At 36.6% G+C, this 117,031-nt stretch overlaps 4 protein-coding genes across 5 annotated transcripts in view; all 4 read right to left on the bottom strand.

The window, feature by feature from the left end:
• LOC119779900 (H-2 class I histocompatibility antigen, Q10 alpha chain-like) overlaps positions 1-4,878 on the bottom strand; it is an 18,601-nt gene extending 13,723 nt beyond the window's left edge. The window contains exons 1-2 of the mRNA XM_038279746.1: positions 4,702-4,878; positions 1-182 (exon numbers count right to left, since the gene is read on the bottom strand). The exon at positions 1-182 is cut by the window's left edge and continues 91 nt beyond it. Of these exons, the coding sequence (XP_038135674.1) occupies positions 1-182; positions 4,702-4,756 (237 nt within the window). The 5' untranslated portion in view covers positions 4,757-4,878. The remainder of the gene's footprint in view (positions 183-4,701) is intronic.
• Positions 4,879-9,784: 4,906 nt separating this feature from the next.
• On the bottom strand, positions 9,785-12,107 carry LOC119779912 (pyroglutamylated RFamide peptide). Its single transcript, XM_038279757.1, has 2 exons — positions 11,781-12,107; positions 9,785-10,539 (listed from the first exon to the last, which is right to left on the bottom strand). Exons 1-2 carry the CDS (start codon positions 12,093-12,095, stop codon positions 9,952-9,954), a joined length of 903 nt encoding a protein of 300 aa, XP_038135685.1. The 5' UTR covers positions 12,096-12,107; the 3' UTR covers positions 9,785-9,951.
• Positions 12,108-19,466: 7,359 nt separating this feature from the next.
• On the bottom strand, positions 19,467-25,143 carry LOC119779899 (LIM/homeobox protein Lhx9-like). The gene is made up of 6 exons (XM_038279745.1): positions 25,012-25,143; positions 23,746-23,948; positions 23,544-23,652; positions 23,318-23,450; positions 20,074-20,312; positions 19,467-19,862 (listed from the first exon to the last, which is right to left on the bottom strand). Exons 1-6 carry the CDS (start codon positions 25,135-25,137, stop codon positions 19,467-19,469), a joined length of 1,206 nt encoding a protein of 401 aa, XP_038135673.1. The 5' UTR covers positions 25,138-25,143.
• A 4,190-nt stretch (positions 25,144-29,333) lies between these two features.
• Positions 29,334-84,505, bottom strand: LOC119779917 (tenascin-like). Of its 2 annotated transcripts, XM_038279766.1 has the most exons (20): positions 84,112-84,505; positions 74,028-74,377; positions 71,638-71,695; positions 71,279-71,488; positions 63,437-64,711; positions 58,714-58,829; positions 44,427-44,580; positions 42,654-42,923; positions 39,197-42,061; positions 37,239-37,361; positions 35,181-35,324; positions 34,770-34,889; positions 33,962-34,111; positions 33,668-33,810; positions 33,280-33,412; positions 33,039-33,190; positions 32,782-32,878; positions 30,760-30,915; positions 30,498-30,661; positions 29,334-30,160 (listed from the first exon to the last, which is right to left on the bottom strand). In XM_038279766.1, the coding sequence occupies exons 2-20, from the start codon at positions 74,172-74,174 to the stop codon at positions 30,056-30,058; spliced, it is 6,582 nt and encodes a 2,193-aa protein (XP_038135694.1). In that variant the 5' UTR covers positions 74,175-74,377; positions 84,112-84,505; the 3' UTR covers positions 29,334-30,055. The 2 variants fall into 2 exon arrangements, with proteins under 2 accessions (XP_038135694.1, XP_038135695.1); XM_038279767.1 differs by lacking the exon at positions 39,197-42,061 and having other exon boundaries at positions 84,112-84,467.
• Positions 84,506-117,031: the final 32,526 nt, after the last annotated feature.

Raw genomic sequence — 117,031 nt, 5'->3', positions numbered from 1 at the left:
CCAGTACTCTTTTTGAAGGTGTTCTTCCATCCATGGCTGTTTGGGAACCTTCTTTTGGTGTTCGCTGTCATAGTAATCAATCATTCGGTTATCCAGCAAACCCATAGCGGTGAACTCATGCAGCCCCGGGAGAGTGACAGGTTTGGAGAAGGCCGTGTAGATGTAAGTGAGGGAGTGCAATTCTGGAAGATATGAGACAGAAAAATAAGGGTGGGAAATTATTTTTGAATAAGATACGATAACATTTAGGCTTAAAATCTTTGGTCGAAAGAACTCTTGCCATTTCTCTAAGCTTCGACATAATCATTCATAGAGCACCGCCTCAACATTTAGGCATCTTAGACTTAGACAAACTTTATTGTCATTTTTTATACTGAGTGTATACAAAACAAATTTTGGTTTATACAACTTTTTCTCCGCTTATATAGCTTTTTCTTTGACCAGCTTTTATCTTGGTCAAAGAACTCTACATTGGACAGCTACTGATATAAAAGACAGCAAACTTTTATATCCACCAACACTGCAGGGTAAAGTCCTTTTTAGTGAAGCCTTAAATAAAATTAAAGAATAACTGGATGTTTATTGGTCTGTATGATACAGAGAGGTTGAAGGTTGTAGGTTATATGCTGGTGAAGACTCTCAGTCATCCCAGAAAAGCAAACAAATAAAATAAAAACAACAAGCATAGACAGGTATGGGATATTGCAGGCCAACAAAGAACCAAAGGACTTCCCATTCCAATGGTGGGGAACCATTCATTCGGTATAATTTGCATAATTTGCACGCTTTCTAACAAGGCGTTATTTGATCCACTCTATAAAGCCTGAACTCAACGATTGATATGACATTTTGAATTGAAAAAGCTTTCTGGATGGAAAGTGAAACCTCTTCAAACTTAGAAACGGAGGCCAGTCGATTGTTTTTTTTTTACTTTTTTGGAGGGTTGTAGAGGTTGTCCTTCCCCAATGTGTTCCTAAACTGCTAGTTGGTTACATTACAAAAATCCTCCTATAAATCCCTCTCCCATGGTAAACAAACACGGTTGTTTGGGAATGAAGCCAGTCATGGCATAAAAACTAGGAGTGCCAAGCATTATGCAGTTTTTAAATGCATTATGCATTTTAAAACTGCAGTTAGCATTTGTAGCGAAGCATGCCGGTTAAAAAGCCAGCTAACACCTGCTAGCCTTATCAGCAGCATAAATATTAGCTTGGATTGTTCTATTAAGAGTGGGTACAACATTAGTCAACATTTACTTGAAGGTAGCCACTAATCTATGTATAAAAATGGTAATAAAAAAATATATAATGAGAAATATGTTACATAACACAAAAACCGCAGGTATAACTGATACTTTGATTAAAAGTAAGTAGATCATCCATCCATTTTCTAACACGCTTATCCCAAGCAGGGTCACGAGGCGTGCTGGTGCATAGCTCAAGCTGTCTACCGGTGAGAGGCGGGGTACACCCTGGACAGGTCGCCATTCCATCGCAGGGCAACAAGGAGACAAACAGGACAAACAACCATTCATACTCACATGAATTTAGAGAAACTAGTTAAACTAACAGTCATGTTTTTGGACTGTGGTTGGACTGTGGTTGACTGTGGTTGTAGTTGGACATTAAGACTCCAACTATTTGTTTACAGGCTATGTACAAGTTTGCTGTAAACTACAAATCTGTGGATGATATATGGACAAAAATGATTCAGAAAGATTATACAACAAACTTTCTACGTATGGAATAGGTATATTTATTATAATATAAAACATGACGATCTAAGACATTTTGGTTTTTCTCTTTCTGCAGTTCTTGTAAGGAAGTTTCACGGTCATGACGGCGCACCTCATGTCCAAAATATCTAAGCAAAGTTGTCTGTCTAGCTTACCTGTTTTCTTGCTAAGTTCTAGAACATGTTTTTATAAATTAACCCCTCACTGTCGTGTTATTCAGAGTATTGACTGTCTTAACCTATAGAGATGTTTTGATAAATTAGATAACATGTCCCCTTAAAAGTCTATTTATCTGTTTAATGTTAATTACAAATAACCACTTTGAATTTTAGGACAGGTTATATATTACCAAGAGTTTATAAACTCTAGGGCTTAATCGATTATTTAAAGAATCGTCAACTATTTTAGTAATCAATTTATCGTTAACTGGAGTATAGAGACTCTAAACATGGCTTTAGCTGACAGGGCGCCCAACTTAAGAGCAGTAATTATATCAAGATTGTAAAAAAAAATATATACAAACATTTTGCATTTAAGATAGAAAAACCATGCGTCTGTCACTATGATCTATCCAGAACTTCTCAAGTGGAATCGTTTGAGTTTCACCTGTTTAATTTAGTGAAAAACCTTCTTTAAAGAAACCTTTGCTATCCAATTATTAATTGATTCCATTTTTAAAATAATTGCTAGTTGCAACCTTAATCAACTCCTCAATTGTAAATGGAAATGTTCTTTTAACACTTTAATCTTAAAGCCAAATTGAATAAAATCTTAAAAGGATAAAATAGCAAAAATGTCCGTTAGTAAACGATAAAGCAAAACGTTACAATGATCCATTTCTGGGGCCTAAAAACTTGAAGAACTATATTTGTTTTTGCATTGCTGTTGACATAATAAGGAAGCTTATTACATTCAACCATTTGCAGGTTGAAGATGTTAGCAGAGAAAGCACCATTCCCACAGAAATGCTAATAAACCAAGAGAAAAGCAATAATTGGGGGTAAGAAAAGATTTTTTAACCACTATTGAGGATGGATTAGGCATATTGTAAAAAGAGCTGGGACTTATTACTGACAGCTTGATAAAACAACTTGGAATCACCTTAAGTTAAATAAAAGAAATCAACACGATCTCCAGGATAATATTGAGGGTTTTTTTTCTATATGTTGGAGATATTTATTCTTTATGTCTTTATCCATTCCCATTGTGTTAATTCCTAAATGTATATTTTTTTGTATTATATGCAAAGTTTATTTACAGATTAATAATTGCTGATTCTATTTATCTTTGTTTTATTATTTTTCTTATTTATTTATTTATTTTTTGTTCTGAGGTATGACAGGAAGTGATGAGAGGCAGGACAAAAGAAAAGTTTGTACTCTTTAATTGTTGGCAAAAATAGAAAACAAACATCCAGAACCATACGACGGAGTATTAGGGCCACACATGAAGAGAAAAAATATTTTTGCCATGACGAGATTAAACTCGACATGTCGAGTTTAAACTCGCCATTTCGAGAATAAAGTTGAAATGTCTTGTTGAGTTTAATCTCGACGTGTCGACTTTAAACTCGCCCTGTCGACTTTAAACTCGCCATTTCGAGAATAAAGTTGATATATCGTGGCGACTTTAATCTCGACATTCCAAAGTTTGGAGAAAAGAGCAACCGCGCTCCACAGCTGCAGTCTGCGTTTTAAGAGTGAAGGTAGTCTTTGACGTGCTGCAACTGTATAATCATCACAGGAAGTACAATTTGACCAAATCATCTACACAAGGCATGTCTGATTCTGGATTCTGTGCATGTAACCTGTGCAGCGGTTGGCTCTCTTGAACTAATTTCAACTTTATTGTCGACACGTCGAGATTAAACTCAACATGACATTTCAACTTTATTCTCGAAATGTCGACTTTAAAGTCGACATGTCGAGTTTATTCTCGTCATGGCAAAAATATTTTTTCTCTTCATGTGGGGCCCTAATACTCCGTCGTAGAACCATCATCAAGCCTAGACATTGACATTTCTTTTTGCCTGCGTATAGAAACTTGACCCCAGTGCCTTAGTAGTGGCTTAATTGGAACTTTAATTGGATGGCAAACAATCACCACTACACTATATTTTATGCCAAATTTAAAACTAAGAATGCAAACTTGATGCATTTGAGTTCCAAGTCAAAATCCTTTCTTTTAAAAGAGAAATAATTAAGTCGTTTGGAGGTAATTAAATAATTATTACAATTTTAAATAATTATAATAGATCATTTATCAGATACTATTAGGTGTTTTTTGTGGCAGGGACTGAAAAACAACTTCTTTAGGAATTTTGGATGAACTTTTCACAGGCTCCCATTATTCCACTTTTATTTATTATCTATGTGTGATTTTTATATCTCTTTTTCCCACTTAAAGTCAACAATAATGTATAAAATATACAAATAAACAAATATGCCAGGGGGTATGTCACAATAAACAAGCATAGTCAGAAGACTGCTTGTTTAGACAACATTAAATTATTTTGTTGTCTCTGCTTTCAGCTTCAAAATGGAGCCGTTATTCTCGGCTGTTTGACACGTTAGATGAAATGCTAGTAGTTTCTTTTATCAAGCACATTTGATTTATAGGTTATGGCTGATCTGAGTAGTTAGTCACAGTTGCAGCAATAACTTGTTAATCTTTGGTCAGGGAGGAAAGGCGGGTTTGAGCATAAAGTATAAAAGGACGGGCCGAACACCTGGCGCTCATTAGCAGGCCGCGTTCACGGTACAAGTTCCAAGTATCGGATTATTTTACTCCTAATCGGTACACAACAACTGGACTTCGTCTAATATGATTAAACATTCCGCGTTACTCGGTAAATAGCACAAAAAACATTACTTGAGAGGAATTATTTTTAACGACGTCACCTCAGTTATTTTTTACTTTCACTTTTAACAAAAGCGTCAGCATGTAAAAAATACAAGAGAAATTACCGCTTTTCACGGTGAAGATTGTTCCACAAAGGTAAAGAAATGTCAGGGGACCCATTCTGACACCGAACCGGGTTTGGATCTTCAGCAGGATAGTTATTTTTTCTGTTTATGTTTTTTTCGCCCGCGATGCCCCGATGTGGAAGCTTGGTCTACTTCCGCCTCACGCGATGCGTTCAGGGTCCGTCAATCAATTCCCATTAAAGACATATTCAACTCGCATTAATGCAGTTTTTCATTTGCAACAGTGTATGGATATTTATTTTTCTAAAGAAACAATTCAACAGTGTGAGAACAGTTTCATTTTTTAAAATATTTTTAATTTTTTGCATTTGATTATGTCACTAATATAAAGTTTGGATTAGGAAAACCAAGATTTTAATACAATAAACTTACATCTCTCTGTTACCAGTAAAAAAAAAAAAAAAAAAAAAAAAAAAAAGAAAAGACATTTTTCACAATTTGCATCTGAAAGCAAAGAGTCAATTAGGAAACTGGGCTAAGCTGGGGTGTTTGACATGGATACGTTATAAATAAATGTTACCATTTTTTTTTACTTCATTAAATAATAACTTTAAATTTCTTAAACAAATATTACAATATGCGTGTAATTATAATAACTGTTTTTCATCAGCTTTGATTGTATAACAGCCACATATTTGCCTTAATTAAGACGTCATAAGAGATGTCAAAGATTTTAATTGACGAAAAACACTGACATTTATTGTACATATGAAGATTGAAACTATGATTTTATTTTTTCGGTTTGCTACATGCATTTATTAACCCTGTCAAGGAGAGTGCAGAGATTTGTATTTTAGAGCAAGGGGATTCTGAATGATAAATGAGCAAAAATGATGGAATAAGTAGCTAGATCAATAGCATAAGTAGACCCAGTTCTAACCTTAGATTCTGCTAATGGGCAAATATTTTCTTAAGTAACAGCACAAATAGGCTTAAATGTGGTTTTCTAGACCCTGATGACTTAGAATCTGCTCAGGCAATTTTCAGGCAGGGTAGCTTATTCTATTCGTCCTTTATTTTCCTAATTTCAGTCAATACTGCACACAATGACCAGTGATAGTTCTGGATTGAAAATAAGTGGAAAAACAAAAACTTTCAAAGATCCTTAGAAAGTCTAGAGAAATATTACGCACAAATTCCAAAAGATTACAAGTACTGAACATAGTTTTGTTATTAGTTTTGCATTTTTCCTTTTAAAGAAGAGTTTATATTATGCAAAAACCTATTGGTTGCAGTTTTCGTTTAATTCTATTCCTATGACTGACCTCTTGTCAGGCTTTTGGAAATTTCTCTAAATTCTAAAATAAACAACAAAAAGAAATAGTTCATCTGCAGTAAATATTTCATTTTTCTACGAACTCCTAACAGTCTTATTAAGTTTCCCATATTGCTCTGTTGTGGCTTATCTTTGATGACACAAAAAAGGTCCACAAAGGCCACAGATGCACCATGGACAAGTAATTTATGTAGGAAAAAGAAAAATGTTCCAGGTAAACTCCTTCAGTTTTCTTAATTTATTTCTCCTGAGGCAAGCAAACTGAAAAGGACAAACATTTCCTCCATGCTTCATTTGCACTGGTAAAAAATCATATGCCTACCTAGATGCATGCTGGTCCTGCCATTGATAAGCCTATTTATCAATGGTAGGACCAAGATTCCTTAGACAAGATTTTTTTTTCATCATTCTGCTTCTCCCACTCTGCAGAATCTGTTAGTTCAATCTCTAACATTAGGTTCTCTCTGCTTTTTCTCATAGTAGCTTTGCCTCGTCTGTTCCTGTTTGGCTGTGACTCCATCCTGGAGAGAAATATCAGCTGTGCTGCTGCCATTAACACCTTTGTTTATAGATGTTGGAGATCGGCCTGTTTTCCAGTGTAGTCCTGTTTCTCTGACTGTGACTGGCTGGATGTGCTCTCTTCCTCGTCTAACATGGGAGCTGGCTCTGAGCTTGTCTGCATGGCTGTGTGTTTCCTGGATGGGGCCGTCTTTTACAGTTTTTTTTTTTTTTTGTATTTCTGCTTCTTCTCCTTGAACCCCAGTCGGCCTCAGCAGATGGCCGCTCACACTGTGCCTGATTCTGCTGGAGGTTTCTTCCTGTTAAAATGGAGTTTTTCCTTTCCACTGTCACTGCAAGCATGCTTAGTGTGAAGGATTGCCTTCAAGTCAATCAACTGGTTTTCCTTAGAAAACTTTGAATCAATATGACTTGGAAAAAAATATACATGTTTAAGCTAAAAGAAGTAAAGAGTTAAGTTAAAGCTGCAGCAAAACTTATTGTGTATATTGAAGAAGTATATGCTATGTATAATCTAAGGATAGGCAACAAATGTACTATTCACAGGTGTTAGGCCAAAGCTTGCAGAGGGAAAGATGAAATGTGAAGATAAGAGGGCAGAATGACACACACACACACACACACACACACACACACACACACACACACACACACACACACACACACACACACACACACACACACACACACACACACACACACACACAGAAAAGGCTGATTAACAAGGTAGAAGCAGAAAACAGGAAGCAACTTCATACATGGAGATAGGAATGTAGGGAGTGTCTGTTAGTTTGTTGATTACTAAAAAAAAAAAAAAAAAAAAAAAAAAAAAATATTGGCTCCTACAGCTCCTTTGTAGAAGTCCGTGTTTGCTTATTGTCGATATAGACGCGGCTTCTACCGCACGCATGAAAAGTTGAAATTTACAAGGATCCGTGAAGGCAACAGTTCGTGGAAACTTTGCGGTCCCTTCCTTTTTCTTTTCTTTTTTTTTTTTTTTTTATCTCTATAGAGTTTGTAAACATGACAGCAGACTGGAATACAATACGTGAACTAAAACTCAGCAAAACAGGAAAATGATAATAATAATAAAACTTGAGCATACCGTAACACAAAAATACCAGAGGTTTAGGGCTAAACCTCTGAGGAAACTTAATCACGTTTATAAAAATAAATCATGTTTTAAACCTGTGGTGGCTTATTTTCCTCAGAAGCATGCCATTCACAGCACCTGATTTACCTCAATGCTCTCTCAGACTATGAAATGCAGATAACAGAATATGTTCACACGGTTTGTATTGTTTAAGATTTGCTTATGAATATAATTATGAGAATTTAAGTCTTGGTGTTTATTACAGTTACTGTGCAGATACATGTTGTAGTTGGAGTTTTGTTCGGTTTACCTAAACGTAAAATTTCACTATTTTGATGCTGTAAACAGGAAATATCTTTGTTTGTCAGAACTCTCCCAAGCTTTAGCGAAATGTATGTGCTCAACCGATCAGATAAATCGCCTTCGGTCGTTAGGCAGATCACAGTAGCGCATGTTTGGCTGAAAGGCACACGCGCTCATGAGTCACGAGGAAGTATTCTGAAGAGGCGTTCACGCTTCTGCTTTATATAATATATTTAGAGAGGATATTTGAAGCTTAAAAGATTTGCCCTGGTTCTGATTAATTTCTCTGCTCCAAATTAATATATCAGTAGCCTATTTTTATCTTTTAATCTGACATTTGATTTAAAACAGGGGATTTTTTATTTTCCTACTGAAATACTTAGTTAAACATTTAGGGATCCTTGATGATTTTGTAAACCTTAATTCTTAGCTTTTAGCCCTTTAAAATGTCTCTCCCTATCAGATTTTCACATATAAAGAGCAAGCTTTCAAAAAGTAGCTGCATCCAGAGGCGTATCCAGAAAATCTTTCTAAGGGTGGCCAGGCAATAACCAATGTAAACTGAGGGGTGGTCGGAAGATGATTGGCGCTAGAAGCTGTTCAACTGTTCCAACAAGAAAATTAACGAGCACAAAGTCCATATTGTCTAAATAAAGACAAACTATACTTTCCTACAGCCTTTGCTAACAAATAAACGTATATATTTAAACATTTATCTAGATAAAATGTATAGTGGATACAATTCTTTCAGGTTTGAGTTCTTTGGTGAACATCTTTTCCATTGTCATTACTTTCATCAATAATCATTCTGCATAAATTTTATATTTACAAGTACTAATATCTACATAAATTGATTATATAATACATTTTTGCTAAAATTGTTATTTATGATTTCACTGAAGGATCCTAGATGATTTGCAGAGACATCGTATTCTCTTCACCGCATAAAACACAACATCTTGTTCTGAAATGGGCATGAATTCTGTACCTATCTTCTTTAATGTTAGTATATTGATGTGCATCATTAACCGAAGTTTTTTTGTCAAGTAATTGCTAATATATGAAAAATGTAAATGTTTTGAACATTCCACTTGAGAGTATTACTGTTGCAACTATCTGTATTAGAGGGGGGGAAAATGGCAGGGGTGGCCAATGATTTGCTAAGGGTTGCCAGGGCCACCCCTGGCCCCCCATCTAGCTCCGCCCCTGGCTGCATCTCCCCCATATTTACCCATACTTAAAAAATAATGTGTATTATTTAAGATAAACACCTAAACACCAAACAAATGTGGAAACATTTTGAAAATGTAAACTATTATCCCAGTACTTTCAAATTATGCACATGTGGTGTATTGAAATGTGAAGGAGCTTGTAATGGAGAACGGGTCTGCCAAATTTCAGTTTATAAAGGGAAAAGACTTTACTTTAAATGAGAAAAAAAAATCAAAATAGGAAACTTGCAGACTTTTGCCTTTTGACCTATTCTCAGTTTAGTTTTTAATGTTTCTCCCTTTTCTGGATATTTTTAGCTGCCTTAGAAATGTTTTTATTTATTTATTCTTGAATAAAGCTTTTAAATACTTAAATAGGTATTTTATTATAATTATTAAGTGGTTTTTAAGTGAATTTAAAATACTTAGCTACATCACTAAGTGTACCATGCTTTGTTTTTTATTTATAGAATAATAAATCAGTTTATTTATTAATCAAAAAAGGCATCAGAGACAAATACAAGTCAAAATTTCACATTTTACTTCACGATTTATTTTTCATTGGTGCAGTTTCATGTAGTTTTATTATAAATGGATCAAACATTGAAGTAATGTTATGGTAACAGTTTATTTATTAGAGGAAAATCTTCTTTATTGCCTTATGATGCTATGAGCAGCTTTCAGCACCCTTTCATTGAGTAAAATGCATTAGATACAACTGACTGCTTCTTTATGTCTGAATAAAGGAAAACAAACAAAAAAATCTTACTTCTGTTTAACCCAAGACTTGCATTTTTAATAAAACCTCTTAGAAACTTTGTTCCTTCTTAGTCCAATCTTTCCTCCCAGCTGAAACCTCTCTTTCTGCTTTCACCTGTCCTCTCTTCTCCAGCCTCTTCCATTACCCTTCCACCCCTTCTCCCCTTTTCTCGCCGACTCTTCCTCCCGAAGCGGAAACCAAATCCTCCTTTTTCTCGGCTGACAGCTTGAAGCCCTCCGGCCATGGAGGTTAGAGCGTTGTTCCTCTTCCAGCCTTCCTCCCCTTCTCCTCCTTCCTGATGGTTTCTGATCTCCAACGAGTTATCCCCAGCGAATGGGGAGAGCGGGAGCTCCAGGAGGTCTCCTCTCTGGGCCCTCATCAGCTGCATTTCTTCCCATGATTCATCTTTCTCCTCAGACTCTGAAAGAGTATTCTGAGGGCTTTGAGGCCAGTTTGACCAGTTTTTAGGGTCTTTGAGGTCCTGCAGAGGAGACTTGAGGTCATACAGAGGTGACTCTAGTTCACGCCTGTCCAGTGTGGGATAGAAGGCCAAGGAGGACAAAGGATGTGTGGAAACTGTTGGTGGGACTGGGAAGAGGAGTTCGAGGAAGAGGAGGGTGACCTGTGAGGCTCCAATACGGAAAGGCAGTCTCATCTACATGAAAACAGCAGCAATGAGCATGTTATACTGGGCATAAAAGCATGGGTTAAATAAAAAGTTAAGACTTTTTTTTCAGATTGGCTCAGTTGTATAAGAAAGAAAAGGCTTTGGTAGAAATTGTAAAAAAAATAAAAATAAAAGAGTAAACTTGAGTTATGAGAAAAAAAACGAAACAGGATTAGTTTTATTTCCTAATTAATTTTCAGCTAAAGCATTATTACTGTGATAAATCATTTGATGTGAGTCTAGGCTATAATAACCTAACAAAGTGTAAAAATATTTTTTATATTAACTGATTTAAAACAGGTTGAGCAAGCTTGAGAATGTTTCTAGAAATAGACAACTAAGTATCCTAATATGTTGTTCAGCCTAGTCTAAAACAACCCGAAAATTCAGAAAAAAGGTTTTTCTACATTAACGTTTATGAAAGAAAAGAAAATGTCTGCAGAAATCATAGAGAGCAGCAAAATGAGCCTTTACTATATCTAACATAAAGAGAGTCAGAATACAAACATTTATTTTAGTTTGTTTTTCAGTTTAAAATTGTCCTTTTTTTTCTTTTTTTTTGATCCAAATGATAAAATACTTTACATCAAGACTCAAAAAGCAAAATAGATCAATAGACAATTGACTATAGACATACAAATTTTTCTCTTCAACTCAGAAAGTACGCTAATTGAACAGACTGGTGCATAGTAAAGTTCTAAGCCTCATACAGCTAAAAGTATTCATTATTATATTTGTATTATTAGAATATTACCATTAAGCAAAGCAAAACCTAAATGCCTTTTCTTATGAGTGCAATTAGCAGAATGAATCATGATGCATTCACCCGTAGAAAAGAACCTCTTAGACTGAAGAAGCAGTGCTCATATTTTTTCTGAAAAAGAAGCTTCCCATATGGGTGCAGCCTGGTGGCAGAACAGATGTGCTTGTCATCATTTTATATATAAAGATCTATGATCTTAAAGACAACATGAGGACATGCAGGAAAGGTTCATAAACATGATCCTGAGTAATTAAAATATCAAATTTTTTCAACTTACTGTGATTTTACTAACCACATATTTCTAATTTAAGTTGGAACTTGGTTAACTAAACCCCCATTCCTTTTTCTACTACTTCTTAGCTGCTCTGCACATCTTGATATACCATCAGGTATAAGATTAAAACAGGAGCTGAAACAATTCCCTCAACATATAAAAAACTCTTCCGACATGTTAGTCATTTCTTACCTTGTGTCTTGTCTGGCACCTTGTTGTGTCTTCTGTCACATTTGTTGCTTCAGACCTTTTTAAAAAGCACCAACTGATCTCCACCAGTCTGCCATCACAGATTGGTTCCTCCACCTTCTGACGCCCACTAACATATTCACCAAATACCTGAAACTGGATTCTTATTAGCTCAGCAACGTTTGTCCGGTTCGGCACGGAGGCCATTATAGCTGCTTGCTTGGCATGAGGGGAAGTGGACACAAATGATTCATTAAGATGTTTCTGGTTAGAACGAGTCTCTGGGATTTCTTTTATGGTTGTGGTTGTAATTAGCATCGTATCGATAGGAAATCACTAATGCATCTAAAGAATGTCTTAGTAATCCCCTCACAATTTCCGAGCTGAAACCAAACGAGGCCTTTGCATGAATGAAAATAACATCATTTATGTTCCCACACACCTTTAACTGTGAGTCAATAGGAAGCTTCAAGACTGAATTAAAAAAGGTCTTTTTATTACTTCTGAATCTCATTGTTAAAAAGGAAATGTTTGTGTGGCGCCAGGAAGTTGAGCATGTAATTGAAATGTATAAATCCCAAACAGGGCTATATCCAGCTGGGCGCCGCTAATAAAAGCATTGAGTTTTTGCACAGGAACAATAGATTCCACAGAGTCATTATTTGCTAACTAAAAACAGAACTAGAATTAAAGGGTTGTGTGTAAAGCTGAATTGATCTTAGTGTTTCAGGAGCTCGTTTTTATCTGTTAGCATCTGAAACTTGACTCTAGTTGTTAACACTTCTTCACTGCTTGCAGGATATAATTTCTGCTTTAGCTTCAGATAAAGCTGGATCTGACCCTGAAATAATTTAGCGTGAATGCCAATGTTGACTTACTAATAGCGAGGTTCATTCAAAGAGGCCAAATTCATCACTTATTCTGAGTTGGTGGTACTTAAACCTTCATCTTACCATCATATTCTTGTTAGTTTTTTTTTTTTGTTCTTGGAGCATTAGACTTATTTGGTGTTTTTTTAAATTGGGGTTATAATTTTGCATACTTAAAGTTAAATAGAAATCTGAATTAATGAGGCTTAAATGAGGCTTTTAGTTCTTTTTTTTCTGACCATTTTAAGTCTTAATGTTCTAGGGCTTTAAATTAATTCCAAAAGTGCAAGATGAAGAATTACTCTCTAGTTATTATTGAATGAATGCTCAGTATTATACATCTCTAGATTTAAATCATGAAAGTTTTGATTGTTTAGAACATGTTTTGTTAATTCTCATGGCCTAGTGTCCTGCAACTTGAAGTTGTGTCTCTGCCTTAACAGAGACAAGTAAGGTAGTTGTTGGGATCTGGAGCTGTACCACCTTCCTCCAGCAGAGTGCGCCGTGGGTCCTCCTGAGCTGAGCCTCCAACACACTTGTGGCCCATCTCATCATCAGAGGATCCACTGCCATATAACCTGCCTTCAGACCTTGCCTCAACGCCGCAGTGTTGATCTAGTTTGGTTAGCAACCTGAGCCTAGTAAACCTGAGAATCTTTGCTATCTCCAGTTGAGATAAGATTCTAACTCTTCCTTGTTTTTGCCTCACAGGAATCCTGTCTCTTCGTGAAGCTCTGGATGAGCTTAACCTGCCTAGCCTGCCCTCGTGATCCAAACCTGAAGACTCTTCTCTGGATTCCCTTGCAGCTCTTGGCTAAGAGCTGGAAACCCAAATCAAGGTCTGCCCTCAAAGTCAGAAGTAAGACGCTGAAGCGGTTATTGGACTCTGCTGAACAAACAGTCTCTGGACCCAACAGTTTCCTCTCTCAAAGAGAAACCCGGACTCCTTTAAGGTATTCATCAGCAAACTCAAAGACCAATAACTCATCAGTCCCTGTGCTAACTGAACTGTCATCCCTGCAGACTCCAGTGAACCTGCCCCCAGGCCCGAACCAGTTCCTGTGCAATATTCACGTGCTTGTGTTAACAATAAACCTTGTTAAACTTTTCATCAGCCTCCGTGTGTGTTCTGCATATTGGGTTTACTCAGTAACCAATCATGACAGTAGTCAGGTCATTAGCAGGACTGTATGCTGAAGAGTTTTAATTCACCTGTGTGGAAACAGAGACACACCTAAAAGGTGCAGGACACCCATCCTTGTAGTTGAGGAACCCTAGTTTAGACTAACTGCTATTGAAAGCACAAAATAGACTCTCTTTAAATTTGAATATAACAAATAAAGATAAGTAACTTTGCTTCAGGTTATCTTGTTCATTAAATGTTTGGTCTGTGCACTTAGGATTTGTTAGGTCCTGTTTTATAAATAAGGGCATGATTTAACATCTTTTCTAATCTTTGGAGGACCCTTTAGGCTTTTATTTATTCATCTTAATAACCCTCCAAATTAAGAGATATAAACACTTGAAATTCATCATTCTGTTAACAATCTCCACTCAGTTTTATTTAAATAGCACATCAAAATATGACTCAGGTGAAGACCTTCATGCTCTGTGAAAAGCTAAAACTTTGAAAAACATTTAAAGAAGAATGGAATTTAATATGAAAATATGAAAATGAATTTCTAGTTACTGAATTATTATTATTTAAGGGGGACAGATTTGCTCTCTTTTTAAGAACAATTTACAACATGAGTGGCAGCAATTTGGAGCTGCTATAGTTGAGCTGTTCAGACTTTTTTTTTTAAAGCATATTGAAATAATATAAACAAGTTTAAAAAAAACAGAGGTCTTAACTTCCAGCCCTTGAAGGCCTTTATCTGTAACTTTTAGATGTGTCTCTCCTTTAATCCACTGGACTCTAATATTAGCTCTTTAGCGCGACTGAGCTGTTGAGGAAGTTGAAGTATTTATTACATTGATGTAGGTCAAGAGATTCATATTTAACACCACACCCCCCCAAAGGATTTGAGTTTGGGTCAAATTAAATAAAAGTATTGATTGCAGCAGGTGGAGACGTCTGTGGTTTTAGATTTTGGTTTAATCGGGATATAACAAACATTGTGTAAGAAAGGTAGATGTATGCCTTTTAAGCAGCTAAAATAAACTTTCAATGTGTCATCAAAGCATTTTATTATCTTCAATTGAGAAATGTTATCTGTTGTTAACTGTTATCTAAGCTTTACACAATTATTATTAGCACTTAAAGGGAAAAGGTCATAGTATGTAGATGGTTTATGGACAATTCAAGTGAAAACAAACAATCAATAATAGAAGGATAAAACATTGATTTACAAGTGAATATATCAGAAAATAACTGGGGTGGTGCATGCTCTTTGGCTTAAGCTCAAACAGGAAACAGTGAAATAAACCTTTAATAATATAAACTGTCAATTAGACGAAATATTTCTAATGACCTGTCTAAGGGAAAAGCTCAGATTGCAACATATTGTTAATGATCCCAATACTCAACAAATCCCAAGGAACAACAACAAGGATGAGTTCCAACAGGCAGGCTGCTGATTCATTAGATGGAATTAGGTTAACATATTTCCAGCTTACAGAGAATGCATAGACTTCAGAGTGAACCAAGGCAAAAAAACAACAAACAAAAGGAACCTAATAAAGATCAATCAAACCAAATGACAACTCATCTTCCTAACTACATTATCAGGAGAAAACCATAATGCACCATAAATGGCGATTCAATCCTACAACCTCCATACTTTAACAATGCACAGCATTTCATTCAGAACAAGCAAGGTGCAATAATGTGGCTGGTTGGGATATACACAGAAGAGGAATGACAATCAGCATGCGTCAACGTCTTTTATATGCATCTCTCACATCGGCCCACAAATCCGCTGTCGAAATAGCACGTCGAAATAGCACGTCAATAAAGATGACAGACAAGTGGCTTATCCAATCATATGCAAGGAGTTTTGATAAGGCCCAGCCTTCAGTAAAGGCAATTCCTATGGCGGGTTCCCAGATGTATGTGAGTGGAGCTAGGTGGAGCGAGACATGCATCTGGCTGTTGTCAGGTTACATCGATACACCTCCTGTGCAGTTCCTCATTGCTGGTTTCGTTGTTAGTTTGCCCCTCATGTGTGCTTTTCCCTGGTGCCTCCTGGTTTTTGGTTTGGAGTGATGGTGAGATTAAGTCTCATGAGGCATTGAGCAATTTGTTTAATGAACCCCACAGTTCATGAAGCTTCATGTAAAAATGTCACCACCTACTGGTGGAGTGCAGAACTACAGTTAACAATATAATCTTTGATTTTTTTCAATTGTTTTTATTGTTTTGTTTCCCCATTTGAGTTCCTTTGAAATAGTTCGTGAGTGATGTGTATAATAAAATATTTTGAAAGGTTTTTTTTGTGGGTAAAATGTTTGTGGGTAATACTGTTTTTCTGTCATTTTAGTGACATAAGCTCAAGTAGACAGTGATAGTGTACAAACTGGGCAATGATGAGCAAAATGAAAGCTGTTAGTTATTTTTATATATATAAAAAAAGTTTTTCCACAGTTTTTGTTTTTAATCTGGTTGGAAATTATGTGTTTTTACCTTCCAAAAAAGGTTAAAAAAAAATAATAAAAAACACTGGACTTTGTTTTCCAAGTCTGAAGATGTTTCACTTTCCATCCAGGAAGCTTTTTCTATTCTAAATGTCTGGATTAGCTTTGAGTTCCAAGCTTTATAGAGTAGCCCAACAAAGCTTTGTTATGGCTTAGAAAACATGCAAAATTTTGACTTTTATAACGGGCTCACATCAGTTATGTCCTTGGAAAAATGAAAATATATCTCAAGGAATAAACTTGTCATCTTCCAAAACATTTGGACAGTCTTTCAAAATGTACCTAAAAGTGTAATTAATCGGTTACAATAATGTAAAAGCTTAATGCATACAGGTGTAAACTTGATGTTGACTACTCTCCGTAGGTGTTTGTATCTTTGTTTCGGTGACTAAGTAGGTGACTAAGTAGTAAATTGCTCTTTTTTTAAAAATAACACACATACTTTTTTTTTTTTTTTTTTAAAGAATAGATTCCACTCTCAATAATGTTTTACTTTAGCCACCTGTCTAAGTTGGATAAAGTAAGACTAAACCTCTGATTTGATTTGGGCTTCAAAGATAAGATCACAGTCTATTCTTAAAGCGGCAGATGGCGGCTCACACTGAGCCTGGTTCTGCTGGAGGTTTCTTCCTGTTAAAAGGGAGTTTTCCTCTCCACTGTCGCTACAAGCATGCTTAGTGTGAGGGATTGCATCCGAGTCAATGAGTCGATGCAATCAACTGGTTTTCCTTCGATAGAAAACTTGACTGTATGATCTGGTCGAACTGTAAAGGGCCTTGAGATGGCATGTGTTGTGATTGGTGCTATAGAAATAAACTGAATTGAATTGAATTTATCCAAGGTCTGTTAGTCACTGACTGAGATAAAAGGCATTTGTTCATATTCGGGAAATTACGTTCTGTATTTTTTAAAGTACGGTAGTGACCTTGCAGTTAAATTTATAGCGATAGAGTAATTTTTAAAATGGAAAGCTTTGCCTGTTTTTAGAAAATTGACCCAAAAAGTAGTATCTACAGAGAGAAGAAAAGGTGTGAAGAACCAGGCTTTGAGGCACTTTGGATGAGAGAGGTGCTGTATGGGACTCAGACATGAACACAAAAACCTCTAGAAAATAGCTCAGCCAATCTGGAGCAACATCTGTACACCCATCCAGGTCTTTAGAGAGAGCAAAGGCAGCTCTTTTGGGAAAATCTAAAAAGCAAGGCAGAACTGGAGCTGGATAAAGCAGGAACAAGCATCCTTATATAAGCAGCTGTACTTCCTATTGTGATTAGATGGTTGAGTTCAGACTAATTAACAGCATCCAAGCATGTGCTGGTGATGGAAGAGTAAAAGGAGGAGATATAGGGGAACTAATACTCACATTCTTACTAACTCAGTGCAGCACTCTAACCTGTCCCTTTTTCATTTAGGTGGCTCTGAAAAAAGGAGCCATAATCTGAGAGGTCAAGTTAAAACAAGAAGCCCCAGCATCTAACTTCTCCAAACAATCTGTGCAGTTAAGTGATAAAAAGTAGAAGTTGCAGAGAGAAGAGGAATTAATAAAACAGTAGGGCTGCTGAAAAGCACAATGTTTATTTATAAAAGAAGGCAAGGAAACACATCAAATAAAACCGGCAAATGGTCTGAAAATCCAGCATCGCAAACTTTCAAATTAAAAACAGATAAAATAAGATCAATAGTGCATCCATTTTCTTAATCAGAACCACACACAACCTCTATAAATTATCTAGCAATTTATTTTAAATTTGGGACCAATATGTACCATATAGAAATATGGTAAATCACTCAGATGAAGACATTTCATGATTATTTCGATTATTGAGTTTTGATTAAACAAAAAGCTTCACATCACCTGTTGGAGGGTTTTATGAAAAAAAAAAAATTATTTAAAAAAAGAAATTGCTTCCATAAAGAACCATTTTACCTAATTGCCACTATAGGATTTCCTGACTGACTTGCAGCTAAAGAGAAATAGTCACACAAAACGTGCAAAGAAAATGTCGTGAAACAGCAGGTTATAATCTACAGGGGCACCGCCAGGAATTTGGGCCCCATGAAAGACATATCTTAGCCTGGGTGCCATTCCGAACTTATTCCCGCCCACAAGGGTTGAGGTCGGGAGGTTCGGTCTGGCATTGCTCAATAGTAGCGCGAGTATGATCGCCCACTCTCTGGCGATCCAATCAAATTGTCAGGGCGGGCTTTATACGATGATGGACAGATGATCAACAGTAACGTAATCAACCATATGACCAAAGCGCGCTTGGGTGACAACAACAATGGCTGCCGCAGGAGAGTTGAGGTGAGTAGATTCTGCTATTAGGTCTGTTCTAGAAGATATCGACAGCAAATTAATTTTAAAAGAGGAACAGAGAAACGCGATCAAGGCTCATCTTCTTATTCTAGGCGTGGAAACTTCACGCTTTGATTTTTGTTGACAACAACTATGCGTCGCTTAACATACGTCACGCACTCCGTTGCTCTTATTGGTTGTGGGTCTATCCAATTGAGTGCAGAGGCATTTTTTTCCTGGTTCGTTCAAAACACGCCCCATAATCACAGCTCTATGGAGCAGTATCAGATTCATATTCTGACTAGAATTGAGTAGGACTACATCAGGCTAGACATATCTGGTCCCCTCTAAAAAAAATTTATGCAAGCTTTAAAACTGCTTTGAAGATGCACTGAAGAGTATCATTTAAATTTTCAATTGAAATTTTATTGTAAAATTTGTAAAATTATCAAAGCATGAAAAAGTTAAATATACATTAACTGGTGGATAAAAAACTTGGATAGTTTATTAAATTATTTAATCATGCTTTGTTTCAATGTTTACTGCTGAAAATAAGGGAAAACACAAATTTATTTTACTGCTGGATTCTCTTTTTATATTTGAAATTTCTAATTGGACATATCATTTCTTCTTCTTTTGGGCCCCACCTCAATCAAGGGCCCTCAGAATCTTCCTAACCGTTCCCCCTATTATTGTGCCCCTGATAATCTAGACTAACATATCTATGATACCTAAAGCAATCAATGATTCTCCAAACCATTTTGGAGCCCAAATGATTCTTGAATATCAACCACACCATGCCCTGTCTCTTTCTCTAAGACTAAAGATATTTATCTGAATCCAAGATGTTCTTGCATCTACGGTTTGACTTCACTAAAGAACCACCAGTCAACTGTAATTTGGTATGAAAGTTTGCGCATCATCTTCTCTCTCTACTCTTCCCTCTGCCTCCCTGAACTCCAGATGGGGCTCCAGAGTTGGGATGCAACCAAATGCACCCTGGGGGTCGTAGTCCAGAAAAAAATTGGGGCTTTGCAACATTTGACATGACTGGGTGACAGCTGGGCTTTCAGACGGTTCGTGGACTGAACCAGTGAGCAAGGAGAGCTGTAGCTGGTCGATGGTGCTGGTGGGAAAAGGGGACTGGTCTAGAGGAGAGCAGGATAGTGATGAAGGGGTGGCTGCCATGGTAACAGCCCCTGGGGGAGCAGAGGGGGAGTTGGCCTGGGAGTCCTCCGAGTTGAGGGAGCGCCTCAGTTTGGCCCGAGCATTCTGAAACCACACCTGAGGGAATATTTTTGAAGGGAGGAAAGCTTATGGAAGATGATTACAAAAAATGAAAATAGCTACAAAGAAAGAAAATTATATGACATAAAGTTCCTACTATAAACTTCATGTGAAATCTCTAAGACTGAAAAATTGTCTTTAATTTTTATCATACAAATTAAATAAAGAAAATTGCATTTATATTTTCAGAGGAGGAATAAATGTGTACCTGCAGCACTCTCTTCGGCAGGCCAGTCTTATGAGCAAGGCAGGTCCAGTCTTTGCCATCAGGGTTGTGTTTCTGGGCAAAATACGACTCGAGTGCTTTTAGCTGCTCACTGCGGAAGCAGGTCCTGATCCGCTTGGTCCGTCTGCGCGTCCGCCCACCTGCATCTCTGTCGTCCACTCGTGCTTCAGGACTGCTGACAGACTCCTCCCCTTCACCTGAGACCTGGCTTTGACCCGTCTCTGGTTTAATACAAAGATGTTAGAAATGGTTTTCAGAAACCTTTTTTTAGTTCATCGGTTTGGAGTTGAAGGATGTTTAGATATTATGGTTTAAAAATAGGCCTATTTCAGATGAAAGTTCCAGTTAACCCAAACACTTTCAGTACATGATCTACATTAATCGTCATGCCTCACAATTCAATTCAATTTCAATTCAGATTATTTATATAGCGCCAATTCACAACACATGTCATCTCAAGGCACTTTACAGTTACCAGATCACAATCACCTGACAGATGTTAATGCAGAAGAAAGAGCTAAAGTTGACCCACCGCTGTTATATATGGGTGAACTACATCTACGGATTGTCACATTGTTTTGCTGAGCATTGCATGAGAAGGTAATTTCTGAACAAAAACAAGTCTAATTTCCTGATATGATAAAAATCCTATATATATATATATTCTAATGCACAATCAAATGCATATTCATTTTTTGTATTTATTTTGTAGGAATAACATTGCACAACAGAACATAGATATATTGTAGATTGCCGTAAATATGCCAGAACTCAGCCAGCTAGTCAATTTTACAGAACATTGTATTGTAAGAATGGGGACAGCATTGATGTTTGTTTGAACTATTAACTGCAACTATAGACTGAATAGCAGCACAGACCTTAGCCAGATGTTATATAAAGTAAAAACAGAGGTGGGCAATAAGTCGTAACATTTACCATGATGAATTTTTACAAAAATATATTCTAGCAGTTGTACTGCACCATATTTTTCACCTTTACTTGAATAACAGTCCTGACAGAAGATTTGTACTCTCAATTGAGTGAAATGTTAAGCTGATTAAACCATGATTAACCATGTTTTAAAAAAGTTCACCAGATGAACACAAACAGTTACTGTTTATATCAAAATGAGTTTTCCTTTTCTTTGAACCTATGCCTACGTGAACCTCGACATTTGGGGGTCAGGCTAACATAACAAGTTCATATTGTCCATGGAAGAAATGGTTTCATCCATTTTATGTGAAAAAGAAAATTGGTTTGGAAAAGTGTGTTTCTACCTGATTGTTTTTGTTACATTTTTTGTTTATCTTAATCATCTAATTTGAGATTTTAAAGTACCAGAATTTTCACAAAACTTTACATTTTTGTCTTTGTTTTTATTAGACATCTGATTTTACATATCAGATGTTGTTGTTACTTCGTTATTAGCCTTAAGGCCTAATAGCCTTTTTACCAAGACTATTTCACTTTTACTTGAATATGAATAGTAGTGTTGCACCGATACCGATACCAGTATCGGACGGGGGCCCGATACTACCCTAAAATGGTGGTATCGATATCGGCGAGTACCAACAAATAGGGCACCGATACCATTTTGAGAGCCATAAGTTTATTCAACTATTGTCACCCAGTCCTGGTAGGCAATAAAAACTTTTTATTTTTATTATCCAGTAGAACTTTTTAATAAAAAGTTCTACTGGATTCACTTTGTATTAGATTTTTTTCCTGCTTCACAAAGGTAGGCAGCAGCTTGACAAAGCCATGATGGCAATTATTTTACATTATTATGGTATCGGTATCGGCCGATACTGCACAGCCAGGTATCGGGTATCGGTATCGGGGCCTAAAAAAAATGGCATCGGCGCAACACTAATGAATAGTGAAGATTATAAAGAATTGTTGGTCTTAGTTGAGTACAATTTTTGAGTACTCTGCCCATGAACAAATGGCAGACACATGTTGTTAGGTGTTGTTGCAGTAGGGTTAAATTAAATACCATTGCACCTTTGAGTCTGCAATTTAGCTGCATAATTTAGCTAAATGTCCACACTGAGTTGAACTATATGTTGTAAAAGAAAAAATTATCTGCAAAGCCTAATGTAAGTTAATTTACAGTTAATATTTCTTTAACATCTAATAGTTAGCTTGACCCCAGATCAATAGATGGGTGTTGGCCTCACCTGGACTTTGCCTAGGTACCTCTTGACAGGCTGATTAGGGAGGCATGACTGCTAATGCTGGCAAATAAGTATGTAAACTACCGGTATCACTGTAAGATTTACAGTGCAGAGGTTTAAGCCAGTATTTTTTTGTTAACCCTCTGGTGCATAGTGGTCACTGTAGTGGACAGCTACTACTGTACAAAGTAAATATCTCTTTGATTTTATGGTTTCTATAGTGAAACCTTACCGCCCAGCAAACACATATAGGCTCCCCTTTGTAAGACCCTTCCTAAGTACACTTCAGGAGACATTCAAGGCAGCAGCAGATCCTGAGGAATTTCAGTCACTTCAGTAAGCTATGAGTATCATTGGTTTCCTTATTCGGTTCTTAACATTGTGCCTTTATATTGTAAAAAATTAAACAAAACATGTTGAAATATTTTTCAAAGCATAAAATGAATCAATGGTCTGCATTTTTTACAACAGAATACTAGATCATTATTTTTTTTAATATATTCATATTATTATATATTGAGTTCTCATGTGCGCATAGTCCACTCCAGTGGACATATCTGTAACTTCATGAAACAACAATATTTTTTGGGAAAAAAAAGTTAAAACATTTTTTTCATGTCCTAAGAATAAGAAAAAACCTTGAGATAAAAATCTTGATCAAGGCTTTCATAATTCATGCATCAGAGGGTTAAATGCCTCATTATGTCACCATCATATTCATCTAGCTGCCCGACTGCTAAAAGGGTAAACAATAGCAAATTTACAGAGACAACATCTCTGAATTACTGTTTCTAGTTGTTTGCATGGACACAATTTGAAACTTGAAGCTTAGGCACATGAAACATCCAGTGAGGCTTATATTCTTGTTGTGTAGAAGTAAGAATATACTTAGATTGACCAACTTTTTATTCCAGGCAGAGCAGATAAAAGGCATGGGTTTCAAGAAATGGAAAACATAACATTAAAGCTGTTACTAGGTTACATCTTTAAAGTTTTTCTGACATTTATTTGCATTGCAGCTGATTTTTTTCAGGCTGACCAACACTGACCTTCTTTCAGATGTGATTGTGAGGGGTCTTGCATCAGCAGATTTCCCCCATTGCCACTGTAATGTGACTGACAGTACAGATTTGGACCTTGCATGCAGTAGAGGCTCCCTGGCATTAATTTTAGATCACATTCCTGCAATTTAATGGTTTTAAAGTCATTCATTTATTTGTTACTAATGTTAAAACATTAAAGGTGTTTTTTTGTTTTGTTTTGTGTTTTACTAACCTGACAAGAGAAGCACTGAGGATGAAAGGTCAGCTCACCAGACCTCATGACCAAATCAGTGGGTGGGATTGGCTGAAGGCAGCGAGCACACTGGCCGCCTCCAAAAATCCTAATGAGAGGGAAACCAGATGTGAGAAACTGAAGTTCATATTAACTCAATACAGATGTTGGGAACTGTTTCAGCTTGGGGAATCATTTAGACCTGCTGTAGTCCTGCTGGCAGTAGATATTTCCATCCCTCCAAAAGAGGGAAGGGTGAGTCTGTAGCTCACAGTGGCACAGGCTGCAGCGGAGGCAGATGCTGTGCCACACCCTCCCTGCAGCTAATAGGAAGAAGCGATCGAACACCTGCTTGCCACATCCAGCACATATGATTGGCTCTTGAATAGACACAGTTGCTGGAACCTGATGAAGAAAGTTCTTATCATTGAAAATGAAAGATTAAGATTCTGTAAAATTAGGGTGACGGGAGAGAGCGTTCATAGACCTCTAAGAAAATCTGTTCAACAACTGTAAGAAAGATCTGAAGGCTTTAAAATCAATAGAGTTGTTTTATTATTAAGACATCTGTTAATAATTTTTTTCACAACAAAAAGCAAATAAAAGCAATTTTTTTTTCTACTCCCGAATTGAACTACAATGAAGTGTTTCATTATGTTTTATAAAGTGTCAGTCTCATTTCCCATTAGAAACAAACTTCATAGCATTTAGCTTTACTTAGCTTTAAAAAAAAAATAAAAAAAAAATAAAGCCATTGCATGTTTTTAGTCCAAACAAAATGTAATCATATTTTAAGAATCAAAAACATCTTTCTGCTCTATAGTCTAAACAATTTCTGTGGTGCTATTTACCTGTCATGGTGATTGTAAAAATCTTTTTTTTTTCGCTTTATATTGCTTTTTAAAAATATGAAATGCACAGTATCATATAGTCTGTATTACAGTCAAAAGAACATATAGGAATTAAGGTAAAAAAAAAACTAACAATGTTATTGATCTGCTTAACAGTGCTTGGAAGCATTTAGTTGTACTGTAGCTTTCTGTCAGGATAACAACTAGTTTTTTTTTTTTTTTTTACATAATTTTTTATGTAAATAATAGTAAATGCTTAGCCTATATCAATTGTACCCAAAAAAGTATAAACCATAAATAATCTTAAAACAACGCCAACAAACAAAAAGTTGGCTGCTTGATCTGTACTCTATTATTTCATGCATGAAAAAAACAAACCAAAAGGAAAACAATTTAAATCTGATGTAAGCAACAAGTCTGAACATAACTGTATAATGAAAGCATCATAAATGTTGGGTTGACAACATTTTTGCTTGTTTTTATGTTCTTCTTATGCTGCAACTTGAATGCAGCACAAACAAGAACTACAATATCTGTAAAAAAAAAAAATATATATATATATGTCTAAGATTTCTATTTATGCTCATGGAAATGTAGATAAAATATGTTGTAATCACATTTTCTGGAGCAACATTCTCTTCCACCACTGTTGGGCCTCCTGCCAGCTCCACCGCCTCCGTCTTGTCACCGATGTCGCTGCCATACAGCAGATCCTCCAGGGTTTGGTCGTCTGGAGACATCATGGTTAAGAATTCTGTGAAAGCAGGAGGTAATTAGCAGGTTTCTCTCTGAGCTCAGCTATAAGTTGACAAAATGCAAAAATGTGCCCATTTTGTATTTTCACAATGTTGTGTGTCTCTTAAAAATATTAGCAGGCCGTTATGTTAAATATCTAAAATAATAAAAATTTAGATTTTCGTTTTGCCTTAATTCACTTTTAATCATCTGAACAAGGTGGTTTTAAAAGTGAAACATTTGACATTTTCACAGCATTGCATTTGTGTTCAACTAAATGTAACAGAACCAGTCTTTGCCTGCATGTTTGCAAAAAAGTATTTGTCTCATTTTCCACTTTAAACATGTTTGATATCACCATCAGATATGCCTAATCATAAATTAACACTGAAACAAGCAAAAAGAAAAATCACAACTTGAACCATCAAAAAATATTTTTTTTTCATGAATATGCAGGTTTCCTTACATGAAATATGATTCATTAATTCGTTAGGTTTTTCAGAAAAAAAGATATACTGTATATATATATATATATATATAAATATGTGTGTGTGTATATGTCTATGTGTGTGTGTGTTGGTTTGTGATAACAGTTGTTGTTAAGCTCATAAAAAAAGCAACAAAGTTTATTTCCTTTTGATGATTAATGATAGCCTGCAATATTATTAGTTGTTGTTAAGTAAATAAAACATGTAAAGCAATAAAGGGTAATTTGTTTTGATGATTAATGATAGCCTGTGATATTATTAGAGGTTGTTAAGCCCATAAAACTTTTAAAGTAATAAACATTTTAACGTTATCAATAAACTAATACAGTACGTGATAAATAAGAGAAATAACCGTTAGCTATAAAATCAATGCCTATGAACATACAGCAGAAAACTTACCGATCTAGCTTATTGATTTGGTTCTTGCTTGTTTCCCCACTTTCCTCTCAGTATAAACTTCTGTTTCAGAATTCTCTCCAAGAAGTGAAAAAAGCAGAGGAAATTAGATTTCTTGTCTTTTCTTTATGATGTAAACATCCCTGCTTTGCAAGAATCGCTCCTATTTTCCCTCCAAACGATAAGCCACAGTGGTCCTCCTGATGCAGGTGTCCTTGCAGCCTCCTGTTTCGTGGTTTTGGGATGACCTTACCTGCAGTCTGCCTCCTCACCATAATATTATCCAACCACTCTCCCAGTTTCAGATAACTCAGCAGTCCCAGGTGACAAGCACCTGTAAACAAGGAGCCCAGCTGACTCAGAGATCACCAAACAAGCATTGTGATTGGCTGCCTGGGGAGCAGGTGAGCGGGTGGGGTAGGAACTTTTACACTGGGGGCCAATTAAAAAAAATAAACCCAAACTGTGTTTAAAAGGACATCTGGGAGAGGTGCTGAAAGATAAAAATACAGGTTTACAGTTTAGTTTTTGTTAGGTTAAAAATCTCATTTTGGTGTTGGCTTTTAAAAATAACAAAACTAGCATGTCAACAGTGAGAGTCTGAATTAAAAAAACAAAACAAAAACTTACTGTCATAAAATGCCCATGTCTCTCTTCCAGCGGATGCAGTAATAATAAATATAATCCTTTTTTTTTTTTTTGCAAGGTATCATATCACACTCCCTCTCATTACCCACTCATTTAAAAAAAATTTAAATTACCATTTTTACTTTGTTGTGATTAATCCCAGTTCTCAAAACTATAAGCCATTCTACAATGAAAGGTAAATAAGCTCTTTTGACCTTTTCAACTTCCCCAAGCAACTGCATCCTGAGGGAGCTGAAAATGTGTTTATACTTGATAACAAAATGCAGAATAATTAAGACAGAACAGGTTTTATTTAATTAATTATTTCTACAATTCACATTAATCCCTAAAGTGGGAAAAAAAAGAGGTGGCAGTAAAAAAATTACAAATGACCTTGGGTGTTATATATTCAGCTTTACCTTATGCAGAGTTTAACTATGAATGTTCTGGTTCTCAAAAGTGAAGGGAAGTGACATTAAATTCATCTATAATGCATAGATCATTCTTAACTTATATGAACACAGCTTTCTTGGAAACTCCAATTTCTCTTGAGACACTTATTAAAAAACTATGTAAATGAAACTTTAGTGCAAAGAAAACACTCTATAGAGCTGTAGAAAATTCGAACTCAGATTGGTTATGTTTTCATATAAGACGTTTGCATATTTGAATCGTAAGACTTAGAGAAGCATTTTTTTCTAAAGTAAATTCCCAGACCTGGCTAAAATATCCCAGTACCTTTTGGGAGAAAGTGTTGTTCACTCATGAAACCATAATTAGAGTTTTAAGTCACACTTTCAAAAGATGTTTTTGCCAAAAACAAAACCGGGTTTAGTCAAAGTGATAGAAATGATGAATTGTTATACATGTCTGATCTCAAATCTTCATCTATGTGCTATGTGATAAAAATATAAAATATTACAGTTATCTCAGTTTCTTTAAAAGGTTTTGTTTAGTGGTATAAACACTTCTGTAACCAGCTTATGGCAATTTTGCAAGTTTTGATTTTTTCCAACGATTTAACTAAAGGAAAAATAGTTTTTAAAAATAATCTAATCTTCTGTAGATCTTTTATCATGTGGCTACACAATTTCTCTAAATCGTCCAGAGACCCTTTCTACCCTTCTGTTTTGTCATCACACAGGTTTCCTAAGGAATGAGATACTGACCTAATAAGAATGATTTTGGGTCTGATGAGCCATATCTGTATTCCATTTTGCATGTTTTCAAAACAAAAACAACGCTTTGATGGGTTACAACTTAAAACTTCAAACTTCAAACTCAACGCTATTCCTGACATTTGGAACTGAAAAAGCTTCTTGGAAACAAAGTCCAGTGGATTGTTTTTTAATTTTCTTTTTTTGGAATGACTATGACCTGGATGATGTATTAATTTGTCCAAACTGTTAATTATTATCAAAAATTCCCAGGAATCCATGGAAAAAACTAAACAAAAAACAACATTTCCAGGTCTTTTGACAAAGAAACGGACCTATCATGGATCCTCCAACATTTAGAACAGGGTGGTTAAAGGTAAAGATAACGGTTTCGTTTAAACTCATCTGACATGCAAACAAATGAAAACACACAAAAAAATTAAAGCATTTTGTGCAAGAACCAATATTTTATTTTAAAGATGTCAGAAAGTGAAACACATTTTAAGACCAGTAGAGAAACTCTTCAAGTTTCAGATTAAATCGTTTTATTGTTGTAATCTTTGACAAGGCACAATAGGGAGAAAAACCAACGTTAAACAAAGATGCTTTTACAAAAAGACAAAGAAAAACAGAAAGACAAACACAGTGAGGACAGTGATGCACCTGTCATGGCAGCTGAACCACAGCAGGTGCATCACTGAGAAGCCACAGACCTAACAAAGTGGAAAATGACCAATAGGGGGCAGTGCTGAGCTTTGAAGCAGGGCTGATCAGATGAGTTTCAGAGATGAATACTGAATCCAATTAGAAATAAACAAAATATTTTTTGATTGGCTTTTGATTGAAAAAGATACATATATTTATATTTTCAGTACTGTAACAATCAGGTTCTAAATGTTCAGAGTAAAAGCACATGCACAGACATACTAATAAACTTATTTACAGAAAAAAAAGAGTGAACAAAATAAAAAAACATTTAGCTTTTAATGCTGCAAACAGAACAATATATAAACAGAACCGTTAACCTAAAACTGCAGCCATTGGGAACACGTGATTCCATTTTTTATTACCAGCTTTTTATTGCATATTTTACATGAACTGTCAGTTCTGGAGAGAAGTTCAGTAATGGGCGTTACCCCAGCCTAGTGTAGATTTAGTAATGACATATATTTCTATTTTATTTTTATGATGAATTTAAGGTCTCCAGTCCTGCAGAAGCTTAAACATCATTGAACCTGGTCTAAATTGGTTGTTTTTCAGTTTATTCTCCCAAACTTTTTGAGGTTTTTTTTGCCTTCTGTTTTTCACTGTTATACTTTAAAAACCCATCAGAATGTCGTCGTAGCTCTTGTGCTCTATTTAGTTTTCAAATTTCCGAAAGCTTATAATTAGTTTGAATATTTACATGTATGGAAACCGGAAAAGAGGAGTGAATTTGAAGAAAAAACCTTTGCATCGAAATGCCAATAAAATTGCCAATATCCAATAATAGCTATTAAATATCTAATATTGTTAGTATTAACTTTATTTATTTATTTTTTTTAAATTGGGGACTAAAACCTTTAAAATATGCTGATGTTTTGTCCTGATCAGAAGAGAGGCGTTTTAGGCTATTCCATAAATTATGTATCTTTTTAATGGTGGCCAAAATGTTTGACAATAAATAGAAAGCACCGATATTTTTTAAAGTTACTAAGACACCATCATTCTATATTTATTATGACTTCCTCAAACACTGACTCTGCTCTTTTAGCCGTTATTTGTCGTATATGTTTGGATTCTAAAACTCTTAGGCAATCATAAATTTTTGCTAATGCAAGTTTCTCATCAATTTAAGGCAGAATCTTGATATTCTGTCAAGACACTTACTGGATGTTATGTTACTTTTACATCTTTATCTCATCTTAAAGTACTTTACAGTTTATCCTTTTTTATTTTTTAACATTCATAAAGATATAACCTTGGCCAGTTTACGATTCTACCAATTAGAAACACTAGTCTTGCATCTCTAAATAATTTAAAACTGGAATCCAAAAGTGGCTGCTTATGAAGGTACCGGCTTTTAACTCTGATCAACTGTTTCTGTAAAGATAGAAACTCCACAGCATACAGTTGAACAATGATAACTGACTTTTTACAAATAAAAAAAAAAGAACAAAAAAGCTCTTATTCTATTCTCAAATGAGAGCAAGGCTTTTGTTAAAATATTTGTGTACATACATTGGCACTTTATTTATAATATATCTTCATCCTTATTCTCACTTTGCTCTGCTAACTGTAGATATGAAGGATGCTGGTCTCATCTTCATCTCTGTGAACTGGATGGAGTGGTCTTCTCCTTTCCATGACTTCCAGATCACACCCTAAAACCCAAAAAGAGAAGTTAACATGTATTTTTGATTGTTTTAAATCTACTGATATTCAAAGATTAAATAAAGGCAGGCAGTCTAAAGAGGTCCCCATGGCCCACGGAAGTAAAACAGCCCAACTGCTTCATAAAAAACTTCATGGATCGTCCAGCATACTTAAAGGCCATGAGATTTGTTTCCTAAAATACAGCCTTTAGTTCACCTTAAACCAACCTGGAGTGAATTTAATTAATTTTACCACAGACTTTAATGTTCTGGAACATTTCTTTCCTTTTTGCCAGTTTAGCACTTATTTAGGCTGTATACTGTAGTGTTTTTCTAACAATGCTACCTGATGTTTGAAGTCAATTCCATAGAGGCCGTTCAGGTTTGCTTCATGGCAGTTCTTGTACCACCAGCCTCCTTGATAAGAAATAGCACAGCGGGTGATCCATGGTGCTGGGTCTCGGTCTTTGGTGGAGAACACGCAGTTGTCATGGTAACTAAGGGAGTCACCTGAAAGAGTGAAACATAAAAAAAGGAATAGGTTTTATTTTATGTTCAGTTTTAGACAGACTTTAGCAGACAGCATGATCTTATATTTTCCATCTCACCTGCAGTGCCGCTGTAACCCCCCACACTCAGTTTGTAGTTCCTCTTGGCCACAGAAAATTTTGTATACTTAGCGAAGACTTGCTCGTCTCCGTCTCGTAAGTCGACTCGTAGATTCATCCTTGTCATCTTAGTCAGGTTGTGAATGTTGTCAAGGCCTAGAAGAAAGAAATTTCTTCAGACATTGAAGATTTTTTTGTTTTACTTCACTTATCCTGGGTGTATGCGTTGGTGTGTTTTTATGGGAAGGATATGGTATCTCTTTAAGACATTGTTTCACCTAAGTGTTAAATAATGAAACAGCATTGGTCAACAGGAGTGTAAATAAAGAGAAACAGTGTTTTGAAGACTAGATTCACATTTTAAATCTTAAACCAGAGAGCATCTGTTTTACAATGAGACATTAATGAGACGATGTGAGGGGAAAAACCAGCATGTTTTTTATCATGGAAGATCATTGTATTTGTTTTACCATATGTTTTTATTTTGGATTACGATACAGCCTTAAGTTTAAAGGTTGAAGCATTTAAAAAAGACATTTTATGCAGGATTGATGAAAAAGATATTTCTATCTAATACAGCAATTTATAAAGATTTGAGGATTTTATCTAAAGGATGTAAAGGGGTGTGAATTGTAAGCCTGCTGGGTTTAAAAGGACATCTTAGTCTGAATCGTCATGTTTGAATTAATAAATAAGTCACAACATTTCAGTTTAAATTTCTTGTTGATTATCATAATAAAAGTTGTATTATTATTATTATTATTAATTTATTATTTGCAAAGCATCTAATTTAATAATTTTTGTGTCATGTTTTACCAGAAATAAATGGAAAATGATATTTAAGTCTGTCCATGAAAACAGACAAAAAACAAAGTTCAGCCTGGTTTAAGAGGAGTGTTTGAGTCATGAACCCCAAATTAACACTGCTGTCCACAACCTCCTCATGAATATACTTATAGGTCGCATTTACAAAATATAACTCACTTCAGCTATTAGTCTTACTTCCCAAACAGAACAACAATGTTCTCTACATTCCATCATTTTGACGTTAAAATGTAAACAAATAACCCAAACTTTAATTCATTTTTAATAAAAAAAAAAACGATAACAGCATGTGCTAAAGACAATAGAAAAAAATCCCATGTTTAATTTTAAACATCTATGTTTCTGAGAAAAATAACTTCCTGCTGAAAAGAAGAGATGTTTTTCTGCAGATATTTAATGTGAAGGCAGGGCCTGCTTGTTTAAACAGCAACTGCGTTCACATCTTTTTAGACATGACTGTGCAAAGAAAAGGTCTTTTCGGATAGATTTGTGGATGCAAATGGAAACAGTCAATCAGTTGTCGCTTTGTTGCTACTGACAACCAGAATTCTTCCAGCATGCATGCAGAGGAAACAGTCTAATGAGGGATCAGAGGCGAGATCGAGCAGAGCGTCCTGCAGCTCTGATGACAGGTGGTGTGTGGTGAAGGTGGTAAAAGGTCTATGCAATCATTCTTTTCTGGTGAGTTATAATTCGGAAAGTACTTGTTGTAACTTTCAAACAGTCTTCCAAGCTTAAAGGCAATAATTCATATTATAGTTTAAATGGTTACATCGTAACTCTTTATAAAGTCCTCCAGCTCTGGGAACATTTTAGTATTTCCCGCATCCACTCGCACAGCACACTGCTCCAGCTTTCTCTTTAATACTGTGACCTTGGCGACAGGCTTGTTGTTGCTGTTTTGGGAAAGCCTAGTTACAACCAGCAGTAACTGATTTTGAGTAATAAAATGCCTGTGTGAGACCGTTAGCCACCCTAATAATGTCCAGCAAGAAGCTACACTAATTTTGCGCATTAGGTATTTCCTGAATGATTTGGCGACCCCCAGAAACCATCTTGTGACCCCAATTGTGGTCTAGACCCCAAGGTTGAGAATGGACTGGGTAGACAATAGACACATGTTTCGAGTCTTCTGAGAAGATCAATGATGCATTCTGGCCCAATAAACATTTCAGTACTGTGAAGAGTTTCTCTCACCAAGCCAGAACTCCCCACTCAGGTTTCCAAACCCAGAAACGTAATCCCTCCAGCCATTGTAGAAATTCACCGAGCCGTCCTTCCTCCTCTGGAAGACCTGCACATGCAGTGCAACATAACGCAGAACAGCTAAATATAACAGACTGTAAGATCTTTCTGATCAATGTGTAATATCTGCAGAAACTGCATAAGGCCTTTTATATTTTATGCTGTATTTGTTTTCAGCAGGGCCACAGGACAAACAGTTCAGACTCTACCGTCCAGCCGCCGCCATCTGTCTCCATGTCACAGTAGACATTCATTGACTGGCCAAGTTCCCCTTGAGGGAAAATTTCCACCACGTCTGAAGTGAAGACACCGTTCTTCAGTTCCTGAGAGCAGTCAGTGGGGTAAGGGAACAGCAGCGTGCCTTTGGATGAAGGAAAGGAAACAATATGATAAGACAGACGGTTTATCAGTCAATTGCCAGGTCTCTAAGGTTCAAATAATGGGAGGTACCAGTGGTGAAGTCAGTATAACTGCTGCCTATCAGTTGACCTCCCCTTATAGACTGTAGCTCCACTTTGTACAGAGATCCTGGATGCAGTCGAGTCAGCTTGTATTGTCTTTGATCTGGGCTAACAATCATTTCCTGTCAGAATGTCAGAGATCAAGAGTTATCAGGAAAGGGAGAGGAATGCATGAACATGCCAGCTGCAAGTAAGAAAACATTTTTAAATCTACATGCTCAAATTCTTAGCTAAGTTTCAAATTTGAACAAAATCAATAACAGAGAGGAAAGCCCTGTAGAAATACAGTACAGTACAGCTCAGTCTGGAGGAATTCACATTTAACCACACATAAAGAATAATAAAAAGAATAACTTGTATGCCAACAGCTTTCATACCTTTCGGTCTTCACCTTCTCTACCATAAAGCAGGACGTATTTTTCCACCGGCTTTGAAGAAGGAATCCATGACATGACAGCACTCCGAGGGGTCACATCGCTGGCCTTAAGATCGTTCGCACCATCATTATCCGACCTTGAGCCTAAAGAGAAAAAGTATAGTTTTTTTCCCCGTCGTAGATCACTGTGTTCTTCATAAGTTAGTTTTGTAATATAGAAACGAACATGTTAGCGCTGCTTTAGAAACATATTTAGAAAATGTGTTGGTATTGGATGGTGTGAAAGGTTGCTCACTGCTTTTGGTGGTAAAGCTGGTTGTAGCTGGTGAACTCTCCAGGCTTCCTAGCTGACTTGTTACTGTGACAGTGTAAGTGGTTGATCCTTCCAGGCCACTGAGCTGCTGCTCGGCTGCATTTCCAGAGACGGTGAGCCTCAGTTCAGATCCTGCACAGAAACAGGTTTTGGGCCAATATTTTAGACTCATACAGCTTATAAATAGATCAAATACAAATTCAAATATGAAAATAACCATATGACTTGTCATATGGTATATGGATGATGATGTAATGTTTTGGTCTCTATTGGGCAAGTGTTTTCTTGATTAAAACAGATATTTTAACAATTATATGTTAATTAAATATGTTTCTGCTTATTAAAGCAAATCACCAAAGAATGGATTTAATTCTTATACTGTCCCTGAGGGACCCACCTGTGTGACATAATGAATTGTAAGCCTTTCAAGGCAATTCTTATCTATTTATGAATTTCTTGAATTCAAGGTATAATACATTGTTTTTCTTTTCTTTTCTTTTCACCTGATCTATGTTCTCAAACAGGTTATTTTCAGGCACATATTGCCTAACCACAGTTAGCCCATCATTTAGAATGGGTGGGGAACAGTTAGCTTCTTTAGATACAGTTTTTCTTTGAACTCATGCCTTTTTAATCCCATTTGTAATTTACTCAGGTTAACAAAATTTGTTTTGTTTTACTGAAATGAAATATTCTCTGTTGCAAAATAGATAAATAGATGTGCTGTAAAATATTTTGAAATTGAGATTTTCAGCAGTCAGAAAGGAAACCCCAGTTCATCACTGCTTACCTGAACCCGAGCCATAAACAATAGTGTACTTATCAACAGTGGCCAACGCTGGACGCCACAGGAGCAATGCTGTGGTGTCATTGACATTGACAGCCTGCAGGTTAGTGGGCGGGTCTGGAACTAAAGGTGATAAAGAAAGTGATCATAAAAAGAGAATTGAGAACAAGAATTTATCTATACTTCTAAAGATGCAAAATTTCCCATACAGGTTGGTTTTAGTAAAAAACTAAGTATATGAAAAGCAAGCATTATTTTTTACCAACAGAAACCTAAAATGGGGAAAACTGTAAGATTGGAAAATATAAAAGCAAAATATCAGAATAAAATCATAATGATCCAAAGACTGTCATTTCAGTGTTCTTATGTATTTGCAATATATTTTTTATAACTTTTTGAATTTGCACAACTCACGTGTCATGACAGTATCTTTGATTGGATCGCTCTCATCCAGTCCAAGGGTAGAAATGATGGTGACTTCATAAGAAGATCCAGGAGCCAGCTGAGATAGATTGAGGTTGGAGTCCTGTGAGTCCACTGTCACTGACACTGGCTCACCTATATCAGCAGTGGGAAAGATTAGTTGTTGCTTTTTTCTTTTTTTTAAGGAGCATATATAGGCTTTGGTAAACATTCAAAGCAAAGCACAGAGCTTATGATGATTCAGAACTACATTTTTCTAAGTTCTGTCTGCACCCATTTTAAAAAGGGCTACAGAAAAAAGTTTTCAGAAAAAACCCCATCATATTTGATAAAGTCAATCACAATATTCTTTTAAAAAGACTTGAAAGTTCTGTAGGGATTAAGGGAACAGCATTAGATTGATTTAAATCTTGTTTGTCTCACAGATTTCCGTTTGTTGTAGATCATAAATCTTCCTCATGCTCCAGGGTTGCTTGTGTAGTACCACAGGGGTCATTTCCTGGAACAATTCTCCTGACCATAGATATTTATATATGTTTTCAATTGGTGGATGAAAATAAAAAGAGATCATATTTTTCTCATTTTAGCTTCCCTTCATCTGTATCCTGTCAAATTCAGAATAGGATTTAAAATCCTCGTTCTAACATATAAAGCCCTAAATCGGAGGTCTTCAACAGGGGATCCGCGACCCCTAGGGGGTCCACAGAGGTACTGCATATGAGTCATGAAAGTTTTGGTTGATTAGACTTTTTTTTATGTTTCCCCTTGCAATTTTTTCTTTAAATCAACATTAACATGAATTCAACACACTGTAGTAAACGGATAAAGGGAGGCAGAAGATGTCTTTCAGTCATCAATGAATCAGAATCAGAAATAATCCCAGGGAGAAATTACTTTCTAACATGACTCCATCTGTAACAGAGTGACTATAGGACCAGTTTGATATTACACAATTTGATACAATATATATATTATTAGGGGGTCCTCGCTCCATCTCGCCATCAGTTTGGGGGTCCTTGGCCTGGAAAACGTTGAGGACCCCTGCCCAAAATAACCAGGCTCCATCTTATAACAGAGATCTGAATGTTCCTTACATTCCTACTAGTGGTTCATAGATTTTTAAAGGTAGTTATCTATCAGGGTACTCTCCTATTACACTGACTACCAGTGATAGTCTGTGACACCCTGTTTACTTTTAAAGCTGGTCTTAAATATACCTTTTTGATCAAGCTTATAGTTACAGGGGTTCAGGTTATACTAAGCTATCTCTATACCTATGCTGCTATAGGCTTAAACTGCTGGAGGATATAGGAGTCAGTTTTCATCATTCTGCTTAATTCGCTCTCTGTTTTCCAATTCTGCAGTATTTGTTAGTTCAAGACCTAACTATATGTTCTCTTTGCTTTTTCCCGTAGCTTCACCTGGTCTGATCTTTTATGCTGTGACAGCATCCTGGGGGGAGGCCTCACTTGGGCTGCTGCCATCAGGATCTTCAATTACAGATGATTGGGGCTGTTTTTCAGTGCTTAGTCCTGTTTCTCTCCTAGAAATGGCTATAAGTTAAACTTTTACTGACTAATAGTATGTGCTCTTTTTCACCCCTTTTGACATGAAAACAAGCTGATCTTAGTAACTGTCTCTTTCCTGATATGTTTTGTTTTACCAGACTGCAAACCTATAGCAAAGTAGGAACTTGTATCTTGGTACTTGGAGCATACAAACTATATTGGGTATCCCTTAATTGCATTTAGTGGTCTCGAACTCAGATCCTTCAGCGCCGATGTCCTACAAATTTTAGATATGCCTCTGAGTCCACACATCTACCTCTAATATGAACTCATTAATAGAGCTTGACTGTGGCTACGTTGTAGTTTAGCTATTTAAATCAGATGTCTAGGGCAAGGGACAAAACTATAAGTAGGAGGACAACGGCTTTAGAGGATTTTAGATTGAGACCCCTGATTCAAAAGGATTAAACATTACCTTGTTTACAACATTTAAGTAAGGAAAAGTCTTATTCAGGATTGTTTTTTGTAATTATTTTCTTACCTTCATCTGCATTGGTGTAGGTGACTTTAAAACCATTAACATTACTTTTAGGTTTTGTCCATGACACTGTCAGAGAGTTTTCAGTCACTTTGCTGAACACTATGTTGGATGGAGGCTCTGGTCCTGGAGGACAAAAATCCAACCAGAGTAAAGGTGGGTTAAAGATGGAATATTGTTACACGTAGTTTTACATAGTAAAAATTAAACAAGAAACATATAAGGTCATATACAAACATAACAGAAAAGCAAAGAAAATGCAAATTTGACAAAGAAAAATGGAAAAACGGATAAATGGATTGTGTGAAAAGGACCAAAACACTTGTCTCAATCTTATTTATCCATTCACACATTTTCTTTAGGTGCTTCATTAGGTTTATGTGTATATATGTACAGCGCAAACATATATACAGTATATCAGTTATACACACAGACAGTATGAATATATGCAAATGATGGACCCTGGGGAGTGGAAAGGAAGAAAATTACATCTTTATGAGTCTTTATAAATATAGTAGTAGCAGGTCATACCTGAAAATAAATGCATGGCGAAATAAATGTTAATGACACACAGAGAAAAAAGAAATTATTTTTGAGATAATTAAAAGAGGAATGAAAACATGTGCATTAACATATCAGATGACACAGCAATATGAGCTGGAAATAAAGGATTGTGTAAGAAGTGATGGAAGTCATTTCAGGGATTTTTTTTTACTTTCCAACATGTAAGAAAAACTCTTGTTTAATGACCAAAGGGAATGGACTTTTTCCACACTCTAACTATTCCATAAGTTTGCAACTGTGATAATCTTAACAACATTGACACTATAATAGATATTCTTAGTATATTTTCAGACCAAAAATCATCCAGCTGGAATGAGTTAACCTTGTTAATTTTGTTGCACTTGAACACAAAAGTTTAAAACGTTAACCAAATTTAGAATGACCAACTGGGGTCTTACCCTGGTTTTGGGGAAAGGTGAAGGGATGTCAGTGAAGCTGGCTGTTAGCTTACCCTAAATGAGAGAAGATCAGAGCAGGAGTGAATTAATGCAGTTATGAGGGGCGGGGGATGGGGTGGGGGTTACTGTTGTTTATGACGTCAACTCAGCTGACTATAGCATAAAATCAGTAAGATTTGAAAATGGGTTAGTCAAGACAGGAACCATTTAGTTTGATTTAGACTTCTTGGTGGAAATAGAGTAAACGTGCAATAGTTCCTTATTGGGTAAATACAGACAATGAGTTAATGGCTGTTTTAATGTTAATCATAATTAGTTTATTAATATTAGTAATCAAATAAAACATCATAATATCATGATGTTTCAGGTTTACCTACTCATCTAATATTTAGTTTTGGTATAAAAGTGGTCAATTGAGGCTCCAAATAGAGATTTAAAAAGATATCACAAGACCTGGACTATAGAATGCTAAAGGACTATTTAGTAGTGAAGAGGATGATCAGACATCAAGTAACTCAAAGTTGCATTGTTTTAAGGCAGATGACTGGTGATTATGTAGTCCCTCATGAATATGAATATTTTGCATATTCATGGAAGCTGGAAAATTAGTGTACAAAGACAATACTAACACAAAACATCAAACACACTTCTTAACATCAATGTTCCAAAACAATAAAAATGGTTATGTACTAGATGAGTAAACATACAGTATGTTCTTAGGACAAACATAGGACAAATCAGACACAGCTTACAGGAGTACAACACACTTATGAAATAGAAATGTAGGGAGTATTTGATAGCAGGAAAATGTATCCAGTGGTTGTCAAGCAAAGTTATGAATTATGTGATACAATGTGTATACATGACACAAATGACGTTTTACTCTGGATTAATTGGATTTTAGAAAGGTTCTAGTGTAAGAACAACAGTTACTCTGTTGACAGAACTTGACAACACTCACAGTTATATTGTTATTCCACTTGTCACCAATGTTAGTACCTGTACTGATGACAAGCTTGTGCAGTTTGGATAGAATGCCAGGACCCTTTCCAAGCAAGGTTATGGTGTACTCTGTCTGAGGAGGTAGGTGATCAAACTGGAGGGAGCGAGCAGAACCAGGCAGCACTTGTTTGAAGACTTTGTCCTCATCTGCTGGCTTGTTCACTGCACCTCTTTGGATATTTGGGACTCGAACATCTTCAGGTACTTTATTATTGTCCTTATTGCTTCCATTTTCTGATGAGAATTCCTTGCTAATTTGATCTTTGTCCTCTTCTTGTTTATCTTCCTTCTGTTTTGGCTTTTCGTCTCTCTCTACAACTGTTCTACTAAGAACAAAGTTTTTGTATTTCCCTTCTGGTGAATCCCATACCACAGTGAATCCATCAGAGGTCTGGTTTTTTACACCAACATAGTCCAGAGGTTCTCTCTTGTCCACAGATGAAGAAACCTCAGATGCAGAGCCTTCTGTCCATTCGTTTTCAGTCTCAAAAACAGTTTTTGCAGTAGGATTTGTTTTTGCAAGTTCTTTCTCTTGCTTTCCAGCTATTCTGTGGGTGCCATGTTGATGCCCCATATCAGCTGTATCAATGGGTTGTCTTTTTGGAGGCGTGATTCGTCTCAAAGGTTTAGAAACAGTCTTGCTTTTATCTGTGGGACCAATATCTCTGCCAGTATCATCTCTCTGTTTGATGTTGGAATTTGCTGCAGCTTCCAGTTGGATCAGGGTATTATCTTCTTTGTTTAAATCTTCTATCTGTTCATTAGCTGTAGTTTTCTTTTCATGCATTCTGGAATTTTTTCCCAACATTCCATTAATTTGTTCTCCTGACTGATTAGTCTGGAAACCAGAGTTAGACCTTTGTATATTTTGTGTCTCTGGTTGTGATTCAGGATTGCCAACAGAGCTATATTTTCCTGGTACATTAGACTGGTGTCCAACAGCATGTGAGCCTCCATTTTGCTTTCTTCCCAAGAATGGTCTGCGCATTGTGCCTTTGGGATGTTGGTGTTGTCTCAAGTTCATAAATGTTTTGTTTTGTGCAGATTCGCCATGTTGGTGCTGCTTAAGAATATTTGGCTGCCGAGAGAAAGGCAAAACCCTTTCCTTTACGCTGCGATGAAACCCATTTGAGATGTCTGTATGGGGGATTCTTGTCCCAGTTCCTTCACTTCCTTGATTTGCCGACACAGTTTTAGTTGGTAAAGAATCTTCTGAAACATGGGTAGAATTCTGTTTCAATTCAATGGGAAACATCTGTTCTTTCGGTGTATCTGTGTTTGGATTTAAAGATTTAGAGTGCGTGGTTAAGAGCTGTGATACTGGCCTGGTTCTGTTCTGAAGGTTTGGATGTAAGCGACGTTGGTATGTTCCCTTAAAAGTGGGGCGACGAAGAGGGTTTAGTCTTCGCTCTATTAGCATCTTTTTTTTGCTTTCTTCAATCCCAGAGGTTGCATTTGGGTTTGTTCTGTCTCCCTCTATGTTTCTATCCTTCCCAGGTGTGTCTGCTTCCAGTGCGGGTGACTTGTTTGAAATAGAAAAAGATGGTGAAGATGAAACATCCTTTGTTTCTTTTATTGGGGTGTTGCCCAAATTAAGTGGAGAATTGACAGGGACTCTTAGGTGATGATGCGTTTTGTTTCGAGGCCGTAATAAGTTTGGGTAAGGGCGACGTATAAATCCCTTCTTTGGATAAGTGTTGTGGAAAGCAGTTATGCTACTTTCTTCTGAGCTAGGTATTTCACTTTTCACAGTAGGTGCAGAGTTGGTGGTAAAGTCTAGTTCATTATTACCATGTTGATCTAAGTCTTCCAAGCTACTTGCAGAGGATGAGACAGAGGACATTGACAAAGATGGTTTTGTTGAAGAAGGTGATGGTAATGATGAAAGTGAGGATGAAACTGTATCTGTTAGAGATGAGGGTGGTTCAGCAGCAGGTGATGATGGCTTTCTGGCTGATAAATAAGATAATTTTGCAGTAAAGGATGAAGAAGCTAAGAGGGGAGGAAGTGGCTTCCTCCCCTTTAAAATCTGTCTACTTACTATGTCTGCATCAGTCGAGAGATTCAGTGGTTTTGCCAGATGGACTGAAATTGTTGTGATATTTAATTTGTCAAACGTCTCAGCTATGAGTTTGTGTAAAGGATCTGGTGTGTAATCAACATCATCCTCTTCACTGGAAGGTGATTCCTCCAGACTTGATAATGCACTGCCTGCCAACCCTATAGCATCTTCTCTACACCCCTTGTTTCTGTTCTTGAAAGGTAATCTGATGTTAGTCACCTTAATTTTATTCATACATTTCTTGTCCTGGTTTGGAATATTCTTAGTTTGTGCTGAGGTAACTGAATGATTTTCATTTTCAGCCTCAGTAATGCCAGCATCTGGTTGTATATTTGAGTCAGTGTAAGATTGTTCCTCAGAGCTGCTTTCCCCAGTTGGTGCAAAATTATGCCCAGAAATCACAACTGCACCTTTACTATCACTCTTCTTAGAACTTGATTCCTCTTTACTATGGTCTGGGACAGGGTCACCAATAATCTGGACATCTGGCTTAGTTTTATTTATTTTTAACAGCTCTTGTATTTTCAGTGGCATTGGGTTTTTGAGCAAAGTACCAGGCACAACATGTCTTGTTCCAGACATAATTCTTGTTGCATTTGGTCGTGACAGCCCCGGTTTTGGAAATGTGGGCCTTCTTATTTGGGGTCTGGTACCATTTCTTGTCTTTGTGTTGACCAGAGGTCTAGTTTTGGCATTTACAGATATTGAGTAGTCTCTGCTGATGCTGCCAACATCTTGTCCCGGTGCTCGTGTGACCTGGACGGTCAGGTCCTCGGTAGCAGCCATTGGGAAAATGTTGCCTAAAGATGTGAGAGCAGTGATCAAATGTGTTAAATGTTAAGGTGATCATATTTGGCAGTATTTCAGATGATATCTTACCTAATAAAGGAAGAAAGGCATGTTTAATATAAAGTTGTTGATTTTTTTAAGAATAAACATTTACGATATATACAATATGTTTTGTCAGTTATGACCAAACAATAAATCACAGAAATGCTGATGAAAACCTGCAAGGATAAAATAAATAGATTAATTTTGTTGTTTCTGCAGAGACTTGGTGTTTGTGCCTTTGCTGTGAAGGAAATCTCCACGCTGAACTCAGGAACAGATGGAAAGGTTAGAGTATTACTCCATTAACTTTTACAGACGTCCCTCTAATGTGTTTTATATGATGTGATATTGGAATAATGAGGTATCTGGAAACAAACAGGTTCACCTCTCATCACCACATCTGTCTTCACTTGCCTACAGTAGAGAAACAAGTACTGGAAGTGGATGTTAGCAGTTAAGCTTTGAGAGTTGCTTCTTTAAATACATTGCTAAGCTTGACCATTGATTAAAGAGAAAGCTTTGAGCAGATAACAACTTTCAACCAGTAAATTTTATACTCACCAGGAACAACTTCAGTGGTCGCTGGCTTGCTACGGACAGCGTCCTTCTCTGCCTCCAACAAGACATTGTACACACGTCCCGCCTCTAGCTGCTGAATATGAGCAGAGCTTTTGCCTGCTTCTACAGTCATTTCCTGAGTCCTTCCAATTCCGTCGTTTGGTGTGATGGTCAAACGGTACCTGTCAATCTCTCCCTGTGACTGCTCCCATTGGACTACTGCTGACGTGGACGTGGTCTTTACAACTTGGAGGTTTGTTGGACCAGAGATGACTGAAAAAAATTGAAGGGGAAGACAAAGAAAAATACTAAGTGTTCTGTTTTAAATAGTCTACTGTTGCTTTATAGCTAAATGTAATGTGCTACATAAAGATCCCCTTGACCTTTTCAGATTAACTGCAGTACTTCCCTGAACCTCTGCAGCCCGAACTCCTCGTCTTTACATTAAGATTAGCAGGTAGAAAATGTTTAACCTTTTATCCAAATCTTTGCAATGTGGGATTGTCAGAAATATATTAAGGCGGTATACATTAATTTTATTATTTAAGAAAATAACCATTTTGGGCCGGATTTATCAAGATCTAATTTTGCGTGCAGTGATTTGCGCTCACAAACTGGAATTTTGCGCGAGGGGCTGAACCATGGTTTGCGGGTGATTTAACAAGAGCGATTGCGTAACTGGTGGCAGGTGCAAAACTGTTGAAGACGCCCTATTTAAATGATGGTTTTGCGCGTTTTGTGGTTTGCGGCAAAGTAGTTTGTAGTTTGTACAAACTAGTGCATTAAGAAATTTAAATCTTACAGTGACACCCCCACCCCCTCCCCCAAAAAAAAAAAAAAAAAAAAAAAAAAAAAAAATATATATATATATATATATATATATATATATATATATATATATATATATATATATATATATATATATATATATATATATATATATAAACTTTGGCAATCTTTATTCCCTAAGGTGGTATGTGGCTGAATTTCTACTTCACTGCAGTAAAAAAATAAAAATAAAAAAATAAAAAAAAAGTGGGGGGTCGAGGTTCTCCGGTAGGGTGTCAGGGCGACAAGGCATTTAGAACGTCGGACAGCACTTCTGAAAAACGAGATTGGGAGATCCCAGATGCAAAAAAGTGCAATGTTGCAAGGAGTTTTGTGATATCTGGTATTGCGTGGGTCCTCCTTGTGGCTGGCTCCAAATCCATTCAGAGTTCCCCCAACAGCTCCAAAATGGCAATGCTGGATAAACGATATGTTCTGATGATCGTTTCCTCGTTCATTCCAAAAATATTCACACGGAGTGAAAAAATGCTTTCTCTGCGTCTCCTTGCTTCATTTCGATGTCTCCTTCTTGCGACAATAACCGCTGCCATGTGTGCGCAATTACGCATACAGACCATTTGCACCTTCTTTTGAAACGTGTTAAATATAGAGTTAGCAAAATTGCTTTCAGGTTTGATAAATCACTTTGCGAGTGCTAAATTAATATATTTACATGTTCTCCTCCCACAAGACATACTTTTGCGTGTAAACGCCCCATATTGCATATTCATTGCAGAAAAAGTACTAAATGGATAAGAGGCGCTATTTAGCACGTTTTAAAGACCAAATCCTTTTAGCACGCTGTTGATAGATCAGTTTGTACATTTTTTAGCGTGCGCAGTGAAATAGCTCACGTTTTTATACACGCAAACCTTTGATAGATCCGGCCCTTAGTGTTTATAATCATTGCAGTAAAATGCAGCTTAAGGCAGAAGGCAGAAATCTTACGGGTCATAAAGCTAGTTGAGCTTTCAGCTCCCCTCCTGCCATTAATCTCTCCAACAATGCTAACGATGTACTCCTGTCCAGCTGCCAGGCCTGTTTGAGTGAAGACAGTCAGGCTTCCATCCACCTGCTTGGTTATCTGTTGATCTGTCTCCTTCTGTAGGGTAAAGAGAAAAGAGAGTGGGGAGCAGGTAAATGCATACCTTCTATAACGTTAAAAACATGAAAATTTTATGCTGATTTCTCTTCTAGTCATTCTTGAGGTAGTTATGGACCCAAACATACCATACCATGCTAAGACCTTTTGTACATAAAGTAAGTTTTATTTGCACTGATTAGTAACCGGTTGACCCGGATTGTCACATACTACTGAATAACTGCTAAAAGCAAAAAAAGGTAGGCTCAAAGGTCGAAATACAGAAATGGGTCAGGATCAGACAATCACAACACTATAGAAACACTAGAGAGCTCTCAAGACCAAAGGCTCAAGAATAATCTGACACAGATGACTGGGACCAGTGAGTTTAAATAGAAGCAGGAGCAGGTAGATTAGATGAGCAGTGATGAGGAACAGGGCAGGGCTAGACAGGTGAATGAAATGAGCAATCAAGCCAGCCATCAGTGTCAAAATCATGGCATCAATATAATAAAGACAAAGAAACAAAATGTTTAGTAAAGACGGAACTGCAGTGAACAGCGTTGTGTCTAAGGCAGGAACCAGCGAGGTGCCAGCGAGTTACAACAAGTCACACCCAGAGAGTCCGGGGCGCTGGTATCTGTGAGGTCGGAGGACAGGCAGGAGATCAGAACAGAGCAGATGAAGGACGGCAGAATAATCCAGAGGGTGAAGCCCAAGCTGGTGTCGGACATGTGCTCAGTTGTCAGAGCCATGATATCAAAGTTCTGAAGAGGTGCCGAAGGGAAATCCAGAATGAAGTTGGGGAATCGTTCCAGGTTCGGTTAACAGACAGTTAGAAATTCAGTAGGAGTCCGAAGACAGGTCAGGCAAACAGATCAGATGGGAACAGGCAGGCCCAGAGGTTCAGATGCAGAACGGGTAAGGATAAGGCAATCAGAACACACAGGTACGCTAGAGAACTCTCACCAAGGGCTCAAATAATCTCTGTGACTGGTTTGAAGGCTGGTTATATAGAGGCTGAAGCAGGTGATTAAGATGAGCGGTAATGAGAACTGGGCGGATTTAAGCAGGTGAATGAAATAGGTAATCAGACCGCTCATCCGAGGCAAGATCATGACATTTACAACTAATGTCTTGAGTAAATCTACCCACATTCGAATTGTCCTGAAGGTCTGACAGACAATATGGCTGCCTAAATCTGGTACAAATTGGGCCTTTGGGAACATTTTCTAAAATAATCACAATTGGTGTAACATAAATTTTTATTAAGAGGAACAATATACCTCTTCTAAAAGTGAACACATTACTGATGTTAAAAAGTTTAATAAAAAATAATACAATGTAATTTGCATTTATATATTCGTCTTTACTCACAAGAAGTGAAGTATTTAAATATAATTTGGATACAAATCGAAGTTGGTAAAAAAAGAAAAAAGCTTTTATTTTGATAAAACTAAAGATCTAGAGTTTGTTAATCTGGTATACACATGAAGATATTTACAGCACACTCACTGCTAGTTGATATGTTAAGCTTCAGACTTTAAGTAATCATTCCTGCTGAAATGGAAATGATTAGTTTTCAAACATGTCTTTTAAAACTATTCAAGTTAAAGCTCTGGTAAGAAACAGCATGTTCTTAGGAGCTTTCAAAGTTTCATAATTCTTGCTAATCTGTTCAGGCATCTAGAACAGATACTCTTTCCATGAAGCAGCAGCTACATCATTAAACAGTTGCTCAGCTAAGTGCATATGGCTTTCTAATGAAAGGATACCAGGCTGTTCGCTAAATGGACACCAGCTGTTTGTAAGGTTGGCCACTATGCTGGTTGCCCCATTCAGTGTCCTCTTGTCAAAGCAATTCCATTCATTTCCATGATAATGAGGCTTACATCATTTAAACTGTGGCTTCTAATAAATTCAAGACATACATTTAAATAGATCCAGCCCCTGTGGTGTCAAAGTATTGGCACGGCCACAGAGCAACTCAATATTCATGCTGGAAAATCAAACTCAAAGCCGGACGTTTTCTTTTTAAATGCATTTCTGCATGTCAGACAGTTGTAAGCTATATATAAGTAATTTTGCTTAACTTTAAATGTTCCGTAGAAACGAAAAGTGTTTTTTCAAGAACCTAGCAGTAAGTGGTATGGACGCTACGCTACTAATGATGTTTGCAATCCCAATCTGCCAACAATTTTCCCTTTCTGCAGACTTTAGTATCACTTCAGGGTCTTGGAAAGTGAAACCAACATATGTGAAATGTTCCACTGGTGACCACAAGAGAGAAATGGCACAGAGTTAACTATGGCTCAATGAAATGGAATAACCTTTTTCTAGTCTAAGAGGTAATGTTACAGTTTGATCAAATGTAGCTACATGTAATTCATACACATAAAACGTCAAATTAAACTGGTAATTTTGATATGAAATAGCTTTATTTCATTCAAAAAACCAAATTGTAGCCATCCTGGACTTGCCTTGAAAAAAACTTCGGATACTAAGGACACTCAGGATGGTCGATGCTCACATACATATTTTACTTGGTTTTTTTTTTACTGTTTATTATTATATATCTAAATGTAAAGGTAAAAATGAACACATACCAATTCTTTGGTCATGCTAGCTGATTTGAAGACATTTTTAATTGGTCATTTCATGCATCACCTGTAAATCAAATAGTGTTTCCCAGAAATTATTTATGATTCTTATTGGAATGTCTTGTTATTGTTAAAGTGGAATTAATAAATTATAAGTGTAAAGCAGTTCCCAGTATAAATCAAACATTGTTACTGTAAAGAGAAAACTACTGAAAAATTAAAAACAGATAACGTTACAGCTGGTACAGATTACAGCCTGAAAGGACCAGTCTGTATGAGGGTCCCAGAGACGTCTCTGAAGGGAGAACTTAGTGGTTACACCCAATAAGATGAGATCAGATAAAACAGATTGAAACACATCTTTATTTAAAACATAAACTGTTATGTGAAAAACTTTCAAATATCTGCCAGGAAATTTCAAGAGATTGTTGAATTTCTATTGTATATTCCAAATAAACTGCTGTGGATCTAATATAGTTATTATGACCAGGAACTGGTCCCACTATTTTCAACTTTTGGGCATGTTTTCTTAAATCTTTTATTTTTATTGTTGCTTAAATTGAAATCAGGTGTAATCCCACTGGTGCCAAAAAACGCTGAATCCATTTGAGGATCTTGATCCTGCAACATCATTGTCTTATTTTGTAACCATAGTGGAAAAAGGAGTCAATATTAAGAAATTAAATGCACAAATTTTTGTTTTTGTGCGTATACAATACAGTGCTTTGATATTTTGATGAAGCGTAAAATATAGTGTGAAAGTTCTACTTTCTTTAGTAAGGGTCAATTAAATTATATTTTATAGACCCTGTCTTAAAAAGGTGGTCATCAACCATCTTAAGAACTGATGAGGTCTTTGTCCGACCCTCAGCAGTCTGGCAGTAGAGTCGATGATGTCATCTTTCCCCTGCATCAAGCTCTGACCAGAGCTCTCACCAGTGGAAGCCTGAAAGCACCGTAGCGATCTCATCCTTTGATTTCTCCAGTGCCTTTAATTCCAACCAGAAACGACTTTAAGGGACAAACTCGAAGTGTCAGGAATCAACCATCTCTTTTACCAACAGCAGCATGTCTGAATGTGGGCAGTGACTCTGACAGGGGGCCCCTAAAGGAGCTACACTGGCAGATCTCCTGTTCAGGAGAGCAAGTGTAAAGAAAAGTGAATGTTTTGTTGGACTACTGCAGGTGCAGATCCAGGGAACTGAGCTTGAGATAGTTGATTCTCATAAATACCTGTATCTTCACCTTAACGATAAATTGGACAAGAGTTACAACTTTGATGCTCTTTACAGGAAGGGTTTGAGTAGACTCTACCTGCTGGAATGAAGGAGGCGTTCTGAAGACCTTTATTGGCTCTGTACAACTTCATGCATTTTTGCATCTACTTAAGCATAGTTACTTTAACACAATTGTTTCATGAGCAGAGTAGGAAACAAAACAACGGTAATAAAATTACTAACTATGCTTAAGTAGATGCATTAATTTTCTTTTTTTCAGTGATGTAGGCATCATTCATCTTCTCTGATGCAGTTTGTCATTAGAGGAAGTGGTGAGATAAGCTCATCATGAGCAGCGTCTTAAGATGCTTCCTCGACCCAGTGCAGGAAATGAAAGAAAGAATAAAATTGGCAATATTACATAATTTTTGGAAGTGTTAAGGAACTGAAAAGCTACTTGAGCTTTTTTATTTATTTTATTTTTTATTCTTATAAATATTCTGCTCTTTGTTTTTTAAGTGTTGGGATATGCAGGTCTGTCCACTTTCTCCACCAGAGGGCGTACGAGATCTCCTGGAGCCGGAGCTGATTGCACCACCTGTCGCTCATCTGCTCATCAGGAGATCCGTATTTAAGGAGGCAGAGGATTTCTCTCCAGGGCCAGAGTGTTTGCCAGTAACGGTTAGCAAGCCTGAGCCAACCTGCCTGTCTGAACCTCTGACTCCCTGAAAACCTGAACCTAATCTGTTTTCTCCTCTCTGCTTCATAGATTGAATCTGCCAGTAACCTGAAACCCTGAAGAGTTTCTCTGCCGGTGATCTGCCTGTCTGTTCTCAGAAGATCTCTGGAGAATAATCCCTGTCAAAGATCTGCCTGCCTGCTCTCAGAAGATACTGGAAGGAAACTCTAATCTTTGATCTGCCTGCACTCAAATCAAGCTCTGCCTCCACCAAGCCCTCAGCCTGCCGACTGCCTCTGGACCCTCAAGGTTCCCCCCCATAGCTGCTCAGTTCAACTCCAGAACAGGTACAGCCCAGCACGCTCTCATCCTGCTAAATACCTGGACCGCCACTAACTCCTCTGTCCCCCTCTGCAGTGAACCCACTCGTAACCAGTCCTGGATCTGATTTATCTGTGTGCTTTTCAGAACCCACTCGTGACCAGACGAGTTCCCCTCTGGATCAGTTCATTTATTCCATTCACTCTTCTCAATAAACCTTTGAACTTTTCTTCAGCCTCTGAGTGTTCTGCATGTGGGTTAGACACGTTAAACCAAACATGACATTAAGTATAAACGAAAATTGGGTCTTCTCATAATACTCAGTTGTGAAGATCTTTAATCTGAGTTGGCTATTTTTAAAAACTGTAAAGTAGTTTATCTTATACTTTAGATTTACTCTTATTTAACTGTCTATCCTTATATTTTTTTAAGCTTAGCTTTGTGTGAATCAACATGCTTACATTTTTTTCACTTTCCCTCTGGCACACCTGAATCTTTTTTCTGCAGTAGTACAATAAGATACATTTGTTTTCTATTCAAATATCTATTCTAGGAGAAAATCTCTATATCTGTCACAGCTGATGCTTGAGTTATACAAGGAAGGGATTTATTTTTTTGTATCTCTGATTCTGTCTCCTTGAACCCCAGTCGGTCTCTGCAGATGGCCGCTCACACTGAGCCTGGTTCTGATGGAGATTTCTTCCTGTTAAAAGGGAGTTTTTCCTCTCCACTGCGCTACAAGAATGCTTAGTGTGAGGGATTGCATTCGATTCAATAGGTCGATGCAATCAACTGGTTTTCCTTTGATAGAAAACTTTGAATTAATTGACTGTATGATCTGATGAACTGTAAACCTTGAGACGACCTGTGTTGCGAAATGGCGCTATATAAATAAATTGAATTGAATTTACCGATTTATCTATTTAGCTGCTTTAGTAGCTGATGTGTTTGTGGCTGATGAAAAATAAGGTCTGAGATGCTTGCATTGGTTATTATTGTATCTGGGGACATATTTGCATATTCATAAATGTTGTAAAATTTGTCTCATAAATCTATACAGAAATGAATAAGACAGCAAAACAAAATGTGCAGAGCTGAGAACAAGATGTATTTTTAAATTTACTAGAGATTACTTACCGTAAAAAAAAAAAAAAAACAGACATCCAGACTTAAAGAAGTTTACATTCACAGAGAACTGTTTATATAGCTGATACTTTTCCCTCAGGGAATACATTTCGTTATGGTGACATGCTGACAATAAAGACTCTTGATTCTTGATTTTTCATTCGATTAAAAAAAACTATGTGATGATGTCAGTATGTTGCTGTTTGTATTTAGGTCTGATATCTTAAAAAAGAAAAGCAGATGAATGCTGTAACTAAGACACAAACAAGCAAAAAACAATAAACACAGCTTCTCCTGATTCTAATTGCTAATCTGTTGTTTGTATGAGTCTGTGCAGCGCCTCCAGAATGAGGCTGAACTTTTCCTTTCCTCCAGCTGATAATCGACTCTCATGTCAGCTGCTGTTTATTCGTTTATCTGTAAACGCCATCGGGCAGAGGAACGCTGTCTTTCTCCTTCTTTCTGTCCGTCTGTCCTGTCCTGTGTCACAGCTGTGCTTCGGTGGTGATGTCACCCCTCTGGCAGCCACCATGTTTTTGACAGTGTTTATATATTTCCATGACAACAAGCATCTCACATCTGCATTATTTCTTGTTCTCTGGAATACCTCACTTCACTCATGACTCTCATGTTTGACTGAACATGCAACCTTCGACTTCAGAGTTCTTGTTTTTGTCTTTAAGGATAATTTCTCGATCAAGTTAGAGGTTAAGAAAGCAGCAGAGGATGTTAAGTGACTATCAAGTTGATAGAGACATTCTAGCAATGAACTTTAGAGCTAGGTTTGTGAAACATGTTGAAAATATTTATAAATTGTTTTGGGGAAATGTTCAAATTTGCTGTTATCTTTTTGTATATGCTATCATGTAATATTGCACTTGCTTTGAAATCAATTTCTGACAAATTTATGTTGAAATCTTTTGTTTTCCCAACCGATTTCCTCTGTCTGGAAATATTATTAATGTTTTACATGAATCAGTCAGAGTACCGTTTTCAATGTGAAACAAAATATTTTAAGGAAACTGAAGATCAGGGTGATGGCAAGGAGGACTTCCAACATTAAAGACTTTGCTTATACAAAAAAATGTATCATAAAAATAAATATATGTATGCTGCAGTGATGCAGCTTTGGATTGAAGGGTCCTTTTCCAACCTAAGGTAATTCGCTGCATGCTATCATGGTTTCTCAAAAAATTTTTATTGATGCTCCTTTCGCATCGTAATCCATAGGTATAGAAACAAATCAAATTAAAGATAGAAAATTATTTTAAATCTGACTCCACCAGAAGTTAGAATTATTTTGGAATTAAATACATCTCCAACTAATAACATGACTTTCCTCATAGGTATTCATCTTCTATCAGGGATTCTAATCAGTCACTTTTTTAAAAATAACAAATAAAAAACAAAAATACAGTAGATGGATATCAAAATTCCTTCCTTCCTTCCTTCCTTCCTTCCTTCCTTCCTTCCTTCCTTCCTTCCTTCCTTCCTTCCTTCCTTCCTTCCTTCCTTCCTTCCTTCCTTCCTTCCTTCCTTCCTTCCTTCCTTCCTTCCTTCCTTCCTTCCTTCCTCCAGTCATTGCATTGTCTTTACTCCTCAATGAAGTCATTGCTGGACACATCAATGTCCTGTTGAAACTAATTACGATAAATGACACTCACTGTGACATGTAGTGGGAAGGGAAAAATGATCAAAAGGAAATAGCATGTGCAGTGAAGTGGTAAACTGTCCAGATTGCTTTCTGTAATCTAAAACAGTGAGTGGCTCTCTTTTCATCTCGGTGACAGTTTTAAATTTAAATAATTTAAAGAGTGAGGTTAAAAAGCTGTATCTCTGTTTGGTTCCCTTCTCCGTTTCAGTTTCTCTGCTAAACACTTCTGACAAATACCAATGCAATTGGTATCTTTCCACTACTTAACTGTCCTCTGCAGTAGATCAACCACATATTTTTGTGAACAAGACATCCTGGAGAACAGCTGAATAAGAAGTTGTTATGTATCTCCAAACTGATATATAAAAACAACAGTGAGGGTCACTGTACCATTATCATGTTTGTAATGTTTACAGCCTTTGCAAAAGATGCCTTGACTATGTAAAAAAAAAGGAGTTTCGGAAAAGCGCCGGAAATGTCCTCCTCCACATTTGTCCTTGAAAATGTATGTGAAACCAGATGTCAAAACTTTCTAAAACAGACAAACCCCTGAAGTAATAGGCTGCTATGGCAACAAAAATGTGTGGGAACCTGTGAGGACTTTCTGGATGGGAAACAGCAAAGCATAAATTGGGGTCTTTTACTGAAGATTCAAAGGTCTTGTGGAGGATTTTCTGGAATTTTTTAAAACACCCGCCCTCTCTACTTAAAAAAAAAAAACATGCACATGAACAACCCTGTACCCGCTCCCAAGACGTAATGCCTGTTAAAGGCGTGAGAGAGCATGCACAAGCCCATTTCTCCTCATGCACACTCTGTTTAAAAGTTTTGTCTGATAGCTCATACAAGCTTACTGTGCCCGGACGTCCGCCCTAACCCCTAAATCCCTCAATCACTATATAGAGCCGGGACTATATAGCGGACTTTATAGTGAGTTCAGTTAACTGACTGTTTGGACAGATGAACACTACTTTTTGCTCCCAGTTGGTAACATGACTCCTCCTCCACCAAATGAGGCCTGCACTATTTTGTTATTAGTCACTGCTGTTGGGTAGCGACAGCTGGCTGGTGTGATAGCAAATTCCAAATTGATTTGCAAGGAGAGCTCACCGTGCAAAGCATTCCGGGATATATCTGCCTCATCTGAGGCATTTCTTTTCTTATACACTTCTTAAACACTTTCACGACCCTTCAATGACTGTCTGAAAATGTAGCCTTCACAACAGCTAAAGAGACGAGTGAGTAGGACGGCCTTACGTAAACATATCACCAGAATAATGGACAATTAGGAGGACCACCTATTTATTTATTCCTCTATACCTTTAAGTAAGAAGCAGACAGTACCTGATTGTGCAGAGATCTTGATCCTCTAAAAATATTGTGCCATTATTTTTTGTGAAAAAAATCAAAGGAGAAATGTAACTGCAATATATTCTATTCTTGATTTTCATCAGCCACTTTAAAGGTACTTCTTTCCACTATCTGGTAAGAACTCACTTTGCCAAGCTGGGGTGTGTGTTGCCATAAGGTGTGCCAAGAGAATACCTCCCTCATCATCAGTCTGAACTATTGCAGATATGTTGGCAAGACATTCGTAGTGAGAATCTTCCCTTTAGTCACATTCCAGTGTTGCTCTGATAGAGTCAGATGTGGGCCATTAAAATAAACTGAAATTATCGGGATGTACAAATACAATTGAACAAAGATTGAGCTTTGCTACATGATGCCTCATTCAGCTGGAAGTATCCAACAGAAGATGGATAAACTGTGTTGATAATGGAACTGTACTTTAAATGAATAGGGCTTAATAAAACACTGATTTGTTTATAGAAAAAAAAAAACTCCACATTATTATACGCCCACCACTAGTTTTCATTTCTCACAAAAAATTCCGACCATCTGAATGCCGCAGTGGAGTTAGTCTCCTTTGACTATTTAATGTAATTTCAATTATATTGTGAGTTTTTCAAGGCTTTAAAAATTATATGCACAGTTTGCTGGATTGGAAGTATTGTATGTTCCTGCAGATTTAAAATGACTTACAGAATGGACAGAAAAGGATGCCATATTCTAAAATGATATTTATCAAAGTGAAATGGCTTATTTTTATCTTATTTTGACAACACATATATGAATTAGATACATTTTTATGGGCCTTACATATATAGTCCATTTGATCAATTAAATAAATCAAGTGACGCTTATATATCTGCTACTGTTCCAGCTATAATAGCAGGATTATAATATCCCTAAAAGAGGAAAAGAGGAGCAGTATTGCTCTGTCTTGTTGGTGAACCTTAGCAGCAGACTGAGCTGATTCATCCCACAGTGTCTCTGTTGCTATGTTTACGTTTGTGTTTCCCTGTACAACCAGAGCAGCAGATGGTTTGATGGTGTTTGAGCTGCCAACTATATCACCAAAAAACATCCCTTTTGAATGCTGAATCTTAGAAAGGGTTCCTATGAGGGAAAGGAAATGTCCTCAAGTCTGGTTGGAGAAGGAGGAAATGCAACATATGTTTTAAAGAGGAAAATGAGGTGTTAGTCTCTGGCACAGGTGTTCTCTATGCAGCATGTGTCCTCCTGGAAATAAAAGCAATCTGCTGTTGGCTTAAACATGAAGCCAAAATGAATAAGAAAGAGGGACAGCAGACAAAAAAAGGTTTTTTGCCTATTCAATAAATTGTGGAAATTCTGGAAGGATTTTGTATTTGTTGTGTTTTTTTCACTTTTGGTTGCTTCAATTTCCAGATGATTTCACCTTCTTTCTTATTAGCAAACAACTTGTAAGTCATAACAAATGAAAGAAAAAAAATAAAGCAATACTCAGAATTGTAGTTATGTAAATAACATTGGAATTAGATTAGAAAATAATGTTCTGATAAATCCATGAGCGTGGCGTAAAAATGAATCCAGGAAAAGAACCTGTGCCAATATTCTGCTGTAATTCGATATGAAATAGGCATGTAATATGGTAGTTATTTAAACAAAGCTACTAAAGGCTTTATAGGTTTTAAAAATAACATCTTTTGCAACTGTTTGTTTATTATGTTTACTCTAAGGTCATTTCCAGTCAGAGCTGCAAGATTTTGTCATGAAAACACAACATTTGCAAATATATCAGAGAATTGTACCCCCATGAAATCTTATTGTAACCTGAAGGTATTAATACTCAAACAGGGCCACTTCTGTCCTGGGCTGCACTCTGGAGGACTTAGTGGATAAAGTGGCTGAGAGCGAAGGGTGCTATCCAAGCTTACATCCATCATGGACAACACCTGCACCAGACTGTAGAGGAGCTGAGTAGGTCTTTTAGTCAAAGATCATACACCCTGTTTGTAAAAAGGAGTGCTACTGCAGGTCATTCATCCCTGCTGCAACCAGACTCTACAATGTGATACTACAACTGCAATAACTAATGTGCAATCACTATTTAATACACTGTGCAATTATCCTGTTAAATAAGAGACTATATATATACAGTATATATATATATATATATATATATATATATATATATATATATATATATATATATATATATATATATATATATATATATATATATATATATACTGTATGTCTATCTTATTTGCTCTGGCCTCTGAGTTATCTGCTTTTAAAACTGCAGATTGTTCAGTTTCTTTAAAAATATTCCTTTAGCTTATTTGACTAAATGTTTGTCTCATGGGAACAGATCACCTTTTTTCTAATGTTTACATTTGCTACATGGTTTGTCGCAAATTTTGAATGTGTGCAACAGTTTTTCTGGGACCTTTTCTAGAGCACAAATAATAAATGTTTAACAACAGATTCTCTATCCTGAGTTGTGGTTCTCTGTAATTACTTCAGTTTGACCACAGCTGAACTTTCTTTTTGAATTATACCCACTTTGCTTTTCCTGCCTGTTTAGATGGATCATCGTGTTTTTGTAGGTTTGCAGTTACACAACACATGGTATATATTCTGATGTTATATCAACACATTTTCTTGGAGATATTTAAAGCCAAGTACTTTGTAAATAGGGTCCAAACATTAGGACTTAGTGGTGTTTTCTGTGTCCTAGGTGAGCCGCTCCCTCTGCTATTTCTCCAACCAATTAGAATGCAGGGAATATTCGAACATATCAGTGCAGGATTGAACATAGTCCGCTCCAAAATAAATAACTTTCTCAGCAGCAATCTGTAGACACCAACTCTTCAACTTCCATTTGACAGAACATGCATAAAAGAAACAGAAAACCTTCTCAAAACACTAACTGTCAAGGAAATAATTTGTTATTGCACCTGTAATCTATCTCTCTGATGCTGTCCTGGGTAACAGCTTATACCAACAATATCAAAACCTCCACTAGGTGGACTCTATTTACTTAGTCATTAATGTCAATATGTGACTGTTGACTTTGTTTAAAAGTATCAGAGTAAAAGCGGTTGGATACAAATATTCAATTTTAGACCTTACTTGTACCCTAAGTGTTTAAAACTCCAGTAAAGAAAAAAATGCAAATTCACAATTTTATATGTGGTATGTTTTTAAACTTTTAAACATGTATAATTTACTTACTGTACTAAATGATACATAATTAATGATAGATGTTTCTACTAAGGATGAAATTTTAATTTTGCTAATTTGTCTAAATGTACTTCTTGGCGGTCAAAGCTAGAGTTAGGGCCTGTTTATTGAGAAGGAATGTGACCTGGATGTTGTATATTATTTAATGCATCTCATATTAAGCCAATTTAATGTCAAGTAGGAATTTCTTATAAAATCAGAGGGGTTTTATGTGTAGAGTAAAACTTCTTTGGATCATTAAGGCTGCTACACAGCCAGACCTGCCGCAGTATCCATCCAGAGCTTCCATTCAATTTTGCAGGATGGAGATGATCAAGATTCTTTTACAGGTGCTGGTCATAAAATTAGAATATCATGAAAAAGTAGATTGATTTCAGTAATTCCATTTAAAAAGTGAAACTTGTATATTATATTCATACATTACATACAAACTCATATATTTCAGATGTTTATTTTGTTTAATTTTGATGATTACAAATGACAACAAATGAAAATCTCAAATTCATCATATCAAAAAATTAGAATATTGTGAAAAGGTTCAAAATTGATGGCCCCTGGTGCCACACTCTAATCAGCTAATTAACTCAAACCACCTGCAAAAGCCTTTAAATGGTCTTTCAGTCTAGTTCTATAGGCTACACAATCATGGGGAAGACTGCTGACTTGACAGTTGTCCAAAAGACGACCATCGACAACTTGCACAAGGAGGGCAAGACACAAAAGGTCATCGCTAAAGAGGCTGGCTGTTCACAGAGCTCAGTGTCCAAGCACATTAATAGAGAGGCGAAGGGAAGGAAAAGATGTGGTCGAAAAAAGTGTACAAGCAAGAGAGATAACCGCACCCTGGAGAGGATTGTGAAACAAAACCCCTTCAAAAATGTGGGGGAGATTCACAAAGAGTGGACTGCAGCTGGAGTGAGTGCTTCAAGAACCACCACACACAGACGTATGAAAGACATGGGTTTCTGCTGTCGCATTCCTTGTGTCAAGCCACTCTTGAACCACAGACAGCGTCAGAAGCGTCTTGCCTGGGCTAAAGAGAAACAGGACTGGACTGCTGGTGAGTGGTCCAAAGTCATGTTCTCTGATGAAAGTAAATTTTGCATTTCCTTTGGAAATCAAGGTCCCAGAGTCTGGAGGAAAAGAAGAGAGGCACTTCATCCACGTTGCTTGAAGTCCAGTGTAAAGTTTCCACAGTCAGTGATGGTTTGGGGTGCCATGTCATCTGCTGGTGTTGGTCCATTGTGTTTTCTGAGGTCCAGGGTCAACGCAGCCACATACCAGGAAGTTTTAGAGCACTTCATGCTTCCTGCAGCTGACCAACTTTTTGGAGATGCAGATTTCATTTTCCAACAGGACTTGGCACCTGCACACAGTGCCAAAGCTACCAGTACCTGGTTGAAGGACCATGGTATCCCTGTTCTTAATTGGCCAGCAAACTCTCCTGACCTTAACCCCATAGAAAATCTATGGGGTATTGTGAAGAAGAAGATGCAATACACCAGACCCAACAATTCAGAAGAGCTAAAAGCCACTATTAGAGCAACCTGGGCTATCATAACACCTGAGCAGTGCCACAGACTGATCGACTCCATGCCACGCCGCATTGCTGCAGTAATACAGGCCAAAGGAGGCCCAACTAAATACTGAGTGCTGTACATGCTCATACTTTTCATGTTCATACTTTTCAGTTGGCCAACATTTCTATAAATCCTTTGTTTTTATTGGTCTTCAGTAATATTCTAATTTTCTGATATGATGAATTTGAGATTTTCATTTGTTGTCATTTGTAATCATCAAAATTAAACAAAATAAACATCTGAAATATATGAGTTTGTATGTAATGTATGAATATAATATACAAGTTTCACTTTTTAAATGGAATTACTGAAATCAATCTACTTTTTCATGATATTCTAATTTTATGACCAGCACCTGTATATACAACAAACATGCATTGTAATGTGAAAAATGTTGGGAGCTTACCAGGCTGGTAAAGGTGATGTAATAGGTATCATATTGAACAGAAGGGTGAGTCCAAATCAAAGTGGCAGAAAACTCTGTGATGTCCTCAACATTCAGCTGTGGCACACCACTCATGGCTAAAAAGAGGAAATAATATTGTGAGTGGTTTAAAGCACTGGGTAGCTTTTTTCTTTTTTTGTAATTCTGAATCAAAAACCATACAACCAGAACTATGCAAAATTGTGTATTCCTATTGATTCCAGTTGTGGTCTCCAGTAAAATTTTACTGCTCATTGTTTGTACCGTTCCCATGAATAGCAACTGAAAGAACAATTAAACAAAACACAAACTGCCCATCATTTCAAACTCCATTAAAACCTCTGGTCAACATGATGTAATATCCTAGACATACACTCAGAAAAAAAACAAGCCTTTTTCCTCTAATACAGTTGTCATGGTTTCTTTTCGTCCCCTAATATCCTAATCAGTAAAATGCTCTCATTTTACAGTAGATATGCAAAATCTGCCTTTATACCTTCAAGGAAAAGCAGAGTAAATGTTTTAATGTTTGTTCCATATAAAAAAAAAACAATTAATGATCCCCAGTTAAAATAAGGACTTTTTATCTCCACAAACTTAATTACAAAAGGAAACAAACTGAGCGGCAGATAATTTGTTCTTTCTGAAAGTGTGTTTCTTTGCAACAGAGATGAGATACCCATCATATCAAGTAAATGCATGTGATTGATCTTAAATTAAATAATAAACAACCTGGTCCTCAACACCCCAAAATACAAACTATTGTCTACTAGGATTTGGTTAAAAAGTAAAATATACTGCTAAAATAATACAGGATGGTTTTATCATTAAAGATAGTTTCCAGATTAATGATTTACAACCCCTGAGAGTCTAATTTAGAATCATGTGGCTGACAGTCAGTCTTTTTGTTCAGTAAAAATGGAAATATACCAATACTTTTACCAGAATTGGTTGAATCCAAACCAGAAATACAGTAGAGTATAAAATGGATCTTCATATGAACAATAAGCAGATCTCCAATCATGTGGCTGATGCAAAGGGCTTTACAGTGCTCTATGCCCTCTTCACCCTGGTGTAAGACTCTACACCTACATTTCTGCAAAAAGTTTAATTGATGCATGGTTTTATCTTTTGGGGTCTGTCAAAGCTGTGCTGCTAGTATCCTTGAAAAAGCATTAGAGTTTAAGCATGCAATAAACCTCTTTGGGGATATTCTGTTGGTTTATTATCCTAATGCTTCCATTTCCAGATTTTCACATCAGGGCCTATGCAGGTGAAATCTGGAAAGACATTTCAAATGCACATACACTTTTTAACACCTGGAGGATCTTGTGTTCAACATTCACCTCCGTGGATAAATTGGATATTTTAAAGCAGGACCTGCAATGTCTTCCTAATGATAAAGCTAAAGTTTTTTTAGGCCAATGCCTGCCTGACAATGCTCCAAGTAAATAATATCAATACTGCCGCTAAGCTGGCTGCAACAAAAAGGATGTCAGCAAGAAGCAGAAATCATAAATCTTTGATCTCCATGCCTAAAAATACAGGGACAAAATTACGTACTTTTTTGGAGATGATTGCACACAACTCCAAATTACACATGTACAGTAGGGTTACTGCAGAACGAGGGGGGATGTCTAGCAGCACATTAAAGTAAGATATATTTGTGAATCTGAGAAACACATGCATTATATTATGAAGTAGAGGATGTGGGGCATTCAAAATACATGCAAATAGAATACAAAAAAACAAAAACAAAACATCAAGCTTTAGAAATGAGTCTGCCTGACTTACAGTAGTAATTTAAACAGCCCGGATTTGGGTTAATAGTTTATCAAGATATATTGTAAAATTTTGCAAAAAATACATGGATAGCTTTCTAGTGCAAACATAATACCTACAGTGGTGCATTGTGGTAGGTATCATTTGGAAAAAAGGCTTTTTGCCAAGTATCAAGAGTTCAGCAGAATAATGCTGGTTCATTTCCTTTAAGTTATATTCACTTGTCAGGGGAAAGCTGTATTGGTGTGTAAATTATTCACACACCTTTAGAGAAAACAGTGAACATGTAAACTAAAGCCTACGCAGCTGTTTATAACTGTAATTTAGTCTATTTTACAACATTCGTGCATTCTTAAATTAAGGATCTCTCCAGAGTGGAGCCACCCTGCTTATGCATTACTGGACACAATGATGGCTTGCTGAGATAATAATTCACAGACCCGTTTTACTGAAACAGGGCTCTCATAAAAGTAGAGCAAAAAAACTCACCACTCACAGGGGGCATGATGTAATATTCCTGTAGGCAATTACCCAAATCCATCATGCAAATCACACACGTGTTCCACAGAAACCTTCTACTACCTTTGCTCTGAAAGCACCTCTTTATCATTCTCCAGTGTATTGATTCCTTTAAACATGATTCTTTGTTAAAAAGCAACCAGATGGTAATTTAGACAAAGTTTCTGCAAAAGGGGTAAAAGCAGGAAAAAAGTCAGACATTTCCAACTGCTACTCATTACAGTTTAGGGAGTGAAGGAATCGAATAGATGCAGTGTATTTTACAAGAAATAATTAAATTCCTTCAGTTGTTTACACAGCTATACATACAAAATGGTCATATTGCCACCAACATATTTATTAAGAGAATGCTTTATCTCTATTTTAACTTTATACATTCCTAGTAAATTGCAAAACAAAGTTAGTGCAATAGGACTCCAATGGGTGTATATGCTAACTGCTTTTGTTCATTTTTAAAGACCAGTTCTTTATTGCTTGATGTGAGGGTTTTTATAAGCTTCTCTATGTGGTAAAGATGGCTTTACAGAGATCTAACACCTGGACCTGAACTCTCTTCTACCCATCCATCTAGAAAAATGTGACATTTTTAACAAGATTTAGATCAGCTATAAATGTCAGTAATATAAGTATAAAAGTCAGTGGTCGTTTTTGACATCGGCCAAATGGACAGTTGTAAACAAAAAAGATCAAATCAACAGATTTAATTTAATCAAGTATGTAGTAATTTCGGAGTGTGTTAAGCATTTGTCCCCCAACTGATGTTCGGAATAAGGAAACTAATTTATACATAACGTAGTGCCAGTGACGTTGGATGCAGGAGTTTGCCCTGTAACTGGAGGGCTGTCAGTTCAAGCCCTGGCTCCGGTTTTCAGTGTCGTCTGGTTATGGGAAATACACTTCCACCGCAATGCCTGATGATGTTGTTCAGAGCAACTGGTGGCACCAATTTACAGCAGCCTCTCTTCTGTCAGTGAGCCCCAGGGCAGCTGTGGATACAATGTAGCTCGCCATCATCAGTGTGTGAGTGAATGGGTGAAGGACTGAATGTAGTGTAAAGCGCTTTGGTGTAGTCTTCTGACTTGAATATAAGGACAGGCCATTTGTGTTGGACAAGCATGCGATTTATTCCATGCATTTTTTCATCTTAATTTGTTGGCAATGGTTGGAGAGAACTGCTACTGCACACTGTAGCTCCAAAAATCCTAAAAATTAAAAGTCCTTTATAAAACAAGGGTTATGAACTGATTTTGTGTTTTTTCTTGTTTCTTCTTGTTTCATTTTCAAACTGGTAATGTTTCACCAGCATAAAGTGCAAATCTGTAAATTATACCAAAAAAATTTTGTAATTTCACAAGAAGTTCTGTTTTCAACAAGCTAAAAATACATTTGAGACCATACTTACAACTCCACTGTATGTTGAGAAAAACTAGGTCCACTTGTCTTGTACTGCCTGTTGTTTTGCAAGTATATTTATACTGTATAATGCATATTATTTAATGTTTTGTTACAAAAAAAAAAGACACACATGGACAAGGTTAAGATTTTCGTGCAAAAGTCAGAAATAAATTTGAAAATTTGTAAAGACCCTAAGGTCTTCTAAGTTGGTCAAGTATTAATTTTACTCCTTTTTGAATGAAGTATTTTTGCAAAAATTCCAGACACAGAACGCTGCATGGAAATTGTTTTTTTTTTTTTCTACCCACTTAACTTTTCCACCAGAGGATTTCAAATTATGGGGCATCCTTCCTTCAGGTCCTGTGAATGGTTGGATACATTTGGGAAAGCACTTACCACTTTGAAACACATGTTTGTCTTGTATCAGACTCGGGCATAACAGAAACCCATTACACAAGACTATGAAGCAATTTTATGGCCAGTGGGTCTTGGTTTCATTCCACAATTAATGGAACGGTTCTGTCAGTGGAATGAATGCAGCTCGAATTGGCTTTAGGACAGAGGAGCTAATGTGCTTACACACCCTGGCAACCCCACTTGAAAACAAGAGCAAGAAAGCAACACTATAATGGAACAAAATAACCTGGATGATTCCGCAAATAGCTTTATAATAGAGCACAAGGAAACAGGAATTTCAAAATACGCTCTATTTGCTCCCCTTGCTATGAGTAAGGTTGTAGAAAACAAAAACATAAAGAGTGACAATTTTTTGTTTAATTTGACTTTACACAAAGTAATTTGATTTTTTTTTTCAAAGGACAAATACAACCAACTAAAATAATAATAATAAAAAAAAACAATATTTTCCCATAATGATTCCCTGGACCCCTGAGAGTAACAGTTCATGTGTGTAAAGAACACCTGGAGAAAAATATCACTTATTAAAAGAATCAATGTATATAGGACATCTGCAGGGCTACTATAGATTGTGACATCATCAGCTACTCACCAGTATTACAGTTTGGCCCAGTCATGCCATCTTTACACTGGCTGCAGTCCGGTCCAGTAAATCCTCGCCGACAAGCACACCTTCCTTTGATGCACCGCCCTTTGTTGCTGCAGTCATTGGGACAGCCTATGACAGCACAGTCTGGTCCTGTGAACCCGACATCGCAAACACACTCCCCATCCACACACCTTCCATTGTTGTTGCAGTTATTGGGACAAGCTTGTTCAGAGCAGTCTGCACCGGTGAACCCCTCATAGCAGACACATTGTCCATCAATGCAGCGCCCCCTGTCATTGCAGTTCTCTGGACAAGCGGACTCTGAACAGTCATCACCAGTGAAGTCACTCTCACAGACACATTGGCCATCAACACATCTCCCATGATTGCTGCAGCTGTTAGGGCAGGTTCTTTCAGAGCAGTCTGCACCAGTGAAACCATCGTCACAAACACACTGTCCATTTACACACTGTCCTCTGTCGTTGCAGTTTCCTGGACAGGTGATCTCATTGCAGTCAGAACCGGTGAAGGGACTGTCGCAGACACAATTTCCATCTACGCATCTCCCTCGGTTGTTACAGTCATTAAGGCATGCTTTTTCCAGGCAGTCCTTGCCTGTAAATCCATCGTCACAAACACACTGTCCGTTTATACACTGTCCTCTGTTGTTGCAGTTTCCAGGACAGGCGACCTCAGAGCAGTCTGCTCCAGCGAAGCCCTCATTACAGACACATTGTCCATCAACGCAGCGGCCCTTGTTGTTGCAGTTTTCAGGACAGATGATCTTAGAGCAGTCAGAACCAGCAAAGCCAGTGTCACAAACACATTTCCCATTAGCACATCTGCCATGATTGTTGCAGTTTCCCGGACAGGCCTTTTTAGAGCAGTCTGGACCTGTAAATCCAGCATTACACACACACTTCCCATTGGTACAGCGGCCCCTTCTGTTGCAGTTTCTGGGGCAAGATTCTTCCGAGCAGCTTGGACCTGTGAAACCAGTGTCGCATACACACTGGCCGTTCACACACCTCCCATGACTGTTGCAGTTGTCTGGACAGGCCTTTTGGGTGCAGTCGGGACCAGAGAAACCAGAGTCGCACACACACTCCCCGTTCACGCATCTCCCATGATCGTTACAATTTCCAGGACAGCCGGACTCGCTGCAGTCTGGCCCGGTGTAGCCCGGGAAGCAGACGCATTTGCCATCCACACAGCGGCCCTGATCACTGCACTCATTGGGACATTCCCCGTTTTCTGGTTTTATCAAGCAGCCAGCACCTAAAGGAGAGGGGGAGATCCAGACAAAGGTTTTTTTTTTTTTCTACATAGCTGAATAAATAATGAAATAACGTAGATAATAATTCAACATTAAAAAATTTGTTTTAGTTTATTTGTACTATGTTGAATGAGAAATATGTGTTATCAGTTGTAGCTAAGACCTATTATGAAAGATTAAAGAATAATAACATTAAGTTAATCTAAGCACCAAAACCTAAAATGGAAAAAGTTTAAGCTGTTTAAAAAAACTTTTAAACTTCAATTGCCTGGACGCTTGGGAATGCTACAAGCTTGGGAGAACTTGACCTTGTAATGAGCAGCCAATAACACAAGACTGCACAAGCTTTAAACTGAATTGATGAGCTGCTCCTAAGCTTTAAAGGTTCCTCAGAGCTTTTGAGACTCTGAGACGGATTCCTGATCCTTAACACCTCGGAAATCTGAACACTTTTATTCATCCAAGAAATCTACAAAGTTATTAGTTATGAGTGCCATTCTGTATGGGGTTTAAAGAGTCATTTGCTCTCTTAGGCCTTAGAGTTTCATGGCGACAGCATTTAGGAAGAGTTAAGTTGATTAGATCAGTTAAAATTTATGATTTAATTATTTATGAATGCGGAATTGTCAAAAACCTTGTCAAAAACTTTGCTGGTTAAAGAAGCATATAAATTCTAGAGTATCTGGAGATTCAGTTCTTTGAGTTATTTTTATTGTCGAGTTCTTTAAGTGGGTAAAATGGGTGTATGGTTCATAAATAATTAAGAGGTTTTTAAGGGCTGCCAGCCTAACTATGTTAAAACAACACCCTTCGGACTCATTCCTAGTCACTAAAATCTTTCTAGCACAGACACCAAGTGCACATTGTAGGGAAAAGCAGCCATTAGCAAGTTATGGGTTGTTGAGGCTAGTTGCCACATGTAACATTCAGTGACTATTTTGCAGGCTGAAGCAGGATGTGACACTTGGAAGTAGGCTGGCACATGCTGGATGAGTATTCTTCAAGATTGGCTTAAATAGGTGGCCTATTAGCTCCTGATCTAAAAAAATGTTGTTGAGTAACATTTTGTAGCAATTCTGTTGGTGCCATTCACTGATTTATTAAGATATTCTTAGTTGAAAGTTGCCCTGCGATGGACTGGCGAAATGTCCAGGTTGTACGCCGCCTCTCGCCCATCTACTGCTGGAGATAGGCACCAGCACCCCTCGTGACCCCACTCAGGAAAAGCGTGTCAGATAATAGATGGATGGATGGATAGTTGAAAGTTTTGTACAGTTGTCCTAAAACTGCCTAAAAAACATTGGTCTGTACATTTATTTCATGATCATTTCAGTAAAATGTATTCATAGGAATAAACTTAGAATTAACTTAGAATACTAATAAGGATTTTGTAGTAAAGCATATATTTCTACCTAATATATATGATAATGTAGGATTTTTTTTAACCATGTATAAATGTTATCATATTTTTATACGATAGATTGTATTTATAATTTGTTTGACAGGTTGAAAGGCAGATAAGGGAAAATAAATAATTGACTTGGGGGCGGGAATCAAACCTAGAATAGCTCCATTAAAGACCACAGGACACTGCTTATAAGATAAATATAGATATAAAACAATATCATATATAGGTAAGGCTTTTTACTAACATTACCTGGGCTATAAATGTGGAAGGGATATAAGTAAGTGATTATATTTCAGTTGTTAAAATGTAATAAAAATTATTAATTTAGTTTCTTACAGTATATGAAGCTTAAAACCAGTATTTATTTTTTTCATCACTCACTGACCAATAAACTAGCTGAAAATGTAGGATTATAGTTCTGTTTGGATGAAGATCAGTGAAAATGTGTCTTGATGAGGTTTTTTTTTTTTCTTGCTTTTGAATTTTTCTGAATGGGTTGAGGTCTGATATCTCCTACTAGGCTTTATAAAACCTTGTTTCGTGTAATGGGACCCTTCTGTATGTGTCTATCTGCTGTTTAAACTCAGGGCGGAGGGACTCCACACAGCAAATTCAAAAGTGTTAAATAATATAGTGTTAGTAGACTTTCTTCAAAGGCAGTGTTAATTTAGCTCTTAATAGAGTTATATTAAACAATATAACTCTGAGGTGTCACATATTACGAGTTAAAACAGAGTGTTAAATAAATAGTGTTACATACTAAATCTGGAGGTGTTAAAATGGAAATAAATAACACTTCGTCTAACAACTCTGAACTCCTACAGTGGATTTGACACCCAAAGAGTACATTCACAGACTCCGCCTCCAATGCTACAGGTACCGAAAGAAGCTGAGGAAACTTTACTGTTATTCAGACCCGTTTACCCAGCCTGGTAAGTAATTTCTCTCAGATGGTTTAAATATTTTATTTGCTTCCTAACTCTATGGCGTTGTTTGAGTCAAAATAGAGCTGTGTGATAGACATTTGCTACGTTGCATTAGCTACATTGCTTCGGTGATAGCCTAATCATGTTTAGCTAACTAGTGATCTTTGTAACTATAGTGTTGAAAAAAGGTTTGTAGACGAATATTTAATGTATTTGTTGGCTAAACTCATCAACATAGATACACCTAAAAGAATCATTCGGGAAATGTTATCGTCAACACATAGAGCTACGTGAATCCCCATCTATCTGAAGACTGTCTCCCATAAAAATCGATGCAGCAAACGGCAGTTGAATTGCAGAAATGAATCTCCTCTGCAGTGCATGAAAATATGTTTTAGTTTAAATTTAGTTCCCTTCAGAATTTGTTACAAAGCAAAGTATTGAAGTGGAAATTGGCAAAGATTGATGATTTACATTTATTAAGGTAATAATGACTGTGTCAATTGTTGTACAATTCGAGCACAAGTTTTAGGTTCTCAAAAAAAGCCCTATATATATATGCCGTATAGTCAGTGGTGGGTAGTGTAGCCAATTATTTTGTGCATTTAAAAGTTAACCTCCAAAAAAAAAGTCACCCTCCAAAAAAACAATGTGATTATGTAAAAGTAAACATGCTACTACCCTCTAAAATCCAACCTGTGAATTGATCAGAGTTGTATGTCTGTCAAAATGACTGGCTTTACAGAAGTAACAATTAATTTACTGATTGTCTATGCAGTTCAGTAGTGCAAAAATAACCTTTATTAAATTTCCTCACAGGAGATGCTTGTAAAGGTGGAATATAGGGGAGTGCAGAAGTACATTAAAGTTCCACAAAGTGATGAATGCTTTTATTACTCCCAGTTTCTTCAAGATGGTTTGTATTCATGTGAAATTTAAAGTGGAGTAAAATAATCTCCAATGTGACTAATTTATAGTAAGGCTTTATTTTATGTTTTAGTTAAATTTAATATCAATTTTCTTTTTTTCAGTAATGGCTAAATTCTGCTGTGAGCTTCAGCTCTTCACAGAAGGTGTCCTCGTCCTGACTGATACCTCGGACACTGAAGTTAACTTGTAAGGTCTGGGGTTCGAGCTTTCAGGGTTGGATACCGAAAGCAGCTAGCAACAGGTAAAACTGATTCATAATATTCTGGAGTAAATTCCTTTATGATGTTTAATTCATATTTGAATATTGGTGCAATGTAAAAAAAAAAAAAATCCTACCCAAGTTTCTTTCTTTGAGTTAACGAATACTGTTGAATACATATCAAATACAATTATTTTGTTGTGCATTAGTCTTATTGTAATTTATGCACATGGATTTTTGGTGTTATTTTTTAGATATTGAGATCAGTTTGGTTGAAGATGAATTACAATCATCAGTGCAGGCCATCCCACTTGTCACTCCAACATCACCAGTTTCACTGTCAGACCATTCCTCATCCCCTGCTTCTTCTTGTTTTTCGGATTCAACTCTTATCCTCAAAAGTACAAAGAACAGAAAAAAGGGCCAAGAAGAGCTTGATCGTGAATATGCAAAACAGGTCAGAAGCAAAGCCTATAGCCAGTTATTGGTGTTGATATTAATTTTAAAAGCAGTAGCCTTTGGGCCCAGCTACTAGAGGTTAATCAGAATATGTATTTTTGTTTTACAGATGGTGTATACAGTCCTGAGGTCAAACCCAAAGGGGGAAGAAATCTTCAACGAATATCACAAAACTAAAACGCTCTCAGATGCAACTCGTCGCAAATGGTCAACATACTGGGCGCAGATATGATAGAATCTCATGGGTATAACTCTTTTGATGATCAAAGAAATCCGTATTCACTGACCAGAGTAGTGATACTTCTTTTTGTTTTCAAAAGGAGGATCCCAGCCATAAGTGTTCGGACTAACTATGCCCTGGGGATAGCAACTCTTTTTCCATATCTTCAGGATCCATACTAAAAAAATGGTTATGTATGTATTCTGTGTGAAACTCCACATATATGTAATTTTGCCATGTTATTACAGTTTTGACAAATACGTGTCCCTTTGTGTAACTCCCACTGTTACTACACAGAAGTCACTTGTTGGAATGTGTGGATCTGTTGTTGCTCACTTACTGTACAAGCTTCTGGTCTTTCTGAAAGTGCTGTTCAAACAATAATTTGTTCTATTGAGGAAGCTCACCAATGTCAGACCTTTTGACAGGCAATATTCTAATAAAAGTGAGAACATGTATATTGTTCCACATTGTTACATGTTTTGAAAAAACATTTTCTAATTGTGGTGCACTTTTGGAATAAATATTTGCTGAAAAGAACAAACATTGCTTCTTTCTTTCTTTATTTTTCCCAAGGGATTTTTATATGTTCAGAAAAGTAAAATTTCCAGCATTTAGTTTTAGAGAATAACTCCTATGTAGTTAGGAAAACATTCCATGAGAGTGTTAATATTCCAATTCTAACACCGAGTTGGTGTAATTGAGTGTTAAATTATCAACTCCAGAAAGATTTATTTTTTAACACTAAATAAGAGTTACGGTGCCAACTCTCCAAAAAGAGTCAAATTAACTCTCTCTGGTGTGGACCCATATAGACACTTCAAGAGTGTTAAAATCAAATCTGACAGTGTTAATTTGAGCATGTTGGATTTGCTGTGCACTAATGTGGGATGAGATTAAGATCACAGTGGGCAAAGAACTGATGGGTAACATACATACACACCGACACACATAGTAACATATCCTGTTGTGTTTCCTTAGCTACGTAGTACATTTACTAACATCTGTTTCCTGATGACTCACTCAAACCCAAACTATAACTTAATAAAACTTTTCCTTTTGAGAAGAAACTAAGCAAATTGGGTAATAATCAGAGCTTTAAACCTATTAGAACATAGCTTGGTTGCTGGCAGTTTATAATGTGTTCAGTCTGATGTTTCACTAAGAGTTTATGTCAAAAGTTGACTTTTCCCTCTTTATTATGAACATTCTACTCTTAAACCATTAAACATCCATAAAGAAACCAATAAAGAAATTTTCATTTTGACTAAATATAACAGCCTTTTAAACCTAGATCAGTATATGATCTGAAAAAACTGACTATATAGTGAATACAGATTTGCTTTCTTGTGTCATTGATAAACCAATTTCTTTATGGTTCTCTATCAAATATTGTTGAAGTATTTTTAGGAAAAAAAGTGAAACAAGCCTTTAATTTATCACATCTGATAAGAACCAAAGCTGAGCGACATTAATAAGCCACATTCTATTGCGGCTCTTTCCCAGATCACCATAGGGGTGGTGTTCCACCATGACTGAACATGCAATTACAAGATATGTGAACGTCTTGTATCTGCATAACTGCTTAACTGCATAACATCTGCATAACTGTCAAATTTTTATTTTGGAAGAGTTGCAGACCATGATGCCCTCAACAGAGAGGAACATTACACCCATATAGTAAAAACCACTGCAAGTTTGAGGTAGCAAAATGTCAAGAAACTAAGGAAAAACAAAAGTATTTATATAGAGAACATACCATAATAAAAAAAATACTGAAAACCTGCTATAGTTACTGAAATTGATCATGAGTAAATCAGTCCAGTGGCAATTTATAGAAACAGTTCTGAGGCAAAACTTGGCATTGGGGTAGTTCTCAGTTTATTTGTTTAGACATTGATCTATTTGACTAATTATCTGAATGTGTTCATGTTGCTGAGGCACTAATGTTAGTGTTTTGTGCAAGGAGCTTTTCTATCAACATGCAAAAAATCTACAAACTATGTTTGTTTATTTAATGATTGCAGTGAGGATGCTGAGAAAGATTTGTATAGGATTAGCTTTCAGTCGTTGTTTAATCTTGGACTTAAATTTATTTTGATGCCAAGATGGAAAAGTTTGCTGCCCGGAGCTAAATCCTGGCAGATATTAACGTTTGTATGAAGTATTTTCAACAGGTCGCTTTTGGAATGGACGAATTCTTCTCCTGACTGGGTAAAAAAAAGGTAGAAACTGATTCTCTTTGGGAGACTTTTTTATCATATGACACTACAGTAAGGTTTAAGTTGAAATAAACAAATTCTTTGTCATGCTTTGTCTTATTATATATAGAACATTTTCTCCAACCAAATACATTTTCCTTTAACAGAAAAATCATAATGAAAAGTGGAATTAAACCTTGAACCTTTAACAGTGACTCAACATTACCTTTGCTTTCTGAGGTACAGCAGCTTCCTCCCGTTTCTCCACACTTCTCCCGAAGGTCAGACACCTCTCGCTCTAGACTTTCCAATCGCTCCCGAAGGGCAGCAAAGTCGCCGTCACATCCACAAGACCCAGAACCTGACCCTGATGGAACAAGTTTGATCTTGTGGGTCAGCACCAGAGGAGAGCCAGGAACCAGCTCAATCTCTTTACCTGAGGGGAAAAAATGGGCAATGAAAAAACAATACTGTCAGCAGGAAAAGCAACAACAAAAATAGCTAATATCTAACACTTGTATTTCTGCAATGTAGCTGTAAAACATATAGTTAATTTATGTGTTTAGCCAAATCCATTTGTATTACCTCCTTGGCTCATATCAGACGAATCTCCCTGAGAGGAGCATCCCTCTGAGATCACGACCTGAAGGAACAACAGCAACAGACAAGGCAAGTAATCCCACTTTGTTCACCAGGTCACCCCATAGCTGGACATATTTAGTTTATAGTAAGAATTTATTACATCAATCATAGCGGGAAATAAAGTAAAGACATTTTGGAAGACAGCACCCTTATTTTGATTTATTGTATCTTTTTTATAATGCATCATCCATTGCATCTCTTTGTGAAGTATTTGGGTGCGCTAAAATCAAGAGCACTATTTTCTATGTTTATCTGATAGGGACAGAACAAAAAACATTGTTACAGTAACCAATCCCATACTCATTATAGGCCATGTGGCTAATTGCTAATTTATAGACCTGTTCCTTAATGCATAAAAAGAGATTTCGCAATCATAAGAGTAAAAGGAATAAAAACAGCAATGAGGATACTATACCGATTTCATTTAGGCTTGATTTTATTTCATTGTTTGATTTGACCATTAAATCTTTCAGGGTCCTGGTGGGGCCAGTCCCTATCTCTGGGAGTCTATGGGCGAGAGGTGGCGTTTACCCTGAACAGGTCACCAGTCTGTTGCAGGGCAACACAGAAACACACAAAGACACACAACCATGCACACACACACACTCACACCTAAGGAGAATTTGTAGAAACCAATTAACCTAACAGTCATGTTTTTGGACTGTGGGAGGAAGCCAGAGTTATTTTCTTCATATAATCTGTAAATTTAATATGGGAATTCAAGGCAACTCCTAGACACTTGAATTACTCTTCTTCTTTTGCACTGCATTTTGATTCATTTGCATCTGGAAGTTGTCCATGGACTTTGTCTGAATAAAAAATACATCAAAATCGATTTTGAAGAGTTCAGAGATGAACAATTTTCATCCAACCACTGAGAGATCATAATTATTTTGCCTGTTTAGTAGTTAATTAGTTTGTATTTGTGGTTTTACTTGGAACTTAAAGGTATAGTGGAGGATCTTCGTAAATTTTTGAAAAGACCCGCCCTTTCCACTTAAAAAAAATGCAGATGCACCACCCTGTACCTGCAACTGAGAGGGAACGCCTATTAAACATGTGCAAGAGCATGCACAAGCGCATTTCTCTTCATGCACGCTCTGTTTAAAAGTTGCTGTTTGCATTGCTCATACCCGCTTAAGTTCCAAAAGAAGATTTGGAATTTTCCCACTATGTCAGACTCACCACTGGTAACATAGCTACCTGGGGATGAGCACATAGGACAGCCCAATGTAAACATATCACAAGAATGATCGGCAATTAGGAGGACCACTTACTTTGATGATCCGCCCGGAAAAAGAGCATCCTCCACTATACCTTTACTGTACAACCCTGCTGTGCTATTTTGTCACAAAACCAATCAAAGGCCTCTTCACACCAGACTTACACCACACCATGACTTTATAAATCATCCTAAATATGGATGGTCTTTACAGAGATTTCAAAAGGTCGTCTGGCAAATATCAAGTGCACTCCCTAACACAGGCAGTGGAATGTGAGCATTACCCAATATTTTAATCTTCTCTGGTGAGATTGTGATGGTTTCTTATCTTAGTGGAAAAACACGTGCACCCAGGCTGTGATGGGTAACAGACTGGTAGTAACAGTGACAGTGTAGGTTACTAAATAATATGAAGTAACACTGGCTATGCCAGGATAATGTAAAATGCCGTCAACTCATCTTGGGAACATTGGGCTGGTAGAGCTCGGAGTAGTTCTCTGTAACTCCACATGGTGTTCTGGAACAATTCCACAACCTCAATACAAATAAATGTAGTGTCTTGACCAGGTCCAGTATATAAAGAGATCATTATGCCCTGAGCTCCCAATGGAATAGAATGCCCAGCTGGAGAAAACCACACACAATTCCAATTGACACATTTGGGCTTGGTATTAGGAAACTGATTGACTCTGCGTATTTTATGGTCTGGTTCTGCATCTACAATGAGGAATTAATAGGCACAGAGCAGCTGCTTAAAGGTTTTACTGTATAGATTAACAACATTATTAGCCCCACTTATAAAAAGAAAAGCTTGAGTTGTAAAGTGGGAAGCTGGTATTTGAAAAGAGAGAAATGGTGAAAAATGGTGAAATATATATATATACATATATAACTATTAGGAAATTTAGTGAATGGCTTTTTTTTTGTTGCCGGGATAAATAGACATAAATTCCTGCTAATTTTCCACTATATTAATTAATTTCTTTGCAATATGAAAATTGAAGGAAAGCTATTTTAGCCAGAAAAGGAATCATTCCGGACATTTTTACATAATTTAAATACTGCTGTACTTCTGTGGTCATTGATAAATCAGCAAAGTAACTTTAATCACCTTGAATGAGTCCTTTTCAGCATCCTTTGGTGTCCTGACCTGTAACTCCCTGGAGGCTGATGGGGTCAGAACTGCTGGTCCAGCCAGAAGAATCAGAATGAAGGATGTTAAGAGGGGAGACATTTGGGGGAATAGACCGGGATCCATTCCAAAGGTTTGTGAAAGGAGAAGGGAAATGAAAGCTTTTGGACAGTTTCAAGAAACTGGGTTCTCTTATGTAGACCTTATCTTCTTAACTTTCAGACTTTCATTGTACTGAAGACAGGGATCTGTCAGATGTCACTTTGTTTCAGTAAGACTCTTCATGGGTGATTCCCTCTTTCCTCTTCTTTACCCCAAGAACTTTCCACCTGGAAGAGAACCAAAATTACACATCAAAGCTCACCTTAATTTCTATGTTAGCTTAGCAGACCTTAGTTGGATGCAATTTACCAAAATGGGGATAATTAGCCATCTATGGGCTTGCCAGTGTTGCATGTCGGCCAAAGAACCCCATGAAAACTGTACATTTGAAAGAGTGCTCTGTTGCCTACACCTAGTTTACACACGGGTGCAGAATCAAGCAGGCTAAAGCCCCGCATTTTTGGCAGATTATTTTATAGCTGTTGGTTATTTGAGTCAAATTAGAGCCTTTATTTACAGGATATGATGTAATTAATATGACAAAGTTTCCATATTAAAGTTTTTGAAATGCCCCTAAATTTAAAATGAGCAAATTACACATAATGACATGGATTAAACTTAAAGGACTGAGGGAAATGCACATGTAAGATAATCTGATAAAAATGGAAGTCTTAGTTTTGTTGATACAAGTGAATTCCCTCTTTTATTCCCTCTTTTGAAAATGTTCAGTTACAAAATGATCTAAAAAATATCCCACCTGTTGATGGTTCCCTGCCACCTGGAATTGGTTATAATTTCAGTAATAAACGATCATGTTACCATTCTTGTACATATAATTACCTATGACTTCAAGGGGTTAACTAACAATAATGAGATTTGGCAGAGCACAGTGTATGCAAAAATCAACACCTAACATAATTTTATCATTTTAATTTTTTCCTTTTCAGATTTGTTTTAGTCTTGTTTGCTTTGATTTCAATATAAAATAAGTGACTTTTTCCACTCGTAGAACTATAAAGACTGTTTGTCAGGTTGGGTGGTGGTTTTGAGGACACAAATGCAGAGAGGAGTAGGCACAGATGAGTTTGGATGATTTAATGATTTAATTAAAGTCCCAGTGGAACAGAGGCAAAAATCCAAAAAACGAAAAAATACTGAAAACCAAACAAAAACCAATAAACGTCAGGGGAAATACTTGAGGGAAGCAAGAGACTAAAAGCAATGAAACAACATTAACAACACAAGAAACCAGCATTGAGTGAAGCCTCTGCTGCTCTTTTGAGCCCAGCACTCTGATTAGAAAGATTATCTTCACCTGTGTAGGCTACTCAAAGATCCTCTCTGGAAGAGATGCATAACTCACACTCACTAACACACAGGAACCCTGGCACTTTTCCTATTCTAAGTTATACCTAAGAGAAAATTAGATATATCAAATAACACAACATGTATATGCTTGGACTGTGGGAAGAAGCAAAAGTATGTAAAGGACTCGATGAATACAGAGATTCCATGCTGGGACTCAAACCCTGGACATTTTTGCAGCATATCATTAACGGTATAGGACTTTTTTTTTACCCCTCAGACCATCAAAGTGGGTAAAATGTTTCCAATTTGTAAAAAATGACAATAAACCAGCTGTCTTCTAACATTGTTCTAAGAAAAGCTGTTTTAAATAATAAAAGCAAATACATCCAACTGCATAAATGTTCTATGTGATGGCTGACAGCATGAAAGCAGTAGCTGATCACATTGTAATATATGATTCAAATATTAAATGATATAACTGCCTGGGTCTCCCCTGTGAGGTTAACAACTAAAGCTGGTTAATATTTGACAGACTGGCTGTTCAAAGCCACATTCGGCAGCAGCTCTGAATGGCTAAAGCAGCTGCTGAGAGTATACGGAAACATGGCGTCATTCTTCCTGCTGGTGGAGCAATAAATATAAATCAGACGACAACATACACATAGTGATTAATATCCTTTGAACTTTTTAAGCAGGTTGTCTTTTGTTTTGTTCTGTGGAAAGTTATTATAACAGAAAGACTGAAATGGAATATTTTGTATATTCGTTTAAAATCAGGCTCATGACAAAGTTTTATAGTTGTTACCTTTTATTGTTTCGGCAGTCTTTCAATTTTATTCTTGCACGATGATATTTAGCTTTGTTATACAGAGACAGGCTTTGGACAGGTTGACTAATTCAGACAATGACTAACTGGTATCAGGAGACTTACAGCGTCCAAAGAAACATAGACACACAGAATCAGCAGCAAGCCGGACTGTTAACACAATCAATGAGGCAGGCCATAAATTTCCATCTTTAACTGTTAGATTTAGGGGAGTTGGTACCCACCACCTTCTTAAATGTCTGGTCTTGGCATTTACAATAGCTGTTATGATTCCCTTAGCCTCAACAATGGAAGAGTTGTAAGTTAAGCTGCTTTTCTACTTAGCTTTTAAGGAGACTCCAACTAGTCTACCGTTTAATCATTAGTTGAGTTCTGCAATACTAGATAGATAGATAGATAGATAGATAGATAGATAGATAGATAGATAGATAGACAGACAGACAGACAGACAGACAGACAGACAGACAGACAGACAGACAGACAGACAGACAGACAGACAGACAGACAGACAGACAGACAAACTGGTGGTATTTTCTTAGCCAAGGTTTTTAGTTATTTATTCATTTATTTTTTGCCTTTTTTATATAATTTGTTTTTACTTCAGGTCAGGAGACATAATTCAAACCATAAAGAAATATAGAAATCTTTATTGTGGGGTTTGCTAATCTCATCCAAACATGAGACTGTTATAACTCTCAGAGGCACGCTGTTATTTTACCCTAACTTTTGCTGTTTGATAACAAACTTGAACATCATATTAATGCGGCAGTCAAATAAAAAAGAAGATTTTACATACTAAATACTAAACCAAACAAGACTAAACGCAAAGGGGACAAGACATATGGGATGAAAAGTGGCAAAGTATCACAAAAACATGTCTAGCATGAACAGCATGGAATAAACGGACTGCAATAAACAAGATAAACCAGCTTCAAGAAAAACAAGAGTAAACATGAACCAACAAGCTACAATGAAAAAGTTCACAGAGAAAAGCAAAAAAATATATAACAATACATTTTATTACCTTTAACATGATGTTTGATTTAATAATAGATTTTTAATGTGTTTTTATTTGTCTTTCAGATTTTTGTGTCTATAGAAACTTAAAATATAACCAAAATATAACTAAATAAATATGACTTACATCAGTATGGTGTCTCCTCATTACAAATTTGTGTTTCATCAGGTGAACCAGGAAATATATTGCACTCATCCTGGGTTTAAGATTTAAAATTAAATCTTAAAAATAATCCTGATGGGGAAGCACTTTTAGTTGTTAAAGCGCTGATGCAATTTCTCAGCAACTTTATAGTCTTCTAGGCCACATTTCAGATAAATTTTGTTTTTCAGAACAGCAGCTGAAAACTTGCCTTGTGCTATAAATTTCCATCTATTTAGAGTTCCCACAGTTTGTCAGGTTATGGGGACTCCTCTGCAACCATGCTGTATCTTGAACATTTCTATCCACTTAATTTATTGCTGATCCAGTCAGGGCTAAACTCCATGATTTAATTCATATCCGTCAGAATCACAGCCAGCCATTAGAACCTGCTCTACAGATGCCAGTGGGAAGAGTTAGCTTGTAAATACTGTATGTGACAGTGACAGCTGTTCCAGCTGCTCCATTTCTCACGCGACACACATATCCATAAACCATACCTAAAGTTCAGACTCCTTGCCTTTATTGTTCTGTATCTTAATGCTTTTTTCTCCCTTTTCACTTTGCTATCTCTGGTAAAAATAACTTTCCTTCTGTCTTGGAGCTTTGTCTGGTGATTTACTTTCAATAACCCTGTGGTATTCATAGAAGAGATGAGGAAAGTGAGTCTAGAAAGTGATTTAAATGTTTGTGTTTCTCGTTAGCATTATGGTTAAATATGTTTAGAGAATTATACATGCTTTAAAGAACATGTTTTATAATTTCCAGTTTTCTCATGATAACTTTCAGGTGACTTAAATACACACCTTATGTGTTTTAGGGATTTCAACAATTGTCCAACAACTGTGCATATATGAAATTTCCAGTTTAAACAGTGAGTGCTTGGTTCTCTGAGCTAGAACCTTCCTCCATGATAGAGCAACTAAGCCGTATCCAGAGCTTTGTTACATTCACCCAAATAAACAGAAGGTAGATCCTACAGTAGCAATAATGGAGCCTAGAATCTGTCTATGTGGAGTTGTTAGTTTGTTCCCTAATGATGTTGTAAAAATAAGTGTTTGCCTCCTTTTCGGGTTTTCCAATAATGTATTTTTGCCACAGTTAAATACTCTTCCTCAGAGGATAAAACAAGTTTCAATATTCAGGGAAATAGAGCGAACAGCTGTTTTGAAAATATTTTAGGGAATAAAAGTGAATCAAATAATAATGGACTTGATGGAAATGAAACTACTCCATCAGTGTAATAACTTGTTGTACCCACAGCTGATTGAAATTACTCCCTTCTGGGTTTTGAGATGACTGCCAGTGGCTCTTTCACAAAAATAATTTTAAAATGATTCTATTTTCTTTTGATTTCTTTCTAATATCTAAAAAATAAATTTTTTGAGAATGAACAAACTGTCATGTGACAACATCTTAATTAATGTTGGATGTGGTGAATCCCAAAGTGTTCATCTTGTTTTTAGAACCATTACAAGCCTGCATTGTGGTTTGGATCATTGTCCTGCTCACAAAATCTTTCAGGATTTTCTGGCAGAGAGCAGAATTCATGGTTCCATCAACAAAGCTACATGCAAGTCATTCAGGCCCCAAGAAACCAAAGACCCCAGGCACCTTCACAACAATCACCATTTTCCACTGCTGATGATCTTTTAATGAAAAGCAGAGTTGAATTGACACCATATCTAACTGGATGCACACGTCGCAAAAGGTTTCACTTTGCTGTGGACTGTCCAAAGATTCATTTCTCAGAACTCTTGTGAATCATACCCAGATTATTTTTCCATAATTGGGGTTGGTTCAAGTTAGATTGGGAGTAAATTTGGTTGGCAGGCCACCCTTGGAACAATTATCAAAATGCTCACTGCATTTGCAGATTATGGCTCTCTCTGTGGTTCTCTGTAGTTCCAAACCCTAAGGAAGGATTTTGGAAACCCTTCCCAGATGTCTCTTGAACTTTATTGAGATCCAGACATGAGTGTTGTATCGTAGGGCTAGGAGCCTACTTCATGTTGGGAAACAAGTTCACTTTTTGTTTTTGTTTTTTTTCTTCTTCTTTTCTATGGGTCTGGCAGAAATCAGGTCTAGGCATTGCTAAAGATATCATAAAAAATGTGATATAGTAGATTCCCAGTGGAAAAAAAGAAGATTTCCTTATTGGGCCACCCTGGTTTCAATTACCTTTGTCAATAAAATCATCTTTCAAATAATACTTTTGGCATTCCCTTAGGGGATGCTTGTTTGCCAAAAAAACATAACAAAAACAGGGGCACGGTGTAAGGAATCCGTTTAAAGTAAAATATTTATGAGCAAATTCTCCACTCACTCACTCAATCTATTTCACTGATTTAGTTGTTTTTTTTTTCATGTTAACTGAGTCCTTAAATACAAATACCTGCTTCTTGGTAATGAAGTAAGATCAGTCTGTTTATCTATCCACTAAACATCCATCAGTTTACCCATCCAGCCTGCTATATCTAGTTGGTTGCTTGCTCTTAATGAGGGCTGTTGAACTTTTTTACTAAGCAAGATTGTTCATCACAAACATGGATGGTGAACAAAAGATCTGCACTGACCCAATGACAGCAACAGCTTTTATTTAGAGACTTGTGGCATTGTTAGTTGTCAGATGGCTTTTATTCGATAATTGGCCACTGGATACAGTTATTGCTGGTACTATGTAAATATAATGCGCTCTAAGCTTTGTTCATCTTTTGTTCTATTTATCTTTTTTACTTTATTATTTTCTTATATCAATAACTGATTGTTAAGCCTTTGAAATGCCAGCTTTTCCAGTAGGAATTCTATGTGTTCAGTTGGATGAACTGTTTAACATATGGTTCTTGTTGATTTTTGTGTTTGTAGCTGCTAAACGAAATAGATAAATATTAGGTTTTAGCTTCACTGAGTAAGATTTGTATCCATTGCTTCACAGTGGCTTGGGAGGCATGGTGGGTGCAGTTTCTCAGCAGGGGAAAGACCGGCAGGGGGTGGTTTCCCTGGAGACGGGATTTCATTGTTTTATTTAATTCTTTTCATCTTGTATTGTTTTCTGTTATGTATTTCTTTCTTCTATTTTCTTATTATTTCTTTATCCTTTCGGGGATAGAGCTGATGCATCACAGCATACATGTATTTAGACTTTGCCTATTTGTTGATTACCAGATGGGCTCCGTGAATGACATGAATAGACCAAATTTTATTTGTTGGAATGTTAGGGAACTCAACCATTCAGTGAAGAAAAGTAATTTACTCTAGCATCTAAACAACCTGAAAGTGGAGGTCATGTTTTTGCAGAGTACACATCTGTCCACAGTCAGCATCATCCAAAAGATATTAAATTAAAGAAAGTAACTTGGATGTACCTCCCTAAAATAAATTCAAAATATGGGGGTGCACATACTTTAAAGGGTAAAAATTTACAATTTGCAGAAACCAAAGCCACAATGGTAAAATTGGTTGCTCCCAATAGTTTAAGTTAGTGAAAACTTCCTAAATGGGACAGTTGGTGGGCTACCAGTGGCACAGTGGGTAGCACTGCTGCATTGCAGCAAGGAGTTAGCTTGTCTTCTCTGTGCATGCGTGGGTTCTCTCCAGGTACACCGGCTTCCTCCCACAGTCCAAAAACATGACTGTTAGGTTAATTGGCTTCTCTAAATTCTCCTTAGGTGTGAGTGTGTGCGTGTATGGTTGTTTGTCTCTGTGTTGCCCTGCGATGGACTGACGGGGTGACAGGGTGTACCCCTGGACAGGTCTGAAACTAATCTGTTCAGCTTTTTCACCCGTAGACAGCTGGAGATAAGCACCAGCACCCCTCGCGATTCCGCTTGGGATAAGCGTGACAGAAAATGGATGGATGAGACAGTTCGTCCCATGGTGGGCAGCCCACCGTGCTGCATGGGTAGCACTGTTGCATTAAAGCAATAAGGAAGTGGGTTAATTCCCTAACCAGGGCCTTTCTCCATGGAGTTCTTCTCCATGGAGTTCTTCTCCCTGTGCATATCTTCTCCCTGTGCATGTATTGAAACCCTTCTGGGTACTCAGGCTTCCTCCCACAGTACAAAAACCTAACTGTTAAGTTAAATAGCTTCTCTAAATTGTCTTTATGTGTGATTGTGAGTGCATGATTGTATGTCTCTGTGCTGCGCGGTGACAGACTGGTGACCTGTCCAGAGAGTACCCCACCACTGGCCCCAACCCAACCCTCATGGAATAAGTGGGAGATGGTACATTTCTGGTAAATTTTTCGGTCTACATTCCTACCCTCACCTTTTGCCACGAAATCTAGATTTTGACAAAAGGAATAATATCCCTTATAAAAGAGGCTACAATGATCTTTCTGTGCAGGGTGGCTGAGCATTCCCATAGAGATAGGGAGAGGAGCTCGGTCATCTTGGAGAGGCTCAGAATGGAACTGCTTCTCCTTCACATCAAGAGGAGTCATCTGAGGTGGCTTGGACATCTATTCAGGATGTCCCCTTGACGATTCCTTTGGAGCTGTTCAAGGCACGTCCCACCGGGAGGAGGCTCGGGGGATGACCAAGGACATGATGGAGGGACTATGTCTCTCAGCTGGCCTGGGAGGGACTAGGGCTTCTCCAAGAAGAGCTGGAGGAGCTGTCAGAGGATAGAGTAGTCTGGAAGTCTCTGCTGCTTCACAACTTGGCCACACATCCCTTGATTTTTGTTGGGGACTTTATCATGGTCCTCAATACTACCAGTGGTCTTTTACAAACATGGATGCCTCCAGTATAGCACATTAAAATGAAAATTACTCTTAAATAAAAACACTTATCATTTACTAAACAGTATGTATTAATTTCACATTTAAAGTACTTTCAGAAGTTTGAATTCTGAATATGACCAGACTTCTCCTTTAAGTCACATTTTTGACGACATGTTTTCCAGTTACATGTCATCATTTATTACATAAAATATCGAGCACTACTCCATCTTAAAACACAGAGAGACCAAGATTTAAGAATGTAGATAACTGGTGACATCTGAAATAAAAAGTATAAATAGAACATCCACCTCATGAATATCAGACAGATTAATCTAGCTTAAAAATCTCTCTCATTGAACCAACACCAAATTAGCTAAAATATTTTCACATGAGGACCCCAAGTCTCTTCATCGTCGCAAAGCCTCTGCCACCCTGACACTAAGGTTTTAGTTATACCCATGTTTACATTGCTTCCGGCTGGAAATCTTTAATTAAAGGTATAGTTCTTTTTCAAACTAAGTGGTCCTCCTAATTGTCAATCATTCTGGTGATATGTTTTTGTAACGCCATCCTACGTGCTCGTCCCCATTTTCACTTACCGGTGGTGAGTATGACAAAGTGGAAAAATTGCAAATCTACTTTTGGAAAGTCAGCTTGTAGGAGCGGTACAACCAGCAACTTTTAAACAGAGTGTGCACGAGGAGAAATAGGCTCGTGCATGCTCTCGCCCGCATAAAATAGACGTTCCCTCTCGGAAGCAGGTACAGGGTTGTGCTTGTGCATTTTTTTTATTATTTTATATAATGGAGAGGATGGGTCTTTTCAAAAATTCATGAAAATCCTCCTCTTTACCTTTAATATTTATTCAGTCCTAAACAAAAACTGTTGCTTGGATCCCATGACTGTAATTTTTGGAGTGGTACACCCCAGGGGTGGAGTGTCAAAGAGTCAATAACTGATTACTTATTCTACTACAGCTATGTGTTTGACCCTAACTTACTTGGGTTAGTGAAATCCATTCATCTAATGTGGAAAAGGGCCAAAAGCACATAGAGATCATAACACCTCAGATGTAAATAAAAGTATATGGGGACGGTAAAGAAAACAATCAACATGCATAGTTTCCTTCTGTCCAAATATCGATGATGATGATGATGATGATGATGATGATGATGATCTGGTTTCTTTAGCTACTCTTGGTCACACTGATTCTGAAGTCTGTGAAATCCATCACAGGGCAAAAAGGCAAACACCTCCACAGACCAAACTCATGAACACTACATAAAACCATAAAGAGCCAAAAAAAATCCCAACACGAAGCTGTATTTCTCACCTCATCTAGGCTAAATCAAAAACAGCATCCCTTTCTTTTGGTTTGCACTATTTTTTCTATTAAACTTATGGATTAAATCAGTTCTCTTTATTATCAGGAGAAAAGGTGCAATAATAAATTTTAAGTTTAGGTAAAGGACCATTTCCTACAGCATTTTTTGTATGGAAAAGTAAATAAAGTTAAAGTGTTAACATGATGTTCACCTTTAGTAAAATGATTATATGCTTCAATATTATTTAATCTATCATTAAGAAATAATAGCCTGGTTCACAGTTAGCTGATTGTTTTGTCAGTTATAAGATAAATCACAATTTTCTTTTTCATTTGCAATCAAATAGCATTTTTACATCGAGCATTTTTAAAATCTTTTCTAAAAAAAATGTTTGTTTTCCTTATTTTGAAAGGAGAAATTCAAATTGAGTTTATTTCAAATCTTTAATCATGAGAACAAGTTATGAATATTTGAATGAGGCATAATGAAGTTAATTGTAAAATCTTTATAGGTCTGGAAATCAGCTATTATTATGAGGGCCATATAATTAAATTGTAACATTATGAATTCAAACTAAATCAAAATAAATTTAAAGAGATAAGAAATAAGCATCTTACCTGCTAGGAGATGTGAAGAGATTCTCAGAAGCTGTCCAGAAGCCTATTTGCTTGTTCTTGTGGGGTTCTCTCTTTGACTGACCGGCAGGAGGAGGGGGATGGACAGAAGGAGAAAAAGAAAGAAAAGAAAGAACGGAGGAAGAGGAGGGAAAGAGGAGAGCAGTAAAGTTTTCTCATACTTCAAGAATTTGTCCTCCCTCTCCTCCTCTTCTCTTTCTGATGTCATTCTATGTGCTCCACAGGTCCCTGCTGGGTGGAGGATCTGCGATGGAAAACATCTGAATTTTTGAATGTTTTTAATGTGTGTGATATCCTCAATCTGTTTTTAAGGGGTCTCCATCCCCTGCTGCTGGAAGCTCCCAGATAGAGACGGTCTGCTCTGTTTTTCTCTGTTTGCTATTCGCGGTGTGCTGCAGATCCATCTCCAGCAGACCTGCTCCTCCACTCTGAGTACAGCAGATCCAGGATCTGACATCACAAACACATATTTGGCTGCATTCACTGTTGTTTTGGTCAGAAAGGAAACTAAGCTATGACATGTGATGGGTTGGGACTTTATTTCTGTAAAATTACTGCAAGCTTGATGGATGAGTAAGGGTACCAGAATTAAGAATATTTGTTTTAGGCTTAATTTTCTTGCCTTGATTCTTTTTCTTTAAATGTATCAGGATCTTTGGTGTTTTGGCCAAACCAAAAAGACTTCATGTATGGAGCAGGATTCATGTTTAAATCAGTGGTTGCAAACTGCACTCTCTGAGGCAACAGGGGAACTCTATCTGTGACTTTTTCTCATCATTGAGACACTTTTTATGGTTCTTTTTACCATTTAAATAATATACTAATCAAAACTATGGTTACTTTTTATATGTTTTATGTTTTTCTACCTGAAAGCTGACATGAAAACAACCCTTTTTCAGACCATGCAAAGTTTAATGTACAACATTAGTAAATTTATTAGCTAACATTTGATTTCTTATATTAAGAGAATTTGTGTTTCATCATTAAAAAAAATTCCTTAGGTAACACTTAAACCCCCAAAAATAATTTTATTCTAACCATAAAACAGTTTGGACCTTGTGCAATAAGCATTAATGCAAACAAATTGGTGACTAAGTAAAAAATGACACAATCACCAGTTTTGTAATCTTATTTCAGTTACGAACAAATATTGCTAGTCCTCCAGACCAGAAATAGGAGTCTTCTACAATCAGTCAGTTGTTATCCAAACCTAGTTTTTCACTATTTACCTAAAATGGTTATTACTTAGAAGCATTTGTCCATTTTATTAGTCTATATCATTTTATATTATGCAGCTCTGCTAATATAAATTACATTGTTATTCGCTCATTTCAGAACTAGCGATCATTACACCTTCAGCTGTCGTTAGCCAGGGGACACCAAATCAATTTGTTATAATTTAGTCAAAGGTAATAAGAGTCAGTGAGTTCTACATGAGATCAAGCTACTGTTGAAATAACATCTGGAAAAGAAAGTGGATAGAAAGTTCAGAAAAGAGGTTCAGCTTGAAACTCTTCTAAAAGTAAGACTTTTCACTTGATGACAGCTCGTTGGCTTTGGTATTGAACAAATGCGAAAAGTTTGGATTTGTCTGAATTCATCGTATTAGAGTTTTGTTGTTAACATTTTTATTGTGCATTGTATATGAGAGTATGTATTTGGTCTGGAGACATTTGCAACATGTCATTTTAGTTAATGGTGAACTCATATTAAGCATTTACATCATATTATGCACCTCTTGCATCAGTAATTTTCATTGATCACATTGCTTTTTCTAGACATGTTTTTGCCACAATTATTGGATGAAATAATTTTTTCTTTTCTTTTTACTGTTGTAACAGGAGATGCCATTTACTTTTTACTGATCCTTTAATTTTGCTGCTCAGCTCTCAGTCAGCTAAACTTAAATCTCCAAACCAGTAATGTTTTTTGTTTCCGTTGACTTTTTTGTGTACGAACACCTTCCACAAGCATGGGAAGTCATAACCTTATATGGCATTATCGGGGCGGTAACTATGCAGATTTCTTGCACGCTCACAGGTGGACTGCATTAAGGTATGAGAGAATGTGAGAGAAATTTACAACAAGAATATGAAAATGTCGCATCTAAAATTGAGCAATTTTACCATACCATAAAATAGAAGCATAGGCAAGTAGTAACAGTTACTCTGTTACGTTTAATAAAGTAACATAAAAAAAAAAAAATTTACTTAGTAGTTTTAATGTACCACACTTTTCACTTTAACCTAAATATAATTCTTATTAAGTATCAAGTTGAGTAAAATTTCTGACTCACTTGACCCACTTGAGCTATTTGGAGATCAGATTAACATGTTACCAGTAAATATTGTCAAAGGATGTTTTGTACCCTTAAAAAAACATGTTAAGAAAGAAAAAAGGAATAGAATAAAATACACCACAGAATAGAATTACCCAGTCCAATGTGATGGGATGAAATGTGTGTCTGACTAAATGGAAATGACTGCCTTCACAGCTGTAGGAAATAAACAGTCTATACAAGTTGTTTTTCTGATGGAAGTGAGTAAGGACGGTACACAAGTCACATCATGCAGAAACATCCCCCATTCACTCATGAACTTGTCCCCTGACTCCCAGAATGCATCATCTTAACTGCCACCAATTAAACATAAAACATAAAAGTCTTCGGTTTGACCTTATGACTCCTGTTTGGGTTTTTTTCCGGTCTCTGGTTAGAAATAACCAAAATGCTTCAGAAACCAAACACATGTGCACAATGAAGCCAAGGCTAATTGTACCACATGTGTTGTCGGCCGGCCAGGAGCAGCCAAGCCCAGTCGGGTGAAGCTGGACTTAGTCAGCAGAATAATGAGAGAGTGGATCCTTTAAAGCTAGGAAATGTTAATTAAAGGTGACACCTCTGTCTTTGTTGTTCTTTCACTGATTCTTAGTGAGTGCAAGATCAGGAAACGGACACTTCCACTTTGGGTTATATACGTATGTTTTCTATTGAGTTTCACACATGATTAACAAAGTGTGATAATACAGTCCACTGTGTTTTTTAATAGCAGTAACGGCCAAGTAGTTTTCAGCCAGCTACATATTTTAGTGATATCTTTAGTATGTAAAATGTTAACAATTATCCCAAAAGGAGAAGATCTCCTGTTAATACTTCACTTATTTGAAGCTGAGGGCAAATCAGTGTTTGCAGCAATTACAGAAAGAGAGTCATGAGTATTTCTAGAGGGTTTAGAGTCATTTAAATTCAGTGATGAAGGCTGCAAGCGGCTGCTCACTTAATGCACGGATGTTCAATTAAGTTAAGATGTAATGAATGTTCCAATCCAGTCTTCAATGGAGCTTTTATGCCAGTTTTTAAATAGGCTTCTTGTATGAATGAAGCTCAGTGATATCAACCTGGGACACCGCCAGTATACAGTGAGCTGATCATTTAAATTTAGCAGGAAGTAATCCTACAGCATAGAGCTATTAGATGACAGAGAATTACGTGATGTAGCAACCCAAACAATCACAAAAGCACATCAGGGATTCATGACTGGGTTAGCAACAGACTCTAAACAGTGAAAACATCGTTTTCAACAGAGCTAAAGAGAAGATAATGTGTTTCCACTGAGAAGTTTGCAGCTTTGTTTAAATAGTATGTCCATTTTTCTAATTCATGGTGACAGAACCTTTGATGTAACCCCCTGTTGGACCTAGCTGTTATTCATCTGTTTTGAAAGTTTGAAAAATGTTGCACTGCACTCATTTCAAGGACCGAAATTATGATTTTTAATCCTACAATGATTAGAATGGAGCATTCCTTTTCTCTACAAGCGAATTTACCTTTTGGGGGATTGTTTTGGCATACCTAAAGGACATTATGCCCAGGACAATAACTCTATTTCCCCCTGACGTTTCTATTTATGCTCTGATCTGCCAGAAAATACAGAATATGAGAAGTTCTACTTTTTTCTGTATTTTTTCTGAATTCTACCTCCCCAGCTCCATCAGTGGATTGAGCTGGCATTTATGCCCAGCACACATTGATCCTCCACTACATTTTCCTGCTCTGGAGATTATTTTATCTAATTCCTGCAGTAGGATGTATTTGCAGTTGATTTAGTGCTGGAAATCCCCAATCTGGGGTTTTGTTTTGTTTTTCTGTTGGGTTACCAGGCAGTAAGAAATATGTACCAGGAACATCAGACTAATTCCTCATGGTGCCGCCTGTGGATTAGTTTTATTTTATTTTTGCAATATTTTCAAACATTTAGCATATAATGTCACCTTTTTAGTTAGTTTGTTTGTTAGTTGAATGTCTGCAAGTGTCTACTGTAACCTACATAAAGGGATTTCTAACCAGACTGATCTGATATATATACAAATACAGAGAGGGAATGTATGAAATACAGTATGCAAGTGAAAGACAAAATTATATAAAATGCACACACAGAAGATAATGAAATAAACTTGCTAATGCCAGCCTGCTGATGTCAGAGGAGTGAAGTGAAAAATCTAAATGGTGAAAGGAATAGGAGGAAAGTAGATGAAAGAGTAAAGCTGATCAGTTGGGAGAAATTTACGATGAAAAGGTGAATACTCAACGAGGAGCAGGTGGTTGATTAGTAACAGGGTGCAGCTGTGACACAAAGGAAGTAACTGAAGATGAATAGAGGAAACAGGATATAATATGGCTGACAGAACAGAGAACAAGGGAAGCAAAGGAACCATTAATAAATCAGAACCAAATCAGATCAAAACCCGATTTAATCCATGTTTAAACTAAAAGTTAACCAAGAGACAGAAATAGGAGCAACTAAAATACATGAAGTAAACAGAACACAAAGTGAAATCTAATCTCTTGGTTATACATTATGATTTTCATTTTGGATTTATGGCTTTCCGGGACTCTCGTTATTTAATTAGTTTTACAGTTTTTGCAATATTCTGTTGTTTTTGTAATTTGGACCTAAAAATATTGGGCAACAGTGAACATTAGAAACCTATGCCAATATTGGTTAATTTTCTTATGTTCACTGTTGCCAAATATTTCGTGTTATTTTTTGTGCACTTCTCATTGTTGCTATCTACTCATGCTGTAATTTTATTGGACAAGTTCTTACTTGTGTTTTCCCATTTTTGCCTCTGTTAATTGCCCCCAATTATATAGTAGATCCCATTAACATGCGTCCCATTGTTTAGCCTATAGCCTTTACCTGTTTTCTGCTCTATTTAAGCCCTCAGTTTTGTTTTTCTTTTTCTTTTTGTCACTGTTTTGTCATTTTTTGTCGTTTTGTCGTTTTTTTGTCATATTGCTGTCTTTATTATGCCTGTTTCTGTTTTGTCATTTTCTTAATTGAATGTTTCAATTCACCATGCTGCTTCTAAGCATATCTTTGCACCATGGTTTAGAAAATCACTTGACAGTAGAAAAACAGTAGAAAACTGTAACTACATACTGTAAAGCACACAGAAAACAAAAATATTTAAAATAATGTGCAAAAGAAATTCACTCAATGTGGAGACGAGAGGGACAAATTCCAAGATGATGCACAGGCTAACACAGAACCAAAATCCCAGAGTTTTTTTTTTTTTTTTTTAGCCTAATAATTAGGTTTGTGGAAGTTTGAAGAGGACCAAAATGCAGAGATGGAAGGATGAGATGAGTTTTGCTTTCAACCCAAGATTGTCACATTGTCATGAAGTCTAGAAGAATTAAATGAGAATTAAAGCCATGGGAAAGATATCACTTAGCTCTCTCTTGCCAGAAACTTTATATTTCTGAGAACAAATGAAAGTTTCTCTTTAGGGTCAAAAACATATTTTTTTTAGATTTAATTGAATTGATTTACTGGGTTCATAAAAACATAAACAGCTGTGGTTTTTTATCTTAAAATTTAATTCGTCTTGTTTTAAAGCCTGAAGCACTTGAATAGGCAACAGAAAAAAGCCGCTTAAGAAAATTTGTTTGAATTTTGAGCAAGATCTGAAGTTCTTTCTGTTTACCAGAAGTGTTAGTGGGATTTAGCAGTATGAAAAATTGGAGATGAACGTGATGAAATGGTGTCAAAGTAACAGTGATTTGTGTAATCTAGGCCACAGTATGCACAGCCACTGCATAAACATTCATTTTTCTTATTCTAGTGTGTGGAGTATGTGAACCTATATAAACAGCAAAGTTGATGGAGGGCTGCAAAACATTTTATGTAAATTGATTTACTCCAAAAGCACCAGAAGCCCTCTACATGTTCTTGGTTGGATTCCAAATGCGAGCCTGTGAATTGCAATGGATAACAGGTAGAAAACAATTGGTAATTGTATACAGATGGCTTGTATTCTGCTAAATATAAATCAATAACATTAAAAGACTTTACCAGAGATATGTCCTCATCCTAGCAGAACAATTAGACATGTTTGGGTCTCATCAGTACAGTTCGGGACTCAAGACTGCAAGGAAAACTAATCACAACAGAAAAGGTTTTCTTCTTGTGTTTGTGGTTGAATTCAGGGATTAAGTGTGAGTTGTGTTCAGGTTATGTTCCGAGTTAGGTATGTATTGTTAATGGCTGGGGTCAGAATAAGGGTCTCTGTTAGGCCATAGAAATGGAAGTCCTCCATGTATGTGTACGTGTTAGTGTGTGTGTTCTCGACTGTAATCCACAGATGGATTGATAGTGACACATGCAGCGACAGAGGAGAGTGATCACAGAGATTATTGTTTTGCAATGGAGCGGTCAAATGAGGGGGAGGATTTTTGTACATCGTCTTCGACAGAAAGAAGAAATTGGAGCAAAAATACGTTTTTTTAGATTGGTTTGTATAAGTGGTTTTGGTGATTAGTTATATGTAGATTAAAGTAAATATCTCTACATATTAATAGATTATAATCTACTAATAGGAGTTGAGGTAAAAGATAATGTTAAAAACCTTGGTGTTTTTTTGTTTTTTTATCAATGCTCGTCATTTGCAGAATATTGCAAAAATTAGAAATATCTTGTCTAGGATTGATGCTGAGAAACTAGTCGATGCACTTCTTACTTCAAGGCTGTACTGTTGTTTGTTGTTATCAGGAAATCTACAAAACATATTTAAAAGTTTCAGCTAATCCAAAATGCTGCAACCAGAGTTCTGATACATTAAAAAGAGATATCATATTTCTCCTATCTTAGCTTCTCTTCATTGGCTTCAAGTTAAATCCAACTTAAATCAGAGATCTCACTGTTGCTGCTGGATGACATGGGAACCACTTTTCATCGTTCTGCTTTGTGCTATTTCTGTTCTCCCATTCTTCAGTATTTTTTAGTTCAATCTCTAATTTTATGATCTCCCTGCTTTTTCTCCACCATAGTACGTTAATCTGGTCTGTACCTGTTTGGCTGTGACTCCATCCTGGAGAGAAATATCAGCTGTGCTGCTGCTATTGACACCTTTAATCATAGATGATAGAGTTGGCTCTGATTTTTAGCGTTGAATCCTGTTTCTCTCCTAGAATTAGCTATAGGCTCAGCTTTTACCGTGACAAACTAGATGAGCTCTCTTTCATCCATTTGACATGAAAGCTTTATCATTATCAGTTATGTTGAAGACTGTTTTTATTAATTTACAGGCTCTGCATTTTTTATTAAAAATAAATAAATAAATGAGATATTATATCTCTTGGTATCAAATTATGACTTAAAATCGTATTAATGTACATCCACACTTTAAAGAGCACTTGGAGCCCTGAAACAAATGTCCTCCCTTTATATAAGAAACTATTCTTCAATCTCTACCTTCACCTCAATAATATCTCTATGTGCGGTTTTTATTTCAGTTGTCATGCTCCAAATGAGAGCTGAATTTTCTTTCTGTATCATTGCTAATCCAGTTGTAGATCATGTTTGCCAAAACTTAGCTTCTGCTTCTTTTTAATGCATTTACATCTGTTAACATGGAATTCAAACAGTGTTTATAATGTAGCTGTCCAGGTGATGGATGGTCTGCATCTATCCAAGACTGAAGATGGCTGTGGAAAAACATGTGCAATATCAGCATGATTGAGATTCATAGCAAAGAACTGTTTTTGCAGACAGTTTTATAAATTATTAAGCATTTCTAGCTTACATACATTTTATCACTGTGTGTCTTCAGTGTTTTATGCAGTTATTTTTTCTAGTCTCAAACCTTGACCTGTTTTTCACATGATGAATTTAATGCGCTTTACTTGAGATAAACCAGGTAAATTGTGGTAAAGCAACAAATTGAGACAATGAAACAAAAGGAAACAAATAATTAAGTGTTTTTAAAAGGAAATGGTAAAATAATTGTTAGAGGTTGTGAGAGGTCATTAGGGTCACATCAGTGAAGGACAAAACATAAAAAATGTATGGCTCAAAAGGTGAATAATAAAGGAGATTCACTCTGGTAAGTTGAAATTATATTTACTTTTCTATGTAATGGCTTTGTCTTTAGTCTTTTAATAGAAGAAGGGATAATGATTTCAAAAATGTTCTTAAACAACTTTTAATGCTTGCAAATCTCTATTTGACCTGCATGCAGTCAGAGCTCCACCAATCCAGATTGTACATTTTTTTAAATCTCACACATTATTAAACATATCTACTATATACCAGTTACATTGTGTAATTTGTGCCTCTAAATACCATGCAATAACTATTTAACAATAAAAAGATCATGATTTGGTATTTACAGAAGCTCTTGTTAAACTATATTGTGTTAAATGTACAAATATCTGATCAAATCTATTGTTATAATAAATCTGTATATTTTCATTTTCTTCTTACCATGATAAACAGTGTAAATACTGGCTATGCCAGGCAGCTAGACAATGTTTTCTAATCTTTTACTACCAAATGCAAAATCTATTTCTGCATTACTGAAGATTCACTCCCCTCAGCATGATATATGCTTGGAGAGGCTACTGTAACCGGGGAGTTTTTCCTTATTTGCAGAGTAATGTCATTATATTATATATAATATATATCATTAAAATATTTATTATTACAATATAAAGTATTATTACAGTATAATCATATATACTGTAATAATTTGCTATTGCAAATGTCATTATATTTTAAGGCATGTATAGTCAATATAGATCATAAAACTATAACTCCTGAAATGGTCAGGATCAATAAATAGGAAAAAATGAATAATTCACAAAGTAATATCTCAGCAAATAATAACCTTATGTGCATAATATAACTTATGTGCATCATAAGTTATACATCATATGCTTTAAGTTTAACTAATCTAACAGTAACAGAGAAGTCAATTCAAAGAGAATAAAAAACACTTTTTGCCCGATCACATCAGCTTCCTCCTCAGAATGAGCCGTTTATGGGAAATTCATAATGAGTTAACAACTGTAACTCTTGTCATCTAAACCATTGTGACATTTTCAGCATCATTACATGCATCCGTGACTTTCGATCTTACAAAGAATCCTTTGTGAATGAGGAGGAGACTAAATATGAATAACGCTTATCCTCACGTATCCAAAGATTTTGAATCTTAGCAGCAACACAGTTCTAAAAAAAAAAAAATGGAATACATGTTTCTTAATTTTAATTGTTTCATAGATAGGTAAAGGTAACTAACAGGTGAGGTTCCTTCAACAGGATATTGTGCAGTTTGTTAATAAGGCCTACTTTCTGCAGTTGTGTTGATATATGACTGTGGGTTCTACATCTATTAGCGATGGGGGATCCAGCTCGCTCCCCATTCTCTGTACCGCTCCAATTCAAAGTGACTTCAGCATTACATCAGTATGGATCAGATTTTCATAGCATGTACAACAGGCCCGGTAGGACCTGTCCGTCTGTCTGGCTGCATGCCTCTCCTCTCTTCAGGACAAATCAGCACAGAAAAACACACAGAGGTTAAATCAATATATAGAATAACACACTAGTCATCTGTTGTTATCTGCCAGTGCCACTGCAGAACAGCTTCTGGCCCTTATTATGGCCCCTGTACTGAAAAAATAATACTAAAACAATTATTTATGATGCATGCTGGCACAGAAACTGTAACTGTGATCAGTTTTATTTTTTTACCCATGGCTTTGCTTTGTGGATTTAGAAATAAAAGTTAAGTTTGGTTGAGATTGGGGGTCTGCAACCTCTGGTTCTAGAGGTGCAAATTAATATTCAGCTTATTATAATAATTCATTTTATTGTCTTGTTTTTTTTATTAATATTTTTATAAAATTTGTAAATTTGGTCTTGAACCACCACTGGTTTCTATCAGATCTCTGAAGATTTAATAGAGGTTGTAGGAAAGCCTTTCAGTTTTAAAGGGCGATAAAAGCAAGTTCAAACCTTTTTCAGCAGAGTAGATCTACAAGCAGCATTTGTTGCATCACTGATACAGAAGTTAACATTCTAATTCCACCACAGTTAACAAATAATCTCACCTACATAACTATAACAACATTAATGGTTATCTGAAAAATGTAACGTCCCTTCCTACCCTCTGAGCTACATAAACAAAACTTCAGCTGAAGCTTAAATCTAACATTATGTTGTCTTGATGCCAGAGACTGAAGGGAGGGAAACAGTTTTCAGAAATTAAATCATCTCTTTAAAATTTTAAATATTTGATTCTACTGAATATAAAATGCACACCCCTAAGTAATCTTCTGAGAACCGCTTCTTGTGAGAGAGCCAGAGAAAACTCATATCTCATGTAATGGAGCTTATCATGGGTTTTATCTCAAGTTAAAGGTCATTAGTTACAAAAAGAAAAAAAAATGCTTCAAAGCTCAGTCCTTTAAAATATTATTTAAATGCTTTTATTTGAATTACCATTAAAAAATGAATGATATTTTTGTGGACAGACAATTTAGCTTGAAGTTGGGTCACTATCATCACTAATCAGTTATGAGGTTGGAGAGTAAAAAAAAAAATTTCTACCAAATCTTCATCTGGAAATTCAATAATTAATCTAAACTTAGCACCGAAGCTATTGCAAAGTGCGATTTTTCAGAAACTATTCTTTAAACCAAAAAACAAAGGAAGATCAACTTCCAAAAACCAAAGTAAAATTCCTTGCTTTTGGACACAAACTTAGCCATTAAAGTTCATCCATATTATGAAATGACCTTGAAAATTAGCATAAAGGTCGTATTCCCAGTCTGCAGTCTACTGATTCTGAACAAAAGCTTCTCCAGTTTAAAATCTGTGTGCAGGACTCCCATAGTTTCTCAGAGCCTGGAGTGCAGAAATAAATTTGTCAGAACGTAATGGGTCATTGTTGCCTAAACATGAAACCAATGTTTGACACCAAGTGTGAGAAGTTTAGTGTTCCTCTAATGGGACATGAACTTTTACCATTCTTCCTTACATATGGTAAAGCTGTTGAGCTTTACCCAAAAAAGAGTTGTATCAAGTCAAATGTTTAAAATTGGTATTTACAGAAGGGATTTTTTTAAAACTCTTTTCAAGCCATTTTCCTGAGCCAGCGGCTCTGAACTAAACAAATTAAAGTTCTACTTATATTGAGATTCTGCAGAAAGTCTTTCGAATAAAAATAACTATAATCCCAGAGCCAGCTGTAATCAATTTAATTTTCCATCCAAGAGGTAAGAGTTAACTTTTTACTATGATGCATGAAAAGTCAGCAGTTTTTGGTGGAAAAATGCAAAAGATCCTGGTTTGTCCCAATATAAGCCAGTAATAGTTAACTGTAAAAAATCTTAGCTTCCTAATATCTACATTTAGATATTAGCTTAGTTGACGATTCCCAGTCATTAGAAGCTACTGTGATTATAAGATTATTGCCAGGCAAGGTAATAAATTAATCAGATTATGTTCTAACACAACTAAATCGACTTTAATAAAAATAAAAGGAAAAGTGCTTAGCTTTTTGGTTTGGTATTCACAAGTTCTGTTTCAGCAGCTTTTTGAGAGGAAACAAAGGCCTCAAAAACGACAAATCTTCTGTGTCAGAGCGTGTAAACATGAGAGGTACACTTTCTACAATGCTTGACTATAACACAAGCAAACATATGCTGGGTAAGAGATGGGCACATGTGCCAGTTTGATCATGGGCTGTTTCCTCTGACTCACAGTTTCCACTGAAACCAAGCATCAGGAATAGGAGTATGGTCAACCTGAATCTCCTCACCTAAATGCCAAAGCAAATACTCGTAAAAAGGACATATGGAGCGACGTAAATCCATTTCAAGCAGTGAGGTGGAGTAAGAAACCAGCAGGACAATCTGGAGTTTAAACAGTTGGTACTACATTTATATTAACGTTTAATGCAGAATTATGGTAAAATACAGAATAATTTTCAAATATGTGGTATTTTGCCTCTTAGTAATACAATCGATATATTACATATACCACTGAAAAAAACCAACAATTGTAATTGAACAATTACAATCTAATGTTTCACTTCAAACACAGATCTATAATATTTTTACTTTGTGATTTCATGCTTTTGTTTTTTTATTTTTTATTTTTAAAGAAATCAATATGCAAACCAAATTTACAGATAAACCTTTTGAAGTCAGGTATCAAATATTTATTAAAGACAATTTGTTGTTTTACTTTTTGGTGGGGATGGGGGGATTAATAAAGCAATTTAGTTTTCTTCTTCAGTTTTGTTTTATATGAAGCCAATCCATAAAACACGTTTTCTCAAGGCACTTAGGTTAATTTAATGAAATCAAATAATACAGGCAGATTTATTAAACTGTTTTATTTCTAAAGAAATCCAGTAGATTGCATTGAGTCATCATGTAGAGACAGTAGACAGTCTTTTATATAGAGTTGACTTTTTTGCAATTTTTCATCACAAGCTTGCAGGTAGCAATAATAATGAGAAAACTTCCCTGAAAGCCAGAATACAAGCAGAACGCACTGAAAATTGCATCTTGCATTTCTACTGAAATACATGGGACAGTTATCTCGGTTACTGTGCTCGGACCGATCGGCACATTTTCAAAAGGTTAGTGTAAACTAGGGGTGTCAACAATAATCGATTCAGCGATGCATTGCAATGCGGGGCATGCACGATTCAGCATCGATGCGGCAACGTGCCATAATCGATTATGTCACTGTTTATTTTCTGGCCTCAAATGGACAAGTTGTGAAGTTTCAATTACTTCCGGGGGCATACCAACAACAATCAAGGCTGAGGCGGAGGGAGATGACCGCGATAGACGGGTAGGCCTAATTAAAAACACACCAAAAGCTTGGAAAGCGGATATCTGGGCACATTTCGGATTTTACGAAGTCAATGGGATTTTGATGCATCGCAATGCATCGCAATGCATTGTAGAATTGAATTGAATCGTTACCTGGTGAATCGTAATCGAATCGAATCGTGAGGGCAGTGCCAATGCACACCCCTAGTATAAACGGGGCATAAGCACACCTCCTCTGTTGATCGTTTTTCCAGGTTAACAAAAGCCCCATTTACACTAACGACTGAAATAAGATAACGGCCCAAAGCACTGCAGAACACGAGATATGTCTCAGGAGGAGTCAAAAAAACATCACACCAGTAGTATAAACCACTTTGAGGTCCATAAACACATGCCATTTATGATTTAAGCTGTGGGTTTTACAAAAGACAGGCCACAGGAGTGTGAGGAGACCGGCATTGCACTGTAAAAAAAAAGAAATCTAAATAAGACATTTTTTATTATTTCTAGATTGTTTTTGCAATATGGGGCATGCTCATGACACCAGCATATGACAAATAAAATATAAAAGAAATATCTACTTTTTCCTTTTAAAGCATTTTCCTTTAGTAAATGGTGCCAGACAGACTAAGATAAATTCTTAATTACAGGCAGAAAACATTATTTAACCGATTTGATCAATTTCTACCCATGTTGAGGCATGAAGACTTGTATTTTCAAGCTTACCTTCAAGCTTGCAGAGATGTCTGCTTTGTTTTCTATTTACAGATTTGAAAAAGAGACATTTTAAAGCTCTGGTTTGTCCATCTAAGAGTGACTGGAAGAACATCAAGAAACGGCAACAGTATCGCTCCTCAGAGAGGGACAAAAGCAGTGACGTGGGGGCAGATTTTACAAGACAGTCAAAAAAGTACGTTGCCCACCTTAACTTTTTCCGCTTTACCTTCCCCTCTGCTCGATCATTCCTTCACCATCTGGGGACACTAACTTTTCATCTCATAAAAAGCTGGAGGATAGAAAGTTGGACCAGGGAGAAGTGGAAAACATGACCTCTGAGAAAGAAGGAAAAGCAAAGTACATTCTTTAGATAAAACGCTACTTTATTTCATGCATAATTGTTTGGTCAAGTGCAAGTTCAGTTTACAATGACTGTTACGATTTTTCATTTGAAATTTAAAACAATATTGTAAAAAGAGTGAGAGAAGGGATATCTCCTTTTACTGTATGACAAACTGTCCGTCTATTGTGGAAATCTTTCATTTGCATTGCTAAAGGTTAACAGTTTCCCAGAGATGTGACTCTGCGCTGTTGATCTGGATGAACTCCAGCAGCGGGGGCAGCCTTTGGTTTGGCGCAGTAACACACTGCAAAATGTGTCCCAGAGGTCGGATACTTTGCTGCTTCAGTTGTGACTCAAATATCACTGAATAACATTGTCAAGACAAGATAGACAAATCAGGTAATCGTTTGTTTGCATACATAGATTTATATGTAGGGCTTATAAACTGTATGGTTCTGAGCTACTGTTTGGAGATAATAGTAATATGATTATCAAAGAGGGATGTCTGACTCAGAGATGCATACAGATAAACACTTGCAACCAGTTTTAAGACAAAAACTTCATGGTGCCAGATTAAACTGACAGATCAGAAAGTATAAGGAAATGCACATACTGCAGAGAGACCAGAGGAAGTTTGCAAAGATACTCAAACTGCTTGATGTGGAAATCAACACTCATGGTAACAGTTTTCCACCGTGCAATAGCCTTTTTTTTTGTGAAGCTGTGCAAATTGAGGCCTCATTTTCTGAATAATCTTTATTGGCTAAGTTTGTGTGCATAAACAAAGAATATGATTTTGTTTTCCATCACTCAGATTCTATCAACACCAGATAGATATAAAAAAACTTTAAAGTAAATTAAAAAAAGGGACAAATGAGCAATATGTGCATGTGTGTTTATGTTTATTTTCTGCTGTTAGATTACAAACAAGATGCTCGGTGTGGTTTTCTGCATCTTTAGCCCTCCAAGGTTTGATGTGTTGTGCATTCAAAGGTTCTACAGTTGCTACAAGCTGTCGACTCCCCATCATTTTGAAGCACTCTACCTATTCTTCTCTGATGCAAACAAGACATGTTCATCCAAACAGGTGCCACTCATGGGATCATTTTCTGATTATTCTTTATAAACCTTAGAAATGGCTGTGCATGGAAACTCCAGTTGGTCATCAGGTTCTCTAGTACTCAGATCATCACACAGAATGCTTAAGACTATAGTGGCAATAATAATAAATATTATAAAAAAGAAAAAAAAAGACATGCTTCAAGTTAGTTACTAATCTTGTAGTTATTTTTGTTTATTTATTTTATTCTTTTTTTGCACAAAAGGGCTTTGTTGGGGAGGGATGGGTGTTGTGGTGTGCGAAGTCACTGCACAGCTAAAATGTCAAATAGCAATTTAGGTGGCTGGATTTTTGTCTTATCATCTCAGAAACAAGAACAAAAGAAAAATGATGCATCAAAATGATGCTGGCATAGTTAGTGTGGCTCAGAAAATAAAAAGTCCCAGACAACTGAAAGCAGTCATTGTGTCAGCAGTAGGGAGTCAATGGATCTTCCTCCATAAAATTCAAGCTATTCAGCCACAAATGGGGAAGCGGAATTCCGATTATGTTGATAGCCATAAAGATCTGAGGAGTGGGAAATCTTTGGCAGATGTCAGAAAAATTGGAAAAGTCAACAGAGGAGACTGAATGACAACTGACCGCAAACAATCTCTGCCTGTGGTTTTAAAACTGCATTCCCGTACAAATCAGATATTTGTTGGTTTCTACCATGTCTAAAAAATCTTGAATACTCTTTGTAAAAAACAGTAATAATCAAATCAAACAACTAAATCTATTTTTAAAAGTTTTATGCTATAAAGAAATTTAGAAACCTTTAAATGTGGTTCTGTGGAAATGCTATAAGCAGTCAGGATATACACTGCAGTCTAGGAGTCTCTCTTTAACCCTTTTTCTTTTCTTTTCTTTTCTTTTTTGCCTTTGCAGGAAGTAAGCTTATCCTTAAGCATCGATAGAAGCCTCCGGCCTCATTCAATAATAGGCTTACAGTGACATTTCTGATTGAATATCCAATACCCAGACTTAAAAAGTGTTTTCAAATCTGGACTTTAGTTAGTTCAAAGCATCACATCACCCACTAACCCTGAGATTGAGATCTTTCTTGCCTTTTAATGGTGTGAGAAAATATCCAGCTTGAATTAAACAATGCTGCTGGCTTCTGACTGATATTCAAATTATTCCTCCAAAGAATTATTTGTCCACTTGGGGGCACTCAGACTGTTTACATTGCACTGAATTACTATAAACAGATGGAGGGAAAAAAGGAAAAGAACTTGCCATGTATATTTATGTCTTGAAACTTCTTATGTTGTAGATTTAAGTGGGTAAAAAAAATCTATATTTGTCATGTTCTTGAAATATGTCTGTAGCAAATGAAACGCTCCAGTTCTGAAATGTTTGAGTGAACTGAAGCATTATCCAAATGGAGGTGAGATTTGGTGTAACTTCAAAAATATGTTGTTATTTATTCTGTGTATCAAAACAAAATCAGAAATTTAGGCATGCATAAATTATTCCTTTTAAACCAGTGTGAACAAGCCATGTGCCATTGTTTACACTTGTGTGAAGGCAACTTTTTTCTCAGCCATTTATGAAAATACACTGTGCTTTGTCTTGGTGTGGACCAGGCCTGAGATCACAGTGTTGCATCAAGAAGGTATGTTAATGTGTGACTCTTGTTTTAAACCAAATGATAATGCTACATTCTGACCACTGCTTCTGCTGCCTAGAGGCAGTTTCACATGCAAAGTCATTGGTTTACACACAACAACCAGTAGCAAAAGGTCCTGCAGCGCATTTTGAGTAGCAGGAGCAGTGCATCAAATTAACTTTTGCTGCTCGATGCGCTACATCAACCAATCAGAGAAGCTGATCTGGGAGCTGGCAGGGAAACAGACACAGTGCTGCTGATGCAGATCGCTATTATCACTCCTCTGAAACAGTTTGTTAGCACCTAAATTAACTTAAAATGTCTAAACCTGCTGGCAAAATGTGTTTTTTATCATTCTGGTGCCTGCAGTTTGGATTACGTTTGTGAAAAACGCCTTCCTGCCACCGTGAACATTAGCAGAAAACCCCGAAGAGGCGACCGGGCCAGAGGCTGCCATTGAAGCGGATTTCCAGGAAGAACACCACCGTACAACCACTCAGACTGCCGTTGTACTGAGCAGCTCAGACAGCGAAATAATATTTGAAACTGGAAACCATTTGCTTTATTTGTTTTATGTGAGAATAACTGAAATGTTTGGATTTCATTATTGCTTCTGTACTGTTAAACATGTAATGTAAACCACTGTGCTGTTTTTTCCAGCTTTTTAAAAAGAATTCAATGGTCATTACACTGTCATAAATACAGAGCAACGAAATGACCTCTCTGCATTGTCCGCCTTGGGGAGCAGTGGGCTGCCATTGTGCGGCACCCAGGGAGCAGTGTGGGGTTAAGGGTCTTTGCACAGGGACCTAGAGTGGCAGTCCGTTGGAGCGGGCTTTGAACTCAGAACCTCTGGATTCCAAGCTCAATGCCCTGACCCCTCGACCACCACTCCTCCTAGTTTTGCCTTTAAATGTTTACTGAATTTAAGTCGCAAAGAAAAAAAAGCAGTTTTCTTGACTCAAGTCGTGAATCTTTTTTTTTTTTTCCACTGTGTTTTGTAAATTTTATAATTCCTCCATTTGTTCACATTTGGTATGTCTCATTCTGCTTTGGATTCACATACTGCCAATTTAGGGTCCTAATGTCTAAAATTTGGACAATAAAGTTAAAATAGTCACTTTCAATTACCTTAATTATGTTCTACTATTAATGATAATTCTGCTTTTATTAATGGTCTGATGACAAATCAAGATGGGGCCTGTTTAACGCAGCTGCAGTCCCTTATGAACCGAATCCAATCACATCCACCTGTAAAACCATCATGAGCCCTGATTTCATTTTAAAAAACATTAAAAAAAACATCCAGACAGAATCAATGTTGCTAAAAACATGCATAAAAATGCTTATTTTTTTAGACAGTTTTATTTTAGTTGTATTTTTTTATATTTTAACTGCCTATTCAATACCTAAAGCAATGGTGCTGCATAGGATCAGTTTACAATAGGAACAAAAAAAGCTTTTGCACTTTTCTGACAAAATGCCAACATTCTTTGTAGATTTTTAATTCTACATCAAAATGAAATGAAAAATAGAATCAACCTGTGATAGCTCATATTTTTTTGAAGAAGGCAACAATTGCTCAGCAGACAGATGTCTATACACACATCCTTTATACTGGGAACATACAATTAAACAAAATGTGTTGTGATGAATGATTTTGTTGAAACATGAGGTTAAAACATGAGGTGGGCACAGACTGACGGGATTTCCTTAAGGCCTCCAGAGCAGCTCCAAAGTTGAGTTGCGATCCGTCATCCGAGAAGGAGGCTCGTTAAAACAAGCACAAGGGCGCTTCTGTGTGCACAAGTTGCAGCTTCAGTCACATCTGCAATGTGAGTTTGTTTTATCACCTGGGGATCTGGTAACCAAATATTTCAAGAAAGAAGCACTGGAAATTCGCCACTGAGAGAAATGATGTCATGCAGTTCCTGCAGATTTAAAAGCATCTCTATCATAATAACACCACCATCATCGCCGTCACCACTTGAGACTTAGATCTTCTTTGTGAAACTATGCTAAAACCTGCAGGGAACAGTGCAGCTTTCTTGTTTTTCCCTCGGTAACTTGGAGGTCACACCCCAGGAGCTAGATATATACATCCATATATTGAAAAGTGTAGACAGTTTGCATAAACATATTCCCCTGATTCTGGCTGATAAATCTGTTCTAATCACTCACATCAACAGCTGCCAAAATAGTGGAAGCCTTTGATATGGAGGATGAGGCTTACAGTATAGGGAAGCATGACTTTTCCAACCCCACTGATACTGGTTTCATTGCCTTTATGGAGGTTCAGTCCTGATGAGGTCTGACCAAATCACGTTGCAGTATTATGGTTTAAGAAGAAGAACATAGCACAGGAGGGTGTACACATCGATGCTTCATTTACATCTGCTTTTTCAGAAACCATGATTTCAACAACCTGTTAGTCATCTGTTTTTGTACATTTTGTCAACTTTGGTTGAGTTGTCCAGATTCCTGTTTTCTTCGTTGAATTGGAAGGTATGACAAATAACATCCATAAAAAAAAAAAAAAAAGATTAAATCTTTAAAAGAGGAAAAGAACAAGCATAAAAGCATAACATTATGTGGTCTCTCATGGCATCTGCTGCTATTTTATTTGTTGCCATTTGAAAGCTGGGCATTAAGTGTCACTTTTACCAATGAGCTCCAAAGATTCTGCTGAATATCCTTCGTTTAGTGAACAGATTTGATCATTAATCACAGATTAATAATGTGTAAACATAAACCCGAGTGCTACAGATTATAGGTCTGGCTTGCCAGGTTCCTATTTGTCAAACTGTGTATGACTCAAAGCTGTAAATTCAATGCGGAATTTAAAGTCTGTTTATGGGCAGGTTAATTTCCCCTATTGGGGCTTAATATCTATCTATCTATCTATCGCTGAAATTTAAACATATTTCTGAACAAAAACATTTTGGGATCTATTAAACATTCTATTAAATAAGAGACTTTTTAATCCTTTAAAAAAAAAGGATCACTTAGATTGAGAAATGTGTGAAGCACCTTGACTAATCTAGCTTTTGTTTTATCTACAAGGCTCTTTACTTACAACACAAATAATTGGACCCATTTGCATAAAGAAGTTACATGTTATCAGGACAGAGCTGTAGTCATTCATTGGGACAAATGATATTTGCACAACTTTCTATACTTTTGCCATCTGCCTTTTGTACTATTTAAAGTTACGTTTTTGTATTTTTTCTCTTTTTTTTTTTTGCATCACCTGAATCAGCCGCAGCCTTGATTTATAAATACAGAGATTTAAAAAGACAGCCCCCTATGAGTCTGCATTATTAACACTTTCTGTGTTTGGCTTGTGGTGTTCCACAGGGAGACGTTTTATACTGTTTGTTTTTGCTTGTTTATTTAGTGTATACAAATGAAGTAAACAAGTATATGAAGTACGTTTACTTAGAAAATACACAGATGGCAAAGTCCGGCTTGCTTGTTTACTGGATGTTCACAATTCCACCTACGATCAGTATGTTGACTAAAGAGACAGAAACGCCCTAGACCCTAATGCTAATAAACTGTTTTTGTAAGGGAGGATGGGAGAGATTGTTTTAGGTTCTCTACACTTTGCAGGAATTAAAAAGACTAAGTTACCAGAGAGCTGTTGTGCATAAATCTTTTTTTTTTTTTCAAGTTCAAGCAGATTTACTAAAACAGAGACAATAATTCTCTGTTATAAAGAATAAAAAGCTTTAGAATATGTAAGCACACGATGGCTGTGATTTCCTGGTCATATACACAGAGTAACCTCTTCATCAAATTACCAATAAATCTCAGTCAAATGTGAGAGAAAAGGAAATCAGTCAGATAAGATTATAGACACTTCAAGTTTGATCTATGCTCGCATGAAACAGACTCCAATCAAGCATTTTATTTTAACTCTTGTTGTTTGAGTTGTTCCTGTGTGCATTAATGGTCCATCAGGAATAAAAAAAAAAACTCCTCAAAGTAATCTATATTTATTTCAGCTATATGTGGGGTCTGGAGGGTTTGTAGGGTAATAAACAGTAATAATTAAAATGTTATTTAGGTATTATATAAACATTTAGTGAATCAAATGTTGCTAAAAAATGTGTGAAGGGACTCATTTTTGGTACTTGTCGACATTCTTGTGGCTACATTTTAAAATAACTTTCCAGGGAAGCCGAAGTCCATTCTTGAGATCTATCCTTTATTTTTAGATCTCTACCTTCTTCAACACAACTAAACAAATGTACGGCTTTTTACCAGGAATATGCAAAGCTGTTTGACCTGCTAATGGTAAACTTGGACATTTGAATCCGGTATGTTAGGAAAGGGATACATTACAGGCAATATTAGAAGCTGAACTCTGAGATTCACTGATGCAAAGAACATTTTATAATATTACATCCTAATGCTAAAAATAAAGTTAAATTCACAAATCTAAGGTCATCAGGTCATTGTCTAAGTCTAATGAAATGCAGCAGCATACAGCTGCCATCAGCAGGCATCCTGATAAATCTATTGAACCTCTTCTGTTTAGGCATAAAAATCAAGTAAAAATACCTGTGGCAAATCCCATCAGTGTATAAAAAGAAGAGCCTTTCTGTTTATTCCTTATAAAAGGATCTCTGGAGAGATCCCAGTTCCACCTGTGAATTCATCCCAACCAGAAATTTGGATAATTTGTTTATGTTTTTAAAACCAGATGCTGGAGAGTGTGGGTTTGGTTTTTGTTTTGTGTTTCCTGTCATTTTTTAAGCCTATCCAGCCAACTTGCATCAAAGCAACAAATCTCCAGCTGCATCCCTGTCGAAAATCTGCTTCCTGTTTGCAGGGATGTCAAGCGAAGGGCAACAGGTTCTTTGTTCTGTCTGCAAAATTTCAAAACATGGATTTATGAGGTTATAAATTCCTCTGATTCTTCCAATGACGTAAACACTGGTCTGTTTTCCAGACCTTTTTTTACTGACCTTAACAAGCCAGCAGTCTCTGAGCATATGATAACTGCTCCATTTTTGATGTATGCTTTAAATCTCATTTATCATCCACTAAATTTGACAGAGATAAACTAATGCAAAATTGCTTAAAGTTCAAATTGCAACCGTTAAAAAAGTAAAACAACCTAAAATAAGTCTAATTTGATATTTGTTACAATATAAAAACATCTTCAACTTTTTTTGTTGCATTAAACGAAGGATCCAATAAATCATTGTGCCACAGAGTTTATGTGCTGGAAAAAATGTAGAAATCTCAACCAAAAAAAAGAAGATGAATGCGTCTTCCATGAGAATATGAGAAGAGACTCTCAGCATATGTTACATATTAATGTTTTCTTTTTGTTAAAAACCATCATTACTCTGAATTTTAATTAAAAACATTTTCACAATTTTTTTTTACATTTTTATATATATTTGTATGTATATAACTATGTATAACTGCATGGTCTTTAAATGTTTTGTATTAAAAAACTAAACTGTTGTGCATTTTTAGTATCATTATTATTGCTGCTAAATTATTGTTTGCTGATGTGCAAACTGAGTGCACTACAGCAAACCTACCAGCAGAGGGCGTTAACCAGAGAGGAAGCTAAGAAGTCTATGGTACATAACTCCAGGTAATCTGCAGAGATCCACCTGTTCAACTATCAGTCAAATACTTAATTAATCTAACTTTTATCGAAGAGTGGTAAGAAGAGAAAATGCATAAAGAAACTCAAAAGAAGGCCATTGTAATGGCATCAGCCACACATTGGTATGACAGCCCACACATTAATGTCATTGCTTTGCAAATACATGCAATAAATGTATTTAACCAAACACTGTTGTGATATGGTTTGCAGAATTGGTGTCTTCCTGTATGTAACAAAGGGTTGTGCAAGGCAGAGACCAACTATTAGTTCTCATAAGGGGGTGTTGTGAGTTCTTTGAGATCTTTTGATCCTAAGTTAATGTAAATTTTAATTATTAGGCCCGAGCAGCGAAGGCTGCAAGAGCCTATTGTATTTCGAAAGTTTCTTATTATTATTCTTGCGGTTCTTTTGGCATTTCGAACGCATTTTACGGGGACTTCGCATATTCAAAAACTCAGGAAAACGTGGCAGAAAATTGTCCCCCGCGTGAAATAGCCGGTCTGTAATGGAATCCAAAATGGCCGCCCCCAAATTACGCCACAGCGCCCCCTAACGTGAGTTGGGGGAAACTGTAAGTCCCAGAGATTTGAAACTTGGCACACAAGTAGATCTCCTCAAATCATGAAAAAAAGTCTCTTGGATGCCCTAGGGATGGTATGCCCTAAAACGCACAGGAAGTCGGCCATTTTGGCTCAAAGTGCGATTTTTGGCCATTTTTCATTTTCGCTCATGTCGAACTTTAACGAACTCCTCCTAGGGATTATGAGCTATCGGCTTCAAACTCGGTCATTATGCAGTTAAGGCATTGGAGATTAAAAGTTATCAAAGGTTTTCGTTTTTGAGCATGTTTAAGGGGTCCCCAGGGGCCCCGAAGTTAGGGTACTTTTGAAGAATTTCAAAGTGGAATAACCTTTACAAAAAAAGTCCAATTCGAACCATGTTTGGCAGTAAAGAGCCCCTTTGGGTGCTTGACCATACTTGATGGTCAAATGATGACATCATCTAAGCCCCGCCCCCTAAGGGAAGAAAGTCACTTTTTTCACTTGGGAGGGTCCCTTTCAGTCATTTTAAACACCAGCACCTTGAAACTTTGTCAGATCATAGAAAACATGTCGGTCTAACTTCGTTTAAAGCACAGAGAGTCTGAGTTAAATGGTGTTGCCGTGGCGCCATGGCTAAGTGAGGCGTTTCGCCATGAAAATACGATTCGCTCTCATTTCCTCATTATTAATCAGATCTGCACCAAAATCACAAGAGATGATCCTAGTCCAACTCCAAACAGGAATCCAGAGCAATATTTTGTGGGCGGGGCTTAATTTCACTACAGCGCCCCCTAGAAATAACAAACTTCAAACCACCAGCCCCAAGCCGTTTTTAGTCCTAGAATATTGAAACTTTGAACACATTTGCATCTCATCAGGCCCTAACTAAAAGCCTCTTGAAGCCATGGTCTAAACACCTCCGGAAGTCGGCCATTTTGAATTACAATTTACTCTGTTGTGAAAGCACTGACCTTTTTTCAAAAAATTGTATAAAATCAGCCTTTTATCCAAATGAGCTAAAACTTTCAAAATACTTTCTTTACAAAGCCTGCTGTAAGCTGGTTCCAATAGCAAAGCTCTTCTTTAAAGTCCGTAACCCTGATTTTTCAAAAGTTTGCGTTCTCGCCTAATAGTTGGTCAAGTGGACAGATAATGCCAGGAAATAATTCAGCCCCTAGCCATGCTCATTCCTAGGATAATGAAACTTGGCACACATCTGTAGGAGCTCTCCACCTACAAAAAGTTTCATTGGAGCCATGGTCTAACCCTCTCATGAAGTCGGCCATTTTGAATCAAACGGCACCCTTATGAAAATAGAATCACTATGTTAAAATATTTCTAAAAAATCAGTCGTTTTCCCAAAAGAGCTAAGACTTTTGGAATATATTTCTCTAATCGCTACTTGTTTGATGGTAAACACAGCATAGCTCTTCTTAAAAGTCCATCACTCTGATTTTTCAAAAGTTTGTGTTAACAAGAAATTGTTGTATCTCAAAAAGTTTTATAGCAATCGTAGCCAAATCTGGAACATTTATTTATCCTTTGATTATAGAAAAGACTGCCAAGTTTCGCGTGAATCTATGCATTTTTGAGCATCTTATGGGGTTTTCAACTGCCGCAGTATATGGCATTCAAGTTTAAAGATTTTTCTTTCTTTAAATTATTTAATAAATCATCTAAAAAAAATCTAGGACATGCAAGATGTGTTCCTTGACATTTGTGATTTTTTTCAGGATTTTATTGCAAACTATGGATTTTTCGTGATTTTATTTGTTTTGAGTAGGGTGTATTACCGCTAACCGTGGAGTTTGGCAGTGATGTTTCTCCATCTTTTGAACATATACTTTTGACCGACCACCTGAGATGGCCGCAGCATCTATCTCACAGATGAGATTCATCCCAGATATTATATTTTATCCCTAGTTTAACCCTTCCTGACCAAAGCTGTGGTTTTCTCCGGCTGGTCCAGAGGTGAAGCGTGGCGCCTTTTCCGCTGGCTGGGAAGGAGCAAGGGGGCGGCAAACTTCTAACTTGCTGAGCCTCGAATTAAGACATAAGGGGTCAAAAGTAATCAAAAGATTTTTGCTGTGACAAACCATGTGGGCGTGGCCAAGCATCAAAATCAGACTTCTCGCCATTAGAGTATGACTAGAGTATGACTGCCTCAGGCCCTGCTTTTATTAAGGATTATTAAATTTGTATAACCGAACACGATGCTCAAAAAAGTATATTGGAGCCATGGTCCACACCCAACAAGAAATGGGCCATTTTGGATCAAAGATACCATTTTCTTTTTTTAGGTCATGACATATCTGAGTGAAGGGCTCTTGGTTTTTTTTTAGTTTGAGACTTTAAATTAACTTTACATGGACTATAGTCATAGCAGATTAAAAGTTATCAAAATTATTATTCTACATGGGAGCATGTGGACGTGGCTAAGCATCAAACTGTTAACTCCAGTCATCCAAAGCCATTCTTTTAGGAGGAGGAGAAGGATAGTGAGGATGAGAAACAAACAGCAGTAGGAGATGCAGTGAGAGCAGTAGCAGGAAGACGAATATGAAGAGAAGGAGCACAGGGGGGGCAGGATGATTAGGATGAGAAACAGCAGAAGGAGAATGGAGGAGGATTAAATGAAGCAGGATAAGGAGGATGAAGAGGATCAGGAGAAGCAGCAGTACGCAGGGGATGAAGAGAAAGAGCAGCAGCAGGATGAGGAGAAGGAGATGCAGCAAGAGCGACAGCATGTTGAGGAAAAGGAGATGCAACAAGAGCGACAGCAGGAGGAGGAGAAGGAGACACAGTAAGATAAGCAGAAGCAGGAGGATGATGAGGAGAAGCTGCATTAGCAGGAGGATGAGGAAGATGAGGAGAAGCTGCAGGAGGAGGAGGATAAGAAACAGTGGCAGCAGCAGAACGAGGAGGGGGAGGATGAAGAGAAGCAGCAGCAGGCATAGGCTGAAGAGCAGGAGCATAGGCTGGGAAGCAGCGTGGAGGTGGAGGTCGCTTGGTTCCCGCGATCGCAACATACCAGGCGGTGCGAGCTGCGAGGGCCGCCCAATGCCACTTGTGGCTTTAATTTATTTTATTCCTGTGGTGTTTATACTATTTTGCTAAATCATTATACAAGGAACTCTGCTATGTTTTGGTCAGTATAAAGATATTTTTTTCATTCTTTGCTCTTCCAATAATCTATAATTTGCTTTTGTGTAGAGTTATATTAATGCAACCTCTTTATTCGCATGTAACTCAATCATTTAAACTATTTGTTGCACTTTTACGATGGATTAAAATACATTTTTCATGTTTCCTCAATGCTTATACTGCTTGGCCCTTTGCAGCCAAACAGTAACCGTGATTTCAACAAACAACCTGTTAGTCTACTGTTTTTGTCAACTTTTTCAAGAGAGTTCTGGGACACATAGCAAATAGGCAAAAAATGTTTTCTGGTCAGATTAAAAACGAATATGTAAAACCCCATTTGTGATCTAAAAGTGCACATCATACCAACGCCACAGTAAAATACAGTGGTGGCAGTATTGTGCTGTTTAAGGAAGCTAGTTAAAGTTGAAAGATTAATGAATCTAAATACAGAATAATCCAAAACGGCAATCTAGTTAATTACACAGAGGTTTACCTTTAAAAATACAGCAACCCTAGACATACAACATGAATTACAACAGTTAAGATCAAAGCATGTTAATTAGAAGTGTCTCTGCATAATAAATACAAGACAAATATATAGTTTTCATATTTCAATGTGTAACATGAGACTCAGAAAATAACTAATTATAAAAAAGACAAGAACTAAAAAAACATGACATTGTACAAAAAAAGAGATGAGAAATATGAACTTATTCTAAATTTCATTCAAAATACTTTCTTATTCCTAATGGAAAATATGAGGTTGATGTAATATGAAGAATTTAGGGTTCTTTACCAAGTTGTAGCTGCTGATGACTGAAGACAGGAATGAACTCCTTTAGCTGTGATCTGCAGTGGAACAAATACATTTTTATTTAAATTTTTTTCCACAATTTTAAAAAACATATTCCTTCCTGCTCTTGCAAACAACTCAACCTAAATATCAAAAACTGCAATGTAACATTGTTTATTTAATTGTGTTAATTTTCATAGATCATCATAATTCAGACATGTTTACATAAAGCCTTTCTTACAGAGTCGAATAAAATTAGAGCTGCTCCAAATTTTATGTTTGGTCAATCAGATAAAATGATGTCACCGTTTGAGTCTGCAATACGACAAAATGTGGAAAAGTCAAAGAATTACCAATACCTTTACAATGCACTGTTTATATTCAACTTTTATAAGGTGCTAAAATCCAAATCTCAATAATGAAGCTTTTTTTGAGTGGGGCCATCAAACCTGCAGCTGTGTTTTCTGGATATTCAAGTGAAACGCTGATAAGAGCTGACAGCCAATCATCACTGAATAGTAAATGAGATCATAGGCTTGGAAATAAAGAAAAAGGGGGCCAACCCAAACACTGAGGGAGAATGAAATCAGAACATCTGTCAAAAGCTTTTATCTTTACTGTTCACTCTAAACATTTCATTTAACTTTAAACTGTATGATTTCAAACAGAAATTACATAAATTGTATACACTGGATATGTTAGCAGCAAATTCATTTTAAATCTGAATCCCGTTGTTTAAGCTGGTTCTTGATTTCTGTTCTTACACGTTTTATTTGTTGTTTCATGTGATCGCATAATTTTATTACTTAGTAGAAGCATATTATTTAGCTTAAGTTTATGCTCTTTACATCTGAAATTTTAACTTCACTTCGGTGATTTGATTGTCGTTATTTCTATACGTCAGAATTAATTATTAAACTGTTTAGAAACCGTATAGTGAAAAAGGCTGAAGACGAAGTTTAGCAGGTTCCTGTGTCACATTAGTGATGCGTATTTCACTGACAGCTGTTAAAAACACCAGTTCAAACCTGTAACATCTGGCTGTAAAAGGGGATACGGTTATTTGGGACACATGACTGCATCACACAACCCCTAAAGACCAACCCCCCCTTACAAAAACCTTACCAGAAACACAGCTGCTTTATTAATGATTCCCAGTTGGACATTTCCTTTGTTATTGTGGCTCAGAGTAGTTCATGTCAAAGCAAAATGTGTTTAGTTAAATGATTTATTACAAGACTGATGGCCAATTAATGCATCACATGAATAGGATTCATGAGAAGTGGTTTAAGAGAGAAAGATCAGACAAATTTAAGATGCAAAATATCGAGTGGTTCCTTGTGTAACAAAAAACCTCTGGGAAACCCTAACTTGAGCAGCAGTGTACCCTTTGGTTCTGGTATTTATGAGATTGGACCTCATTGGAGTTTAAGCATTACCAAAGTCTGGTGTTTATTCTAAGGTTATGGTCTGTTATTTATAGTCTTTTTGTATAGTCAAAAGTATCACAATATTTTTTAAGGTGAAAACTAAGATAAATGATTCAAATGAACAATTAGATTTTTTTAAAATGCCAGATAAAACATTGACCAATCACATTTACACAACACTGAATGTGATTGTTAATGAAAGAAATGAATATATAAACTTATTCTACATTTATTTTAGATTTTTAATGCATCAGGGGGAAAAAAAATAAAACAAAAAATTCAGAAAACGCGTTATATAAATAAAATAAATAAGATCATTTTTTTAAAAAGAGAGAATTATGGAAGTACTACTAAAACCAGCACTCTGAACCCACATCACAATCATTTATAAAATCTGCAAATAGCTGAAAATCTTCCAGAAATTGTTCTAAAGAGAGCTCTACAGTCTCTAACTCCAGCCCCTAAGTTCAACTGTCACCTCTTTGCCTTAACACCCACAGTTAAAATGGGGGAATTAGCTTCTCAGCATGTCATCTTGTTCTGCAGAGGCGTCATAAGGCCCTGATAATTAGATTCAGATGTACTGAAACAGGAAGGCATTCAGGTTGCAGGACAGTGGCTTATAAGTACTGCAGCTCAAGAACCATAATTAAGTCTCTTGTAAATGATAAAACTCTGCTATGATATTTAAAGAAGAAAATATCTTCAATCAAGTGAAATTGTTTTAATATTTTTTTTTTTTTAAATAAACACCCGATTGTATGACTTGACCTAAAGCTGAGGTGTTAAACTTCCTGTCATGCATCTTCGAAATGGGTTCCAGCTAATTGACCTCCTCAGCATGCCATAAAGCTCTGCATGAGCCTGATAAGAGACTGTTTATTTGTATCAGGTGTTACGAAACAGGAAGACATCTATCATTAGCTAAAGAGCTAACTATTGTTAAGTTAAACTATATTGAGCAGTAATTATTGATCTAATTAGATGAAGACAAAACTGGGTAAAACTGCAAAATCGAGAGCTAAGACACTGTGAATACCTTAGGGGATAAAATTGCTCAAGAGACTATACAGTTTATGATGATATGTGTCGTTTTATTTGCCATTTTTAGCAGAACTGCAAAGATTTTGTCCATTTTGTCCATCATCAGGTTGTTTATCAGACAAAAATTGTAGGGTCCTTAGTTTTTAATATTAAAGTTTGAATTACTTTGAAGCATTCATCCAAAATACTAATAAAACCAGCGGCATGTGTCATTTAGTTTAAAGATGCGTCACAGTGTCTGAGGCTGCAGTGGAAATATCGAGCGATGGATACAAGCGAGGTGGCTGCGGTGGAATGACTTACATCTGAGCCACTGTTGTGGGGAGAGAGATGATCGCCATATGAGAGATGTACTCCGATCTCCGTTAATGATGCATGAGATGGGCACAGCCCTTCTGTGATTTAAGTAAATAATAAAAGCAGATGAAAGGTAAGAATGCAGTTTTAAAGGATTAGTAATTAGAAGGGTTTAATTTAGCCCTGAAATTTGTCGTGAAATGGAGACATTTGTTCCATCGAGTCATACAGTGAGAGAAATTAAAAGGATCTGCTCCTGCAGGATGGCTTTACTCTTAAAGTTGTAGTTTATTCACTTTCTTACAGAAGAAGGTCAATGTTTGGATGAGTTTTTTCTCTACCTTAACCCGAAAAGCATTCACATTAGGGCAAAAAACGTTTGTAGGTCTCATTTAATAAAAGAAAAACCAACAATGGTCAAATGGAAATAACTTGAATCTGACAAAAATTATAAATAGTATTCAATGCAAATAAAAGTCTGACACGGGTTTTCAACCATGTTTCAACAGAATATATCGTAGTTCAGAAGTTATTTAGTTTGACACATTAAACATCCCCACTTGGGTGGGCGTTAAATATCAAGTTATGCAAAGTTATTATTGCATTCCATCTACCAAAACTATAGAAAGATAGACAGACAGAAGGGCAGGCAGGTAGATTGACCGAGAGAATGACTGATTAATTCATTGAATCATTCATTCATTCACTGAATTATGCCCAAAAAGTTCTATTTTGGTCTCATCTGACCACACCACTTTCTTCCATGTCTCCTCCGGATCATCTAAATAAACGAGTCCTAGCATGTGCTTTTTTATGCAGGGGAACCTTCCATGCCAAGCAGGATTTCAAACCTTGACTTCTTAGTGTATTAGCAACAGTAACCTTGAAAACAGAGGTCCCAGCTCTTGTTAGGTCAGTGAACAGCTCCTCCCGTGCAGTTCTGGGCTGATTTCTCACCTTTTTTAGGATCACTGAGACCCCATGAGGTAAGATCTTGCATGCAGCCCCAGTCCGAGGTAGATTGACAGTCATCTTTAGCTTCTTCCTTCTTCTAATGATTGCTTTTTTCACCAAGCTTTCCCTGTAGCCCTTTCCAGCCTTCTGGAGGTCTAGCATTTTGTCTGTAGTGTCTTTGTGCAGCTCTTTGGTCTTGGCTGTTAGTAGTTAGATTCTTACTGATTGTATGGGGTGGACAGGTGTCTTTATGCAGCTAACGACCTCAAACAGGTGCATCTAATTTAGAACAGAATAGAAAATCCCTTTATTTTCCCACAATGGAGAATTTCTGGTGTTTAAAACAACAAAAATATTATATAAAAAATGGTCACACAAATGTGGATCTTAGAAGAGTGTATAAAGATAACATAATAGTGAAGTGTTAAAAGATAAACAATAGAATACTGTACTCTAAAACAGGGGCGTTCAATGTTTTCCAGGCCAAGGACCCCCAATCTGATGGTGAGGGTGAGCAGGGACCCCCTAATTATATATATTGTATGAAATTGTGTTATATCAAACTGGTCCTATAGTCACTCTATTACAAATGGAGTCATGTAACAAAAGTAATTTCTCCCTGGGATTATTAAAGTATTTCTGATTCTGATTCCTGGTTGATGGGACAGGTGTGAATGAAACGGTGCCCAGCTTGAAAGAGCTCCTGTGTGTTGCTGAATGTGTGCATTGATGACTGAAAAACATCTTCTGCCTCCATTCATCTGTTTACTACAGTTTGTTGAATTCATGTTGATGTGAATTTAAAGACATTTCAATTAGTGGAAAAATTGTTGGGGGGATAAAAAAAAAAAAGTCTAATCAACCAAAACTTTCGCAACCCCCATGCAGTACCTCCGTGGACCCCCCAGGGATTGCGGCACCCCTGTTGAAGATCTCCACTGCAAAATGTTTTAACAATTTAAAAACTGTGCACCTGATAGAATAAATAACCAATATGCAGCTATGGACATTTTTACAGTAATGGATATTTGAAAATAGCAGCAACATCAGAGATGTACAAAATGACAGCAGCATGTTATTTAACTGACTAAGGTAGAAACTGTGCAAAATCAGCATGAATGTAACAACTGATTGAGGTTGTTGGGAACAGTGGTGTTTTTTTTTTTTTTTTTTTTTTCTTTAGTCCAACTGTTTTTAATATTTTTTTTTGATTCTGCATTTTTTATTTTCTTTTATTTTTTAATTTTTTTACTACTTGCTTTGATTCTTTTTTATTTCCCTATATTTTAATCATGTAAAGCACTTTGCATTGTCTTTGTACTGAATTGTGCTATACAAATAAATTTGCCTTGCCTTGCCTTATGAAGTCTTACAGCTGGATTTATTTAGGTAAAAAAATGGAGTGGAGGTGGACATTTTGAAGGCAGACTAACAGGTCTTTGAGGGTCAGAATTTTAGCTGATAGACAGGTAAATACTCATTTGCAGCTGTATCATACAAGTAAATTGTTTTTTAAAAATCATATATCGTGATTTCTGGATTCATTTTCTTTAGATTATGTTTTCACTGTAGGCATGCACCCACGATGACAATTTCAGATCCCTCCATGACTTCTAAGTGGGAGAACTTACAAAATAGCTGGGTGTTCAAATATTTATTTTCGTCACTGTAAATACGAGCTCCATTTCTGTGGTTGTTAAAGTTCTCTCATTATATCTTGGTTTGTTGCCTAATATCTAGGCTGCAGGTTATTTGCAGTTTATGTTCCCATAATTACAGGTACGAGACATCTATAAAATGCATGGAAATAAAGCTTACAAGTTTTAGAAAAATAATAATTGCTTAAAACCCCTTGCTAAGAATCAAGATATAGTTTGATTAAATCTACCGCTTATGAATTGTGAAGTAATAATATAAGTCATTAAAAGTTGAAAATCAAATGTAAATTATATTCAGCAAGACAGTTATGACCTCATTTCCTTTTAAAAATCTGCTCTGTCTCTTGTCTGTCATCCCCTTTCATTAAACTCTTTATTTCTCAGCCAAGACAATGACTTTGACTTCAGCCAAAGAAAAGGAACATTTCCTCATAAAGCAACAGATAGGCGCGAGCCTGGTGGCCGTGAAGACTGGGGGTTTCCACACACTAACCAGTTCAAT

Source organism: Cyprinodon tularosa, unplaced genomic scaffold, assembly GCF_016077235.1.
Source record: "Cyprinodon tularosa strain WSP-4 unplaced genomic scaffold, ASM1607723v1 ctg153, whole genome shotgun sequence".
Taxonomy (NCBI): domain Eukaryota; kingdom Metazoa; phylum Chordata; class Actinopteri; order Cyprinodontiformes; family Cyprinodontidae; genus Cyprinodon; species Cyprinodon tularosa.
Note: the sequence above shows the minus strand (reverse complement) of the source record. Positions and strands in the feature narration are given on the sequence as shown.

Excerpts from the sequence above, each read along its gene's own strand:
- LOC119779912 (XM_038279757.1), bottom strand. The coding sequence starts at position 12,095 with ATGCTAATTACAACCACAACCATAAAAGAAATCCCAGAGACTCGTTCT. Across the intron at positions 10,540-11,780 it reads GGTGCCAGACAAGACACAAG|ATGAGACTGCCTTTCCGTAT; the intron begins GTAAGAAATGAC and ends GTTTTCATGTAG.
- LOC119779899 (XM_038279745.1), bottom strand. The coding sequence starts at position 25,137 with ATGATGTCTCCAGACGACCAAACCCTGGAGGATCTGCTGTATGGCAGC. Across the intron at positions 23,653-23,745 it reads TGCCAGCAGGACTACAGCAG|GATTTTTGGAGGCGGCCAGT; the intron begins GTCTAAATGATT and ends CCCTCTCATTAG. Across the intron at positions 23,451-23,543 it reads CTCAGTGCTTCTCTTGTCAG|GAATGTGATCTAAAATTAAT; the intron begins GTTAGTAAAACA and ends ATTAAATTGCAG.
- LOC119779917 (XM_038279766.1), bottom strand. The coding sequence starts at position 74,174 with ATGGATCCCGGTCTATTCCCCCAAATGTCTCCCCTCTTAACATCCTTC. Across the intron at positions 33,413-33,667 it reads GAGAAGGTGAAGACCGAAAG|GAAATGATTGTTAGCCCAGA; the intron begins GTATGAAAGCTG and ends ACATTCTGACAG. Across the intron at positions 30,916-32,781 it reads GAGTGGGGAGTTCTGGCTTG|GCCTTGACAACATTCACAAC; the intron begins GTGAGAGAAACT and ends TCTTTCTTCTAG.